Here is a 121,896-nt window from a genome sequence, read left to right as displayed (position 1 = left end):
AGATGAACACATCCACTGTCACCAATTTTATTCAACACAGTTTTGGAAGTCCTGGCTGCAGCAATCAGACAAGAGAAAGAAATAAAAGCCATCCAAAGATGAAGTACAACATTTACTATTTGCAGATGACATGATACTACATACAGAAAACACACACACACACACACACACACACACACACACAAACTATAAGAATAAATGAATTCAGTAAAACTGCAAAATACAAAACTAATACACAGAAATCTGTTGCATTTCTATAAATAATGAAATAGCAGAAAAAGAAATTAAGAAAACAATCCTATTTACAATTGTACCAAAAAGAATAGAGTATTTAGGAATAAATTTAACCAAGGAGGTGAAAGGCTTATACCTTGAAAACTATAAAACACTGGTAAAAGAAACTTAAGGTGATACAAATAAATGGAAAAATACACCATGTTCATAGACTGGGAGAACCACACATTGTTAAAACATCCATAAGAACCAAGGCAACGTACAGATGCAATGTAATCCCTATCAAAATACTGATAGCATTTTTCACAGAACAAGAACAAATAATCCTAAAATTTGTACAGAACCACAAGAGGCCTTAACTGGCCAAAGCAATCTTGAGCAAGAACAAAGTTCTTAGATTTCAAGATATACCACAAAGCTATGGTAATCAAAACAGTAAGGTACTGGCACAAAAATATAAACACATAGTTAAATGGAACAAGACAGGGAACTCAGAAACAAACCTTGTGTTGTATAGTCTATTAATCTATGACAAAGGAGGCAAGACTAAACAACAGGGAAAAGACGTCTTTTTAAAGTAAGTGGTATAGAGAAAAATGGACAGCTACCAGCAAAGGAATGAAACTGACCACTTTCTTACAGCATATACAAAAATAAACCAAAATGGATTAAAGGCCTAAATGTGAGACCTAAAACCATAAAACTCCTAAAAGAAAACATAGGCAGTAATCTCTTGAACGTTAACTTCAGCAGTATATTTATGTATACCTATCCTCAAGCAAGAGAAATAAAAGCAAAAATAAACTACTGGGAATACATCAAAATACAAAGCTTTAGCATGGTAAAGGAAACCATCAACAAAAAAGAAAAGCAAGCCACTGAATGGGAGAAGATATTTGCAAAAGATATATCTAATAAAGGGTTAGTATTCAAAATTAACCCCAAAAGGATTGATATCCGAAAGAACTTGTATGACTCAACACCAAAAAACCAAACACTCCAATTAAAAGATGGGCTGAGGACCTGAACATTTTTCTAAAAAGGATATACAGATGGCCAGCAGACACAAGAAAAGATGCTCAACATCACTAATCATCAGGAGAAATGCAAACCAAAACCACAATTAGATATCACCAATCAAAAGAGCTGGTATCAAAAAGATAAGAAATAAAAAATATTGGCAAGGATGTGGAGAATAGAGACCACTTGTGCACTGTTGATGGGAATGTAGATAGCTACTGTAGAAAACAGTGTGGAGGGGCACCTGGGTGGCTCAGTGTGTTAAGCCTCTGCCTTCAGTTCAGGTCATGCATGATCTCAGGGTCCTGGGATTGAGGCCTGCATCGGGCTTTCTGCTCAGCAGGATGCCTGCTTCCCCCTCTCTTTTTGCCTATTTGTGATCTCTCTCTCTGACAAATAAATAGAATCTGAAAGAAAAAAAAAAAAGAAAAAGAAAAGAAAATAGTGTGGAAGATCCTCAGTCAGAAGAGCATGAAACCCCTCTTCTTCCATATTTTTTTAAGAGCATTCAACTCTAAGGGCAGCTGGGTGGCTCAGTTGTTAAGCGTCTGCCTTTGGCTCAGGTCATGATCCCAGGGTTCTGGGATCGAGACCCATGCTGGGCTCTCTGCTTGGCGGGAAGCCTACTTCTTCCTCTCCCACTTCCCCTTGGTTGTGTCCCTCTCTCCCTGCCTCTTTCTCTGTCAAATAAATAAATAAAATCTTAAAAAACAAAAAAGAGAGAGAGAGCGCATGCAACTCTTGATCTCAGGGCTGTGAGTTCAAGCTCCACGATGGGTATAGAGATTACTTAAATAAATAAAACTAAAAAAAATAGAAATAGCATACAATCCAGGAATTCCATTGCTGGGTATTTACCCCAAAAGAATGAAACACTAATTTGAAAAGTTATATGCCATCCTGTTTTACTGCAGCATTACTTACAATAGTCAAAATATGGAAGCAACCCAATGTCCACTGATGAATGGATAAAGATGTATATAAACACACCATGAAATATTACTCAGCCACAAAAAAAAAATGAAATCTTGCCATTTCCTATAACATGGATAGACCTAGAGGGCATTATTCCAAGGGAAGTAAGTTAGATAGAAAAAGGCAGAAACCATATGATTTCACTTATATGTGGAATTTCAAAAACAAAACAAATGAACAAACAAAAAAACAGTCTCCTAAATACAGACAGTAAACTGGTGATTGCCAGAACAATGGTGGAGGGGTGGTAGACAAAGTCAGTGAAAGGGATTAAGAGGTACAAACTTCCAGTTATAAAATATACAAGTCATGGAGATGAAAAGTATAGCATAAGGAATATAGTCAATAATATTATAATAATGTTCATGGTGACCGATGATGACTTTGCTTATGCTCAACATCACTAATCAGCAGGGGAAATGCAAATCAAACCACAATTAAATATCCTCACACCAATCAAAAGGGATAGTATCAAAAAGACAAAAAATTAAAAAATGTTGGCACTGAGCACTAATGTATAAAATTGCTGAATCACTATGTTGAATACCTGAAACTAATATAACATTGTATGTCAACTCTATTCCAATTAAAAAAAAAAATAGGGGTGCCTGGGTGGCTCAGTTGGTTGGGTGTCTGACTTTAGCTCGGGTTGTGAACCCAAGGTCCTGGAATCAAGTCCCACATCAGGCTCCCTGCTCAGTGGGGAGTCTGCTTCTACCACTCCCTCTGCCTCTCCTCCCACTCATGTTCTCTCTCTCTCTCTCTCTCTCTCGAAGAAAAAAACTGGAAAACCGAAACTGGGGGAAAAAAGAATACACTTAAGAAATGTGAAAAATCCATGCGAAGAAAATTATGCAATCTTTAGAAAAACACAAAGGTATGCTTGAGCAAGTGGAAAGGTATCACTTGCTCTTGGTTCTTGAATAGGATGCTTCATCATCATAAAGATATCAAATCTCTCTATGTTAATTTATAAACTAATACAATACAATTAAAAAAAATAGCACCAGGATTTTTGTTCTGCAGTTTGAAAAGTTGAAACTGAAGTTTGATCTCAGGTCAGTTTGTCAAACTGATATAAAATTATGACTTAAAGAAGGAAGCTGTGGGGCGCCTGGATGACTCAGTCAGTTAAGCATCTGATTCTTGATTTCAGCTCACTCAGGTCATGATCTTAGGGTCCTGGATCCAGCCCTGCCTCAGGTTCCTTACTCAGTGGGGAGTGTTTAAGATTCTCTCCCTTGGCCTCTGCTGCTCCCCCTGCTTGTGTGTGCACATGCATGTGCTTTCTCTTTCTCTATTAAATAAAGAAGTCTTAATGAAAAAAGAAAAGCAAGCAAGCAAGCTATATGCTGGCATTCCTCCAAGAAAAGAACTCATTACCATTGAGTTAGTCCTACTACCTCTAGTTGATTTGCTGCCATGTGTAACAAGGATTTAAGATTACTAAATCATCCAGTTTCCAAAAGAAGCTCAAAAATCTCAATTTGCAAGTGACATTTTCCATGGGAATATGTTGGCAAGTAATCTAAGTTAAAAAATAAAATACAGGGGGTGCCTGGGTGGCTCAGTGGGTTAGGCCTCTGCCTTCGGCTCAGGTCATGATCCCGGGGTTCCGGGATCGGGCCCCGCATTGGGCTCTCTGCTCGGTGGGGAGCCTGCTTCCTCCCCTCTCTCTGCCTGCCTCTCTGCCTGATCTCTCTCCCTCTTCAAATAAATAAATAAAATCTTTAAATAAAATAAAATAAAATACAGGTTGGGCAAAATAAAACATACCTTGCAGGTCACATGCAGCCCACAGGCTGTCAGTTTTTGACATTTTGGATCAAAATTTTCTGTAAAGGGTCAGAGAATTAATAATTTTAGGCTTTGCAGGCCATAAACACCCTCTGTTGCATATTCCTGTCCATTTTTACATCATTAAAAATGTAAAAGGACATCCTTAGCTCAAGGACTGTAAAAATCAGGCCTTGGATTTGGCTCTAAGGGTTGTAAGTTGCCTATCTTGGTTAACAGAAATCATTGCCTTTGAGATTCAACAAATATTTCTAAAGGTAGCCATGTTATCTGACTTCCATCTCTCACAAATATATATATTTTTAATTAAGCTAAGTATATTTAAATTCAATGCCGTGGGACATTTCATAATGCAGTACATTTTTCTCTTGGTATATGGAAAATATTCAGAAAGCATATCCTGAAAATGAGTTTATGTGTGATTTTAAGATACAGTCCTACCATCTGTCACATTTTAACTGCTCTTACAAATGATGCCATATTGGCTGAAAATGTTTCCTATTTTATTCCAATCAGGTTCTCAAAAAAAGAAAAAAAAACCAACAGTTTTATCAGGTTTATAATTTAGACTTTTGTGTTCAAGAATTATAAGGGTGGTTTCTTGTTTCTTGGCTGGCCAGCTATATTCATTTCCTTTTTTAATCCCTTAAAAAGAAGCATGTTTGATAAAGTTGGATAATAGCATCTATTTCTGAGACAGGCCAAGAAATTTATAATCCCATTAGACTAATGATATGGCAAACATCAGAGGAAAAGTCATATCCAATTCATCCTTACAGATCATTTTAGTCCTGGACCAACCTCAGAAGGGACATCAGTGATACGATCTGGCCCTGAACAACTGTGAAACTTATTAGGAGACTATAAAATCTTTCTCCTAGTATTCTTTAAAAACAAGATAGTGAGATTTAAAAATAACTACATGTGAAGAAGACTATTTAGAGATGGATGTCAGCTCTCAAATACCTTTTAAACTTCACAATTCATTTGGAAAGATACTGGGAGTATCAGTTATAGTATTATTTACTAAACCAAATTTGATCATGGATCACTAGTAATTTGACTCTTGTTCTACCCCAGTTGTACTGTCTTCACATCAATAAAAAAACCAGCCTGGGATGAAGGATTTCCTAGAGATTGGCTGGACCAATGCCCTGTGCTTCTTTATCATTATCTCTATTTCCAGGGAAGAGCAAGCTTAAAAGCAGCTTTTTTTTTTCTTTAAAGATTTTATTTATTTATTTGACAGACAGAGATCACAAGTAGGCAGAGAGGCAGGCAGAGAGAGAGAAAGAGAGAGAGAGAGAGAGAAAGGAGGAAGCAGGTTCCCTGCTAAGCAGAAAGCCCAATGCAGGGCTCAATGCCAGGACCCTGGGATCATGACCTGAGCCAAAGGCAGAGGTTTTAACCTACTGAGCCACCCAGGCACCCCTTAAAAGCAGCTCTTAAAGATGAAGAACAATGATGTGCTAGGGTAGGCAAACCAAGTGTTAAGTAGCAGTGAACCACCTGTTAAACAGCCATCACTAAAGATTAAATTACATGAACTATAATGAACCCTTATATATTAAAAACAATAATATTGAAGGTAATAACTCATCACTCCCTAATTATTTTACATTTTATCCTTCTTTGTATTCTTGACATTATTTGCATCTATTATATCTGTATGGTAGAAATATTTATACCATGCAGATAGACAAATAATATAAATTAGGCCCCATCTTACCTCCTAGAGAGTTAAACATTTAAAACCAAATTACTGTATGTTGGCTAACTGACCATAATAAATAAATAAATAAATAAATAACCCAGACAGAAAGAATTAACCATATTCCTGGGGGGTGCCTAGGCGGCACAATTTGTTAAGCATCCACAGTTTTGGCTCAGGTTGTGATCTCATGGTCATGGGATCCAGACCTGCATCTTGCTTCACACTCAGCATGATATGCTTGAGACTCTCTCCCTTTACCCTGCTGTGCCCTTCCTACCCCCACTAGTGCTGTCTCTTTAAAAAAAAAAAAAAAAAATGAAATCTTAAGAAAAAAAAGCACATTACTGACTTGGGAGGGTAGCCTAGTTTCTGGTTGGCTCATATACAGACCCCATCTCAATCATTCTTGTTAGCCCTACAATATGGACTTAAAATTAAAAATTTCTCAAATGTCATAGAGCATTCTCCAGAATAGATATGCTGGCCACAAAACAAGTCTCAGTAAGTTTAAAAAGCTTGAAATCTCATCAATTTTTTTTTTAAAGATTTTATTTATTTATTGGAGAGAGAGAGAGCCAGAGAGAAAGCACAAGCAGGGGGAGCAGCAGAGGGAAAGAGAGAAGTAGGCTTCTCGCTGAGCAGGGAGCCCAATGTAGGGCTTGATCCCAGGACTCTGGGATCATGACCTAAGCCAAAGGCAGATGCTTAACTGACTAAGCGACCCAGGTGCCCCAGAAATTACATCAATTTGAACCATAATGGTTTAAATCTAGAAATCAATTATAAGAAGAAAACTGGAAAAACCACAAATATATGGAGATTAAACATGTTATTTAACAACCAAAGGACAACAAAGAAATCAAGAAATAAAAAAACACTTGGAGACAAATGAAAATGGAAATCAACATACTAAAATCTATGGGATGCAGCAAAAGCAGCTTTAACAGGGAAGTTTATAATCATACAGGGCTTACCTCCAGAAACAAGAATAATCGCAAATAAATATCTAACTTTGCCTAAAGGAACTAGAAAAAGACTAAAGGCCAAAGGGGCACCTGGGTGGCTCTGACGGCTAAGTGTCTGTCTTCAGTTTGGGTCATGATCTCAGTGTCCTGAGATCAAGCCTCACATTGGGCTCCTTGCTCAGTGGGAAGCCTGGTTTCCTCCTCTCTCTGCCTGCCTCTCTGCTTCTTGTGATCTCTGTCAAATAAATAAAAATAAATAAATAAATAAATAAATAACGAATAAAGGCCAAAGTTAGTAGAATGAAATAATATAGATCACAGCAAAAATAAATGAAATAGAGACTAGAAAATACAACAGAAAAGATCTGTGAAACTAAGAGCTGGTTCTTTGAAATGATGAAATTGATAAACCCTTAAGAGAGGGCTGGGGCATCTGGTTGGCTCATTTGCTAGAGCGTGTAACTCTTGATATTGAGGTTGTAAGTTTGAGCCTCAGAGTGAATGTAGAGATTACTTAAAAATAAAATCTTAAAAAAAAATAAGAGAGGGCTCAGAAAATCAGAAATGAAAGAGGAGAAATTACTATTGATGTGACCAAAATACAAAGAATCGTAAGAGACTATTATGAATAATTATATACCAAAAAACTGAACAACTTAGAAGACCTGGAAAAATTCCTAGAAATATACAATCTTCAAAGATGGAATCAGGAAGAAATAAAAAATCTGAATAGACTGATTACTAGTAAGAACAGAGAATCAGTAGTAAAAAAACTCCCAATGAACAAAAGCCCAGGACTAGACATCTTCACCAGTGAATTCTACCATTCAAAGAAGATTTGATACTTACCCTTTTCAAACTCTTCCTAAAAAACTGAAGAGAAGGAAATGTTTCTAAATTCATTTTATGAAGCCAGCATTACCCTGCTAACAAAACCAGAGAAGGACATCACACACGCACACACATTACAGACCAAATCAGTGTGATATGCTACATTAACAAAATAAATTTAGGATAAATTAAGGATAAAAATCATATGATCATTCCAACAGATATAAAAAAGGCATTTGACAAAATTCAACATCAATTTAGGATACGAACTCTTGACAAAGTGGATATAAACAGAACATAACGTATCATAATAAATGCCCTATGTGACAGGCCATAGATAACATCACACTCAACAGCAAAAAAGCAGAAAGGTTTTCCTTTAAGATCAAGAGCAAGACAAAATGCCTACTCACCACTTTTATTCAACACAGTACTGGAGTCCTAACAAGACCAATTAAGCAGGGAAAATAAATAAAAGGCACTTGAATTTAGAAAGGAAGAAGTAAAACTATCACTATTTGTGGACATGATTTTATATATAGAAAGTTCTAAACACTCCACAAAAAAACACTATAATAAACAAATTCAGTGAAGCTGGAGGGTACACAACTAATATACAAAAATCTTTTACATCTTTATAAACTAACTAACAGAAAAATCCCAAATAGGCAAAGTAATCCTGAGAAAGAACAAAATTGAAGGTATTACATTTCCTAATTTCAAACTATATCAAAACAGAATAGTAAATGACATAAAAACAGACACATAAGTCAATGGAACAGATAGAGAGCTCAGAAATAAACCCAAATATATATGGTCAATCAGTTTATGATGACAGAGACAAGAATATACAATGGGAGTAAGGGAGGCTTTTTAATAAACAGTGATGGGAAAACTGGACAACCACATGCAAAAGAATGAAACTGGACCACTATCATACCATATACAAAAATTAACTAAAAATGGACTAAAGACTTGAATGTAAGATCAGAAACCATAAAAATCCTACAAAAAAATACAGGCAGTGAGCCCTGTAACACTGCTCTTGGTGATATTTTTTTGGATTGGACTCCAAAGACAATGGCAACAAAACCAAAAATAAACAAATGGAACTACATCAAACTACAAACTTCTATACAGAAAAAAAAAAGTTAACAAAATTAAAAGACAATCTATTGAATGGGAGAAGATATTTGCAAATCACATATTTAATAAAGGTTAGTATCCAAAATATAAAGAACTCATATGGCTCAATAACAATATAAAAATAATCCAATTAGAAAATGGACAGAGAATCTGAATATACATTTTTCTGAAGAAGACATACAGATGGCCAACAGACACATGAACAGATGCTCAACATCACTACTCATAATGAGATATCACCTCACACCTGTCAGATTGGCTATTATCAAAAACAAAAAATAATAACTGTTGGTGAAAATGTGGAGAAAAATGAATCCTCATGTACTATTAATAGAAATGTAAATTTCTGCAGCCACCATGAAAACAGTATGGGGTTCTCTAAAAAAGGTAAAAATGAATGAAAATCCAGTAATTCCACTTCCGAATATTTATCCAAAGAAAATGAAAACACTAATTTGAAAAGATATGTGCAGTCCTATGGTCATTGTAGCATTATTTATAATAGTGAAGATATGGAAACAACCTAAGTATGCATCAACGGATGAATGGATAAAGATGTGGTACAAAATACTACTACTCAGCCATAAAAATGAATAAAATCTTGCCATTTGCAACAATATAGATGGACCTAGATGGTATTATGTTAAGTGAAATAAGTCTGACAGAAAGACAAATACATGGAATCTTGTATGTGGAGTCTAAAAAAATTAGCAAACAGAACAAAACCAAACTAAACTCATAGATACAGAGACCACACTGGTAGTTGCCAGAGGGGAGGCTGTGGAGTGTAGGCAAAATGTGCGATGAGGATCAAGGGGCACAAACTTCCAGTTATATAAATAATAAGTCATGGAGATGTAATGTATGTAATGCACAGCATGGTGACTATAGCCAATAACATCATTGCAAATTTAAAAGTTGCCAAGAGTAAATTTTAAAAGTTTTGATCATAAGAAAAAAATTTTTATATCCTTATATAGATTTTTATATCCTTATATAGATTTACTGTGGTGATCATTTTGCAAAGTATACAAACGTCCAGTTGTTACCTTGTATACCTGAAACTAATATAATAATATATGCTAATTATACTTCATGTTTTACAAAGATACCTAAAATCTTTTAAGGATCATTAGAAATGGCTTCCTTTTGGAACATACATACACTCTCTTTAAACAAAGAAGTATAATTTCTAATAAATAGCAAGCTGTATCTGAGAAATTTTAGAATTTCCACAATTGGTGTTTTTGGGAAAGGCTTATGACTAGTTATTTTTATTTTTTGTCCTTTTGTCTCTCACTTCAAATACTTTCTCCTGTGAAAAGAGCTGTTGCCCTAAGGCAACATAAAATAGCCTCGAGAACAAAGAACAAAGATGGACCAATTTGCTCCCCCCAGCCTCCAGGAAGTAATTAAGAAGGCCCAGAGCGACTCCATGCAATACAAAGGCCAGATTCACCAACAAATGGTTTGGATGGTGTTTGGTCATTTCAGACATATGGGGTATCTTTCTAAGTTACTTAAAAGAACCTCAAAATTAGTATGAGACAAAATTAAGGCATGTGAGTAAAGAGCATTACACACATTAGTTTTGTTTTTTTTTAAGTTTTTCTTAGAGTGCCTGCCCATACCCTGAATACCCAAGCTGAACTGGAAAAAAAGTTATACACACAAAACAAATTATTTTTAATTTGCTTTTTTAAAATGTAGTTGAAAAAAAGAAAATCCCTGAACTCCAGTAGGTGATGTGTGGCAGGCTAATGCCACTGAATCTTTAAAAAAGTGCATAAATTGGGACAAAGGGTCACATGCTTGTTCTTTAGAGTAAAAGGGCATCAAAAAGTCAAAAGAAGTTTTCATGACTGAGAAATTACTACCTAACTTTAAACTTGAGTACACCAACATTTTGTATTTTTTTCTATAGTAAATTCACAAACATGAGGCAGTATAATGAAAATCAACCACATACATTTCCCACTAAATAATGAAAAATAGTAGAGAACCCATTAAAGCTTTAAAGGTTTTTTCCAAGTATTTATGTGTGGGTATATGTCTGTAATAGGACCTTCAAAGGTACCCTTAGTTCTCAATGTTTAATATTTGAGTGAAACTAAAAAAATGTTATCATGTCATGATATCTGTGACCCCTAAAAAATTATTTGTAAAGTAGATGATTTTATTTGCATTATCCTACTTTGATGACCACCTGGGAATATGGTCATAATCCTGCTTTTGATAGATCAAAAAAAGAGAAAATCATGTCCACTTTGTACTTTATTTAAAATTAATTAAATGATAAACACAATTATAGGTAAATGGCAATTTGGTACATTTGAATAACATTTTAAAAATTACATATTCACAAGTACATAGATCCTTTACCAACATTGAACATTTTAGTCTATGTAGTCAAAGTCTTCTGGAATTCCAAAGTTTTTATCAATTTTATTTTCTTCGAAACCAAATTTTCTTTTGGCCCAAGATTTTATTGCAAATATATTATCTATAAAGAAAATTGAGAAATATTTTTAAGAATTAAAAACACAATCATAAAACATGTTAAATATAATATTCTTTTTTGTTACTTCTATTACCTTCAGAAGTGTCAACATATCAAATGTGCTTTATTTTCAAAAGTAAAGGCAATTCATTTCTGAAGAAGGAATATTCTTTAATTAAATTAATCTTCTTTAATAATTTTAATTCTTTAAAATTCTTTTAATTTTCAGCAATGAGATTGCATATTTAAAAATGCAGCAGATTAGCTGCCATTAAAGAATACTCAATTTAGGAATAATCCAAAAACAGGGAAAGGATAACAATGGTGTTTCTACCACCATTTCCACAGCAGAGGCTCAGGAATTAAATTGCTCCTGTTCCCAAAGGGTACACATTCTCTCTAGACTTTTTCCTCGCCCCACAGATAATGATGGTTCCCAGATAATCAGGTCAGTGTGAGGAGAAGGGGAGAGGAGAATAGAAGGTAGTTCTCCTATTTTAAGACTAAGATAGGAGCAGAGGTATCTTTTGTGTCCTCTGAGGGGAATTAAAAATGCATTTTGCCACAGAAGAGGTATTGTATCTACCTACAAGGATTTATCCCAAGGAAACAAAATAAATTGTGTACAAAGACTTACGGTTAAATCTTTATTCCAATGTAATAAAAGAAGAAGTAAAAAGAATATAACTATCTAATCTTATGTATTGTACTTCACTTTATTGTACTTCAAAGATAGTGCAGTTTTTACATATTGAAGGTTTGTGGCAACCATGTATAGAGAAAGTCTAATAGCACCATTTTTCTAATAGCATTTGCTCACTTCATATATTTATGCCACATTTTGGTAATTTTCACATACTTGAAACTCTTTCATTAATATTATTATATTTGTTCTGGTGATCTATGAGGATTGATCTTTGATATTACTATTGTAATTGTTTTGGGGCACCATAAACTGCACCTGTATAAGATAGCATACTTAATCCATCAATGTTTTGTGTGTTTGTCCCACCAACTGGCTGTTCTCTAATCTCTGTACCTCTCCTCGGGCCTCCCTATTTCCTGAGACACAACAATATTGAGATTAAGCTAATTAATAAACCCTACATTGGCCTCTAAGTATTCAAGGGATAGGAAGCATTGTATTTCCCTCACTTTAAATCAACAGCTAAAAATGATTAAGCTTGGTGAGGAAGGCATGTCAAAGGTCAAACAGACTGAAAACTAGGCCCCTAGTGCCAGGCAGTCCAGTTGTACATGCAAAGGAAGCGTTCAGGACAGAAACAACAAGTGCTACTCCAGTGAACACACAAATGATAAGAAAGTGAAACAGCCTCATTGCTGATATGGAGAAATTGGAGTAGTCTGGATAGAAGATCAAACCAGCCACAACATTCCCTTAAACCAAAGCCTAATCCAGAGGAAGGCCCTAAGTCTCCTCAGTACTCTGAAGGCTGAGAAGTGAGAGTTGGAGAGGTTGCAGAAGGAAGAGTTGGAAGCCAGCAGAGGATGGGTCATGAGGTTTAAGGAAAGATGCCATCTTCATAACATCAAGATGCAGGAAGAAGCAGCTTGTGCTGATGGAGAAGCTGCAGCAAGTTCTCCAGAAGATCTAGCTAAGATCATACACTGAACAACAGATTTTCAATATAGATGAAACAGCTTTCTACTGAAAGATGACACCATTTAGGACTTTCGTAGCTAAAGAGGAGAAGTCAGTGCTGGGCTTCAAAGCTTCAAAGAGCAGGCGGACTCTCTTGTTGGGGGCAAAAACAGTTGGTGACTTTTACTTGAAACCAATGCTCATTTACCATTCTGAAAATCCTAGAGCCCTGAAGGACTCTGTTCAAATTAAGACCTGAAGGATCGACTCTGCCTGTGCTCTCACACAACATCCATTCTGTGGCCCATGGATCAAAAAGTATTTTTGACTTTCAAATCTTCTTAAGAAATACGCTGCATAGAGCTATAGTTGCCATAGATAGTGAGTGATTCCTCTGATGAATGTGAGCAAAGTAAATTAAAAACTTTCTGGAAAGCATTCACCATTCTAGATGCTATTAGGAACATTCATGATTTATGAGAAGAGGTCTGAATATCAACATTAACAAGTGTGGTGGAAGTGGGTTCCAACTCTCAAGGATGACTTTGAGAAGTTCAAGGCTTCAGTGGAGGAAGTAACTGCAGATCTGGTGGGAACAACGAGAGAACTAAAATTCAAGGTGGAGCCTGAATGGGACTGAAATGCTGCAATACCAGGTTAAAAGTTGAAGGTATAGGAGGTGCTTCTCATGGATGAGCAAAGAAAGCGATTTCTTGAGATGAAATCTCCTCCTGGTGAAGATGCTGTGAAGACGGTTGAAATGACCAACAAAGAATTTACAGCATTACATAAACTTAGTTGTTAAAGCAGGGGCAGGGTTTGAGAGAATGGACTCCAATTTTGAAAGTTCTACTGTGGATAAAATGCTAACAAACAGCATCACACGCTACAGAGAAATTATTTGTGAATGGAAGAGTCAATCAATGTGGCAAACTTTTTTGTTGTCTTATTTTAAGAAATTGCTACAGCCATCGTGACCTTCAGCAGCCACCACCCTGGTCAGTCAGCAGCCATCAGCCTGGAAGCAAGACCCTCCACCAGCAAAAAGATTACAACTCACTGAAAGCTCAGATAGTTAATGCTTTCTGGCAATAAATTATTTTTAAAATAAGGTATATGCCTTACTTATTTAGACATAATGCTATTGTATACTTAATAGACTACAGTATAGTAAAAACATAACTTTTACCTGTACTGGGAAGCAAAAAATTGATTTGACTCACTTTATTGCAATATTCACTTTACTGCAGTGGTCTGGAACCAAACCTATAATATCTCTGAGCTATGTCTATTTTATTATGTTACCCTTAAAAAATTAAGGGTAATTTGTTACCTTTAACAGACTAAAGTTTGATCACCTTTAAATATATCATTTTGGGAAATTTAATTCCAAGTAACGAATAATAATTACATGTTTGGGATGAAGTTTGTTTCTCAAGTGACTACTACTCCATCAAATAGAATGTTAACAAAACATCCCCAGTTTTTAAAATTAAACTGTAATGGAATATCAGCAGATGTTAAAAAATGAATCTTTATGTAACAATTTAAAGCAAATCTTTAGTTTTCCTGGGGACCTATGAAAGACCACTACTAACATGAGGCACTCCAGAATGATTTGTTTCGTTTTCCTAGAGCCTACATAACCATACATTCTTGTCAGTCACAGTTAAAAACATGGGGCCCACTGCTGCGTGAGATGGGTATGAAGTTATTACAGGTACCTGTAAGGTAGACAGACTATACCTTCAAGCTGACACAAGAGTTGAGAGAGAAACATTAACTTATTACTAGATAATTCCAAAGGGTTATGTATGTTAAAAAGAGAAAGTATTATACGTATAGCTTCCAGAACAGGCTCCTTATGTGTATAGCTTCCAGAACAGGCTCCAAGAGCACAGAAAGACTGCCAGCAAATGAGAACAGATGCAACACTGTAGGAAGCATGAAGGAACAGACTTCAAACCTGGATTAGGAGCGAGAAAACTAAGGCAGCACAGTAAGGTTACAGGCTTAGCAGGAAGGAGTTGCTGGTTCACATGAATGCAAGGAACCATTTTATTATAAACATCCAAAGATTACACTTGATCTTTGCCAAAAGGCCGAGAAGCGATTAAATCTCCAAATATTAAAACGAACAGAAGACCAAACAAAAGCCTATCCAAAACAATGCTTCATGGACCAACTCAAAAAGACTGACTAAACCTGTCTCGGCCTGCTGGATGTCTGCCTTCAAGACAATATTACCTGCGATCTTGATGATTTATTCCCTGTCAAATAAAATTCTCCTATTATGTGGAAATTTTTATAAATGGATAAAAAATAGTTGTTGTTGTTGTTGTTTTTTCCTTTAAAGAAACATCCTTAAGAGTAGTAGGATTTCTGCTTATTTCCATGGTGGCATCCCCAGGATATACGCAGAAATAAAGATGGGCAAAATCATAAACGTGAATCTGTATTTAGGACCTCACAACACCTATCCCCCTCCTCACTCACGGAGATGCCTCTCACAGAAAGTCATAAAAACTCGACTATCTTAATTATTATGTCAGATTTTATATAAGTTGTTAAATCACACTTAAGGTGTATTTAAGGGGCGCCTGGGTGGCTCAGTGGGTTAAGGCCTCTGCCTTCGGTTCAGGTCATGATCCCAGGGTGCTGGATCTGGCATCTGGCTCCAGGCTAGGCAGGGAGCCTGCTTCTCTTCCCCTCTCTCTGCCTGCCTCTCTGCGTACCTCTTTGTCTGTCAGATGAATAAATAGAATCTTTAAAAAAAAAAAAAAAGGTGTATTTAATGCCATAAATCATTTAGATATGATATTTCCAATTATATTTATACCCTAAGATCATCTCTCATTTTGTAAAACTGACATAATGAATTACTGAACAGTAACTATCTTCCATTCTAAACATATTTTAAGAAACTTTTTAGATAAAAAGAAAGCAAAACTTTAACTAATAAGTAGATAAAATCTCTGGTTACAAGTATTACCAATGTTTTCTTTTTGTTTTGAAGACAGGTTGGTTTTCTGAGGTGTAATTTGTTTTTAAACTCCATGCTTTTCTTAACACTTTTAAATTGGAAGGATCAAGTTGTAACTTCAAATGGAAATATGGCTCCCAACAGCTGTTTCTGCTGTGCTAAAAACATCTTCCTTCCTATATGATTTTAACAGTTTCAGGTTCTTTCTCAACTAATAACATAAGGGGAAAAAGTTCAAATTATTCTTTTTTCCATAACTGGACATTTATGATCAAGTGGAAAACATGAAAGGATTTTTTAAGAGAAGAACGGGAAAGGGGAGTATTTGTTTATCTATGTATCTAAGATTGTGTGAAAGGGCTTACAAACTGTTTTATTTAATTCTCCCAAAATGTAAGGTAGATATAATCTACACGGAGGAAGCAGCTTCAGAGAAGTTCAGTAAGTGATACAGCAGCTAAATAAAGCACACAATCTGCATTCCTTTCAAAGTGAAGTTCTTCTCACCATATACAAAGGCTGCTTGTTCCTACTGCTTACTGAGCTGCTTTCCCGAGAGCTATTGCAGGATTTCACTTTGTCTTTTTTTTTTTTTGGTGATTCCTAGATTTTATTTAAAGATTATACAAAATATTCCAGACGCAGGACTTCTAATCCTTGTCCTCCTCCTCCTCCTCGTCCTGGTTGATCTGGAAGTAGCGCAGCTCGTAGCTCTCCTCGTAGCTCGTAGCCACCACGCACAGCCAGTCACAGAGGTTATTCTTCTTCAAGTATTTTTTGGTCAGATATTTCAAATACCTTTTGGAAAAAGGCACCTCGGAAGTTACAGTGATCTTGCTTTTGCTCCTTTCAATGGTTATGACCCCTCCACCGAGATTTCCAGTTTTTCCATTCACTTTGATTCTCTCCTGAAGAAACTGCGCAAAATTGGCCGCATCCATGATTCCATCTTCTATAGGGTGGGTGCAATCAAGGGTAAACTTCAGAACTTGCTTCTTTTTTTTTGGCCCCCTTCACCACGAGCTTTTTCATGGGTGCCATGGCGCCTGCCACTTTGTCTTATTTTTAACCTATGAGTCCACTTGTCTTCCTTGCTCAAAGTTTTGTATTTCTCAAATTTTCTATTGATATCATTGTATTTATTATTTAATTATAGTTATTGGACACACATCTCATTTTTCTCTTTTAGTCAATATTAGCTTACTGTTTTTACCCTCGTCTGTGCTCATCACTAAAACATTAGAATATTTATGAAATGTATTACTTTGTAATAAATAAGATTGCAAATTTATCAGAACAAAAAGACAATTACAATTATTTTATCAACCTACTTAATTCTAAAATAGACAAGGACACGTGATTCATGAATGTTGTGTGACATACAGAAGCCTCAACACAGAGTCAGGAAACCTGGCTCGAACCTTTGTACATCCAGTGACTAATCACCTTTGACTCAAGGCATCACTTAAAATTTTCTGCGTCTCTGTGTCAATACAGTTTTACCCATACTCTCCCAGATAAACAGAATGATGATGAGTGGTACATGTGACGGTATTACGGACTCTTACCAGATGGTAAAAGTTGAATTACCATTACTTTAGAACACTAGAAAAACGTCAGTGTAATTTGTAGACATGTTTTAACAATACTGATCATACCTGTATATATTTGATAACAATCCTTATTAATTATCTTCTACGCTTTAAGACACAGGGGAAAATACCTTATTAATTCTCATTTCTTAGAACATCTCTTGTGTAGACCAGAGTGTATATCCATTGGCAAATGGATTAACGAAATATTTATATGAAAGCAGGTATACAGAGAAGACAGTATCATGTAGTGGTAAGAGCTTGGACTCTGGGATCAGGAAAGCTGGATTCTAATTCCTGTTCATTGCCTAGCCCATGTGTCGCCATGGGCTCCCAATGGCCTCAGTTCCATTGCTAAAATTAGGGATGATAATCCTATTTAACTCACAAGATTGTTGCAGAGATAAAATGAGAATGCACCACAGGTACTCTTTGTGATGCCTGACTTATAGTCCAGCCCTCAACAAATGTTAGCTATTATTATTATGAACAAGAAGACAAATCTTTAGAATTCATGAAATTCCTGAAGTTTTATCTTATACTAAAATCATAAAGCTTAAGTAGTAGCCCAAGTGACTTATCTAGGAAAAATTACACAGAAGTTAAACTGTAAGCAGTCATTGGTTTTACAAAAATACATTGTATTTTACATACAAAATGACTCACAGTACGATTAAAAAAAAAATAAACTTAAGTAGGGGTGCCTGGGTGGCTCAGTGGGTTAAAGCCTCTGCCTTCGGCTCAGGTCATGATCTCAGGTCCTGCTATCCAGCCCCACATCAGGCTCTCTGCTCAGCAGGGAGCCTGCTTCCTCCCTTCTCTCTCTCTGTCTGCCTCTCTGCCTACTTGTGACCTGTCAAATAAATAAATAAAATCTTAAAAAAAAAAAACCAACAGACTTAAGTAACTAAAATGCTTTAATATAATGAGTTAATAAAAACTCAATACCGGGATTCCTGAATGGCTCACTCAATTAAATGTATAACTCAGTATTGGCTAAGGTCATGAACCCAGCATCATGGGATTGAACCCTATATCACTCTCAGTGCAGAGTCTGCTCGAGATTCTCTCTCTCTCCCTTTGTCCCTCCCCCTGCTCATACTTATGTGCACTCTTTCTCTAAAAATAAACAAAGTCTTTATTTTTTTTTTCCTAAAGATTTTATTTATTTGACAGAGAGAGAGAGAGAGAGAGAGCAAGAGAAGGAAAACAAGCAGGGAGAGTGGAAGAGAGAGAAGCAGGCTGAGCAGGACCCTGGGATCATGGCCTGAACCTAATGCAGATGTTTAACTGACTGAGCCATCTAGAAGCCCCAAAAAACAAAATCTTAAAAAAACAAAAAACAAAACTTAATACATACACTTCTAGAAAGGTCTTTTCTTGAACAAAACTAGGCACAATAGCTTCTATATTTCAGATATCACAGTAAGTGTGGAAAAAGCTTAACTATAGCTTATCAGTACCATTATAATACATACCAGTCCATCTGTTAGCAGCTTCTTTGGCTATTTTATTTGCTTGACCTGAAAAAAATTTTTTTATAAATAGTCATATTCATCTACTTATAGATTTTTTAAAACATGAATAAAATGTTATACAAATAACAGTTTATGTTAAAAGTTCAAATAATGCATATTGCATCCAACAATCCTGCTTAACTTCTCAGATTTTAGTTTCAATTGTATTAGTCATGAAGAGTCAATGTAAAGAATTTCCCTTAAATGTCCATTATTATTGTACTTGTTCCTCTTAAAGGTAAGTGTGAGATGTTTTTCTGAAATAATTATAACATCAAGAGGATAAAATAATTTAAATTTAATGATAAGATTTTTAGAGTGTATGTATTAGATTATAATGAATCTGACTTTAAAAAAATTTGTCTTGCTATTAAATTACCTATGTCTATGTCTCTCAAGTTAATCTACATAGCACCTTAACAGTGCCATGATCAAATGAGCACAAATACTACTTATTATGATGGCATTTATTTATTGAAAGATAATTTATATACTACATTATTCACCATATTAAAGTGGATAATCTGGTGGGTTTTAGAACAGGGTTGTAAAACCATTACCACTACCTAATTCCAAAACATTCTAATCACCCAAAAGAAAATCCCATACCCATGAGTATGGGATTTTTAAAAGCCCCTGGAGACCATTAATCTACTTCCCATCTCAACGAATTTCCCTTTTCTGGAGATTTCATATACATGAAACAATACAATATGTGACTAGCCTCTTTTACTTAGCATCATGTCGTAGCATGTATCAATACTTCAATCCTTTTTATTATCAAATAATATTTCATTGCATGGATATACCATATTTTGTTTATTCATCAGGTGATGGACATTTGGGTTGTTTATTGCTAATATGAATAATTTAATAATTTTTATGTGAACATGTTTTCAATTCTCTTGAATTGGATATATATATATATTTAGGAGTGGAATTGCTGGCTCAAATTGTAACTCTACTATAACATTTTGGGGGAATAAATTGTCTTCCAAAGTGGATATATCATTTTAACAATACCACCAGCAAACTAAGAGTTCTGATTTCACCACATCCTCACCAACAATTATTTTCCATTATTTTTATTATAGCCATCCTATGCATTGTGAAATAGTTTCTCATTTTGGTTTTTATTTGCATTTCCCTAGTAACTAATGATGCTGAGCATCTTTTCCTATACTTACTGACCATTTGTATATTTTCTTTGGAAAAATTAATAATTTGCCAATATTTAAATTGGGTTTTTAAATATTATTCAGCTGTAATTTTTAAAAATATACACATTTTGGATATTGGACACTTGTCAGGTACAGGATTTGTACATATTTTCTCCTATTCTGTGGGTTTTCTTTTCACTTTCTTGGTAAGGTAACTTGATACACAAAAGTTAATAGTGATGAAGTCAAATTGATCTGTTTTTTCCTTCGGTTGTTTGAGCTTTTGGTGTCCTAACCAAGAAACTGCTGCCTCATCCAAAGATACAGAGATTCATCTTAACAATATTGTCTTTTAACAATTATTTTAGTTTTTCTATAAATGCAGAATGTCTTTTTAATTAATTAATTAGTTAATTTTTTTGAGAGAGAGAGAGCACATGAAAAGGGAGAGGTCAGAGTGAGAAGAGGGCTCTCTGTGGAGCAGGGAGCCTGATGTGGGACTCGATCCAGGGATTCCAGGATCATGACCTGAGCCGAAGGCAGTTGCTTAACCAATTGAGCCATGGAGGCACCCCACAGAAGGTCTTTCTGTTTATATGTCTTTAGTTTCATTCAGTGTTTTATGGTTTTCCATGTAAGTTTTGCACTTCCTTGACTAATTTTTTTGTTCATCTGTAAATACATTTTTTCTTAATTTCATTTTCAGATTGGTCATTGTTAATCTATAAGATACATGTGATATTTATATATTGATTTTTATATGCTTCAACCTGCTGACCTCACTTACTAGTCAACATGGATGACTTTTAGTTCTCTTTTTTGCCTAATTGCCCTGGCTTGAACTTGTAGTACAATGTTGAATAGAAATGTTAGGGAGGCCAGACTTGAGGAAAGCATATAGCCTTTTACCATTCAAAATGATATCAGCTTTAGATTTATTAGAGATGCCCTTTTAAAAATTGAAGAAGTTTGGGGCATCTGGGTGGCTCAGTGGGTTAAGCCTCTGTCTTGGGCTCAGGTCATGATCTCAGGGTCTTGGGACTGAGCCCCACATCAGGGCTTCTGCTCAGCGGGGAGCCTGCTTCCCTCTTTCTCTCTGCCTGCCTCTCTGTCTACTTGTGATCTCTCTCTCTATCTCTGTCAAATAAATAAATAAATAAATCTCAAAAAATAAAAAAAAAAAAAATAAAAAAAGGAAACTCACTTTGAAAAAAAAATTGAGGAAATTCACTTCTTTTCCTAGTTTGTTGAATGTTTGTATCATGAAAGGGCGTTGGATTTTTTCAAATACTTTTCCTTTGTCTAATGAGAAAATCATGTTGTTAGTGTCACAAATTACTTTTTATATATTGTGTGTCCAACAAAATAGCTTATTATTATTTTATGCAGCTGTATTTTAAATCAAATAGGAGAATGCTAAGGAGACAAAAACAAAAATACATATATATTGTCTTTTATATTTACCTATGAAGCTGACTTTACCAGTATGCTTTATTTTTTTGTGTCAGTATCTAGTGTCCTTTTACTTCAATGAAAAAGACTCCCATATTTTTTTAGGGCAGGTCTGCTAGTGACAAACTCTCCCAGTTGTTGTTTACCTGGGACTATCTTACTTTGTCCTTCTTTTTTGAAGAAAAATATGTCGGGATATAGAAATCTTGGTAGACAGTTATTCTACCCCTCCTCACTTTGAATATGTCATCTCAATGACTTTGGCCTCTATGGCTTCAAATAAGAAACAACTTGTTAATATGATTCAAAATTCCTTCTGTATGATGAGTCACCTCCTTGCTGCTTTCTAGAGTCTCTGTTTAACTTTTGACAAGTTGATTATAAGAAGCTTATCTGTGGATCTTTTAAGATTGTTCTAAATTAGAGTTTTTTAAGTTTTTTTGATGTATAGATTGTTTTTCATCAAATTTGAGAAGGGTTCAGCTCTTATTTATTTATTGTTTAAAAACTATTCTTTCAGTCCCATTCTTTCCCCTCTCCTTCTGGGACTTCCTTTATGTATATGTTGGTACTCTTGATGGTGTGCCACAGGTCTTTTGAGACTCTGTCAATATTTCTTCATTTTTTTTTTCTGTTCCTCAGATTGAATTATCTCTATTGAACTATCTCCAAATTACTAATTCTTTCCTTTGCCTGCTTAAATTAGCTGTTAATCCTGAGTGAAATTTTCATTTCAGTTATTATGGTTTTCAACTCCAGCATTTCATCTGATTTCTTTTTTACTTCTGTATCTTTGCTGATTACCTGGTGAGTTTTCATTTTCAGACTTTCCTTCAGTTCTTCAGACATGTTTTTCTTTAGCTCTTGTAACATTTAAAATAGCTGACTGAAATTCTCGGTCTAGCAAGTCCAACATCATGCATTGTGCATGAACCATGCTTTCTTTGTACATCTCGCAAATTTTTGTTGAAAGTTGGACATTTTAAATAATATAATGTGGCAACTCTGGAAATCAGATACTTCCCTCTCCCCTTCCCAGGGTTGTTGTTTTTGGTACTTGTTATTCTTGTTTGTTCAGTGATTTCTCTGAACTAATTCTGAAAAGTCTGTATTCTTTGTTATGTATGGACACTAAAGTCTCTAATTTGCTTACCAAGCAGCTAATAATTGAATAGAGGTTTCCTTAAACACCTGAACTAAAACTTGAATTGTTCGCTGAGAGGCTTTGTATGTGTGTTGGGGCAGGATTCAACACTCAGCTAGGCAATTCACAACTCTGCCTTGGTCTTTGCTTCTTGTATGCAGAGTACTACAGTCTGCTAGAGGTGGGAGTTTAGGAACTTCCCAGGACTTTCCTGAGAAGGTGCACAGCCCTATGGATGCATCTGGCTTTCTATATTTCCAAAAATATGTTGCTTTTCAAGGCACATATGAACATCTCTTCCAGCCTCTCCTTTTAAGCTCTTTGATTAGTCTACTGTTTGGCTTAACTGTTAAGCCAGCTAAAATAGCTGTGAAATTAAAACTCTTGCCTGTAATTGTTAGACTAATGCTCCCCAAAAAGAGGCTGTTAGCACTGGTCATACTACAAGCCAGATCAAATAAGGACAATCCTTCCTATTGGTGGCTTTCAGAAAACCACCGAAGATGTCAAATAGTAACAGTTTGGGGGAAATGAGGGTCTTAACTCCAGTTCCATTTTACTCCCTCTGGTACCAGGAATGCATGGCTGTTATTTTTTAAGGTTAGTGCTGAGCTAGAGAGTAGGGGATGACAATAGGAAAAGTTAAAACACCATAAGGCTTATTATTCTTGCTGAGATATAGCCATTTTTTCTTGGATAGGCAAATCATTGGTGAATTTCTAGACTTCTGGCAAAGTTGCAACATTTTTTGCCAGCTTTCATGGAAGGAAAATTTTCAGAGGTCCTTACATCATTTTCACTGTCATCCTGGCATTTTTAAGAAAGTTTCTAAGTACTTCTAAGATTTACTTGCAAGTATTTTTATAGGATTCAATTCTTACCACAACTTATTTTGACCTTAAATAATGGTTAAAGTAGTTAAAATTAAATTTCATTTTTTATATATTATTGCTTGACTACTCATTTCTTAGATATTTGCAACCAATCTTGCTAAAACTTATTTAATATAGATATCAATAAGTCAACTTGTCTGATGAAATATAAATGTTTCCTGCAAGAGTTAGTGAGAAATAAGTAAAAGATTATACATAGCTATGTCTACGTGAATATAAATGTTATAGCTCTTCTCCACAGAAAAACTGTTTCAAAATAAATCATGATAGATTTAGAGATTAGCCTGATTATTGTGACATGGGTGCTATAACCACACTATTAAGAAACAAATCTTATTAAAATAATTTGTGAAACTCATAATCCTTTAATCCACTGTAATCTGTTCTGCAAGAACATGACAACCAAAATCCTATGAAACCCTTCATTATCAAAAAGCATGTTTTAAAAACAATAATCTCTTTGGGAAAAGGAAATAATCTCATTTGGGGGAATAGGGTTAAAATCTAAAAAAATTCTCTAGCTTTAGTAATAAGGAGATTGTTGCCATTTACTACTTAAATGTTTAAATTTCTTGAATCTGTGGGTTTATAGTTTATATCAAATTTGAAAAAATAATAGTCTTTATTTCTTCTGATAGTTATTTCTTCAGATATTTTTCAGGCAGGAATGCACGCACACACATACACACTCCCAAGATACACACACACACATACACCCTCCCCACCCCCACCATACACTCCTTTTGGGACTTTGATTACAAATATATTTGAAGTTGTCCTACATGTCATGGAAGTTGTCCTACATGTCACTTGAAGTTGTCCTACATGTCATGGAAGTTGTCCTACATGTCACTTGAAGTTGTCCTACATGTCATGGATGCTATTTTTCATTTCAGACATTGTAGTGTTCAACTCCAGAAGTTTAACATGGATCTTTTTTATATTTTCCATGTTTCTACTTAACTTTTTGAACATATACATTTTTTTTTTTTCAAAGACTTAGTCATCTATTTTAGAGACAGGGGAAGAATGTAAGCAGGGAGAAGGGGAAAGGGCAGAGGGAGAGACTCCCCAAGGAAAATACCCACTGAGCACAGAGCCCTGATGAAGGGCTCCATCTCATAACTCATGAGATCACAATCTGAGCCAAAATCAAGGATCAGGCGCCCAACTGACTGGGTCACCCAGGTGTCCCTGTATGATACATTTATTATAGCTTTTAATGTTGTTGTCTTCTAATTCTACTATCTGTGTCAGTTCTGGGTCAGTTTTGATTGAAGAATTATTCTTTTCATTAAGGAACATATTTTCTTACCTCTTTGCATGCCTGGTAATCTTTCATTATATGCTAGACATTATGAATTTTATTTTGTTGGGTGCTGGGTATGTTTGTATTCGTATAAATATTCCTTAGTTTTATTCTGGGGTGCATTTAAGTTACTTTGCAATAGTTGGATGTTTTCAAGACTTGGCTGTTATGGTCTATGAGCTGAATGGAGAACAAAGCTCAATCTATGGGTAATTAATGCTTGCTAACGGAGGCAAGATGTTCTGGAGTGCTCCATCTAAAGCCTTGTGAACTGTAAATTTTTCCAATTTGCCTGGTGAGAATAGGCATTATTCTTGGTCCCATGTGAGTGTCAAGCACTTGTTCCCTCTAATTCTCTGAAATTGTTCTTTCCCCAGCTTTGTGTAGTTATTTCACTAGCATTCACCACATAATTGAGGGGAACCCTCTGTGGATACCCAGGGATCTCTTTCTTTGAAACTTCTCTTTAGTATGCTGTCCTGTGAACTCTAGCCACACTGGTCTCCCTGATTCTTAGTACCCTTTGCAGGGCTCTGCCTAGGTTCTCCTTTCTTGTGCTACAGCCTAGAAATGCGATAAAATAAGCTGACACAATTTTAAGACTTACTTTGTCTGCTTCCCTTTCTCTAAGAATCACTGTCTTTTATTGTCTGATATCACATATCTTAAAAACCCATTTCATATATTTTATGTGTTGTTTTTCAGGTGGGCAAATAAATCTCATCGATTACTACCCTATTTTGTCTGGAAGTAGAAGTGTCACATTTGAATAAAATTTTATTTGTTAGCTGTTCTGAATTTTAAAACAGAGGAAATGGACATTTCCCTCTAAAAGTATGAATGGAAGTTAGTCTAAAGTTAGGTATACAGGTTTTGATAAGATTTTTTTTTTTAAACATTTTATTTATTTATTTATTTGACAGACAGAGATCACAAGTAGGCAGAGAGGCAGGCAGAGAGAGAAGAGGAAGCAGACTCCCTACAGAGCAGGGAGCCCGACATGGGACTCGATCCCAGGACGCTGGGATCATGACCCGAGCCGAAGACAGAGGCTTTTAACCACTGAGCCACCCAGGCGCCCTTTGATAAGATTTTTTTTCCCCTCTGATTATAGTTTAGTAGCTTTCCACAGGAAAAAATATCCTACCTTCACATCTAAAATATACTTAGGGAATAAGAAAATTATCTTACATAACTTCCATCTACTAAATAAGTTGAAATTCTCCAAAATTAATGTGTTTTATTAAAATAGATAAATTTTTACAAGGAAAAGTTCGGAAGGAACTCAAACACCTGGAAGCTAAAGACCACCTTGCTTAAGAATGCTTGATTCAACCAGGAGATCAAAGAAGAACTGAAACAATTCATAAAAACCAATGAGAATGAAGACACTTCGGTCCAAAACCTATGGGATACAGCAAAGGCAGTCGTAAGGGGGAAATACATAGCCATCCAAGCCTCCCTCAAAAAAACTGAAAAATCCAGAATACACTAGCTGTCTCTACATCTTAAAAAACTGGAAAATCAACAACAAATCAAACCAACTCCACACATAAGAAGGGAAATAATCAAGATTAGAGCAGAGATCAATGAGGTAAAAACCAGAGATACAGTAGAACGTATCAATGAAACTAGAAGCTGGTTTTTTGAAAGAATCAATAAGATCAATATACCATTGGCCACACTAATCCAAAAGAAAAGAGAGAAAGCCCAAATTCATAAAATTATGAATGAAAACAGAGAGATCACCAAGGAAGTAGAAACAATCATCAGAAGTTATTATCAACAGTTATATGCCAATAAGCTAAGCAACCTAGATGAAATGGAGGCATTCCTGAAAAACTATAAACTCCCAAAGTTGAACCAGGAAGAAACTGACAACCTGAATAGACCAATATCTAGTAACGAGATTGAAGCAGTGATCAAAAACCTCCAAAAATAACAAGAGCTCAGGACCTGACGGATTCCCTGGGGAATTCTACCACGCTTTCAAAGAAGAAATAACACCTATTCTCCTGAAGTTGTTTAAAAAAATTGAAGCAGAAGGAAAACTTCCAGACTCTTTCTATGAAGCCAGCATTACCCTGATCCCCAAACCAGGCAAAGACCCTACCGAAAAGGAGAATTTCAGACCAATATCACTTATGAATATGGATGCTAATATTCTCAGCAAGATCCTAGCCAACAGGATCCAACAGCACATTAAAAAGATTATCCACCATGACCAGGTGGGATTCATCCCTCGGTTACAAGGATGGTTCAACATTCGCAAATCAACCAATGTGATAGAACAAATCATTAAGAGAAGAGAGAAGAACCACATGGTCCTCTCAATTGATGCAGAAAAAGCATTTGACAAAATCCAGCATCCGTTCCTGATTAAAACGCTTCAAAACATAGGGATAGAGGGAACATTCCTGAACTTCATCAAATCTATCTATGAAAGACCCACAGGAAATATCATCCTCAATGGGAAAAAGCTCGCAGCCTTCCCTTTGAGATCAGGACACGACAAGGATGCCCACTCTCACCACTCCTGTTCAACATAGTATTAGAAGTCTTAGCAACAGCAATCAGACAACAAAGAGAAATAAAAGGTATCCAAATTGGCAATGAAGAAGTCAAACTCTCTCTCTTTGCAGATAACATGATTCTTTATATGAAAACCCAAAGTCTCCACCCCCAAACTACTAGAACTCATACAGCAATTCAGCAATGTGGCAGGATACAGAAATCAATGGCTTTCTTATACACTAACAATGAAAATACAGAAAGGGAAATTAGAGAATCGATTCCATTTACTATAGGACCAAGAACCATAAGATACCTGGGAATAAACCTAACCAAAGAGGTAAAGGAACTGTACTCGAGGAACTACAGAACACTCATGAAAGAAATTGAAGAAGACACAAAAAGATGGAAGACCATTCCATGCTCTTGGATCGGAAGAATAAACATTGTTAAAATGTCTATACTGCCCAGAGCAATCTATACTTTTAATGCCATTCTGATCAAAATTCCACTGGTATTTTTCAAAGAGCTGGAGCAAATAATCCTAGAATTTGCATGGAATCAGAAGAGACCCTGAATCGCTAAGGAAATGTTGAAAAACAAAAATAAAACTGGGGACATCACGTTACCTGATTTCAAGCTTTACTACAAAGCTGTGATCACCAAGACAGCATGGTACTGGCATAAAAATAGACACATAGGCCAGTGGAACAGAGTAGAGAGGCCAGATATAGACCCTCTACTCTATGGTCAAATAATCTTCGACAAAACAGGAAAAAATATACAGTGGAAAAATGACAGTCTCTTCAATAAATGGTGCTGGGAAAACTGGACAGCTATATGTAGAAGAATGAAACTCGACCATTCTCTTACACCTTACACAAAGATAAACTCAAAATGGTTAAAAGACCTCAACATGAGGCAGGAACCCATCAGAATCCTAGAGGAGAACATAGGCAGTAACCTCTTTGATATCAGCCACAGCAACTTCTTTCAAGATATGTCTCCAAAGGCAAAGGAAACAAAAGCGAAGATGAACTTTTGGGACTTCATCAAGCTCAAAAGCTTCTGCACAGCAAAGGAAACAGTCAACAAAACAAAGAGGCAACCCACAGAATGGGAGAAGATATTTGCAAATGACAGTACAGACAAAAGGTTGATATCCAGGATCAACTCCTCAAACACAACACACACAAAACAGACAACATATTAAAAAATGGGCAGAAGATATGAACAGACACTTCTCCAATGAAGACATACGAATGGCTATCAGACACATGAAAAAATGGTCATCATCACTAGCCATCAGGGAGATTCAAATTAAAACCACATTGAGATACCACCTTACACCAGTTAGAATGGCCACAATTAGCAAGAAAGGAAACAACATGTGTTGGAGAGGATCTGGAGAAACGGGAACACTCTTACACTGTTGGTGGGAATACAAGTTGGTGCAGCCACTTTGGAGAACAGTGTGGAGATTCCTCAAGAAATTAAAAATAGAGCTTCCATATGACCCTGCAATTGCACTACTGGGTATTTACCCCAAAGATACAGATGTCGTGAAAAGAAGGGCCATCTGTACCCCAATGTTTATAGCAGCAATGGCCATGGTCACCAAACTGTGGAAAGAACCAAGATGCCCTTCAATGGACGAATGGATAAGGAAGATGTGGTCCATATACACTATGGAGTATTATTCCTCCATCAGAAAGGATGAATACCCAACTTTTGTAGCAACATGGACGGGACTGGAAGAGATTATGCCGAGTGAAATAAGTCAAGCAGAGAGAGTCAATTATCATATGGTTTCACTTATTTGTGGAGCATAACAAATAGTATGGAGGACAAAGGGAGATAGAGAGAAGGGAGTTGAGGGAAATTGGAAGGGGAGGTCAACCATGAGAGACTATGGACTCTGAAAAACAATCTGAGGGTTTTGAAGGGGTGGGGGGTGGGAGGTTGAGGGAACCAGGTGGTGGGTATTAGAGAAGGCACGGACTGCATGGAGCACTGGGTTTGGTGCAAAAACAAAGAATACTTTTACGCTGAAAAGAAATTAAAAAAAAAATTTAAAAAAAAGATAAATTTTTAATGGAGTGAAACAAAAATAATACAAAGCCAGGAAGTTAGTATCTCACTCCCCTATAAAGATCAGACATGCACAATGTAAAAATGTCAAAAATTAATACACATGAATTCATCATTACAAAATTCTACAGGATCCAAATACAGACCCATCTTATATGACTACATAATCAAATAGAAAAAGATAACCTAGGTCTGATGTTGATGAAAACTGATAAAGTTTCTTAACTCACTGTTATCTAGAAAACATTTTCTTCTCACTGACTTAGACCTCATAGCCTACTTAATACTCATACACACTGACATGTTTTCCTTAGGTTGAGAAATAAATTACCAACCACAAGGGTTAAGATGGAGAATAGAGGTCAAGTTGAGGAACTTCCTCCTCAACTATGCTATGCTACTCTCCACAAAATTCATCATCCTTTATATCACCTGAAACTTCTTCCATCAAATTTCATCAGCTCTCTAAGAGGTGAGGCGAATGCCAAAATTGCTGCTTGATTCAGAGATACAAGGAATGGCAACATCTGAAATCACATGCCTGAAATAAATTACTTCCCTCTCAATGAATCAGTTTGGCACAGTTCTTTGCCCTTGTGGATTTCCTGCAACTCAAGATGATCCACTGGCTGAGGATCATCACCAGGGCAGGTCAGAGGAGTTTTGTAAGACTAAGTAAGTTTTAGCGATTCCTCAGGGATCAGAAGTAACCAAAAGGACTGTAAAAATAGGAGGTCATTAGGAGAGGTGATGTCAGTCATGGTCATATGCCCAGGGAAAGAGCAATGGCAATATAATGGGGGCCACAAAGTAGAAGAGCAGAGCCTTGACTGGGTATGGCTGTGAGTTTTAAGTCCTTGAAAGAAAAGAGAATGAAACGGGGTAAGAAAAGAATTGGAATCATCAAGGAAAAAGTCCCTAACTACACAACACTGAAATCACAAAGGAAGGCAGAACCAAGTTAGAGTAATATACATAGGATCAGATTTGATAACTGTGAAAACAGAATTTTCATGATGAACTGCTAGAGGGCACAGACATGCTGATCCTAAAACTAAATTACCTGAAGGCATTTGATCTGGGAAAGAAAACTGTTCTCAAAGTTTTCTTTCATGACACAGTTGATGTCCTCTTTAACAAGCAGTATGCACTTCCTTTTAAAGATGATTCATGAGCAGGCCTAGCTTTCTCATAGTAAACTCCTAATTGCCTCTTGCTGCTTTGAAGTACTTGTGTTTGCGGAAGGTCATTTGATATTAATTAAAACTTCAAGACTGATTAAACTGGTTAATTTTGTAGCAGATTTGGTTAGCACCTTTTTCTGAAGGATGCTGATAAATGATAAATGAATTAATCTATGGGCAGCATGAAAGAGCTAACATGTCTCTCTAAAATGTAAATACTTGATTTACAGAAAATGATTGGCTCAGGGGTGGAGAGGTTGTTCTGACTCCACCTCTCAGTCATCCTGGCTGAACCAGGGCCAATACATGCCACATCTAGACTGGGGACTACATGTATGGGATTAATGCTTCATGGAGATGTGCAAACCAGTGACCTGTCTCTGAGTTTAACTTCACATTACAGGAACTAAACTGCTTAAATATTTTTTAATTGCAAAGACAACCATCAGGAACAACGTAATTGTAATCCAATTATTCTCAAGCTAATTTTAAGGTACCAAATATTTTAGATTTCTCTTAAAGCTTTCAATCAATTACAAACATTTCACTAGGTAGAGTTCCCTAAATGAAAAGACAGGCTAAGACAGAAAAATGTGATGAAAGTTATACATATTTTCCTAAGCAATTAGATGAAGTATCCTTATAATGTACTCTTTTACTTTCTTAAATGTTCAAATTCATATCTTTACATAAATATATTAAAATCATTCAAAATAAAGCTTTTTTATAAAACCAATAAAGATTGGTTTTAAAGTAGAGGAAAACATCACTGGTATGTTCAAAAGACAAGTCAATGCACAGACTGATTTTCTGTACTTGCAACATCATATTTTTGGTATTATCTTGCCTAGAAAATAATGGTGGGTTTTGTTCTCAAGTCAATATACTTGGGGGCAACTTAACTGCTCTGACTTCTCAGTTTCCTAAACTTAATTTTTGTCTTTATCCTCCTACCCTATCTACTATTCTTCTTCTTAAAATAATTTCAGAGTTATCACTATTCAATGCCTTAAGACTCTTTGATGGAAACACTAATGCAATATTAAAACTGTTCATGGCTTGATTTTCTCATATACATGGAGAATGGTTACTAACTAGAAGTACAAAGTCTCATTGACAAAGTCAAAAACTTTCAAGGTGTGAGTCTGCTTGAGATTTTCTTTGCTTTTCCACTCAGGTGTGCCCTATCAAAAAATAAATAAATGAATAATATAAAATTAAATTAAAAAAAAAAAAAAAAGGAAGTGCCTAGGTAGTTTAGTCAGTTTGGCATTCGACTCTTGGTTTTGGCTTAGGTAGTGATCTCAGGGTTATGAGATCAAGCCCTCTGCCTGGCTCCACACTGGGCATGGAGCCTGCTTGGGATTCTCCCTCTGCTCCTCCCCTCACTCTAAAACTTAAAAAAATTTTTTTAAAAACCTTCTAGGTGTGATAAAAACTTACGTATTTCTTCCACAACTTGTGGGTCACATTCCTTGTATTCTTCTACTTCTGCCTTTAGCTGTTCCCTTTGGTCTCGAAGTGAAGAAAGCTCTTTTGCTAGCATGGTTCGCTCTTCCTGCATTCAACATAGTTTTATGTAAATTAAGACAAACAAAATGCCATTGTAAGGTTATACATTTTATAAACATTTCATTTTATTTCTCATAACTAATGTGCACGAGGCTTTTGGACAGTATTATACAGACACATACCTATATTCACAATATAAGAACAAACTCAACTGACATTTTTCTCTGATATCTCAAGCATCTTTCATATATTTTGACTGGATGAATGGGAATTAATATGTAGAATCGACCAGTCATAAATAGACGATTATCATACCACTGATTATCAAATGTTTGGAAAAGATACTGCCTCTTGGGTAGGTTCATAAGATTGTGTCAATATAAGTAATTTTTTTTTTTTTTAAATTTATTTGTCAGAGAGAGCGAGTGAGAGCGAGCACAGGCAGACAGAGTGGAAGGCAGAGTCAGATGGAGAAGCAGGCTCCCTGTGGAGCAAGGAGCCCGATATGGGACTCGATCCCAGGACGCTGGGATCATGACCTGAGCCGAAGGCAGCTGCTTAACCAACTGAGCCACCCAGGCGTCCCAATATAAGTAATATTTTATGGCAACATCATCATTATGCAATTTTCCTTAAAAGTGTGACAGACAATTTTTCGACCTTTAAGGATGATTAGCCTTTAAAAATATTTAAAGATATCAGAAATAAGAAATTATTGCCTCCTATCATTTTCCTTTAAAGGTAAACCACAATAAAGCTTTTAAAACAACAGGATCCAATAAACACATTTGAAATTTCTAGCCATAGTTCTCACTAACAGGTGGACGTCACCGTGCCACAGTTTTCAATTCATATGTGTGAACGGTTATGACACAAACTTATAGGATAAGCCTGAAGCAAAGCCAAGCAGAGTTCAAGCTGCCTTGATGGAACTTATTTAAGGTTCCTTGCTAGCTTATATTTGGTACTTGTATTTTTTGCCTTTTGCCTTTAACTGTTCTCTTTTGTTCCAAAGTGAAGAAAGGCTCCTTTGCTAGCGTTTGTACAAGGGAATGCAGAGCATTGTACGGAGCAGCATGGGCTGAAGCAGCAGAGTCCAACAGAACTCTACAATGATAAAAATGTTCTAGATCTGTGTTCTCTAATGCAGGAAACATTAGCCACATGGACCTTCTGAGTATATGATATATGGCTATTCTTACTGAAAAACTGAATTTAAGGCATTTATTTCTAATTCAAATGTAAATAGCCACATATGATTACAGTGTATATTGTATTAACATAACTCAGAAGAGATTTAAAAGTAATTACAATATAAGATGGCTATTTGCCATCCACACCCAAAATTATACATGCTCCACTATGAAAATTGAGCAAAATGGTGAAGAATCTGTGTGAAGGCAATAACTCTCTAGACACCCTTAACTAGGAACACCTCAGACTGTTACTAGCACTGAGATCTGTGCCACATTACTTTAATTTTTTGTGCCTTTAGTTTCTTGAATTAAAAATGGAGATAGTAATAGTGGGTACCTCCTTGCACTATTGGCAGGATTCAATGAATATAAAACGCACTGGGATATACTTGCTTGGCTCACAGTAAGCAGATTATGTATGTTAGCTATTTCTCCTTCATTGACAGCAGCATCATCATGACCATGAATAATGCCTAGTAAATGGGGGCTAGATGTTTCTGAAAGATCCTGATTGGTGTGCTCAGGATGAACACGAGAGTTCATCTTTCTCAGGAGCCTTTCTAAACTGTTGTACTCCTCCAAGCCCTGCAACATCCATAAGGATTTTTTCCCAGGTGCAATGGAGCTAGGGGACTGGGTAACACTCAACAGACAACTTTTGGGCATGGATATTAGTTGAAGGTGCATCTATAATTTATGGCCAACGTTAAGGAAGAAAAAAAGAATCAAATAAAGAAAGAGTATTTGCTACGGTCCGTTAAAGATAACAGCTTCAGGTTATGCCCAGAACTTACCTTTCCTTAAAAATTCTTCAAAAATTACCACTCTCTAATTCTTATCTGTGACTGCTGATTATTCACATAAAATAAGTTATGTGAAATTATTTTGAAAAGCCACGATAAGCCTATGGTGTATTCTTTTCTACATTGTGACTGTTTTTGAGTCTTTCACAATTAAGTGGTACAAATAGAGGCCTAGATGGAATGTTTAGTGGTGCATTTAGATCTTCAACATTTTTTTAGGTCATAAATCCATACTGGAGATTAATGAGGAAATTAGAATGTAAAGTGATTTTTAAAAACCCCTAACATAACACTTCAGAGAACATTATACTTTGTGAAATAAAATAATGTCAATATTCACTTAAATAATTTAGAAATGTTACAAAGCCCCAAAGATAATAAATTGATAGTTTTCAATTTGTTCTATGCCAAAGACTTAAAAAGCATGACTCTTAAAATTTTACATAAACATTTATAAAGGGCTTACTTTGTGCCAGGTACTCTTCTGAGTGCTTTGCAAATATTTGCTAGTTTAATCCACACAGTAACCTAATGAGGTAGATTTTATCCCCTATTTTACAGCTGGGATAATTAAGAACAGAGAATTTAGGAGACTTTCAAACCCAGGCTGTCTAGCTCCAGGGTTTATGCTTCTATGCTATGCTGCCATATACAATATAGTACAATAATAAAAAATAAACTTAGATTACAATTAGTGAATCCTACCAGGTCCAATGTTCATGTCCTTTGCTGTACTCCTCTCTCTTCTGGTAGGAATGGTACATTCCTCACAGGAAGCTCTAAATTCTTACTCTTCTATTTTTTTTTTTTTAAGATTTTATTTATTTACTATTTTTTTTTTAAGATTTTATTTATTTATTTGACAGAGAGAAAAAGATCACAAGTAGGCAGAGAGGCAGGCAGAGGGGGGTGGGGGAAGCAGGCTCCCCACTGAGCAGAGAGCCCGATGTGGGACTTGATCCCAGGACCCTGAGATCATGACCTGAGCCGAAGGCAGAGGCTTAACCCACTGAGCCACCCAGGTGCCAGTTATTCTTCTATTTAGAATTGACACTATTAAAGACTCTAAAGACAAACTTACTGTTTCATGTCGGCCAATTTTAGCTTTCTCAATGCTTTTCTGTAGATTTGTGTGCTTCTGGTTTCCCTCAGATACCTGGAGAATTAAAATAAAATGGCTTTCTAAGATAAACTTGCTTAACATGAAGTTTATGAGTCAAGAAGTCAAAATGAGATTTTGACTTTTTAGCCCAAGGCAGTGCAACAAACAAGTGAACACTACAATGGGAACTAACTTGACTTGTAACAAACAAGTCAAGACTACAATGGAAACTAACTTCCCTAATTTGAAGAAAACCAAGTACCATGAATCATTAGGGCAGAATGGAAAAAAAAAGTTCAAAAACGTTTCCTCTCATCCCATCAGATTTATCTGCTGCAATCTTTATTTATTTACCTGCAATCTTTATCAAGTCCCCTAATTCCATGCCAAGTAACTTGAGATATATTATGTAGTTAGAAATTGAATTTGAAAACTAAAAAAAAATGTTTTATATGAATTCTTTCTTCAAATTTCATTTCAGTTCTGCCTAAGTCTTTTGAGAACATCTTAGACTGTTTCTTATAGGCTTGTAGTATTATGGCCTGTTTCACTAACATAGAGTTGAAAATAAGACATCACTTATTATTCTTAAATCAGGTACATTATGAGGAATTACATACATGATATACTAAATTCTTAAAGAAGAAAAAAATATATGAGCCTGTTGCTGATTTTAGGCATGTTTTACATACTTTAAAAGTGATCAGTTCAAGTACTGTACTAAGCCTAGAAAACAGTAAATTTTATGTAGAAATGGATCAAATAAAACCAGCATAAAGAGACCATAAATACAGGATATTCATTAGCATGTGGCTGAGCCCACACCAAATAGGACTGGTTAATTTCAGAACATCAGTCCCCATGCTTCTCAATTTTATTAATCTCACCTGGGCCCATGACTAGATAAATAACCACAGGATTTTCCCAGTATTAAATTCTCCACCACATCTTTTGCTAGTTGGAAATTTCAGACTCATATGATTGGGTAAGAACCTCCTTAGAACATAATTTACTTCTTACTCACTCTTGAGTTACAAACATTTGGAAAATAATAATTGGATGAACGATTTCTCTAAGTTGATTATAAGAAGCTGACCTTTTATAATATGACCTAGTTATGTGTATAGGGTAAATAATACTATGTGTCATCGATTAAAAAATCACAAACAATATCTTCAAAAAGTTAGCTTTACCCTGGCTTTAGGAAATCTTCCATTACTCAATTTGTATAAAGGAAATGCTGTCAACTTTCCTTTAATTGTTCTCTAGTCACTGATTCTAATCCATACCATGAATAAGATCCATCTGTGATGCCAAGAAGACACCACCACCAAACCAGTTATACCTCTTCTGAGGGTAACTACCTCCCTAATAATTAAAAAAAAAAATCTGCTATACATTTAGGAGTCAAAATAAAGCTTTAAAGTCCTAAATTTAACAAGGAGATCTGGTTTTTTAAAACAACAGTTCTCATTTATAAAATAACACCATGTTTAAAACGTTAATAATCTGTCCTGCAGGACTCACCTGAAATAATTAATAAATTCATGTGATTTTTTTTTAAGATTTTGTTTATTTATTTGACAGAGATCACAAATAGGCAGAGAGGCAGGCAGAGAGAGAGGGGAGCAAGCAGGTTCCCTGCTGAGCAGAGAGCCCATGTGGGGCTCGATCCCAGGACCCTGAGATCATGACCTGAGCCGAAAGCAAAGGCTTAACCCACTGAGCTACCCAGGCGCCCCTTCATGTGACATTTAAATTCAGGAATAGAGAATCATACAGTGAAAAAAATACATTAACCTATTAGCATAACATATTTCCATTAAAAGTGTTCTTAAAATATTCTAGATGTTATCCAGGTAGTTAATAATTACAAAAATAAGCCAATAATTAATGGATATATATCTTAGTTATATTAATGAAGTGTCTTCCAGGTACTGTATGTCTGCTTATAATTATTTATAACTCAAAAACATTTGAAAGAGAGCTAATTCAGTAATTCCTTAACTCTGAAAATATTATCTGCTTTAAATGTGATCTCACGGTTTGTCATTTTAAGTATGTCAGTAATGGAGGAGAGACCAACTTAGATGATGTTATCAAATGAGAAGCTTCTGCTAACCCTCCTAAGTACTGAAGCAACTTGGTTCAGCTCCATAGTGAAGGATTCTTGGTGCTCTGTTCTTAAAATCTCAGCTACCAGAAACAGTGAAACCAACTCTTGCAAGGTAGCCCTGGCTAACAGCTTTTCATCTACACATCTCTTAGAAGCAATACCACTAGAGTTTGGTTTTTTTTTTTTTTTAATATTTTATTTATTTATTTGAGAGGTAGAGAGCGACAATGAAAGAGAGAGAGCATGAGAGGAGAGGTCAGCGGGAGAGGCAGACTTCCTGCTGAGCAGGGAGCCCGATGTGGGACTCAAATCCAGGACTCCAGGATCATGACCTGAGCTGAAGGCAGTCGCTTAACCAACTGAGCCACCCAGGTGCCCCACCACTAGAGTTCTTAACAGGTACCTGGAATTCAACCAAACCCAGGCTTTCAAGGGATAAACACTGAAATTTGTAGCCACTGTGCAGATATTATCTAAACCAGTCTCAAACTTTAGCATATATCAGAATCACCTGAAGGGCTTGTTAAAACACAGGTTCCTGGGCTACACCTCCCAGTTTCTGAACAGTATTCTGGAGTAGAACCTAGTAATCCGTATTCTAATGTGCTCACAGGTGATGGGTGATGCCGATGCTTTGCATTCTTGGGCACCATGATTTTGAGAACTACTGACCTTAACAAAAACCTGTTTTGTTACAATAACGAACCCAACTACAAATACACAAGATATTAGTATATGGGAGAATATTTTCTAGTTCAGCAAAAATGAATTACTGCTAAGTACTGTAGCCTGAACTAGAAACAAACAAAATATTTTAGTAATTCTCCCACTAAAAGAAATATAAAAGTTTGCATTTACAAATAGAGAAAAACAAGTGATGTTTGGTTTGTCCAGAACGTTATTTACCATAAAATTCCTTTGAAGAACTTTCTATATACATTTTCATTAATAAAAAAAGAGCCAACTATATGCTATACCAAACCCATTTCCAACCCTCACTAAATAATTTGGTAAAACCCAGTGATTCAGAACAACAATAGCAACAAAAAAATGTCATGATTAGCAAGAAGAGGATTTCATCTTTAGATTTGAGGATCTGATACAATGCCTCTCTTTAATGCTTTCCAGACCACCTATACAGACACTCAGGGTTAAGAAACATAATGCCAATGTTTTCTAAAGGGCTAATTCACTGCCTGGAGGAACTGCCTGTTCATAAGAACAGAAAGACTGATTCAAGCTTCTCTGCACTGGAATTCTCATTTGCTCCTTTTAATAAATAAAAAAATTTCAAAGCACTGCAGAGGAATATAGAAGTTCTCATAGGTGGGAAAGAATGTCAGGCAACAGGGAATGTGGAAAAGAGGTAACAGCAAGAGAAACCAGATGAGTCTACTGCTTTATCAAAATTCACATACAGTTATATAGGGAAAAATAAGTTATATGTCTTGTTCCTCCTTAAAAAAAAAAGGCAGTATCGTTTATTTTGGTATTTTATATATTTAAAAAATCTTGTTAGAGTATCTACAACTTTAAAATTCACTTTTTAAGGTGATATTTCATTTAGGCATCAATCATAAGGAAACTATGGATAGTAAAGACATTTATATATAACGAAAATTGCCTTATAAATTGCCTTTATAAATAAAAAAATATAGCCTTTATATATATAAAAATTGCCTCTCTATATATGTAAGTTCCCTTTATATATATAAAGATGAAATTGCCACAATAGAGAAATCTTAAATCAATATTTCATGGTATGTATGTGTCACGATTATGTAGCTAAAGGAAATGTTATGGAAGAATTTTTAATGACACTCTGAAAATAGAATAGAGTTTTTAAAAAGGTGGAAACAAAACCATCAATACATTTCAGAGTCTATGACAAAAAAAACTGCAATAAAATGCACAAAATTTTAAAAATGATTACCTCTGTATCGTGGAACATAATTTCAAAATTTCTATATAATAAGCAAACATCATTATTATTTAAAAATTTTTCCCATTATAAGCAATATTTGAATATTCTCAAGAAATGAGTAATTTTTATTTTAAAAGACTCAAACAGTGCAGAAGAATTTAAAAGTGTCTTTTTACTCCCACTTTTGCACCATCCCCAGAATCCCCTCTTTACAGGGGCATCCTGTAAAGTCTAAAGGGCATCCTTCTTTTCCCATTCCTCTGCTTTATTTTCAGATATAGGTCAATATAAAGAATATCTCAAACACATACAGGTTTATCTTTCGTTATGTTCTGTAACTTGTTATTTTTATCGAAACTTCCGTGTCAACATACATACATAGGTCTACTTAATTTTTTAAAAATCTTATTTATTTATTTATTTATTTGAGAGAGAGTGAGGGCATGCACAAGCAGGGGGTAGAGGGTGGGTGGGGCAGAGGGACAAGCAGAACACCCGCTGAACACAGAGCCCAATGAGGGGTTCCATCCCAGGACCCCAAGATCATGACCCCTTCCAAAGTCAGACGCTTAACCAACTGAGCTGCCCAGGCACCCTAGTTTTTTTTTTTTTTTTTTTTTTTTAAGATTTATTTTAGAGACAGCTTGTGCACACAAGTGGCGGGGGTGGAGGGGCAGCAGAGGGAGAAAGAGAGACTCTCAAACCAAGTACCCACTGAATGCAGATCCTGACTCAGGGCCCAATTCTTCCACCCTAAGATCATGACCTGAGCTGAAATCCAGAGGCAAATGCTTAACTGACTGCGCCACCCTAGTGTTCCTAATTTTTTTTTTTTTTTAATAGATTTTATCAGAGTACTTCTAGGTGCTGGATGGAAGGCACAGAGAGTTTTCCAAGTAACCCCTGCCCCCACAGACACAAGTACCAGATTCATTTTCATTTTCAAATGAAACCCCCCTTTTCAACCCCCGTCCCCAAAGTGATCCACTGAACCTACATTGACACATTATTATCACCCAAAGTCCATGTACATTAAGGTTCACTTTTTGTGTTGTACATGCTATGGTTGTGACAGATGCATAATGGTATGTATTCATCGGTATGGTACATACAGAGTATTTTGCCCTTAACATCTTCTGTGCTCTGCCTATTTATCCCTGACTCCTGCCAAGCTCTGGCAACCAATGATCCTTTTCACGTCTATATAGTTTTGTCTTTCCAGAATGCCATATAGTTGGATTCACACATTATGTAATCTTTTTAGACAGGCTTCTTTCATTCAGTATGAATTTAATTTAGTATGAATGCATAAATATGCACTTATGCTCCTCCATGTCTCTTCATGTCTTGATACCTCATTTCTTTAAATCACTGAATAACAGTCCATTGTCCGAATGTACCATAGCTTATTTATGCATTTACCTACTGAATGACACCGTGGTCACTTTTGAATTTAGGCAATTATGAATAAAGCTACTATAAAATTGACATGCACATGAGTTTTCCACTCATTTGGGTTAATCTCAAAGAGTGCAACTGTTGGATCATAAGTCTGTTCAGTTTTATAATCAGCTGCCAAATTCTCCTTCAAAGTGGCTGTACCACTTTGCATTCCTAAGAGCCGTGAATGAGAATTCCTATTGTCCCACATCCTCACTAGTAGTTGGTGGTAGGTTCTTTCTTTCTCTAGTGTCTACATACTATTACTTTATTATTCTCTTGTCAATAGCTATTTTATTAATGTCTCATTTTCCATTATGGCAAGGCTCCAACACTCCCACCATTTGACATAAACCTCTGTGCACATGTGCAAGTCTTTCTCTGAGGTATAGTATAAGCAAAATTGCTGGCTCAAGACACAAACATGTAACTTTCTGTTAGCACTTTTTATTGTGGAAAATTCACATTCAACTTAAACATCTTAACCATTTTAAGTGTATAATTCAGCAGTAGAAGTACATTCACAATGTTGAGCAATCATCACCATTACCCACGTTCAGAATTTTTCATCACCCCAAACAGAAACTTTATACCCATTAAAGAATAACTCTCCATTCTCTTTTCCATGCAGCCTTTTGTGATCTCACTTTACCTTCTGTCTCTGTGAATTTGCCCATTCTAAGTACATCATTTAAGTGGATCATGTAATTTTTGTCCTTTTGTGTCTGACTTACTTCACTTAGCAAAATGTATTCAAGTTTCATCCATGCTGAAACACATGTCAGAATTCCATTCCTTTTTAAGGCTGAATAATATTTCATTTTATGTATGTATCACATTTTGTTTATCCATTCATCTGTTGATGGACTTTTGGATTATTTCCACCTTTTGGCTATTGAGAATAATGCTGCTATGGACACTGGCATACAAGTATCTGAGTCCCTTCCTTGCTTTCAGTTCTTTTGGGCATGTGCTTCAGAGCGGTATTGCTGGATTATATGGTTAACTCCAAGCTTTAATTTTTGAGAAAATATTAGACTGTTTTCCGCAATAGCTTCACCATTTTACATTCCCACCAGCAGTGTACAAGGTTTCAGTTTCTTCAACATTTGTTATCTATAATTTTTTCTTACATAACATATGTGAAGTAAGTATTTAACTTTGAATTTAGTCATTTTGTCCTTCACTGGTAGTATATAACAAGCTTACTCCCTGCAGTTTTCCCCAAAGTGGTTACTGGTAGTTTAAAAGATTGATAATCTGATGCCTGAAAATGATATTCCATTATTGTTTTAATTGCATGTCTTTGATTATCAAGATTTAGCATCTTTTCATCTATCTACTGATCATATGTATTTTTTCAATGACTTAATACCCTTTGACCATTATTTTATTGCATTGTTTACCCTTTTTTGGGGGAAAAGATTTTATTTATTTATTTGATAGAGGGTGAGAGAGAGCATAAGCAAGGGGAGTGAGAGAGGGAGAAGCAGACTCCCTGCTGGGCAGGGAGACAGATACGGGGCTCAAACCCAGCACCCCGGGATCATGACCTGAGCCAAAGGCAGATGCTTAACTGATTGAGCCACCCAGGCACCCCAGTTTATCCTTTGCTTAAATATTTTTAGAAACTGTGATAGATGGTAATCACTTGGTTATATATGTTTGACTTTTAATGTCTTTCAATGTACAAGTTTTAATTTTTTTGGGCAAATCATCTATCTTTTGGCTTTCAGATACAGTGTCTTGCACAGAAAAGCCTCTCAATCTAATACTGCACAAATAGTTTCCTTCTATTATTTGTATTCTTTTGATCTTTCACTTTGTAAAAGGCTTCTGGTTTATTTTGGAAATGATGTGAGCCAGGGTTCTAAATTCAATTCATTTTGATAGATATCCAATTATCCCTATAACTCATTTACTAGTCTGTCCTTTCTCTACTGAATCGATAAAGATGTATAGAATCTTTGTCATAAACTAAACAAGCATGCATAACCCTGTTTACAGTTTCTCTTCACTGCTCTACTTATGTTTGTCTATTCCTACACAAGTAGCAAGTTTTAATTACTATGGCAATATATATATTTTTTAAAGATTATTTATTTATTTACTTGTCAGAGAAAGAGAGAGAGAGAGCACAAGCAGAGGGATGGGCAGAGGTAGAGGGAGAAGCAGACTTCCTGCAAAGCCAAGAGCCTGACGGGCTCTATCCCAGGACCATAGGATCATGACCTGAGCCGAAGGCAGACACTTAACTGACTGAGCCATCCAGGCATCCGTCACCTCACTGTTCTTTAATACTTACTTGTTTCTTCCTACAATTTCTCTACCACATGAACTTGAGTATCATCCATAATAATCTAATAAGATTTTGATTACCACATTAGCTATATAGACATAAATAGACATTTTTGCAGTTTTCTCATTTGTGAATTTATTGCTCCATTTTTTAAAGACCCTTTCACATCCTTCAGTAGAGTTTTGTAGTTTTCTTCATGTATGTCTTGACCATTACTTTTTAGATTTTAATATTGTTTTGGGTGCTACTGAGGGAAGCCAATGACCTCTTGCCTAAGTCTATCACTGTATGGAATGTTCTTTGTAACAGTAGTTGATCTCAAGTGTTACTGAATCTGAATAAAGTCAGTCTTTTTTTAATGGTTATGGGAAAAAACTCTCTCCTGCCATCTGGATTGTAAACTCCAAGGCTACAAGGAAGCAAACAGCCCAGATCACTATTGGCAGCCATTTCACAATAGTCTAGAAAGCCAACTTTAGGACGTATCACACAAAAGGCAAAGCTAATATAAATGCAAAGAAACAGAGTCACAATCTTGATTAAACAATGCCTAAAGTATGTTCTACTTTTGAAAAAAATTAATTTAAATGCGTCACTAAGTCAATTCTACCTTTATCATTCATGCCAAGTAAATTTAAGTGTTCTGCCATTACCATGGTAAACATCTTAACTATTACAACAGATAAAGCTTTAATAATAGTCTATTTCATTTACTACTGGCTAGCAATGAATGCTGTGAATTATTTTTGAAGATAACAGATTTAAAACATTCTTATTCCTCTATATTGGGTTATAGAACTAAGTCTCAAAGAATAAGAGTGGGTGGAATAAAGTAACATATGCCAGGAAGGTTCTTCATTCAATAAGCTTTTATAAAGTGCCCACTATATACAGTTTTAATAATATGAGCTTGAATCTTTTCACTAAATTGATATAGTAACGAATAACTCAAGGCATGTAGTGAGCACTGACTGTTGAGTATTTTTGAATTTTTTCCTTATGCAATAAGATAGTTGCTCATTTAAAAAAAAACAACAACAACACTCTGTGAAGCTAGCAAATCAGTTTTCCACTTAAAAGGGAGATCACATTTCCAGCAATCCAAACTGTGCAGCACACTAAATAACCTGGAAATGAGAAAAGTATACCAGAAATCTTAAATAATGGACTTAGGAACTAACAATGAGGATCCCATTAAGAAAGCAACACAGGGGCGCCTGGGTGGTTCAGTGGGTTAAAGCCTCTGCCTTTGGCTCAGGTCATGATCCCAGGGTCCTGGGATCAAGCCCCGCATCAGACTCTCTGCTCAGCGGGGAGCCTGCTTCCTCCTCTCTCTCTGCCTGCCTCTCTGCCTACTTGTGATCTCTGTGTCAAATAAATAAATAAAAAAAATCTTAAAAAAAAATTAAATAAAAGAAAGCAACATAAAGGGAAAATGAAGCCACTTGATAAGCGCATACTTGAGAACCCAAGGAACTCAAACTCACACACAATATACCTGCTGAAGATGAGATCACGACAATCAAAATTACAATGTGAGGAAATGAACTATGAGTCAGAGGAGTGCACAACAAACAGGAAATAAGCATTATTTCAATTAGGAGTATTAGGAGTATGTATGTTCAATAAGACTAAGTAATAAGAGGAGAATTGAAAACTAAAGAAATTACAAGAAGGAAAAAGCAAGAAGATTCGGAAATGAACTACTTGAAGCTGAACTATCTGAAAATGAACTATTTTTGATTTCTAGGAAGTGATAAAAAATTAAAAAGTAGTTAAAAGATGTGGAAGATAAAAACAAGTCCAACAGAAGCCTTATATAGTGTAGTGAAAACAGACTTAGAAGTTGTAACTACAGTCAGAATCCAATTAAAAGTCCTTCAGATATTTTGAAAGCCAAAAACATGAAAAATCCAACTGACGAAGTGAAGCACGTTAGATACAAAATTACAGAGAATTAGACTCTTCAGACATGAGAACTGGGTTCTAATATGATAAACTCAGAGATAAGTGGTATGCAGCAGAGGTTACTGTCTACCAACATCCTCTCTTCCTTGTAAGAGGACCCCAGTGAATAGTGAAAATAAATGCAAATTAGTATGTCTGTCAGTGGGGTGAGCAAGAATATCTCCTAGATAGGAAACCTCTATTAAGAAACTCATCTGTTTGAGAAGGAAACCCAAAATCCACTTGGAAGGGCAAGCCTAAAATTATTTGGAATAGACATACTTGTTTCTTCAATAGATGAGTTTTTTTTTTTTTTTTTTTTTAATCAAGGAGAGACTTAGAATTAGGTATAGAGATTTGGGGGTGCCTGGGTGGCTCTGTCATTAAGTGTCCGCCTTCAGCTTGGGTCATGATCCCAGGGTCCTGTGTTCGAGCCCCACATCAGGCTCTCTGCTTAGTGGGAATCCTGTTTCTTCCTCTCCCACTCCCCCTGCTTGTGTTCCCTTTCTCTCTTTCTCTCTCTCTGTCAAATGAATAAATCTTTAAAAAAAAAAAAAGATGAGACTTGTATTAATATTTTTATATTAAAAAAACCTCTATGCATATTTTGCACTGTACTCATGGGGTAAAGTCATAAAAGCAACTTAATTCTGCCCCCAAATGCCATTTTAAAAACAGCTCAATGTGGGAAGTACTTCTCTGCCACTGGATGAGGAGGTAGGAGTCCATGACTTCCCTGATGACTCTTACTATCTACAGTGATTTTAAGTTGTGAAGCAAAGCCTTGAATCTGAAATTACACTAACAAAATAATACTTTCAATCTTGATTTAAAGGTAAGATTTCCCTTTTCAGCCACAGCTGGCTGCCAGTGGGTCTTTTGCTAGAAGAAGGACAATGTCCTCCTCTCTTTCCTAGACTAGAGTTTCTGTTCTCCCTCCAGTCCACTGCCTGGAGAAGGGGAAAGAAAAAAGGTAAAGGTATAGAAAATAGCACAGACTAAGATGTCTCAGTGCTCTCTGGGCTTGACAGATGTTTAAGCTAAACTCTTGCAAAGCTACACTCCTGGGTTCTTTGTAAGCTTCCCATTTGCGTCCTCCTAATCATAATCCCCACAATGCAGAAGGTACATTCCTCTGAGGGCTACACAACAGTCCACTGGCTCACCGTCTCCCTTCTCTAGCTTGCCCCTCATTCCCTGCCAGTCTGATTTTTCAGAAGTTCGTTCCACACAGACTTTATGCTAGGTTCTATAGTGCTCTGTGGGTGGAATTGAATGTAGCTCCAGTGCCTCTTGCTCTCTCACTTTTGACTATGGCTCACATGTTGCCCATGGAGACACTTATACCCAACACACTCCAGGATTGCTGGCCAATTCCTTACTTTCATGTAATAATTGACAGAATCAAACAATACATAGATGGTAAAATCAGCAAAATTATTTTTACATAAGGAATTGGCTATTTTCGTACAGTCTTTCAAGAGCACTGGGAAATAATATGCCCAAATTTTACTCTCACCATTTCTGAATACTTACAAGAATTAAGATTGTCCACTATTAAAATTGTTAATAAAAATATTGCTGAAATGTTATTTAGAATGTTTTTGATCCAATAACTTACTCAGTTTCTTTAAGTGATTTAGTTTCATTAGAAGCTACCAATCTAAAATACAACAAATTACTTGCTAAGAAGCATCAGTTAAAGAGTTTAAGCTCAAAGTACTATTTAATTTAAATACAGACTTTAAATGTAAAACTTCAAATTTCTATTTAAGTCATGTTAAAGATTTACTTTAAAAAAAAAAAAGATTTTATTTATTTATTTGACAGAGAGAGAGACAGTGAGAGAGGGAACACAAGCAGAGGGAGTGGGAGAGGGAGAAGCAGGATTCCTACCAAGCAGAGAGCCTGATGTGGGGCTTATCCCAGGACCCCGGGATCATAACCTGACCTGAAGGCAGATGCTTAACAGACTGAGCCACCCAGGCGCCCCAGTCATGTTATAATAAACTCCACATTAAATTTACAAAGCCAAAGAACAAGTCACAAAGAGACAACAGTGTTGAGAAAGTGATTAGAGGACCTGCTCATAAAAGGCTTTCATCTTTTCAAGAAAATAAAGTCCATTCTTCTTTTTCTACTTCTGCCTCTTATGGTAGAAAAGTTTCACAAGAACTTGGATTTCAAGGGATTAAAAAGGTAACCTAATAGTTTCTCTTCCATAGCCAAAATAGCTTTAGCAGAATAAAGGGAACCCAACACATTCAGATGGTGAACTAAAGAGTCAAGAATAGTCAACCAAACTAAGATTTACAGCAAGTTTAAGTGTTAGAAATTATTGAAAGGTGAGATAGATGTAAGTTTTAAAAATATAATAATTAGGGGTGCCTGGGTAGCTCAGTTGGTTAAGTGTTGAATTCTTGGTTTCAGCTGAGATTATGATCTCAGGGTCCTTGGATCAAGTCCCATGTCAGGTTATGTGCTCAGTGTGGAGTCTGCTTGAGATTCTCTCCCACTGACCACCTCCATCCCCTGCTTTTGCACTCGCTCACTCTCTTTCTAATAAATAAATAAAATCTTAAAAAAAAAAAAGGTAATAATTAACAAAATTTAAAATTGAGGTTGTTTTGCATCTAATCTAAACCAACACTTACAGCCCTATATTTGAATCTGATGAAATACAGTCCTGGAAGTTTGAACCACACCTTTGGTCAAGTAAGAAACATACTTAAACAAAAAACACCTAACTAACAGGGCTATTCTGGTGAAACTTCTAAATAGATAAAGCAGCCACAGACATTATAAATATTGAAACATTAAAATGTATAAAATATTGATGTTTTTATGGGTAAAGCAAGTCAAACTAATTGAAATTTTAGGGCTATCCCAAGAAATTAATACATATATATTCTTCTATCTTGACACTGCCACCACCTGGTGGCATGATATCAAAATTGTAGGCTGAGTTTTTTTGTGGAGTCAATCTCTTCCAGGTTGGCTGATTTGGGGAGAAGATAGTTATGAATGAAGAATGGAGGTCACAAACCTATAACTCACATGAAGCACAGAAGAGTACAGAGAACTCTATAGCTCTAGAGTCAGGCTTTTCAAACATCCAGCATCTAGCTCCAATAACAAAGGAAAATAATTCCTGAAGAAAAGTTTAAAAAGCCTAGTCCAAAGCTACCTACTACTAAAGAAAATATAAATATAAAAGAGAAATCATGAGTCTTATCAAAAATCTCTGAATTCGGAGGAAAAAGTCATGCAAGTTTGACAGCTGTAATATAACCCATTGTAATTATTAGGTTCTTTACCAACAAAAATAACTTAGTTTATATACTCCATCCACTCTGAATTTTTTAGTCACTCAAACTCATCAAACATATATTTATTCTTGATTATCTGAGACAAGGAGAATACGAACATTCAATGTAAAAGACATGACTTCTAAGTGCATATAGATATAATTTTGTAGACCCTGTTAGTTGCCTCTTTTTTTTAAAAAAAGATTTTATTTATTTATTTGATGTAGAGACAGTGAGAGAGGGAACACAAGCTGCGGGAGTGTGAGAGGGACAAGCAGGCTTCCCTTTTAGCAGGGAGCCCAATGTGGGACTGGAACCCCGGACCCTGAGATCATGACCTGAGCCAAAGGCAGATGCTTAACTAACTGAGCCGCCCAGGTGCCCCTGTTAGTTGCTTCTCTACAGCCCTTTTCTGTAAACAGAACTCCAGCTTTGTTCAGATTGGGGTACTAGTATGCTCAGAGAGAAATGCGTCCCCTCCCAGTCCCTGAGGATGAATTATGATGGCTTACCCTTCCAACATGAGCATGTGACTCAAAGCTGACCAAGGAACATAAAGAAAAGCCTAGTTGGGAAAGGGGGCATTCTGGGATTTTTTTCCTGGAAAAAAAAAAAGAGATGTACAAGAAGCAAATCCATCTTTCTTTCAGCTTTGAACCCTGTTACAGAAGACATATTAGCTGCAGTAGCTACCTGCATTCAAAAAGGGAAAGCCAAAAAATGGCAGAGCAGCTAGTGATCAATCTGCAGTTAGAGTAACCAATTCTGACAGCCCATCTCCAAACTTCTTATATAAGAACCCATACTATTTAACCCAATTTGGATCTACTTTCCTGTTATTTGTGGCTGAAAATATCTTGATTCATGTTTATAAAAAAACCCATAATGTTGGGCAGCATTTCCCAATGGAACATTAATCCCTCGTGACAATGGGTCAGTTAAGGGGTGCCTGAGTGGCTCAGTCAGTTAAGCATGACTTTGGCTCATATCATGGTCTGAGGGTCCTGGAACTGAGCCCCATGGCAGGCTCCATGCTTTGTGGGGAGTTGGCTTGTCCCTCTTCCTTGGCCTCTCTGATGCTCATGCTCTCTCTCTCAAATAACTAAATAATCTTAAAAAACAAAAATGGGTCAAGTAAGATTCACAATGCATATGCCATCATATTATAGGATCTGAGAGCTCAAATAAACTAGTGTATCTTTATTATAAATCCAGGATCCTCCAATACTTTTCGTTATAGAACTTTCCTTTTAACTAACACCTATTATACATCCATTCCACAGAATTACTTTGGGTAATGATGAGCTAGTGTCCCGCAAATCATAACTCAGGTAAAGTGGTAAAAGAAAGTATGGTAAAAAGAAAGTGTGGAGTTTAAAATTCATGCTTAATCATACATATACATGATATTTCTGAGGCTAAATCTTCCCCATGATAAATTACTATAATCATGATTACGTAGTGGAAATCATCTTTACTGCTATATGTTGTAGACTGAAAGACAAAGAAAACCTTTAGGCCAAGAAGGAAGGCTCCTAGACCAAGAACACAGTATTAGGGACTGAAACTGAACAGAGCTGTATTGATTTACGCTTTCATTCAACATTTATTATATCTCTTCCTGTCTCAATAATTGCATTAAATGCTAGGGAGAAAGCATGTTTAAGATATCTCTGCCCTCAAAGAACGTCTGCTGTGGAAATAAGGCACATAAAGATTTCACTCTATAAAAGGAATATATATAAGATGGTCAAAGCACAAATAAGTTCTAAACTATTGAGGAGGAGGGGATAATACTCAGAAAAGATTCTTAAGGTGGGTCCTAATGGATATATGTCTCTGGTTGCTGTGCAGGTCGGAGTCTGTTAGTTGCACTAGTAAAAAAAGCCAGCCAGGCACAGCATGTAAAAACACAAAGATATAAAATGAGTAGCACTTAGGAAGCTATAAACAATTCAGTATAACTGGTCTGTAGGGCTAGCAAAGGGGTAACAGCAGGCTATTAGGCTGGCTAGTGGCGGGAACTAGATTACAGAAAGCCTTAAGCCAGTCTGAGGAATCTGGACTTTATTATTCAAGAGTGAGAAAAATCTAAAGGACATTAAAGATAACAACTATAGCAGATAGGAGAAAGTGAAGATTGGAGACAGAGAGACTGGTGAAGAAAATAATTCCAAAATTTGAGGCCAGAGATAATGAAAATCTAAGCCCAAACAGTGGCGATGGGGCTGGAGACAAAGAGAGACATTTGAGAGATACCACTGTAGAATCAACTGAGGTTTTAGCATGAGCTGGATAACTACCAAGTTTGGGTATCTAAGAGGACAGGGTCTAGGAGATACAAAATCAAGTTTGGGTAATGAACTGAGCTGTAAACGTATGACTGCGATTTGCCTGTCAGTCATTCAAGGAGAGAGGTCTAGTCAGTAGCTGAACACACAAGTGTGGAGCTCAAAGCAGAGGTATAGGCAGGAGATAAAAACTGGGAAAGAAGAGGTATGCGGGTGGCAATGGAAGTCACAGGAGTAGACAAGATTTCCCAAGAATGCTCAAAGCACGAAGGGAGAGGGACTGAGGAGAGAATGCTGTGGGCCAGCCTAGGGATCCCTAGTTTGTCAAGGAAGTTGCTTGAATTTGAGTTATTTTTCCCTATTTCAAAAATCTTCACAGAAAACCTGTATCCTAAGACAGAAGCCACCTAGGCTAAAGTCCCATGAATGGTAGTCTTAAATGATAGTTCTTCAAAAATGAGACTCGGGTAAAAAGAATATACAAACTCTTCCTTACAATTAGGGAGACTGAAATAATATTTTAAAGCTTAGATTTATATCAGCTAAATACGTTAGCACTAATTATTTCACATCAATTTTGTAGAGCTCTTACTGGTGTCACTTAGATCTCTGGTTGAAAAAATGAAAAAAAAAAAAAAAGGAATAGGAATGAAATAATAGTCATGAATCTAAAATAGGGCCTTGATAATAATTTGTAAAACACCAGACTAAGATTATTACAGGAATGAAAATAGGGCAAATACAAGAAACACTAAACTAACTAAAGGTAACTGACAACAATTGGTAATGGATTACATAAAAGGTAAATAGAACCAAAATTAATCTTCCAATGTGAAGGCACCAGAATTATGGAAGTGACAGATGCCAGGATGATCTCCATTTTCTTTTCTTTTCTTTTTTTTTTTTTTAAGATTTTATTTATTAATTTGACAGAGAGAAATCACAAGTAGACAGAGAGGCAGCCAGAGAGAGAGAGAGAGAGAGGGATGCAGGCTCCCTGCTGAGCAGAGAGCCCGATGCGGGACTCAATCCCAGGACCCTGAGATCATGACCCGAGCTGAAGGCAGCGGCTTAACCCACTGAGCCACTTAGGCACCCCTGATCTCCATTTTCTATATTCTTAGACATGCTCAGTTAAAAATTGAAGTCTGTAAAGAATTTGAAGTTTCTTTTAGAGCTACAGATTTTACTCAGATATTGGTTATACAGATTAAAACTGTAGTCTAAGGGAATAAGTGTGGAGGAGAAAACATTCTTTAGACTCAATCTTGAAGGACATGAGAGAGAAGAGAAAAAAACATCAATAAATGATAATAGAGTAGTACTCCCCGCTTATCTGCAGGGGATACAGACCCCTAGTGGACGCCTGAAACTTCAGGTGATACTGAGCCCTGCATATACTGTTTTTCCCTATACATAGATACCTGTGATAAAGCTTAATTAATACATTAGGCACAAGAAGAGATTAACAACAACAGCAACAATAAAACAATTACAATATGTTATAATAAAAGTTACGTGAATGTGATCACTACCCCTCTCAAAATGTCTTATGGCACCAAGACTCACTCTTCTTTTTGTGATGAAGTGAGATGAGAAAACGTCTGAGTGATGAGATAATGTGATGTGAAGGACACAGACACCGTGACTTGGCGTTAGGCTGCTGTGGGCCCCGTGACCACATGTCAGAAAGAGGTTCCTCAGTTTCCGGATACCACGGAGAGCAAAACTGCTGACAAGGCGGGGACCACCATGGAATGGCCAGAGAACTTTTAATTATCAAGAGTAAGGAGCTCTACAAGGCAGCCAACCTTGTCAGAACTAGTAGAAGGAAGAAATTATGAGGAGAGAGCAAACCAGCAGAAAGGCACTGAAAGCATTAAGTATTGGCACCAGAAGCAGTGAAATCCAGGAGAAAAAACTGAGGCAGTAGTATAATGAATTAAGAGTTTGCTCCCTCTCTGCTACTATGGAATAGTACCTGATCATTTCTCTTTGGCTGAACATGTTAACATGCAATTCATTTATGGTCTAGTTTCCTTCTGAATCAAAATATGAATTTGCAAGGACATGGTTAGCATGGTGTTACAGGACCGAGCAAGAGCACCAACACTTTTTGAAGGACTGAATGGCTCCCCACTTCTTATGGTAACGGCTTTCCAATTGGGTGGATGGCTTTCCACTGTCTGGCCATTGTCCCCCTTTAACTCCCTAAGGTCCTATCAGTCCATTTCAGTCATTCTACTCTAGTCACACTGGCCTCTTTCATGTTTTGTAAATTTAATGTGTTCATAAGGCCTTTGCACCTGCTGTTTTCGTTGTCTAGATAGGTCTCTCTCTCTGGATATTCCTCCCCAAGATATCATAGGTTAACTCCCTCTCCTTCCAACTTTGCTTTCTCAGTAAGGTCTACTCTGACCACTTGATTTTTAAATCTGCACCCTTCCCCCCAACTCCAGCACTACTCTTTTTTTTTTCATATACTCATCACCTATTCATATAATACACAGTCTGCATGTAATTATGGTAACTATGTTTATTGTTTGATATCTGTCTCCCTCTACTAGAAAATGAGCTCCACAAAGGCAGGGATCTTTATCTGTTTTACTCACCAACACATGTCCTAAGAGCCCAAAATAGTGCCTGGCGCAGAGCTGAAGCTCAATAAATACTTCTTAGATGAATGAACAAATGAATCATGGGGAGAGACAGAAAGTGAGTCTTCTGGAAGGTGTGGTGAAGCTTTTTCAGCACTGTCTTTGAGGATATATCATATCCAGATATTGAAAAAATTCAGCCCAGGAAGAGAAAGCTGGTAAGGAGGAAGCCAACAGAAAGCATACAGACTCACCATAGCTATGCTTGAGCACAGACGGCCTTGGTGAAGAAAGAAGGGATGTGATACATGAACAATAAACGAACATCTCCACGTGTGAAAGTTGGGGAAGTAAGACCTGATGCTCTCAATCTTCTCCATCAAGTAGAATGCAATTATCAAAGCTCCTGAAAGGGGCACCTGCGTGACTCAGTTAGTTAAGCAACTGCTTTTGGCTCAGGTCATGATCCTGGAGTCCCAGGATTAAGTCCAACATCAGGCCCCCAGCTACGTGGAGAATCTGCTTCTCCCTCTGATCCTCTCCCATCTAATGCTCTCTCATTTCCTCTCTTTCAATTAAATAAATAAAATCTTAAAACAAAACAAAACAAACTCCTGAAAGACTGAATTTTACTTAAGAACTACAAATATTAAGGAGCTTTGTAATTTAGCTTACTAAAGAGGAGAAATAGTTGCCAACTATTTACCTTGTTGATATAATGTGACCTTAAAGAAACCAGATTCCACAAAAATCAAAGTCCCTTCTTACCTGAAAGAAATACTAAAGGTGATAAATCAAGAATGGAATTATTATGGGTACCTGGGTGGCTCAGTGAGTTAAAGCCTCTGCCTTGGGCTCAGGTCATGATCCCAGGATCCTGGGATCGAGCCCCGCATCGGGCTTTCTGCTCAGCAGGGAGCCTGCTTCTCCATCTCATTCTGCCTGCCTCTCTGCCTGCTTATGATCTCTGTCAAATAAATAAATAAAATCTTAAAAAAAAAGAATGGAATTATTACAATTTCTCTAGCTAGACTTTATTCCTTATTGAACATCTTATGAACAGAAAATGATTAATACAATAAAGACAGAACTTCCACTGAGAAAAACCAGCTTGATTTTGATATATTACTTCTCAGGATTTTACTTCCTAAAAGAAGTCCATTTTGAAACATTAGTTAGGCATAATTATTGATGCTTATAAGCCATTATGCCATTAAGTGACGATTTTCTGGCTTACTACAGGAAAAACAATGGCATTACTCTTCTTTCCTCACTAACAAAGGAGTAGAAGACTTTACGAGAGAGATAACTATAAATTTTACTGATAGAAAGCTGCACTGAATTCTACAAAACTAACATTTTAACAAACTGAACATAAGTTGATAATACTAACACAGCAAGTAATGTCATTCCAAGCAACTTTTATTTATTACTTTCTTTTGTCATTTTCTTTTTTCTTTCTTCATGTTGTAAAAATAATGACAAGAGCAACAAATTACAAATACAATGAGCCATATAATCTCCCTGTGCTTTCTGCTATTAGAAGAGTCAACTAAACTGTTACACTAGGTATCAATGAGGGCCTCTAGCAAGCCAGTTCCTGTAAGGGACATAGTACACACACGATCTCATTGGAGATTTTAATATTGCCATTTTACGGATTAAGAAATGGAAATCCAGAGAGAGTAGGTAGTAAATGGCAATATTGCTAGCTGAACTGAGGTCACCTAGATATCAAAATCTACGCTTTCCAAAGAGAATCCTGTCCCTGTGGGTATCATATGTTAAATCTGTCAACATTTTAAATACTAATAAACAATGTCCAGAACAGGGGTACCTGAGTACTCGGTTGAGCGTCTGACTTTGGCTTGGGTCATCCCAGGGTCCTGGGATCAAGCCCCGCATCTGGCTCCCGGCTCTGCAGGGAGACCACTTCTCGCTCTCCTCTACTGTTCTCCCTACTTGTGTTCTCTTTCTCTCTCAGTGAAATTAAAAAAAAAAAATCTTAAAAAAACAAAAAAACAAAACAATGTCCAGAACAATTTCAAATGAGGTATCTTCAAAAACAAACTATATTTTGAGCTATATAGCATATACTTAGCTAAGATTAATCTTTTGAAATAACATATTAAAATAAAATGGTATCTTTGGTCAAGAAGAACCTTTCAGGGGCGCCTGGGTGGCTCAGCTGGTTAAGTGTCTGGCTTCGGCTCTGGTCGTGATCCCAGGGTCCTGGGATCCAGTCCCTGATCAGCTAGGGGACTGCTAGGAGACTGCTTCTTCCTCTCCCTCTGCCTCTGCCCCTCCCCTGCTGTGGCTTTCTCTCTCTCACACTCTCAAATAAGTAAATAAAACTTAAAAAAAAAAAAAAAAAAAGAGAACCACTTTTCAATGCAGCTGAAATCAAAATTATTCAATAAGTAAGACCCTCTAGCATTTAAAAAAGTAGAAAAACCTTGGGCAGACAATATTTGTAGTAGTATAAACATACACCAATGAAAATGTATTTGTACAGCAAAACTAGCAAAAAAAAATTATACAAGAAAATGGTCAAGTATTACCATATTTCAAGGAAGAATGAAAACACAAATATTATTTGTTAATTATAACAGTTTAGCCCAGCATCACTAGTGCACCACAAGGGGGGAAAAATCAAAGATAAAGCAGAGTGTTTTCTGTATAACTCAGGTATTCATAGAGAATGGACTACATTATCAGTAAACACTTTATTATCTGATCAATTATGCTACAGTTATAGAACTTTATACTCCCATAAAATAACTGGCCTGAGGCCAACCCTTTTGGCTCACTGACTCATCTAATCTACCTCCAACCTCCTTCCTCCCGTACCCAGTTCCATTCCCAGTTTCCTCCAGAGCTAGAAGTGGCAGTGTGACAATACTTCGACCTATAAAAATTAAGTAAAAGCCTATTAGAGAGCTTTTGGAAAAGCTCTCATTTTCCTGCCCAGAGAGACAGCCATTCCAGCAAGTTCCCTTTCCCCTCTTCCATACCATTCTTCAGATATGACAAAAGGAACTGTGGCAGCCATGTCATGGTCATGATGGAAAGGCCAAGGGGATCACAAAGATGCCGACTCTGATAACAGTGTGTCACTGATCAAGAGTAAGACACACCTACCTCTGGACTGTATGTGAAAAAAATAAACTTCCATTTCAGCCACCATTAGTCAGATACTCAATTACTTGCAGACAAAAGTAATCTTTATCAAACCTCCTAGAAAACTTTAAAGCTAATAAGAATGGAGTTTAGAAGCTGATCAGTTGTATGATATGTTCCTTTATTTGTTCAAATTGTTAAATGCCTACTTTCTATCAGGCTTCATGTTAGGTTTGGGGGAGAGAAGGTGAAGATAAAAAAGTCTCTTAGTTTGAGCCACAACCTTAATATGAGAAAGAGAGGTGTAAATATGACAAGTGTGATAAATGCTCTAATAGAGCATGAATAGACTTCAATAATAGCAAAGGGGAACCATGAGATTTTTTATCTTTTTGTTTTTGCAGAATTCAAAATCTAGATGTAAATCAGAAAACTCTAAGACCAACCAGGACCAGTCCTACTCTTTCGTCCCAAATGATCAACGAAAAGTGGGAAAGGAAGAAGAAAACCCAGAGAGCAAGTGAAAGTTAGACAGACACTGGTGAGGATTTCTGATAACCCTGACCTATCTACAGCTGTTGTCCACACTATTAGGGCACAGGAGGTGCAAAGCAGCACTCTGGCATGTGTCTTCAGGAGCACAGTGGGCCTCAAACTGCTTCATCTTATTTTTACAGACCCAGAGTGGTCAGGGAGACCTCGCTGGGAGATAGGGTGCCCATGCCCATGGAAGAGAAAGAGTGCACTAACTCGAGTAGGAGATGCAGCAGCAAGGCAGAGAACTAAGAAGAAACATTGGTATTTCAGGTGATGCCAGCCTGGGTAAATGCTAAGGACCAGACACTTCTTCCAAAACCGTTCCTATGTAAGCCAGAATACATATGTTCACCCCAAAGAGAAAGTGGGCTGCTGGGGAGGAAGAATCCAAACTGGCTGAATTTACCTCAGTTTATTGAGAAATCCTTCAGGTGACTTCGTTTTTTACTACCAGGTGGAATAGGCTCAAATTTGAACTTAGGTTTAATTCTTGCCCATGTGAGTTTATAAGTTGAGCATTTATATTGGCTATGTAAGTATCCTGTATGTATTTTTACCCAAAACCCTTATCACTGTCATCATTTATGCTACCTGAACCTTTCAGAGAATATAGAGAGACAGTATGTGTTCTCCATCCACATACACAGACAAGCAACAAAAGGGAAATCCACTTTTAGGTTAAAAATGCTGTTTTTTAAAAATCTGAGTTTTGTAGACTCAAAGTGTACACTACTCATGACTATGGATTCTACTCCTAAACTTCTCCCCAGCCTATTTTCCTCCACCCTAAAGCCAGTGTCTTATTTCAGGACTTCATCGTCTCTTAGCTGAACAATTTTACAGTGGACATTCCAACTTACCCTCTGTTCTGCCAACAGAAGCATTTTTCTAAAATAAGGCTCTGAGGGGCACCTGGGTGGCTCAGCTGGGTTAAGTGGCTGCCTTCGGTGCAGGTCATGATCTCAGGGTCCTGGGATCCTGCCCAGAGTTAGAGTTGGAGTTGGAGTCAGGGCTCCCCACTCAGCAGGGCTGTGCTTGTCCCTCTCCCTCGACCCTTCCCCTCAGCTCATGCTCTAAGAAATAAATAAAACAATTAAAATAAAATAAGGCTCTGATTATCTCACGTCTCTACTCAAAATCCTTCAACTGAGAAAGAGTCCTTTATTATCTGCCTACCAGCTATATAGTTCATTCATCCCTTACACAAAATGGAGCAGTACAGAACAACACCTCATACATGAGGTGCCTGACTAGCTCAGTCACTAGAGCATGTGACTTTTAACCTCAGTGTTTTAAGTTCAAGCCCATGTTGGGTGTAGAGATGACTTAAAAAAACAATCTTAAAAAAAAAAAATAAAGATTCTATCACACATTTTCTAGTTCTATACATACTGGGTCTTTGCATAAAATAATGAAAGCTAAAGCTTTACTATGTATTGGGGCACCTGGCTGGCTGAGTCTGTACAGCACATGACTCTTGATCTCAGGTGGTGAGTTCAAGCCTGACATTGGGCATAGAGTTTTACATTAAAAACAAAACAAAACAAAACACATTTCTATGTATTAGTCATTGCTGTAAGCAGCTATATATAACACATTTGATTGTCACAACTACCCTGTGAAGTAGGAAACATTAGGAACATTTTACATATGAGAAAAAAGAGGCAAAAGAGATCCTTAGTAAATGGAAGAAGTTGGATTGGAATCTAAGGAATCTTGGTCTGGAGTCTACTCTCTTAGGCCACTGCCTTAACATACTGGTCTCTGTTACCCACTATGCCCTTCACCCTCAAGACCCTTATGAGCTCCTGTAATTCTTTTCAGAACCAACTTAAATGTCTCCTTCCTTAATTGCAAAGGCTATCCTCAGCAGAATTAACCTTCACCTCCTTTTGTACTACATCTTCTTCAGTATAACACATATCACACCACCGTGCAATGATTTGTGGACATGTGCCTCCTCACTAGACTGTGAGGTTCTGGGGACAGGAACTACCTAATTTATCATTATGTCCTTCTCATCAGTTTCGATGCCTGCCGCAGCATCTTTAAATTACTATAAGATAATCTATTAGGGTCTTCCAAATCAACACACTGTGTCTGAAATCCAGCTTAGCGTGGATTTCGAAATGTAATGCTTAACTTTCATAAAATGTTTATTATTTGCCTTACCAAGTACAGAACATGAGACACAAATTTGAATATTTTTATATTGCCCAAAGAACTTAGCACACTGCGCTGCATAATTGATGGCTTATTTGGCACCTTAGAAAATGTTAAAGAGAAACATAAATTATAACCATGAGGCTTTTAGACTGTCTTTAATAATGATTAATGCATACAACCTAAAGGCAAGGATGAAAAAAAAACGTGTTTCTTGATTTAATTTTCGGATCTACTGTGAGAATGTCCATTCTCAAGAGATGAATACATTCCTGTACATAATCGCTAGCAGAAAAAAAAAGCAGAACAGAATGATGAAAAAGAAAGCCAGAAAACAAGAAAGAAAGAAAGAAATGAAAGAAGGAAATTTAGAGTTCCTCCACTCTCTCTCTAATCTGGAAGTAATTAATAAGAAACTCAAAGGAAGCTAAACTTTCACTTTGGCAATATGCTAAATAAACTAATCCTTCACGCGCAACCTTGAATTTAGAATCTGATTCACTGCCACACTAAGTGAGTACTTTCTATCCTATATAAATCCCAACATCTCTTGCAGCACTTTTAATCACAACTCTATTATACTTTTCACTCTTAATTTCACTCTTTCATGGGCATATATCTTATCTTTAGCACAGGTTACAAGTTCTTATAAAGCATGAATGTTGACTTCTACTTCTACAAGCTACCTCCAGTATTTGATAAAATGTTTTGCATGTGGTAGACCCTCAAATATTTGTTCTGACTGAATAAACTTACAGTGTATACCCTTAGGTATAGGAGAATATAAAATATAGCTGAATCTTTGGCTACCACATACTGAGCACCATATCACTTAATCTATGTCACAACCCTTTCAAATATAATCTTTATTTTACAACTGGGAAAGTGAGGCTTTAAAAAGTCTAAGAAATTTTCTGGAGGATCCTACAACTAGTAAGAAGTGAGGTTGTGATTTCAATCTATGTCTTACTTTGAACTACTTCTCTTTCCATTAAGCCACATTGCTTCTTTAAAATAAGTGATCTTCAGAACCATGGTTGAGGGGCACTGTCTGATATTGACATGCCATCTCAAATTTTAGTGAAAGAATAAAGTGGGTTTAGGTGAGTGAAAAGGCATTAAGTTTTGTTTGTTTTTTAAATAACTATTTATAGCAAATGTCAAGGGTTATCAACCTTTTACAAATGATTTATCAAAATCATGTTTTTCATTTACTTCTGGAGTGCTTAGAACAGAAGGTATAGGACTACTGCCTAGGTGTTCTCTTCTGACTTGACCTGATTTCTGAGCATGTGTGTGAGATTAATCTTTGACCTCCAGCTTGTAAATGGGGGAGTGGAGAGAGAGGTGTATCACAAATACATCTGATGCCAACTCTCAGACCTGTAGGGAGAGGAGTATGTTAATAGTAACTAATCAGAACATCCTATTCCTCAAACATTCAGAGCAAACAGTGATAAAAAGTTCACTTTTTAAAAACAGATTCACTGAACTAGAGATTCTAACTAGACCTCTTCCTTACTTCTACTAAGGTTTGCCAAGCTCCTCCCCTTTTAAGTAGATATCATGCAAAATCCAGAGGCAAAGAAATAAAAAATGTACATTAAGCCTTTTTCCCCCTGAAAGATAAAGAGCTTCTCTGGCTTAAGAAATCAACCAAGAAATATTTAATCAGCACCTGTTATACCCAATTTCGGGCATAAATAATTACCTGGAAGAAGGTAATGAATTAATTACCTACTAATAAAGAAATAATTACCTGGAAGAAGAATGAAAAGAACAAAAGACTGGTAGAAAAAAGTTCAGAGGACAATTATCTTATAAAGGATTTGCATCCGGAATATATAAAGAATTGTCTATACTCAAGAATAAAAACAAACCAAGTTTTAGGGCGCCTGGGTGGCTCAGAGGGTTAAGCCGCTGCCTTCGGCTCAGGTCATGATCTCGGGGTCCTGGGATCGAGTCCTGCGTCGGGCTCTCTGCTCGGCGGGGAGCCTGCTTCCTCCTCTCTCTCTCTCTGCCTGCCTCTCTGCCTACCTGTGATCTCTCTCTGTCAAATAAATAAATAAAATCTTAAAAAAAAAAAAAAAACCAAGTTTTAAAAAAGACCAAAAAAAGGGGCGCCTAGGTGATTCAGTGGGTTAAGCTGCTGCCTTTGGCTCAGCTTCAGATCCTGGGATCTTCATTTTCAGATCCTGGGATCGAGTCCCACATTGGGCTCTCTGCTCGGGGGGGGGCCTGCTTCCCTTCCTTTCTCTCTGCCTGCCTCTCTGCCTACTTGTGATCTCTCTCTGTCAAATAAATAAATAAAATCTTAAAAAAAAAAAAAAAGACCAAAAAAAGGGACACCTGGGTGGCTCAGTTGGGTAAGCATTTGACCCTTGGTTTTGGCTCAGGTCATGATCTCAAGGTTGTGAGACTGAGCCCTGCATTGGGCTCCACGCTCAGTGTGGAGCCTGCTTAAGGTTCTCCCTCTTCCTCAAACCTCCACCCCCAACTCACACATGTGCTCTATCTAAAAATAAAAAAAAGAAAAAGAAAAAAGAAAAAAAAATTTAAAAATAAGAGATCTGTATCAACACTTCATCAAAAGAAGACATATGGATGACAAATAAAGACATGCAAAGATGCTCAACATTATTAGTTTTGGGGGGAATGAAAAAAAGACATAATGAGATATCACTATGTACTTATTAGAATGGGTTTCATACCAAGTATTGACAAGGATGTGGGAGGACTGGAAGTCTCATACATTACTGGTGGGAATGTAAAATGACATAGAATTTTAGAAAACAGTTAAATATACACCGACCATATGATCCAGCCATTTCACTCCCAGGTATTAATCCAACATAAATAAAAATATATGTCCCTACAAAGACTTGTACATAAATATATATAGCAGCATTACTTCTTCTTCTTTTTTTTTTCAGCATTACTTCTAATAGCTCAAAACTAAAACAAAAAACCTAAACATCTATCAAAAGGTAAACAGACTGTCATATCTCCATACAATGGCATATCACTAAGCAATAAAAATGAATGAATAATACAGCAACATGGATACATCAAGATAATTATGCTGAGTAAAAGAAGCCAGGAAAAAAGAGTATATACAGTATAATTCTATTTATATAAAATTCTAAGACATATAAATCAATGTATAGTGACAGAAAGCAAATCAGTACTCGCTTGGGGATAGGGGCAGAGAAAGCAGGGAAGGGAAGGGAAGAGAGAAAGATTAAAAAAGAGAATGAAGAAATCTTTAAGGATGAAGGATATGCTCATTATCTTAACTGTGGTAATGGTTTCATGGATGTATACATATGCCAAAACCTACCAATTTATAATCTTTAAATGTGAGCAGTTTTTGTATGTCGATTATTCCTCAATAAAGCTGTTAAAAACTAATCAAGAAGGTAAGACTTATACATGTGAAAGGTTAAACAAAATTTAAAATCTGTGGTCTGTATCCTCTAAATGGCCCCAATGTTTCCTGCTCCTTGGTATTTATGCCCATCTGCAATCTCTGCTTATGTGTGGGCTGTGTTTAATGACTATTTCATTAAAATAGAATGTAGTAGATGTAAAGAGATATCATTTCCAAGATTAAATTGTTAACAAATCCAGTAACTTCTGTCTTGGATGCCCCTGTTTGCTCTGTGGGAAGGCAACTGCCATACTGTGAGCTGCCCTATGAAGAAGCCTTTCATATAAGGAATGAGGGAGGTCTCAGTCTAAACTCAGTCCAACAGCATTCAGGGGACTAAATCCAATAACCATCTGATTGAGTTTGGAAGCAAATCCTTTCCCAGATGAGCCTTCTGATGAGAATGCAGCCCTGCCCAACTGTTTGACTACAACCTGATGTGAGACTCTGAACCAGAGGTACCTAACTAAGCCATGCCTGGATCCACAGAAACTGTGAAATATCGATATTTGTTTAAGCCCCAAAGGTTTGGAGTACACAGTTTGTTACAAACTAATAAACAACTAATAAAAAATCTAAGTTACCTTTATGGAAAAGAAGTCTTCAAAGCAATTGTATCCATTTAGAATACTTTCTGATAAAATAACAGAATATTTGACTAAAACTGGATTAAGCAAAGGTTAATCAGTCCAAGGCTAGTGCATATCTCAAAATGCCACCAGAAACCCAAGTCCTTTTTATTCAGGCTCTAACATTCTTAAGGAACAGGTCTTCCTCCTAATGTCTGTAATTGTAGGGTTACAATATAATCTCATGTCCCCATCATGAAAAGGGGAAAAGATTTTGCCTTTATGAGGAAAGTAAACACTTTCCTACAAACCTCAAAGCTAGTCTTCCAGTTACATCTCACTCATGAGAACTGTTTTCCATTGTCATTCTTAGTTGATTTAATTTATTTATTTGACAGAGAGAGATTACAAGTAGGTAGAGAGGCAGGCAGAGAGAGAGAGGGAAGCAGGCTCCCTGCTGAGCAGAGAGCCCGATATGGGACTCGATCCCAGGACCCTGAGATCATGACCTGAGCTGAAGGCAGCGGCTTAACCCACTGAGCCACCCAGGCACCCCATTGTCACTCTTAGTTGAAAGGGAGTGTGGGAAGATGAGCATTTTTTCCACAAGACACACTGCTGCCTCAACAAAGTGTTTTGTTAGCAAAGAAGAAAGGGGCAATGTTTATTACATAGGAAACCAGCAGTATGTGCTAAAGCAATACATTATCTTATGGTAAAACCAAAAAATATTATAGATTAAGAGAAGGCCCAAAACACTGTAAGCTATGGGAGCTTGAGATGGTTTCTGAGAAGAGAGATGGTTAGAAATTGGCTGGGTAGAAAAGAAAGGCAAGGGAATTCTCTAAGAGGATAAAAGAGCAAAAACCATGAAGGCAGGAAAATGCAATAAGGCCTAAAAGTAAATTACTCTGTATAAAGCATTTGATATTATAACTAACTTAAAAAAAAAAAAGCTGCTCAGTGATGAATATGCATGTTGTTTCCTAGCAGAGAAAACAAATGCATCATCATGTTTAAAAGATTTAAAAAAAGGGCAAAAGGATCTGAATAGACACTTCTCCAAGGAAGATCGCAAATGGCCAGTAAACACATGAAAAGCTGCACAACATCATTATTCACCAGGGAAATGGAAAGCAAAACCATAACGAGATGCTACTTCACAACCAGTAGGATGGCTCGAGTCAAAAAAGTCAGGTAATGATAAGTTTCAGTGAGGATGTGGTGAAACTGGAAGCTTTACACACTGCTGGTAAGAATGTAAAATGGTACAGCCAAATTAGAAAGAAGTCTGGAAGTTCTTTAAACAATTAATCATGTTATCAAATGACCCAGCAATTCCCAATAGAAATGAAAACATATGTCCACATAAAAACTTGTGCGTGAGGTTTATAGCAGCATTGCATATAAGAGTCAAAAGGTAGAAACAACACAAGTGGCCATCGAGTGATGAATGGATAAATAAAATGTGGTATATTCATACAATGGAATACTATTTGGCCATAAAAAGGAATGACGTACTGATGCATATTACAACATGGACAAACCTTGAGCACACTACACTAAATGAAATAAGCCAGTCATGAAAGATACACATTATGTGATTCCATTCATTTGCAATGTCCAGAACAAGCAAAATTTACAAGACCCAGAAAGTAGCTTACTGGGGGGCACCTGGATGGCTCAGTCAGTTGAGTGTCTGGCTCTTGATTTTGACTCAGGTCATGATTCCAGGGCCCTGAGACTGAGCCTCAAGTCAGGCTCGCCACTCAGCATCGAGGCTGCTTGATAGTCTCCCCTTCCTCCTCTGCCCCTCCCCCTGCTCACATGTGCTCTAAAATTAATAAAATCTTAAAAAAAAAAGAAAAAGGAAAGAAAGAAGTAGCTTACTAGTTGCCTACAGCTAAGGAGGGATAGGTGGACTGTTACCACCTTGCTCTAAACTACTATTACTTCACAACTGGTTTATTCCAATAACTTAATCTACTGGTTTCCCTTACTTCCATTCGTTGTCCACTAATGGATTCCAAGTACCTAGAATAGTACCTGGTGCACAGAAGAGAGAAGGTATTCAGTAATTTTGTTGTTGTTATTCTGAGTCTAAGTCCTGTGCTTTTTTCCAGTGTTTTCCCTTGATTTATTTTCAAATATCTATCCTGGTAGAAGAGAGAGTGCTACTCAGCATACAAAACCCCTTCCTATTTCCAGGAAATGCTGGGGCCAACAAGAGGGAGCTAACGCCCATCACAGAACTAGAAACACCAATTATTTATTTTCCCAGCTCCCCTGACAACTAGAGTGTGGGCCTGTAACCCAGTTGGCCAATCATTCATACTTCCCAAAACTGTGACTGATAGCTAGGCCAGAAGTTTCTTTTTTTTTTTTTTTTTTAAATTTTTGAGGTTTTTTGGGGGGGGCGGCAGCAGCAACATCTGCTTCTTTAGCTAGGGTCAGGAGCACCAGTGGAATCATCTGAGGGCAGCAATGTCAATAGAGCTAGGTGCAGGGGCCATGGCATGGTTCTGGGGCAGCAGAATCCTCACCACACAGGATTCATGGTGTAACTCTGGCTGTGGCCTGGCTGTGCACCTTCCCTCAGTTCCTGCCTACTTCTAGAACTAGGTTTCTAGCCTTCCCAGTGATTCTGTAAGTCCTTCTTGTATCTTCCAATAAATTCCTTTTCTGCTAAACGCAGCCAGACTTAGTTTGTGTTGCTTATGATTAAAAGCACAGACTGACCAAGGCCTGCCTATAAACTTTGACCTTAAACCCAGGAGCAAGACTGTAAAAAAGTGGTGTTTCAGAATTTTCCTGTGAAGAAATGTAATCCCATATTCTTTCCAGACAGAAAAAAATTCATCTCCTTTACTCTTCTTGATTAACTTTTCCTATTCCTGTTATCTTCTAGAGAATCAGAATTCTTCCTATCTCATCCCAAAACAAGTCCAAAGCCCATTTCCCAAAGTTCCAGTTTTTGCATACACTGTAAAAGCCACATGATAATTCACCCCTTCAGTTGCATAAAAGAATAAAAAAATAAAATTCAAATGTAGAGGAATCTCATAATGCAGACAGAATACATGTTCTTGGAAGCAACCAAGAATACAAAATACATGTTGCTTGGAAGCAACAAAATAAGTTTTGTTTATTCATAAACAAACTGCAGCACATCTATGCAATGGAATATTGTTCGGCAATAAAAAGAAATGAGCTACCAAGCCACCAAAAGACATGGAGGAAACTTAAAAGTATATTACTAAGTGAAAGAAGCCAATCTGAAAAGGCTACCAACTGCATGATTCCAACAATAGGACATTCCAGAAAAGGCAAAACTACAGAATAGTAAAAAATGCCAGTGGTTGCTAGGGATTAGGGGAGAGGGAAGGATGGATGAATACTGGAGCACAGGAGATTTTTAGGGCAGTGAAACTACTCTGTTTGATCTGTAAGTGCGGATACATGACATTTATGCATTTGTCAAAATTCATATAACATACAGAATGTGAATACTAATGTAAACTATCATAAATAAAGTATGATACTTTATTTAATGACAAGGACCAGTGTTGGTTCATCAACTGTAACAAATGTACCACACTAAATGCAAAATGTAAATCACTTTTCAAAAGTTCATGTTATGCCATTTTACTTTTATGAAAGACCTATATTCGTAGCTATTTTGCTAATTCAGAGAAATCTGAAGAGTATTTTTGCTTTTACAGAAAAAAGATAAAAGCAAAAATAATGTCTCAGTGTTCATTTTGTAGCAAACCAGTATAGAGGTAGCAAGTACTCAGATCACTGAGCGTAGCCCCACCAAGTTCCTTTCCTGGGAATGATACTTAGCATTTCAGTGTCATCCTCCACAGCTTTGAGATGTGTCTATGAGCATCTGAGCTTTATCTTGATTTATTTTATGCCTCTGTTAGCAAGATGGTTTCTTACAGGTATCACAAAAACCTAAGAGAGTCTACTTTTGGGGTCATGGACACTCAAATTTTTTCCATATAGATTAATGGTAATTGCTTTATCTCTATGCCATTTTAACTTACAAAAGGTTTCATAGGAATGCTCCATGTTTGGTTAGTGGAGAACTAAACAGTTGACCACGGAACAATACAGAGGTGAGGAGTGACCCTCGTGAAGTCAAAAATCCACATATAACTTTTGACTCCCCCCAAACTTAACTACTAATAGCCCACTGTAGGCCAGAAGCCCTACCAATAATATAAATAGTTGTTTAACACATATTTTGTATGCTATGTATATTATATGCTGTATTCTTACAATAAAGGAAGCTAGGAAAAAGAAAATGTTAAGACAATCATATGAAAGAAGATAGATTTACAATATTACATGTATCAAAAAAAATCCATGTGGAAGTGGACTCATACAGTTCAAGCCCATGTTGTTAAAGAATCAACTGTATTTGGGAACTCTCTGTAGCTTCCCATCCAATTTGTAACCCTAATAGAAACTAAAATAGTATAAAATAATATCATGGCATATGGAAGAATGAAAGTTAAAACATTCTAAGCAGCCTGTACTGTTTAAGAGAAAGAGATCTTGATTATTCTTAGATTTGGACTCAAACAGGAGTTAGAGAGGAGAAGGGAGTTGGGGGAAATTGGAAGGGGAGGTGAACCATGAGAGACTATGGACTCTGAAAAAGGGGTTTGAAGTGGTGGGGGGGTGGGAGATTGGGGTACCAGGTGGTGGGTATTATAAAGGGCACGGATTGCATGGAGCACTGCGTGTGGTGAAAAAATAATGAATACTGTTATGCTGAAAATAAATTAAAAAATAAATTTAAAAAAATGCATGTTAAAAATTTAATGGAAACCACTAAATGAAAAGAAGATAATGAAACAAAATCTTTTTCTAAAAAGCAGATCTGTAATTTTTAACTGTGGTGGCTTACCTGAGATTCCAGAACCTCCAACTTGCGTTTTCTCACATGAAGAGCTTTACTTGGAAAAGCCCAGTAATAATTAGACGTTCCAATCCTCTCACAGTCGACCATACCATCATCAACCAAACTTTGAAGGACTTCTTTCACTGACATAGCAGCTAAAAGAGTTCATTTTTAAAGATGCTATATTGACACATCATAAATATAATTAAAAGCTAAAACTGAAGATAACACTTGCAACAAATATTACAGATCAAGGATTAATAAATTAATAAGGAGCTCTTAAAAATAACAACAAAAAAGGCAAAACACATCAACAGAAAAACAAGTGTATCAGTGGACATCTACAAAATATGCAGTCAATAAACAAAAATATTCAACTCTATTAATAATTGAAGAAATGCAAAGTAAAGCAGTGAGATATGATTTCTTGACTATTAAATTAATATATCTAAAAAATATAGTAAAACATTCAGGGTAATGGGTACTCTCAATATGGGAAGAAAATCTGGCAATATGTATCTAAAACCGTAGATATATGCATACCTTTTATTTAGAAATTCCACTGTTAAAAATTCAGCCAAAGAAAATAATGATGGACATGCAGAGAGATGCTTGTCAAAGCACTGTTTTCCACAGAAAAAAATCCGGAAGCCAGTCCAATAACTGGACTTTTCAAAGTATTTTATTGTGACAGGATACTATACGTAATAATTAAATTTATGTTACAAAGTATTTAATGGCATGGATACATATATATATATATATATATGCATTAAAATGTACTTTGTAGAATTATAAAAAAATATAAAATTAAAAAACACCAGGCATTAATTAGACGGTGGTTATCTTTAAACTGTGGGTAAGAGACAGTTTTTATTTCCTTTTTTTGGGGTTCATTTTTCTTAATTTTTTCCAAAAATGAACATGTATTGCCTTTTTTTGCTAAAAAAAAAAACTAAAAAAGAAAAAAAAAACAAACTTATGAACTGAATGTTATAGGTAGGAGTAAGATAAAAAAATCAGAAAGAGGGGCACCTGGTGGCTCAGTTATTAAGCATCTGTCTTCAGCTCAGGTCATGATCCCAGGGTCCTGGGATCGAGCCTTGCATCAGGCTCTCTGCTCAGTGGGAAGCCTGCTTCTTTCTCTCCCACTCCCCCTGCTTGTGTTCCCCCTCTCACTGTCTCTCTCTCTCTCTGCCAAATAAATAAATAACATCTTTTAAAAAATCAGAAAGCTTTTAAAAATAACATAAAAATGTGAAGTCATTTCATAAATGTTTGAAATTCACAAACTATTCTTACTTTCTTTTTTTTTTTCTATTCTTACTTTGTATTAAGTAAAACTGTACCAAGAAATTGTTCATATTTTATTATTTTATTTATTTGTCAGAGAGAAGAGAGAGAGCACAAGCAGGGGGAGCAGCAGGCAGAGGGAGCAGCGGGCAGAAGGAAAGCACGCTCCCCACTAAGCAAGGAGTCTGATGTGGGACTCGATCCCAGGACCCCAGCATCATGACCTGAGTCGAAGGTAGACGCTTAACTAACTGAGCTACCCAGGTGTCCCAAAATTATCCATATTTTAATGTCTGCTTCAATTTTTCCTACAGCAAATCCCCAAATATAATAAAATCTATCAGAAAACTTAAGATCTAATAAATTAAAAAAAAATCGATACCAAGTGTGCAAACCATCCAACCTCACTTGCAAAGAAGTACAAAGTGAAATGAAATATCAAGAATTCTAAAAATGACAATGAGGTATCACCTCACACCAGTCAAAATGGCTAAAATCAACAAGTCAGGAAATGACAGATGCTGGCAAGGATGCGGAGAAAGGGAAACCCTCCTACACTGTTGGTGGGAATGCAAGCTGGTGCAACCACTCTGGAAAACAGCATGGAGGCTCCTCAAAATGTTGAAAATAGAACTGCCCTATGACCTAGCAATTGCACTACTGGGTATTTACCCTAAAGATACAAACATAGTGATCCAAAGGGGCATGTGCACCTGAATGTTTATAGCAGCAATGTCTACAATAGCCAAACTATGGAAAGAACCTAGATGTCCATCAAGAGATGAATGGATCAAGAAGATGTGGTATATATACACAATGGAATACTATGCAGCCATCAAAAGAAATGAAATCTTGCCATTTGCGACAATGTGGATGGAACTAGAGCGTATCATGCTTAGCGAAATCAGTCAACTGGAGAAAGTCAACTATCATATGATCTCCCTGATATGAGGAAGTGGTGATGCAACATGGGGGCTTAAGGGGGTAGGAGAAGAATAAATGAAACAAGATGGGATTGGGAGGAAGACAAACCATAAGTGACTCTTAATCTCACAAAACAAACTGAGGGTTGCTGGGGGGAGGGGGGTGGGAGAGGAGGGTGGGGCTATGGACATTGGGGAGGGTATGTACTTCGGTGAGTGCTGTGAAGTGTGTAAACCTGGTGATTCACAGACCTGTACCCCTGGGGATAAAAATATATTATATGTTTATAAAAAATTAAGAAAAAAAGAATTCTAAAAATGAAAACACAGTTCTGAGAAATGAACGTCAATATAATTTGGTATAACCTTCCCTAAAGGCACTTTGAGAGTATGTATTAAATGCCTAAAACTACACAAGGCCCGCCTTTCTTTCTTCCTTTCTTTTTTTTTCCCAAGTGTGAGACGTGAACTCATGACCCTGAGATCAAGACCTGAGCTGGGATCCCGAGTCAGATGCTTAATGACTGAGCCACCCAGGTGACCCAAGTCTCTATTTTCTATTCTATTTCTAGGAACACTTCCTAATGAAGTAATAGGAGATGTGGAAAAAAATTTAGGGGTGAGGAGGGAAAGGGATGAATAGATGGAGCAAAGAGGGTTTTTAGGGCAGTGAAAATAATCGCATGATACCATAATGATTGAGCTGTGTCATTAAACACTTATCCAGAACCACAGAATGTATGACAGCAAAAGTGAATTCCAATGTAAACCATAGACTTTGGGTGATTATAATGTGTCAACTGCAGTGTAACACTGATGAGTGATGCTGACAACAGGAGAAGCTATGCATGTGAGGAGGGGGAGCAGGAAGCATATGGGACCTCTCTATACCTCCCTCTCAATTTTGCTGTGAACCTAAAACTGCTCTTTAAGAAAAAAAATTATAGATAGCATGTTACACATTAATTTTAGCAGCAAAATTTGGGAACCATCTAGGTGTTCAATAACAGTAATAGGCTAAACAAATTATGGTACAGTAGGTGGTCACAGAATGAAATATTAGAGATGCAGATGCTGTAAATCTTTTTTAAAAAAGCAAATGACATATGGAAATGTAGATGATATAATGTTAAGTGAAAAAATACATGAACACAAAGCTGTATTTGCAGCATGATTCTCTCTGGGAAAAAGACAGATAAATACATACACAGACAGAGAGAATCTAAGAATAAGAAATCAAAATACACCAAAATGTTAATAGAGGTGATCCCAGAAAAGAGGGCTTATGACAAATTTTACTTTGATTATATACTTTATAATTTTCAAATTTGTTCAAATAAACATGTATAGTTTATACAAGGAAAACAAGGTTTAAAAAATAAATATATCATATATAGTGGGGTTAACAGTGACTCTTCAAAAGATAACTCCCAAAACCTATGAATGTGACCTTGACTTGGAGCAAGGGTACAATTAAGGATCATAGGATGAAATCATCCTAGATTTAGGGTAGGTCCCAAATCCAATGACATATGTCCTTATAAGAGACAGAAAGGGAGAAAATAAAGGGGGAAGTTTATGTGAAAACAGAGGCAGAGATTAGAATGATGTGTCTATTATGCAAAGCACTACTGATAGCCACCAGAAGCTAGGAGAAAAGCATGAAATAGATTCTCCTTCAGAATCTCCAGAAGGAACCAATTCTACCAACACCTTGATTTTAGACTTCTGGCCTCCAGAATTATGAGAGAATAATTCTACTGTGTTAAGCCACCAAGTTGGAATAATTTGTTAAACACCAACAAAAAACTAATACACCATGTAAAAATATGAAGTCACATTTAAGAAATACCAGAACATACACGAATAGTTTTTTACTTCTTTTGAAGTAAATTCTGCATATAAATAAATGTGTGCATTTGTGTATGCATGTGTGTGTGCATGTGTGTATGCATAAGTATGCATGCATACTCCATTTAAATTTTTCTAAAGCAGACACTTCATACATGAGAATCATGGCAATGGCCCAAGGACATCATGGAAGTGTTTTTGCAGTCTTCATCCCTAGAAATTTATGTTTTCATAAAGGAAAGACCATTGCAGAAGAGATGACCAATATTTCCCCAAATGTCTCAGCATGTCTTTGATACTCACTAATGCCTTTCTCTTTGGGAGCAATCTTCTCCATGTCTTTTAATTGAAATACATCTTTCTGTTTAAAAAAGTTAAAAAAGAGATGAAAAACATGTATTTATCTTCTACCATATATTTATATTTACCATCATATATTAATAAAACATTGTACTATAAAAGCTATGTCTGGTAATCTACAGTGTAACAGAAATCAAGCATTTTAGGGTTAGAAGAAACTGCAATTATCCTGTTTGATAGCTCCAACAGAACTTAAAGGGACAGATTTTGCAAGAACATACAATTCTTTAAAGCAGAATGTTAAGAACATCTTCCTAATGAAATATAAAAATTACTTTATAATGAATTCTTTAACATGAGATAATCACCTTCTCTGACACTTTAAGACACAGTGATTTGCTTAGCATATATCATATGCCACAGACCTAACAGTTCTAAATAAAAACAAAACAGACAACTGTCAAGATGTTTCCATTTAAGGTTTCATGGAAGAGCTATGCCTAAACAACAGGGAAATTATACAATTCATGTGTGCCTATCAATGATTCACCTATACAGGTGGCACGTGCACCACATGCAAAGCAAAATATTATGGGAAGAGAAGTGTCTGGGTGGCTCAGTGGCCTCAGGTCATGATCCCAGGGTCCTGGGATGGAGCCCCACATTGGGCTGTTTGCTCAGCGGGACGCATGCATCACACTCTATCTGCCTGCTGCTTTTCCTGCTTTTTATGTGCTATCTCTGTCAAATAAATAAACAAAATCTTAAAAAAAAATTATAGGAAGATAAACACATAGACTATTTAATCTTACTTGTAGTTGGAAAAAATCTATGTAGAACACACCTTTATTCTTTTTTTTTTTTTTTTTAAGATTTTATTTATTTGTCAGAGAGAGAGAGAGTACCCACAAACAGGCAGAGTAGCACTCTTCCTATAGGGAGAAGTAGACTCCCCTCTGAACAGGGAACCCAATACAGGGCTAGAGCCCAGGACTCCAGGATCATGACCTGAGCTGAAGGCAGATACTTAGGTGAACAAGCCACCCAGGCATCCCCAACACTCCTTTATTCTTGTACTAAGCCTTGATTGAAGTGGTGAAAAGTGCTTAAATAACAAAAGTGAAATATTTGAAAAGACTCAAGCATTCAGTAATTATAACAGAATTATTGTGATTGCTTTAAATGGAAATGTAGGATCTATTTCTTTTAAAATAAACTTGAAAAGGTAACTTCAATAGGATAGAAAATAGACTTCATAAAAATTTAAAGTTCCACTCATGCAAGGGCATGTTAAGAAACTGAGGACAAATACTGACCAGAAGGCAATATTCATGAAACATACCTGACAAAAGACAGGTACCCAGCATGTATAAGGAATTCTTTTAAAGTGTATTCCCTCTCCTCCCCCTCAAAAATGAACATACCAATGAATAAAGGAGAGGACAGATGAATATATATGTGGTAAAGTCAGCAGAGTAAAATGTTAATGGTAAAATCTAGGTGTTGGGCATCCAGGAATTAACTATCAAATTCTTTTGTCTTTCATAATAAAATATGGGAAGAAGTAACTTCATCTCACTACACTTAAGATTTAGTAAACTAAGAGAAACATTGTCATTGCTCTTACAGTGTGAAAACAATTTTTGCACATCTATAAATAAACCATTTAAAGAAAATACTTCAGGATCTCAGAAAACATGCAATAAATTACTACCTTCTGGCCTCTAATGCATTTTTAAAAATCAATCAAATCTATCTGCAAACATTTAGATTTCCTGAAAAAAGAACATGAACTCACTGAGATCTCCGCCTATATGTGGTCCTCAAGGAAGAGCTCTGAACATACTGGCTGCCCCTGTGGGGTTACCATGTAAATAAGTGGGCTTACAGAGTACTAACCTCAGAACTAAACTGTGGTCCCTTAAGTGAACAGAGAAAATGGTCTTAAGGAAATATTAGTTCTCCACAGTATTAAACAGAGGTAATAAAGGAGAGATGAACAGAAAGGGCTCTAGCTCTTTAATATATATATGTGTGTGTGTGTGTGTGTGTGTTTGTGTGTGTGTATTCACACATACATACATACACATTTTTATAAAACTTATATATGTAAATAAATAAAAGCATGTGTAAGATACCATGGAAGGCACATAGTTTTAGAGCTAGATAATGTTTAATTAAGTACTTACGACCTGGACATTGTGATGATTTACATGGGTTATCTTATTTAACCCTCACACCAAAACTGTGAGCTGGGTACAATTATTACCATCCTCTTTAATAAACAAGGAAGCTGAGACATAGGTCAAGTTCTTGGTTAAACTCACAAAGCTATTCAGTACAATAGATTTCAGGTGCAAGTGCTTTCTCATTTAGTTATATTGTTCTCATGCCATTCTTCAGTTTTTCTATTACATTAGCAACTTCAAACACAAACACACACACACACACGAATGAATATACAAGAATAAATGAACTGAAACCAGTATCAATTTTTAGCTTTACATAAAAACTCAGTGACTACTGAACTTCTGGAAGCTGTTAATACTAATCAGTATCATGTTATTAATTGATATCAGGGTTGAAAACTTTCAATCTGAAACAGCCAATTTTGATACTTGAGAAAATTAACAACATCATAAAGGACAAAATCATTCCCCCCACCACTCTTCCCAGCTTTCCACTGCCTAACAAGAATTAAGTCTACTCTTCTTGCTGAGATCATAGGAAAAATATTCAGACTCAATAGAATAGTCATAATCATCACATGTAAACTTCATCAATTTATCTTTCTAATCATTATTCTTTTTTTTAAAGATTCCATTTATTTATTTTAGAGAGAGAATGTGTGTGAGCAGGGGGAGGGGCAAAGGGAGAGGGAGAGGCTCTAAAGCAGACTTGGAACTGAGTGCAGAGCAATGGTGGGCTTGATCTCATGACCCTGAGATCATGATCTGGGCTGAAATCAAGAGTCAGAGACATATAACTGATTGAGCCACCAGGCACCTCTTAATTAATCATTTAATCAATAATTAATAATTAAAATAATTAAACAATCAATTTATTTAATTAATAATCATCATTATTAATATGATACTCTGTTCTGAATTGCCAATGACTTTTGGTAAGTCATTCCAGGCAGTTAACATTAGTAAGATTACACTTAAAGGGTGATTTTTAAAACAAAACTCCCCAGAATGTTTTGCTTGTTCTACTGATAATCTGCATTATCAAAATGAAAATGTCAAGTAATATCACTAATTATCTTATTAATTTCATATTCTACTTTGCCATTTTCCCCAACATCTTTACACCTGTATATAATGAAAGCAGCCATAGGTTGGGGCCAGACTAGACTTTGAAGTTATAGTCAAGTATTACACTAAGACACAGGAAGTTGAAGTTAGTGTTTTTTGTAAGCCAAAGATTTAGACTTGAACCTGTTAGAAAGAAAAAAAAAAAAAAAGGCAACATAAAGCAACATGGTAAAGAAAACAGCCTCTAGAGCCAGGTGCCTGGGTTTGAATCCTGACTTTGTGACTTAGGACCTAAAACTTCAAACCTATTTCCTCTTAGTGGCAGGCACAAATATCTGGAATAAATTAAAAGAGCCTATGCACCATGATATATATATATATTACACTACAGACAGATTTATCAAGGTAAAGAGGCAGCATTTAGCACTGCCTCTAAAAATCAGATGGTCGTCCCGGGATTTGAATCCTAGTACTAACGTTTTAATTTTTGAGATCCCATGCACTTGGGTGTGTCTCAGAGGTCCTCATCTGTAGAATGAGGATCATAGAGTTAAGAAAGAAGGAATCAGATAACATACACCAAGTGGTCAGAACAATGACTGGCATCTAGGAAGCAATCAGTAGATGTCAACTAATATCATTTCCAGGCAGAAAGGGGACACAATCAAATATACGCTTCAGAAAGATCATTCTGGACAGAAGGGAACATTGGGGTAGGGTTCTTCCTTCCTCCACAGCTTCAGAGAAACAAAAAATGTTTGCAGAATTTTATCCATTCCACAGGAAACTGATCAGCATTGATATTTAATGAAAAAGGTACAGTTTAACACTGATATACACTTAAGGAGAAAATTACATAAAATACTAAAAATCTTATAGAAAACAACTCACCGTCTCAAAAAATATTTCCATCATGCGGGCTCTCTTCTCCTCTGCACTTAGTCCTTTTTTCTTCGACTAAAGCACAAAAGTAAAAAAGTAAACACTGCATTTAAAAAAAAAAAAGACTGCATTTTAAAACAACTTGGTTTGCAATGTTATGGTCTTGTCTGCCAATGGGTTTGATAACTCTAAAGACTCATTATAACTACTACATGCCAAGACTTGTGATTAGTGCTGCCTGTGTAAGAAGAACTGTGGTTGAAATAGAGCCTGGGGGGTGCCTGGGTGGCTCCGTGGGTTAAAGCCTCTTCCTTTGGCTCAGGACATGATCCCAGGGTCCTGGGATGGAGCTCCACATTAGGCTCTCTGCCCGGAAGGGAGCCTCCTTCCTCCTCTCTCTCTGCCTGCCTCTCTGCCTATTTGTGATCTCTTTCTGTCAAATAAATAAATAAAATCTTAAAAAAAAAAAAAAAAGAAATAGAGCATGGGTGGCTTAGTTGTTAAGCATCTGTCTTTGGTTGGGGTTGTGATCCCAGAGTCCTGGGATCAAGCCCTGTATCGGGCTTCCTGCTTGGCGGGGAGCCTGCTTCTTCCTCTTTCACTGTGTCTCTCTCTGTCAAGTAAATAAATAAAATCTTTAAACAAACAAACAAACAAAAAGAACTGTGGTTAAGGTACAGTCTGGCAGTTTACAGAAACTCAGTATTTATCAAATGATCCAATGATATGTCACTATATTAACCTTCAAAAAAGACTTACAACCTCACGGAGAAAAAAGACATAACTAATAAATGATGGAAAGATCATTGCACAAATTGCTACAAGGACAGAATGAATTCTACCCTGGGGAAGGCTGAAGGCTCTCTAGAAAGGCTGGAGATGAAAAGGATTTTGGCAAGTTGAGAAATGGCGAGAAGGTGTCCTGGGCAGACCACACACATAGGCACGATGTTATGGAAGTTCGTGGAATGTTCCAGAAAGACAAGAACTCAGGGATGACTGCTGTGTGGTGCCTAGAGAAGGAGTGGTAGGGAAGGGGAAAAAAGTTGTCTGGGGCCAGATCATGGGATGCTGACTGTCCGGCCCAAGGGAATGTATGTTATTCTAGATGGTGAGAAGCTATTGAGCAACCTCAAAAGCAGGAGAGTGACAAGATTACAGCTATATTTTAGTAAGATGACATTTTAGTAGCATTGTGGAGTGTAGGATGGAGAATGGAAAAACCTATCCAAGTAGAAAATGGAAGCCTACTGCAGTTTACTATTATTCTATATCTACAGTTTAGCCAAGTTAAAATTAAGATAGTTAACACATAACTAAAATCCGTTGATAATGAATTTTACTATATATTGTATTCAGGATATATACACAAAGGTGAAATACAATTTTTTTTTTAAAAAGCCAAATTCTGGGGCACCTGGGTGGCTCAGTGGGTTAAAGCCTTTGGCTTCGGCTCAGGACATGATCCCAGGGTCCTGGGATCCCCACATCAGGCTCTCTGCTCAGCAGGGAGCTTGCTTCGCGCTCCCCTCATCTCTGCCTGCCTCTCTGCCTACTTGTAATCTCTGTCTGTCAAGTAAATAAATAAAACCTTAAAAAAAATAAAAGCCAAATTCTCTCAAGGTGAAGATTCACAGAAAATAACAAAAGAGAGAAATCTCATCTCTAATGGAGAATTCCACACTAATGTTTAAGTGACCTGCATCTTTCTCAAAAATCACAGAAGATTAGGAGGCAACATAAACTGTTTAGTAAGAACTTAGAAACACTTTACACCACCTAATAAAGCAGACATAAAAAACAAAGACTGAGCCTGTCCAACCAAATACTCCATCAGAAAATGAGAAGCCTAAGATAGATGGGGAAAGGGATTTGAAGTTGCCATTCTGAATACATACCAGGGTACATGAGTCTTTATTGTACTTATACAACCTACAAAACCCCTAACTCATTTTTTTTTAAAGATTTTATTTACTTTACAGACAGAGATCACAAGTAGGCAGAGAGGCAGGCAGAGAGAAAGAGAGGAAGGGAAGCAGGCTCCCTGCGGAGCGGAAATCCCGATTTGTGGCTCGATCCCAGCACCCTGGGATCATGATCTGAGCCAAAGGCAGAGGCTCTAACCCACTGAGCTACCCAGGTACCTCCACTAATTCATTTTCACAGCAATAAAATTATCTGGCATTCCTTGATGAGTTGTATGGGTAAAAGAAAAAAAAAAAAAACCCTCCAATGTTCTCTACTGATCCCCCACATCTCCTCACACCTTTTCTTTAATCTCTTCTGCCTTTACAGTTTCAACTAACATTTAGGCTGAATCCTCAAATCTTTACATCAGTCTCTGAAGTATGCTCCTGAACTTCAATCTCAAGTGTCTACCTGCCCGCTGGACAGACTTCAAACTCTGAAGGTTTAAACTGAACTCTTCTTCTCCTATATCTACTCCCCAATCCTGCTGTTCTAGATCCTGAACTCAGTTAGATATCACCTTGTTAGCCAAGCCAGAGGCCTGGCGTTCATCCCAGGTTTCTTCATCCCTCTTACTCCATATTAGACCAGTCACCAAGTTCTGCCAAGGTTAGTGGTGAAATATTTCTCAAATCCACCCTGTCTGCTCCATCCCTACAACTCTGACCTCAGTTCAGGCCTTTATTACAGGTTCTGCCTCCAGCAACATACTGGTAGGTAAGCCCTCTGGCACACTTTGTCTCACCCTCTAAGTTCAAATTCCACCCTGCCAAGAACCAAATCTAACCAAGCCTCTCCCTTGCTTAAAAGCCTTCAGTGGCTCCGAACCATCTGGAAGTAGCCAATCACTCTGCAGTGATACACGAGGCCCTTTCCCACCGACCCCAATCTACCCAATACCACTCTCCACCTCGTATTTTACCATAACATGGAGAGTTAAGCAACTTGAGCTGTAATACAAAAACTAGACAGTCCCTGACTTGCCATCATCTGACTTTTTCAACTTTGTGATGGTGTGAAAGCGACACACATTCAGTAGAAACCATACTTCGAATTTTGAATTTGAACCTTTTTCCTGGCTAGCAATAGGTGATACGGTACTATCATGATGCTGGGCAGCCATAGGACCATAATGTAAACAATCCATACACTTACAGCCATTCCATACCCACACAACCATTCTGCTTTTCAGTATAGTTTTCAACAAGTCACATGAGATATTCAATACTTTATTATAAAACAGGCTTTGTCTTAGATGTTTTTGCCCAGATATAGGTTAATGTCTAAGTGTTCTGAGCATGGTTAAGGCAGGCTATGATGTTCCATACATTAGGTGTATTAAATGCATTTTTTATTTAATGATATTTTTTACTTACAATGGGTTTATCACCATGTAATTCCATTGCAGGCTGAGGAAGATCTGTACTTTTTTTTTTTTAAAGACTTTATGTATTTACTTGCCAGAGAGAGAGAGACCACAAGCAGAGGGAATGGCAGGCAGAGGAAGAAGCAGGTCCTCACTGAGCAAGGAGACCGATGTGGGGCTCAATCCCAGGACCCTAGGATCATGATCTGAGCCAAAGGCAGAAGCTTAACCGACTGAGCCACCCAGGCGTCCCGATGAAGATCTGTACTTATAATTCTCTACACCCAGCATGCTCTTTCCCAACTTTGTGTTTTAAAGAAACTGTTCTGGGGCACTTGGGTGGCTCAGTGAGTTAAAGCCTCTGCCTTCGTCTCATGTCATGATCCCAAGGTCCTGGGATAAAGTCTCACATCAGGTTCTCTGCTCAGGAGGGAGCCTGCTTCTTCCTTTCTCTCTCTGCCTGCCTCTCTGCCTACTTGTGATCTCTATCTGTCAAATAAATAAATAAAATCTTTAAAAAAAGAGAGAGAGAAAACTGTTCTAAAACACTCGTTCCTTTTGCCTATTTAAAATTCCAAAAAGTCTCCCAAGGCTTAGTTCAACTATTCTGTAAAAGAGCTTCCGTGAGCTCATAGGACAGTCTGAGTGTCATTCCATGTGTTCCCAGAACACACCTTCATCAAATCAATTGGTATACTTCTCTTTCTCAACCGACTCAGCCGACTGTAAATTTCTTCAGAACACATACTACCCATGCTTTCCTAGAGCTTAGTGCTAGATTAGAGCAGACACAAAGGCCAGCCCTTGACTTCAAAGCCATGTATCTAAAGCCCCAACCATAAAGTTTGAGACTGTTCAATCTCCCAAATCCCATAACACCCACTGCACTCACATAAATACAATACAGGGTAAATTAATAACAAAAAATTCTGTGATAACTACTTGGTGCCTTTCTTGGAGAGATAAATCCCAGAAATCCCAAGTAAGCAATCTCTAAAAAATCATATAGACCTATTCACTAAATCAAGAGTCAAGAGCCAGCATTCAATCCTGCTTTAATTAGTACCCCTTCGCACTGGCCTCAGCAGTATCAGAATAACCAAGCATGAAATTCACACTCAGTTAAGAAGGCTCTTTTGGCTCATTTCTCTAGTCTAGTGAGTTTCAAACTGCCATTAGAATCATCTCAGGAGATTTAAAAAAGTACTGATGCCAAGGCACATGCTATATGAATTGAAAGAGAATCTCTGAGACCAGGCCTGGGCCTGCAATTTTTTAAGAGCCTCTCCAGGTACTTTACCTGGCGCTGGGACTGAGAATACTGCTCTTCTCACCCCAGAATCTAGAGGCAAGTCAGGGTGAGGATCCCTTTAGGGCTTTAGTCTGTGGCTGCATCAGTGGAAGACAGATCCAAAGCTTCAGGAAAAGCTGCAGATATTTTGGTATTGTTAAACTGCTCCCCGAGAGACTCACAGACTCCACAAGAATCTGCCACCAAGACACAGACTATGAGACAGTGTAGAGTCCCGGAAGCAAACAGTTTGGCAAAAGCTCTTATCACTCAGTTCAGTAGCTACAATAGTTACTCAAGAAATATGGATGAGCTGTAACATTCATTTACATTGTTTTCAGGCTAATTTGTTAGTGTCTTTCATGACTGGAAATAGTTTTTATAATTAACCACAGTAGGACAGCATCATGGCCAGAATTAAAATAACTCATGTAAAAAGGATGCCATGCTAATTCATATTTAGAAATCAACAGGGGCTCATTTAATACTTAATATTAAAGAAAATGTGCTGACAACGTAAGTTAGAGATGTTTTCAAATTAGTAAGTCAGGGGACTCAAGAACTGACCTGAGGACAACAAATCTTTGGGCTGACCAACATGCAGCTATCTCCACCTTTCAGAAGACCTACATTAGTACCTGTTTTCACTAATCAAAAGAAATTGTAAGAGTATTTTCACTGGTATGAAAAAAGGCAAAAAGCAAAAATAGGAAAATAGTGTTGAGCGTTTGTTTTGCGAAGGGCCCACCATGTTCCTTCCCTGGGAACTACATTCAGCACCTCAAGCATAAGCCACCACAGCTTTGAACTCTGTCGGTGAGAATCTGGGCTGTATCTCAATTTATTTTGTGCCCCTGTTAGTAAGTTCTGTCCTAAGGTATCCCAAAAGCCTGAGAGGAAATAAAAAATAATTTTTTTAAGCCTAAGAAGTTATTCTTTGGGGTCTAGAAATGCTCAAAAATTTTTTCCATATAAATTAATAATTGCTTCCTCACCTCATGCCATTTCAGATTATGAAAGGCTTCATAGGAATGCTAGTTTCAAAGAGTGGGGGAAACCTGTATTTTTTTTTAAAGATATTATTTATTTATTTGACAGAGATCATAAGCAGGCAGAGAGGCAGGCAGAGAGAGAGGAGGAAGCAGGCCCCCTGCGGAGCAAAGAGCCCGATGTGGGGCTTGATCCCAGGACCCCAGAATCATGACCTGAGCCAAAGGCAGAAGCTTTAATCCACTGAGTCACCCAGTTGCCCTGGAAACCTGTATTTTAAACCACTTAAAAAACCATACATTTAAGAAACCTCCAATTAGGAGTTACAGAATTCCTCAAATCAGCCCCATTTCCCAATTACAATAAAATTTAGAGAAATTAAAATAGAAAATATCTGTTGCCCTCAAAACTGAGAGAGTACATTGCATTTCTCCGATTCCAAAAATATGCCTGGATTTATAATAACTGTTTATTCACGAAGCCTAACCAAATCAAAACAAACAGCTATTAACTCACAATTAGGAAAGAGAACAAAGGTTTGTCTTGTCTCTGATCAAGGTAACACTAAACTTACTTCTTCAGCATACATAAAAAATAGGATGTATCTCAAAATTTTATTCTAATTTATTTCATGTTTCTTCATTATCAGAGGTAATCATCTGAAAATAGTTAACAGCATATTACCATTTAGTATTAGAAGGTGATTCAAATGTAAAGGTAGATTAGATAAAAGGGTAAAGTTAATGCATTTGTGCTGCATAGTTCTGTCGGTTGTATTAGTAACTATGAGAAACATGCAATCACACAGCACTGGCAACAGATTTAACTGTGGTCCTGTAGTTTCTGAGACCACTTTATGCCCAGGTGGCTGCGTTGTTAGTTTAACCACAAAGAAGTCGTTATCAGTTGTAATTGCATCTGGGCAAGTATCTTCAAATAAATACCGTACAACCTAGATCGTGCCCAGCAAAAAAAACGACCACTTAACTAAATTAAGATATTAAAATCTTAGATCCATTTAATTAGATGTTGATTCTCTGCCAACAGAAGTAGAAAAAAAAATGACACCAAACTCAAGGTTTATGAAAATGATTTGATGAGGTGTAAGGCATTAAATTCACCAAGATAAAAGGTCTATCTGGAATCTTACCAGGACTTAACCTATCATGGTATGCAAGGAAGGCGAATTCAGTGCTTCTCTAATAAAGGGGCCAAACAACTAGCAATCCGAAGCACAAAAGGGCATCGGCCCCTGAACTTTAGGGAAAAAGCAGCGATCTTCAAAGAAATCTTACTGGCATAAAAGACTCGCTAGGTTACTGCTGAAATCGTGAGCCATTCAGAAACGTGCTCTAAAAACTACAATACAGGGCAACCCTCACTGGTCAAAACACAAAAGCCATTAAGATCCAAGGCTTCGGTCCGTCCCGCTCACACCCTTCCCGGTTCTTCCTAGGAGGCTGCAGCTTGGGCGGCCAAACCCCGGGAGCCCGAGGCTCGGGTTCTGAAGCGACTCGTGCTCTGACTGGTCGCTAAGTTTGCGAGGCACACCGGGGCACGTTCGCGAACGCCTCTCGGGTGTGCTCGGAGGGCAGCACCGGGGGTAGGGGCGGAGAGGCCCAGGGGTCGCGGGCCCCGAGCCCCAGCTATGTCGGCCCGGCGGCCCCAACAGAGGAGCCAAGGCCGCCGAGGCCCCAAGCTGCGTAGGGGCCTCGCGGCCCGGAGACTGGGGAGGCGCGGCACCCGGGAGCGCGGCCTCAGCTCTTACCATGGCTCGGGCGGCGGGTCTTCCGGTGGCCGGGCCGGAGCGGGAGGCGAGGGGCGGGGCGGGCCCAGGCGGGTTTGATTTTGGCGCGGACGGCGCAGCGGGGCGGAGCCGCTACAAGGACGAGGTGGGAGGGAAGTAGGAGGGAAGCTGACTGCCGACCCGCGGCCCGGGGGACCTCTGGTGGCGGTTCCGAGAGGCCGGCCGGAGAGGGGCGGACTGGGGGCTCGGCGCGACTGGTCCCCGCGCTGTTCCCACCTCTTCTCCCTGTGTAGAACGTGCGTGACTCCTTTTCTCTCTCTGAGAAAGTCTTTGAGCCGACACTTCAGTGCGTGTTTTCTTCGCGCTGCAGAAACCGGCCCAAGTTTGCTTTAAAAAAGGGGTGTGTGTGTGGTGGTGGGGGGGAGAGGTGGTTTGGGGTTCCTGGGCGGCTCAGTCGGTGAAGCGGCTGCCTTCAGCTCAGGTCATGATCCCAGGGTCCTGGAATCGAGCCCCGAGCCCCGCACGGGGCTTCCTGCTCAGCGGGAAGCCTGTTTCTCCCTCTCCCTCTGGCTGCTCTGCCTACTTCTCTCTCTGTCAAATAAATAAATAAAATCTTTAAAAAAAAAAAATCCCTTTGTATATTTGGCTTGTTTATGTATAGTCTGTTGTTTTTTAAATAACCAAGAGAATGAATTTGAAATGAAAGCTGTGGGAAACTCGCTCCTTCATGACCTGAGGATAGATGGGGATTGGGTCTAAAGCTGGCGCCCCTTCGCCTAAAGTCGCTACAAAATGAACTCAGACTTGTCAATTGTTTTGAAAATTATTTTATGTTATTGGGGACCATTTAAAAATATTCTAACTTTACTGAAAGCATAAAGAGTGGCATCTAAAGTGGGAATTTGTATCTCCTATTGCTTCTTTAAGAAAAGGAAGCGAAGAAGGGATATATTGATTGCATAGAGTTCCATTACTTTAGTTTGTTATAGATTGCATTACAGTACTATATGACCGACGGTACATCAGGTAATTTTAAATAGTAAATGGGTAGCCATTTAGTACATGTTTTACTATGTACTAGAAAAAACACAAGCAACACATTATACTCTAGATTTCTCACACATTCCTCCAGATATGGATGAAACACGCCTGTCTGAAAAAATGAAAGTGATATTTAAGAAAAATATTAACTGCCTAGTGGTATCTAGATTTGACAAAAATCATAAGGGCGACGTTTGTGGGAAGGCTTGTCTTGGTTCTGAGACTGCCATACCTGTTCCTCCATCAGACGTGGTCCTTCTTCACTTGGCTTACTCTTAGACCGCTTTAGACGTAACCTTCAGGAATCTTTCTGTTTCCCCACTCCCACGGCACAGCAGATAGGGTCCCTTCTGTGGTACGCTACAGTACTCTGCAGTTTTATCCTAGCACACCACATTCATTTTAGAACTGTTTTTGGAGTACCAAACCTCAGAATGACTCCATCGAGGAAATGCACCCTGAACTAAAGAACCTTCTCTTAGTTCTTCCTTGAAATTCTGGAAAGTGCATCCTTGAGAGGAAACTTGTTAGGAAGCAGGAAAAGAAGGTAAAGCCATTTAAAAAGAGACAGGAAAATCTGTAAAGTAGGGAAACCGGTAGGAAAATGAAAAAACCAAGAGAGGAGAAACTTCAACAAGAAATAGTCAACATGATCACCTTTTTCAGTCACATGGCATGCCCTGAGTTAGAAATGGCAATGCAATTGTGTCATTTGCACAGAGCAGCCGTCCCAACAGAAACCATACCCAAACTGGTTCCTGGAGGATGAAAAGATGTCAGATGGTTTGTGGCCCTCCAAAGGACTATAGTACCTAAACAGATACATGACATATTTCTGTTATTCAAATTTTATAGAGTAGGGGTGGGAGGGATTAGAAAAAAATGTCTCCTGAGAGGGATGACAATGGAAAAAATGTTGAGAAACACTGGTATAGAATAAGTATATAATTTATCATCCAAACTGGACGAAAGGGACTGTATTTATCATTATGTGAGGAAACAAACATAAATCAGTATTGTCCCCATCAATCATGTGATAACTTGGAACTTCCATAGTGCTATATTAATAACACCTAATGCTTCTTACCTTAATTTGCTCTGTATCAGAGTTACGGATGCTCTTTTAATCTTTCCATCTGGGAGAACAGGCAGAGTAGGTAACTTCCTTTTCTTTGTAATCCTGTCTCATCTCTCATTTCTGGTCTCTGTTCTTCCATAGACAACTTATGCTCTCTTGCCCTCTTTCAGCAAGCCTTGGCTCATCAGTGGTCCACTTCCAACACCCCTCCTCTGTGTTCCTCTGGAGTGAGTTCTTAGCTACCCACTTCCTTAGCTCTACCCAGCGACTCCTGCCACCCTCCACTGCTGGCAGGGTACCTGAGTGCAAGCCCAGAAGGGTCTGAGTTGAGTCTGAGTGGGGCCCTAGGTGCCCATGAGGGTCTCTACTTACCTAGCAAGTATCCCTATGTCCAAGACTGTGTGACATTTGATAGCAAATGAAAACCATCACCGTAGGTCAAGAGGCCACAGGAAAAAGGGAAAAGCCTTGTAACATTCTTTTTGAAGAAAGGCTTCTGTTTTTCCACTTTGCACCAGTCCCCACAAATTGTTACGTATCCAACTATATATATATATATATATATATATATATATATATATATATATTCATTTAAGTCTCACCCCAGTAGAATAAAGCTCCATAAGAACAGGGAGTTTTTAGTTCGCTACTGTTCCCCAGTGGTTAACTAGACTCTATAAATATTTGCCAGTGAATACATCTAAAAGCAGCTTCTGGTATTATAATTGCCTGGCCTGGTTCACTAACCAAATTGTAAGCTCTTAGAGGTTATAGGATTTGGTTCATCCTTATATCCTTACACCTACCCTAAAGCCTGGTGTATAGCAAGTGCTTAGACCTTTGTTCAGTGACAAAAGCAATGATAACAAAAGACATTAGGGCTGGGTAGAGGATAGAATGTCATCTGCCCTTCCTGCCTCTTCACTTAAGCAATAGTAAACCACAACTGTAATTGAACTTGTCTGCTCTGGAAAAGGGTGCATCTGGCTTTACGTGAAGTGAGTCCTCAAAGGACAATTAGAAATATGCTTATATGTGGGGCAACTGGCCTATATTAAGAATGCCATATCTTTGCTTCTGGAAACTTCCAAAGAGCCCACGATGGCAATGGTCCCTGCTTGATTAAACAAAACAAAACAAAAACAAAAACAAAAAAGAAATAGAAGAATAGAAGCAGGATTCAAAAATACTAATATTCACAGTTACCAGTTGGTAGCGTCCCATCTGGCTTATTTCTCATTTCTGTTTTAGCTCTCCTTCCAAGACTGATTGAGGGTCCTCTTCTAGACTTATAACCTATTATAGATTTTTTTAATCCTCAAAAAAAAAAAAAAAATAAAACCAAGAAATTTTTAGTGTCCCTCCATTGTTTTCAGAAAGGACAGTCAAAAGATAAATTTTAATATTCATTCCATCACAGCAAAATATAAATCACAGACTTAATGAAAAATCAAAAAGCCTATAAATACACCAGGAAAAAAAAAGCTGTATACATAAATGCAAGGCTATGACTTGTTTACACAATGAAGAAGGACAAAAGTCCTTTATAGAACAAAAGACCAAATACCAAATCCATACACCATTCAAGATTGAGAGCTTGTCTATCCTCAAGTCTCATAGGGAACTTACTGGTATGCGCCTAAGGGGCATTAAAATGACAAATTTGACATTATAAATGGAGACCAATTTAAATTTTATTTGACTTAAGAAAGACAGAAATTAATCTCTTTGAAAAGCTAGGATGTAGTGATAACCCATGATTTGTACAGCCAGCATCACGTTCTTTTACAACAGAACCTCCAGAGGACTGTCCAACATATTCTTTAGATGCTGTGAATACTGTTGGAAATGCTTGGCCATCAGCTTGATGTTTATTATAATGGATTTTAATTAAGCTCTGGACCCTAAAGATTGCAGTTACAGTGTGGTCCCTTTCTAGTTCTCACGTGCACTTATTCTCATGAGCTTTTCCCCTATCGATTTGGGCAGAAAGCTAAAGAGAACTGGTTGACAACCCCGGCGAACTCGCTTCCGGCAGCAGAGGCCACACATGTAACTACTGTTTCTAGGGGCCAACGTTTCATTAAAATTTATTAGAACAAGAAAAGCGTGCAGTGCATGCGTGCTTTCTGCCCAATTCGATTTGGGCAGAAAAGTTGTAAGAATTTGCCTGCATTCTGCAGAAATTCAGAACACGTGGCATTTACAGAGTGCTCCCACGTGGCTCCTGCCGCGACTGCGCTGGACCGCCACGGTGGGGCTCAGGCGGCTCCCCTGAAGGCCTGCGCCTATGGAAGTGAGTTCACTAGGGGTTTCCAGCCAATTCTCACGAGCTTTCCGCCCAAATCCATATCGATTTGGAATATCTGTATCAGAAATTCAGTATCAGCGGAAACCTGGTGAGAACTGGTCGGCATGCTGCAGCAATTCTGACCATGGGAGCATGTGCCCAGCGTTTGGAGCGTATTCTCACGAGGTTCCGGCGTGACTGGGCGGGACCACCGTCCGGGGAAGGCGGCGTCCGTGGGGGCCCTCGCTACCAGAAGCGAGTTCGCTGGGTGTTTCTGACCAATTCTCAGGAGCTTTCTAATCAAATTGATACGGGCAGAAAGCTCGTCAGAATTGGCTGGCATTCTGTGGGGACTTGGGCCTGGCAGGCGGTGTGGGGGGCGCGTATGGAGCACTTTGTCCTGAGGTTCTTGTTGCAATGCCTTCGACCACAGTCTAGCCCCAGGCAGCTCCCCTGAGGGCCCCCGCCATGGGAAGCGAGTTTGCCAGTGGCTTCCTGCCAATTCTCCAGAGCATTCTGCCCAAATCGATATCGATTTCAATTTGGGCAGAATGCTCGGGGCGGGAAACGTCCCACAAACTCTCTTCAAACAGCGGGTGACCCCTTGGCAATCACGCGGGTTCACCGGTAATCCCGCGAAGTCTCCTCTGGAACCTCGCGAGAACTCGTTTCTGACGTCGAATGCGGGCAGGCGGAATGGCGGAAAAATGCAGGCCAAATTTCATGAATCTTTTATCCAAATTGCTATCAATTTGGGTAAAAAACTTGTGAGAAATTCCTGGAAACCTTTGGCAAACTGTCCTCCGATGGCGGAGGGCCTCAAGGGAATCGCACAGCTAGGCACCTAATCCCGTGAGGTCTCGGCTGCACCCTCGAGAGAAGTCGTTCCAAATACCCAACGCTCCTGACCCAAATCACCAGATAATGTGGGTCGGTATTGATTTCGGTAGAAAGGTCGTGAGAATTGGCCAGAAACCTCTGGTAAACTCGCTTCCAATGGCGGGGGCCCCTCAGAGCTATCACGCAGGCTTGGCCCAAGAGGTCTTGGCCAGAACCTCCTGAGAACTCATTCCCAACACTAAGCAAGCACGCAGTTCAAATCGGACAATGCGGGCCATTTCTCACGAGCTTTCTACCCAAATTGGTATCGATTTAGGTGGGAAGCTCGTGAGAATTGACCGGAAGCCTCAGGCGGACTCTTCGGAAAGTGGGGCTCCTTAGGGGAATGGCGCAGACTTGGCCCATAATCCCGCGAGGTCTCAGCCAATTCTCCAGAACTCATTCCAAACACTGAGTGGGCCGTCCAAATCACCGAACAACGCGGGCCAATGTTCACGGGCTTTCTAGCCAAATCAATATCAGTTTGGTTAGGAAGCTTGTGAGAATTGGCCAGAAACTTCCTGTGAACTCTTCCCAAGGTAGGAGCCCTCTCACTGCCTCCAGTGGCCATATTCAGCACAGGCATGCCATTCATTGTCTCGCACTGCAGATCTTCACTGCTTCTAGTGGCGTTAATGAGCACTGCAAAACCGTCTGTCATGCCTTGCATTACAGCTGAACACTGCCTCCAATGGTAGAAAACTGTACTGCCACTCCTTGCAGCTCACCAGTGGCTCCAGTGGCGAGGTACTTCACCGTCACTCCTTCCAGTGGCAACTCAACACTGCCTCCGATGGGAACAAGCTACACAGGCATGCCATCCATGTTCTCGCACTGCATCTCAACACTTTCTCTCCTGGCTGTCAGAAGCGCTACAAATCCTTCTGGCATCCCTCACACTGCAGCTGACCACTGCCTCCAGGGGCGGGAACCGACATTTCCATTTTTTCCAGGGTCTCACAGTGTGGCTCACCACTGCCTCCAGTGCCTGCAAACTGCACTGGCATGTCTTTCAGCAGCTCTCCCAATGCAGCTCAGCACTGCCTTCAATGACATAATTCTGCACTGCCATGCCATCAAGCAGCTCTAATAATTCACCTTTCCACCACTGGAGGCAGTGATGAGCTCCAGTGCCACAGATGCTGAAAGATGGGGCAGTTCAGCTTGCTACCAAGGGAGCCAGGGCTGAACTGCAGTGGGTGAGACACTGGAATATGTACCACTGGCACTTCCGAACAATGGATGCAGTGGAGAGATACAGTGTAAGGCGTGGGAAGGAAACGCAGTGCGGATTTACGCCACTGGTGGCAGTGCTGAGTTGCAGTCTGAGTGATGGTGGAAGACATGCCAGTGTGGCTTGAGACCAGTGGAGGATGTTGCAAGCTGCACTGCAGGACGCTGGAAGGTCTGACAGTGCAGGTTGTTGTTACTGGAGGGAGTGGTGAGCTACAGATAGTCACTGGAAGGCATGGCAATGCTGCTTGCCACCACTGGAGGCAGTGGCGAGCTGCAGTGCAAAAGATGGTCAAAGATGATTCCGTACAGCCTGTTCACACTGAGGGCAGTGGTGAGGTGCTGGGTGAGAGACCCTGAGAGGTAATGCGCTGGAGCTTGTTTCTCTAGGAGGCAGTGGTGAGCTTTGTATCCTGTTTCTCCAAGTTCAGGAGTGAGCTAGAGCCATCTACCAACTCAGCATCGTGCCCCATGTCCCTGAGTTTGGTGGTAATGAGTTGTCACGATGGGGTAGGAGGGGCCTCCAGATGAGGGTCTGGAGCCTGGAGGAAACCAGTCCTGACTCATGTTGCATTTGGAACAGATGAGTTGAGTGTGTTTTTGGGAGAGTAGCTTCACTACTCCCCCCCCCCCCCCCAAAAAAAAAGGATAATGGCATTGGTCAACTTTAGAATGAAACTAATTACTACTTAAGAAACAAGCATGTGTCTCCCCTTCTCAAGGAACTGGAGCAGGTGTTCAAGCCTTAGGTCAGAGGTACATTCTTATCCCCACCTGACAACACTTCTCCACTCTGGCTTCTTGAGACCCAAAGTTTTTTTTTTTTTTTTTAAAGATTTTTATTTATTTATTTATTTGACAGAAATCACAAGTACATTGAGAGGCAGGCAGAGAGAGAGAGAGAAGGAAGCAGGCTCCCTGCTGAGCAGAGAGCCCGATGCGGGACTCGATCCCAGGACCCTGAGATCATGACCTGAGCCGAAGGCAGCGGCTTAACCCACTGAGCCACCCAGGCGCCCCGAGACCCAAAGTTTTAAACATCAGCGTCTGAGTCGGTCATGCAGCTTGTCACAGGACATCAACATTCAGAGAAAGCAGCAGGTACATTGGATGCAATGTCATATCCATGTCAAGATGGGAGGTAAAACTTCTCTTTCACCCCAAACCTCCTGGGATTTTCTCTTGTCTCTAGTGGAGCCACAAAGTCAAACTGAAGTAGCTGTCAGCAATCTAGAGTGGGTGCAAGAGTTCCTGATTTTCCCTGCAGAGAGAACTTTACAGGGGATCCCATTTTATCTGCTCATTTCTGGTTTATGAAGGTATGTGGAACATCTCTTTCCTAGGAAATCACTTTGATTGGAAAGGGAAGATGAGATTGACTATTGTGTATTTTTAACATAGAATGTGTTCCTTCATCTAACAGTGTTTATTCTATTGGGCATAGGTTGTGATGGAGTGGCCAGCATCTAGAGTTAGGTGGCTTTTTGAGGTCAGATAGAGACTTGGATGATGTCTTATCATTTGTCAAAGGTGAAGTTTCCTAACTGATTAGTCTTTTCATCCAAAGAGTTACAATGATACCAGAGACAAAAGTCAAAATGATTCCAGGGAGTCTTTGAAGATTTAAAAGTGAAGCTTGACTTTCTAGTTTCACTAAATGGATCATCTAGATAGTTGGATATGCCATATTTTCTCTGTAGTTTCATTGGTGGTGAAGTCAGAAGGAGATAGAGGCATGCTGGTGGCTTCAACGGGCTTGGCATCAGGAACCCTGGGTGAATTTCTGGAACTACTTGCCTGATGCTGGTGAATCAGGTTATCCCCCAGGCTTTCCATTTCCTCCTTAGGAAATTGCTGGCAGGTAATGTTCTGCTTAATGCAGAACCCTCCTGCACTGTTGGTGGGCATGCAGGCTGCTACAACCACTCTGGAACAGAGTATCGTGGTTCCTCCAAAAGCTAAGAATTGAACAACCCTAGGATCCAGCAATTGCACTCTTAGGTATTTACCCAAAGGACACAAAAATGCACATTCAGGGGGGTCCAAGCACCGTGATGTTTATAGCAGCATTATCAACCATATCAAAACTATGAAGGAAGCCCTAGCATCTGTTCACTGATGAGTGGAGGAAGAAGATATGGGAGATAGATATACAATGGAGTAGGACCCAGCTTCACAAAGAATGAATTCTTACCATCTGCAAGGATGCAGATGCATCCAGAGTGGATTAAGTTAAACAAATTCTGTAAGGAAAGACAAATACCCACTGACTTTGCTACTCTGGCATTTCAGAAAGAATATGGATGAATATAGTGGCGGGGGGAGAAAGATAGGCAAGTAAGAAAACAGACACAACCTCAGAGCACAAACGAGGGTTGCTAGCAGGCAGGTGTGTTGGGGGTAGGGTTGAATGGGTGCTGGCTATTAGGGAGGGCACTTGTGATGAGCTCTCGCTATTCTATACAGGTGAGGAATCATGAAATCCTACCCCTGAAGCAAAGAAATTAACACTGCATGGAAACTAACTGGAATTTGTCAATGAAGAAAAGAAAAAGATATTCTGCTTCAAGAAGAGTGAGGCAAAAATAGAGTGATTTTTCACTCTCCTATTATGTAGATGATAGTTTTCAAACACAGTGATGTAGGATACACTAGTGTCTTACTGCATAAGGAGTCCTCGGAAAGCTGCAACGAAAGATTCAGCTCTCAGAGCATGTTCATGTTCCATTGATATGTTACTTTCAGTTTGCCCAGGCAGAAAGTTAAATGGAGAGAAATATGACAGAAGAGGAATAGAGGTGTTAACCATTTAGGAGGTAGCCTTCTCCCTTTCTCATGAAAGACTTGGGTCAGGGTAATTTGGAAGAAGTGGGGGGAGGATCTTGGAGCTTTGCAGCAGATAGGGGAGTTCCAAGTCTGGGTAAAGCTGATGGGTTCTGGAGAAGAGTGGAATGCATTCCCCAGGAATGAGTGAGCAGGGCTGGCTCCGGGGTGGCTGTGTGTCTTCTGTGTGACAGTTGTGACAGGTCAGGGCTGTAAGCATATTCCTGGCTGAGGACAGGTAAAGCACAGGTGGGGAGTTGCAGAGCACCTTCTTCTGTGCCACCAGCCTCAGCCAACACACATGACCTCATCGTCTCTCCCTGTCACTCCAATTCAGACTTGTCCATGATGTTGGTTTGTGCTTCATTCTTCGTGTGTGGGTGAAGTTTCAAAAGTTAGATGGTGGAAATGACAGGTCATCAGAACATCTGTTCCTCTTTTATTTCCTGCTTTTCTTCCAGTCACTGAAGTGGATCAGACCTGCTAGTGGAAGGGGCATCTGTGTGTTTCTTTTTCCTGTTTTTTTTTTTTTTTAAGATTTTATTTATTTGTCAGAGACAGAGGGAGAGAGAGTGAGCGAGCACAGGCAGACAGAGAGGCAGGCAGAGGCAGAGGGAGAAGCAGGCTCTCTGCCGAGCAAGGAGCCTGATGTGGGACTCGATCCCAGGACCCTGGGATCATGACCTGAGCCGAAGGCAGCTGCTTAACCAACTGAGCCACGCAGGCGTCCCTCTTTTTCCTGTTTTAATTAAACAAAGGGAAAACAGCTTTCTGAAATAGTCAAAGAATCCTTTGTGGGGGTTCATATTTTTCTCTTCCGTGAACCACTTTCTGATATTCAAAATTATTATTTTTTTAATTTATTATTTTTTTAAAAATTTATTTGACATACAGAGAGAGAGGAAGGGAAGCAGACTCCCTGAGCAGAGAGCCCGACGCGGGGCTCAATCCCAGGACCCTGGGACCATGACCTGAGCCGAAAGCAGAGGCTTTAACACACTAAGCCACCCAGGTGCCCCTTCAAAATTATTTTTAAAGGGCACCTGGGTGACTGTGTTTTCAGCATCTGCCTTTGGCTCAGGTCTTGATCCCAGGGTCTGGGATTGAGCCACGCATTGGGCTCCCTGCTTGGCGGGAAGCCAGGTTTTCCCTCTCCCATTCCCACTCCCCCTGCTTGTGCTCCCTCTCCTGCTGTCAAACAAATAAATAAAAACTTTTTTAAAAAGGATTTTTTTTTTTTTTTTTAAAGCACAGCCTCAGAGCTGTAACATGGTGCAGTGCCCTTTGTGAGGGGGAGAAATGAAGGAGGAGTGTACATTGTTTAGGAGCCTGGGGAGTGGCTCATTTTGTTCCCAATGGAACACAAACCCCTGTTAGCCTTCCTTGGCAGTGGGGTGGGGAATGATTGCTGCTCACCTGGTGGCCCATCCTGGGCTCTGAAACCTGACCTGGTAAAACACTTACAACTGGGAAATTTATGAAGAAAACAGAATGAACCCTGGAGGGTGCTTGTATTCTTTGCACTCAGACAACTCCATGGAGCAAAGGAGCTCTTCACCTATGAGGTGTGTCAGGGTCCCGAAAGCTGTGGGCTTTGCTTCATGGGAGGAGGTTTTGTCTTCATCCTTATCCAAACCAGAGCCATGTCACCTCGTTATGGAGATCCAGACCTTTATGTGACCATGCCATTATTATTCTTGTTATTTTAAGAAAGCAATGTAGACATTCACTTTGGGATACCAATATCAAAAGGAAAAATATAAGGTCCAATATATATATGAGGACTGAGCTTGTGGTATCTCTCATTAGTATGGGTAATGTCGGGCTGCCCATATGAGAAAGAACAAGGAACTCTATTTAAATAGAAGTGTGCTGTGCACATGTAGTGTTTTATTCTGTCTTTTCCCTTACTTTTCTGAAGGAAAAATAGAGTGGTGACTGGAGATTGGCTTCTTATTTTAAAGAATGAGAAACAAGAAATTTAAAAGAGCAGTGTTCATGCTGATGTGGTGCTCCATGCTCAGGGAGTGAGGGTTTGAAGCTTGGACTTGGGAGTGTTGGTGTTCAGGTAGGATGTTGTCTGAGTTTCCTGCACAGAGTCACTTGGCTGCTCTGCCTAAATAGACCCATTCCTGACTTTTGAAGGGCAGGTGGCTCCAAGGTGGCTTAAAACCCTAGGACACTGGAGGAATGATTCGGAAGGGACACCTGGGTGGGCCAGTTTAGACAAACCCAGAGAATTCCAGAGCTAATGATGAACATGTTTCTGAGACTGGAGTTTGCTTCTCTGTGAGTAGCTTTGAGCTGGGGTGGAAAGCAGTCTCTGGATCTTAGGATTCACTGTGTCATCAGGTGTGAGCCTGGCAGGGTAGTCAGATCAGATAGCTGGGAGACTGTGAGGCAATGGCAGTGGGCCATCACTCTTGATGCACAGGTCAGCTTGCTCAGGGGACAGGGCTCTGCTCCCTGGCCAACTCTTCTGCTGTCCCTGTGATACAAAACTTGCTTCTTGTTGTATTCTCAAACCTGCCTCTCAGCAGAGGGCTTGGTGGGAAGCAGCCCAACAGGCAGCATTATGGATTCTTGCTTAGTGTGTCCCTTGCTTCTTCAGATGAGGCACCACAGGCGTCCTCTGCCTGGTGTTTTTGAATTCAGTCAGGAGAAGCAATTCTTCCAGAGCCACACCCCTGAGAAATCCTCCACTTTCCTGTGTTGTGTGGAAGAGGACACTTTTCACTTGGAATTGAAATCTCAGCTGCTGCCATTAGGTTCCAAGACCACATGGCACAGCAGTCTCCTTGAAGCTCTAGTTCCACATGGGGCCTGCAGTGTGAGACTGAGGCCGAACCTGGGAGTCCTGCTGCTGCTGCTGCTGCTGCTGCAGGTTCCTTCCTGAAATATCACAGCAAAGTCTGGTTTGTGATGACATCCCAGGAAAGAGGGACAGGTGCATCATTCTGGCCCACCCCAGGAGGATGCCAGATGCCTATCCCAGGTGGCTGGTGCAGGGAGGAGAAATGTCTGTTTCCCAGGCATCCCTTCCTTGGTCAGAGGGAGATTTGGACCCTGGGATGATTCTCTGCTCAGCTTTCTCAGATGAGCACATCAGGCAAAGGTAGGAAGTGCGTGTGCTCACCTGGAATTGAGGAAGGTGTTTTCAGGTTTCATGTGCAAGTGGTTTCCTCTTATGACTCATTTCCCTGATGGTCTTCAGGGTTCTGTGGGTGGACCCATTGTCCCGGGCATCATGGTTGTGGAAGAGCTCTGATCACATTTTCCCTCAGGGCTCTGGTCTGGGAAATCAGAGGGAGTTCGTGGTTAAACCACCCAAGTAAGCCTCCACTTCTCCCTTGCTGAAATAGATTGGTGACTGTGATAATTGCTCTGGAGATAGAAAGCATGAGATAGGGCTGTGGTGCTGATGGGGAAGTGGCAGTTGTACTTGTTATTCATGAAGGGTCCAGGTGGGACTTTACTAGGAAGGTGAAGCTTAAGTTAGCTTTGAAAGAATGTGAGTGATGTCACATCAAGAACCTTCTAAATGGAAGGGAAATCATATGCAAAGGTCCTGGGCAGAAGCATACCAGATATATCCAGGAGCAGCAGGAAGGCCCTCTGGCCACAGTAGACAGTTTAGGACATGACCTCAGGGAGGTGACAGTAGGGTTACAGAGAGCCATTGCAGGGCTGTGACCCCATGGGACCCTGTTTCACTGGGCTATCCTGGCTACAGTGTTAAGAACAGATGCCAAAGTGTTGAGGATGGCCAAGAGAGGACAATGATGAAGACTTTCCAGGAACTTGGGCAAGAGATGGTCTCCAGTGTGACCAGACAGGTGGCCTTGGAAGGAGGGGTGAGTCCTATTCTGGGTACCTGTCAAAGATGGAACTCACAGGATTTGCCAATGGGTTAGATATTGGGAATGGGAGAAAGGAGGAATTGAGGTAACCCCCAGCTTCTGTGGGTTGTCCCCAGTGAGGCAAAGGAGGAGGTTTTCGGGGGTAGACGGTGTTTCATGTTCTACCTGCTGACGAAGTTGCCTTTCACAGTGGACATGCTGATGTTTGTGTCTGGGAGAATTTTGAACTTCTGCCCCCTCAGCAACTTTCAAGTACAAGTCTTCACACTTTTCTCAAAGTTCATGGTAAGACACTTGGCTTTTTGAAATGATGTATGTTATTACCCAGCTCTAGTAGCAGGAAGAAACCTGAAGAGGATTTCCCTCTTATGAAAAAGTCAAAAAGTGGGCATCACATTCACCATCTGTTTTGTGGGGAATCACTACAGAGGTGGTGTGTACCCAACCAGCTCCTTCATGGGCATTGGTCTCCTCATCTAGCCACCAGCACTTTGAATTTTGTCTATGAGCATCTGCTGTGCTTTATCTCCATTTATTTTGGGTATCCGTTAGGATGTTGTGTCCTGAGGCCTAAGAAGAGCCAAGGAGAAGGAACTTTTCATGTCTGAGCATGTTCACTCATTTTTCTGTAGAAATGAATGGTCATTCCCTTTTCAGTGTACACCATTTCTGCTGTGCAAGGTTTCCTAGGACACTGTACATTCAAGTAGCAAGGAAGTCTGTACCCCATCCTGCAGGGTTGGCTTTTATATCTATGCTGCACAGAACATTCCATGACTTGCAGATTTTATTACTCAAACATGGTACCTTGGATCACCTTCACCCCTTTCCCCCCTTCTCTGAATCTGGCAACCACCAATCTGTTGTCAGTATATGTGCATTCAGTACTTTTTGGATTTCATGTTGAATGTCCATGAGACCCTCTGGTGTTTGTCTTTCTGTGTCTGAGTGACTGATCATAATGCTCTCAAGGTCAATGTTTCCATGTCTGGTTATTATAAATAATGCTGCAGTGAACATGAGAGTGCATCTCTCTTTTGGAGGGCGTGTTTTAGTGTTCTCCAAAGAAATACTCAGTAGAGCAATTACTGGGTCATGTGGTAGTTGTGTTTGTTTTTTCCCCAGAACCTCTGCAGCATCTGTCACAGTGGCCACACCAATTTCCATTCCCACCAACAGTGCACAGGGTCCCTTTGTGTACACACCCTTGACCACACCTGGTATCTGTCTCTGGTATGATTGCCATTCCCTCAGTTGTGAGGTGATAGCTGATTGCGCTTCTGACTTATGTTTTCCTGATGACAATTAATGATGTTGAACAACTTTTTCTGTGTCTGGTGCCCACCTGTATGCCATCTTTGGAAAGTATCTATTCACATAGTCTCCCCAGTTTTTATTCAGTTTTGGTTTGGATTTGAAGGAGTGTTTTGTGTATTTTGGATATTAGCCTCTTATCACACATAGGATGTGCAGATATATTTTCTCATTGGGGAGGTTGCCTTTTAGGGTTTGATGGTTTCTTTGTCATGGAGAAATTTCAGTTTGATGTCCTTCCACTTGTTTATTTTTGTTTTTGTTGCCTTTGCTTTTTGTGTCTGATGTAAAAGACGCTTTCCCAAAACCAATATTGAGAAACTTACTACCTGTGTTTTCTTCTTGGAGGTTTATGGATTTAATTCTTATGTTCAAGTCATTCATCCATTCATAATTTGTATGTATGGTGTAAGAAAGTCACATTCTTCTGCATTTAGTGTCCAGTTTCTCCAGTACCATTCACAGAAGAGACAGTCTTTTCCCCATTGTATATTTTCTGTTGCTGTCATAAGTTAAGACCATACATGTGTGTGGGTTAGTTTCTGAGTTTCTTTCTTTCTCCTTTCCTTCCTTCCTTCCTTCCTTCCTTCCTTCCTTCCTTCCTTCCTTCCTTCCTTCCTTCCTTCCTTCCGGTCTTACCATTTATTTGTTGGGAAAATATTTTTCCTGTCAGTCATATGCATTGTGGACTTCATTGGCAACATCTTCATACTCTTTGTTAGGAATTAAGTCTGAAAACTGTGTTTTTGTAAATGAGTACCAGGATCTATAGCTTTCAACATGTTGAATATTTGGGCAAAACTACTTAAGTAGTATTATATTCTTTCATCAGATACCAGATTGTGTCTGATTGACTTCTTTTGTGATGTTCTCAGTTGTGATGATGGATATCTATATTCTTTTTCTGTGGTAAGTTTATTAAACTGCATTTAATTTTTCCCAAAAGTGTGGATTCTAAATCATCCTTATTTTATAATATATATGTATATAAAATAGCTGATTTTAAAATCGCATTTATTGGGGCACCTGGGTGGCTCAGTGGGTTAAAGCCTCTGCCTTTGGCTCAGGTCATGATCCCAGTGTCCTGGGATTGAGCCCCATATTGGGCTCTCTGCTCAGCGGGGAGCCTGCTTCCTCGTATCTCTCTGCCTGCCTCTCTGCTGACTTGTGCTCTCTGTCTGTCAAATAAATAAATAAAATCTTTTTTAAAAAATGCATTTATTGGAAGCAAACGTTGGTACAGGACATAAGTATTATTAATTCCCATTCAGAGTTAATAATCCTATAAGAGCTAAGTTTAAACATACCTTTAATATAAGAATGAATAATCTTTGCCAAAAATAGTATGATTATCAGTTTTTGAGCTTCCTGTTGTGTTCCATTGACCTGAGTGTCTGTTTTTTTGCCAGTACCATACTGTTTTGATGACAACAGCTTTGTCATCAGCTTGAAATCGGAGTGTGGTTACTCTAGGTCGCTTAGTTGCTTGTTTGCTTGCTTGCTTGCTCTTTTTTTCTTTCTTCTTTCTTATCAATGAGATTATTCATTTTTACTTAGTTTACATTTGTATTCTAAATGTTTTTCTTTCACTTCTTTTTATTATGATCATATAATGTGTTATTTGTTTCAGGGGTACAGATTTGAGATCCTTCTGTTTTACACAGCACACAGTGGTCACAACAGCACATATCCTCCCCATGCCTATCACCCAGCCACCCCATTCCCTCACCTTCCTCTCCTTTAGAAACCCCCAGTTTGTGGGGTGCCTGGGTGGCTCAGTGGGTTGGGCATCTGCCTTCAGCTCAGGTCATGATCTCAGGTTCCTGGGATTGAGCCCTGCATCGGGCTCTCTGCTCAGCAGGGAGCCTGCTTTCCCCACTCTCTCTGCCTGCCTCTCTGCCTACTTGTGATCTCTCTGTCAAATAAATAAGTAAAATTTTTGAAACCCTCAATGTGTTTCTTGAGATTGTCTCTTTTGCTTTGATTCCCTCTCTGGTTTTGTCCTCCTTCCCCCCCTCCCCTTTTTTTTTTTAAGATTTTATTTATTTACTTGACAGACAGAGACCCCAAGTAGGCAGAGAGGCAGGCAGAGAGAGACAGAGAGAGGAGGAAGCAGGCTTCCCTGCAGAGCAGAGAGCCTGATGCGGGGCTCGATCCCAGGACCCTGGGATCATGACCTGAGCCGAAGGCAGAGGCTTTAACCCACTGAGCCACCCAGGCACCCCGTCCTCCGTCCTCCCCCCCCCCTTCTCCTATAATCCTCTGTCTTGTTTCTTAAATTCCACATATCAGTGAGATCATATGATAATTGTCCTTCTCTGATTGACTTATTTCATTTAGCATAATACTCTCTAGTTCTATCCATGTCATTGCAAATGGCAAGATTTTATTTTTTGCTGGTTGCATAATATTCAATGGCGGATATATCCATATTTATCCTTGCAGCTGTCGATGGATGTCTGTTCGCTGCATACTATGGCTCTTGTGGGCATTGCTGCTATAGACATTGGGGTACAGGTGCCCCATCAGATCACTACATTTGTATCTTTGGGGTAAAAACCCAGAAGTGCAATTGTAGGGTTGTAGCATAGCTCTATTTTCAACTTCTTGAGCAAACATCACACTGTTTTCCAGGGTGGCTTCACCAGCTTGCATTCCTACCAACAGTATAAAAGTATTCCCCTTTCTCCACATCCTCATGAACAACTGCTGTTTCTGACAACATTCATTTTAGCCATTTTGACTGGTGTGAGGTGGTATCTCATTATGGATTTGATTTGTATTTTCCTAATGTCAAGGGATGTTGAGCAGTTTTTATGTGTCTGTTGTCCATTTGGATGTCTTATTGGAGAAATGTCTGTTCATGTCTTTGGCCTATTTCTTGATTGGATTATTTTATCCTGCAGGTGTTGAATTTGGTAAGTTCTTTCTAGATTTTGGATACTAGCCTTTATCTGATATGTCATTTGAGAGTATCTTCTCTCGTTCTGTTTGTTGTCTTTTGATTTTGCTGACTCTTTCCTTTGCTGTGTAAAAGTTTGCTATCTTGATGAAATCCCTACAGTTCATTTTTGCTTTTGTTTCCCTCGCCTTTGGGGACATATCTAGCAAAAAGTTGCTGTGGCTAATGTCAAAGAGGTTGCTGCCTCTGTTCTCCTCAAGGATTTGGATGAATTCCTGTCTCACATTGAGGTCTTTCATCCATTTGGAGTCTATTTTTTTGTATATGGTATAAGGCTATGGTCCAGTTTCATTATTCTGCATATGGTTGTCCCATGTTCCCAGCACCATTTGTTGAAGAGAGCCCCTCCCCACCTGCCACTGGGTATTCTTTCCTGCCTTGAGGAAGATTAATTGACCCTAGAGTTGAGTGTCCATTTCTGTTCCATTGATTTATGGGTCTGCTTTTGTACCAGTGCTGTACTGTTTTTTTTTTAAAGATTTTTTTTATTTATTTGACAGAAATCACAAGTAGGCAGAGAGGCAGAGAGAGAAGCAGGCTCCCCACTGAGCTGAGAGCCCGAGGCGGGGCTCCATCCCAGGACCCTGAGATCATAACCTGAGCTGAAGGCAGAGGCTTAACCCACTGAGCCACTCAGGTGCCCCATCAGTGCTGTACTGTCTTGATGATCACAGCTTTGAAATAGAGCTTGAAGTCTGCAATTGCGTTGCCACTAGCTTTGGTTTTCTTTTTCAGCATCCCTTTGGCTATTCGGTGTCTTTTCTACTTGCATACAAATTTGGGGATTATTTATCCCAGTTCTGTGAAAAATGTGGATGGTATTTTGATAGGGTACGCATTGAATATGTGGATTGCTCTGGGCAGCATAGACATTTTCACAATATTTGTTCTTCCAATCCATGATCATGGAATGTTTTTCCATTTCTTTTTGTCTTCCTCCTTTTCTTTCATGACTATGGTATGGGTTTCTGAGTACAGATCCTTTGCCTCTTTGGTTAGGTGGATTCCTAAGTATCCTATGGTTTTGGGTACAATTATACAAATATACATTAAGAGATCCTTAATCTCTCTTTCAGTTCTAGCAATTTTAAGGTGGAGAATTTTGGGTTTTCCACAGAAATTACCCTATTGCATGCAAAGGTTCAGAGTTTGGCTTTTTCTTTACTGATTTGGAAGCCTTTTATTTCTTTTTGTTGTCTGATGGCTGAGGCTAGAAATTCTGTATTTTGTTGAACAGTAGTGATGAGAATGGGCATCCCTGTCATGTTTTTGACCTGAAGGGAAAAGCTCTCAGTTTTTCCCCATTGGGAATTATATTTTCTGTGGTTTTCCCATAAGTGGCCTTCATGATGTTGAGGTATGTACCCTCTATCCCTCCGCGGTGAAAAGTTTTGATCAAGAAGAGATGCATTTATTTGTCAAATGCTTTTTCTGCATCTATTGAGAGGATCCTATGGTTGTTGTTCTTTCTTCCATTAATATAGTGGATTCCATTGATTGATTTGCAGCTGTCAAACCACCCTTGCAGCACAGGAATAAATTTGATTTGGTCATGGTAAATCATCCTTTTAATGGGCTGTTGGATCCTATTGGCTAGTATGTTGGTGAGAATTCTTGCATCCATATTCATCAGGGACAGTGGTCCATAATTCTCCTTTTGGGGTCTTTGGTTTGGGGATCAAGGTAATGCTGGCCTTATCAAAAGGGTTTGGAAGTTTTCCTTCCAGTTCCATTTTTTTTGAAAAGTTTCAGAAGAAGAGGTATTAAAGCTCCTTTAAATGTTTGGTGGGATTCCCCTGGGAAGCCATCTGGCCCTGGTGTCTTGTTTCCTGGGGGATTTTTGATGACTGGTTCAATTTTGTTGCTGATTATGAGTCTCTTCAGGTTTCCTTTTCTTCTCAGTTCAGTTTTGGTCATTTCTATGTTTCTGGGAATGCATCCATTTTTTCAAGACTGTCTGATTTGTTGACATAGAGTTGCCATCCTATGTTCTTATAATTGTATTTCTTTGGTGTTGGCTGTGATCACTCCTTCTTGTTTCATGATTTTATTGATTTGGGTTCTTTCTGTTTCCTTTTTGAGAAGTCTGGCCAGGGGTGTATCAATCTTATTAATTCTTTCAAAGAAGAAGCTCCTGGTTTGTTGATTTGTTCTACTATTCTTTTGGTTTCTACTTCATTAGTTTCTCCTCTAATCTTTATTATTTCTTTTCTTTTTCTACTTTCTCCAACTCCTTTAGGTGTAGGGTTAGGTTGTGCATTTGAGATATTTCTTGGTTCTTGAGAAAGGCTTGTAGTGCTGTATACTTCCCTCTTAGGACTGCCTTTACTGCATCCCAAAGATATTGAATGACTGTGTTTTCATTCTCCTATCTTTCCATGAATTTTTAAAATTCATTTTAAATTGACTGGTTGACCCATACATTCTTTAGTAGGATGCTCTCTAGCCTCCATGTATTTGGGTTTCTTTCCACCTTTCCTATTGTGACCGAGTTTCATTTTCAAAGCATCGTGGTCTGAAAATATGCAGGGAATGATCCCAATCTTTTGGGATGAGAATGAACATGGTGGTCTCCCTATCTCTGGCCTGGAGCTGAGAGCTCAGAGCCCCATTCCTCAGTGTTCTCTCACAGAAAAGTGGTCAGTCCTTTATGTCTCCCTGGTCTCTGTCTACACTCCATGCTCACCAGACCTGTGACCAAGCATTTCTGTCTCTGACACAAAATTCAGTTTGGAATCTCCAAACACATCAGACTCCTGCAGCATGCTCAGGCACCACTCCTCCTGGGAGAGGAAGGGGGCTCTCCCCAGTTGTTTGGCTTCTTGGGCCCCTTCTCAAAGAGCAGTGGCCAGACTGTGCTGTGAATCACAGTTTATGGCAACCTCCAGCTTAGAGTCCACTCCTGGGATTACTCTTTGCATCCGGCTTCCCTGCTCCAATACCTGGGAGCTTTGCTGCTCTCAAGTGCCCTTGGTCTTCTTGGGACCCCAAGGATCCCAAGACCACACTGTCCCATTGAGGGTTCCAGTCGCCAGAGCAACATCCCTCACCAGAGCAGACTTCTAAAATTTCCAGTGTTGTGCTCTGCTGCCCCTAACACATGGCAGTAGCTGGCTGACAGAGGCTCCCTTCCCCCAGGGTTTATCTTCCCACCTATCAGCTTAGACTCACTTTTTTGTACCTCCTACCTTGTGGAAAGTGGTTACTTTTCTGTTTCTAGAGTTGCAGTTACTCTTTTCTTGGATCTCTGGTTGAGTTTACAGGTGTTCAGAATGGTGTGATAGCTCTCTAGCTAAGTTCTTTGTGCCAGATGAAATAAAGGTGTCATACTCCTCTGCCATCTTGGACTCTCTCTCTCTTCTTCTTTCTCCAGATTGCCTTGGGTATGGTGGATATGTTAACATTATTAAGTCTTCTAGTTAATGAGAATGACATATGCTTCCATTTATTTGAGTCATCTTCCAAATCTTTAGCCCATAACATTCACCCACCAACATGCACATATTTTTCCTTCCTTTTCCACCATGTGTTCAGTATAGCAGATCTTTCTCATTCTTGGTTACTTTTATTCCTAGTTTTATTTTTTTCTTGATGCAATTGTCAATGGCATTTATTTCTTTTCTCTTTGTGAAAGTTTGTCATCAGTATATAGAAATATAGAAATACAAGTTGGGACACTTGGGTGGCTCTGTCAGTTAAGTGTCTGCCTTCAGGTCAGGTCTTGATACTGGGGTTCTGGGAATGAGTCCAGCATTGGGCTCTCTGCTCAGCAGAGAGTCTGATTTTCTCTGACTCTCTGCTGCTTCTTCTGCTTGTACTCTGTCTCTCTCTATCTCTGTCTCTCTCGGTGTGAAATAAATACATTCTTAAAAAAAAAGAAATGTGACATGTCTCCATATATTGACTTTGTATCCTGCAGCTTTACTGAATTTGTTTATCCTAATGTATTCAAATTTATTTGTTAATAAGAAAATTTTTTTTTTGTGGACTCTTTAGGGATTTCTATATATCGTATCATGTTATCTGCAAATGGTGACCATTTTCTTTTCCTATTTAGATTTTATATCTCTTTGTTTGTTTGTTTAAATAGTTCAGCTAGGGCTTTTGATATGATAATCAATGAAACTGGAAAAAGTGGGCATCTCTATCTTGTTCTTGCTGGTAGTGGGAAAGTTTTCAGCATTTCCCTCTCAAGTATAATGTCAATTGTGGGATTTTCATACAGGGTCTTTGTTTGGTTGAGGTATGTTCCATCAATACCCAGATGGTTTAGAGTCTTTACCATAAATGCATATTGAATCTTGTCAAGTGTTCTTTCTGCATTTATTGTAAGAATCCTAGGATTTTTATCTTTTGTTTTGTTTAAGGTAATGTTTGCTATTGGTGGATGTGCAGATGCGGAATCATCCTTGCATTCCTGGAATAAATCCCACTGGATCATGTTGTGTGATTCCCCAGATGTATTGTTGAATTAATGTTGCCAATAATTTGTTGAGGATTTTTGCATCTCTGCTCATGAGGGATATTGGCCTTTCCTTTTCTTGTAGCATCATTGTCTTGTTTTGGTAGAAGGCTAATGCTGCCTTCATAAAATAAGTTTGAATGTATGCCCTTCTCTCCTTTTTAAAAATCAGTTTGGGAAGGATTGGTATTAATTCTTCTATTGTCTGGTTAAACTCCTCAGTGAAACTATCTGGGCTTGGACATTTGTTTCTTGGGAGGATTTGACTATCGAATCAATCCTTTTCCTAGTGATCAGTCTGATCAGATTTATTTTCCCTTCACACTTCATTCTAGATTGTTTTTAGGAACTTATCCATTTCTTCTAGTCTGTCCAAGGTGTTGGCCTCTACTTGCTCATAGTATTCTTTAACAATATTTTGTATTTTTTGATATTTATTGTAATATCTCACTTTTCTTTCTTTCTTTCTTTTTTTAGCGTAACAGTATTCATTGTTTTTGCACCACACCCAGTGGCTTTTTTTTTTTTAAGTTTTTCACATTTATAATTTAAGTTCAGTTAGCCAAAGTATAGTTTTTGAGGTAATGGTCAATGATTCATTAGTGGCATATAACACCCAGGGTTCTTCACCACATGTCCCCTCCTTAATACTCATCACCCAACTACTCTGCCCCCAACCTACCTCTCCTCTTTGACAAAGTACAGCATCCTTTCCTGATCAAAACTCTTCAAGGTGTAGGGATAGAGGGTACATACCTCAATATCATCAAAGCCATCTACGAAAAACCCACAGTGAATATCATTCTCAATAGAGAAAAGCTGAGAGCTTTTCTGCTAAGGTCAGGAACATGGCAGGGATGTCCATATCACCATTGCTATTCAACATAGTACTAGAAGTCTTAGCCTCAGCAATCAGACAACAAAAAGAAATTAAAAGCATCCAAATTGTCAAAGAAGAGGTCAAACTATCACTCTTTGCAGATGATATGATAATTTATGTGGAAAACCCAAAAGACTCCACTCCAAATCTGCTAAAACTTGTACAGGAATTCAGTAAAGTGTCAGGATATAAAATCAGTGCATTTCTATACAGAAACTTCTATATAGAAATCAGTTGCATTTCTATACACCAACAACAAGACAGAAGAAAGAAAAATTAAGGAGTCAATCCCATTTATAATTGCTCCCCAAACAGTAAGATACCTAGGAATAAACCTAACCAAATAGAGAAATAATCTGTACTTAGAATACTATAATGTACTCATGAAAGAAATTGAGGGGGACACAAAGAAATGGAAAAAAGTTCCATGCTCTTGGATTGGAAGAACAAATATTGTGAAGATGTCTATGCTACCTAAAGCAATCTATGCATTTAATGCAATTCCTATTAAAATACCATCAATTTTTTCCCCCAAAGAAATGGAACAACTGTCAGTTGTCTTTTGGTTTTGTTGATTGTTTCCTTTGCTGTGCAAAAGTTTTGATCTTGAGGAAGTCCCTAAAATTTATACGGAACCAGAAAAGATCTCAAATAGCCAGAGGGCTGTTGAAAAAGAAAGCCAAAGTTGGTGGCATCACAATTCCAGACTTCAAGCTCTATTACAAAGCTGTCATCATCAAGACAATATGGTACTGGCAGAGAAACAGACACATAGGTCAATGGAACAGAATAGAGAGCCCAGATATAGACCCTCAACTCTATGGTCAACTAATTTTTGACAAAGCAGGAAAAAATATCCAGTGGAAAAAAGACAGTTTCTTCAACAAATGGTGTTGGGAAAATTGGACAGCCACATGCAGAAAAATGAAACTGTACCATTTCCTTACACCACACACAAAAATAGACTCAAAATGGAAGAAGGACCTCAATGTGAGAAAGGAATCCATCAAAATCCTTGAGTAGAACACAGGCAGCAACCTCTTTGACCTCAGCAACTGACAGAATGGGAGGAGATATTTGCAAACAACATATCAGATAGAGGGCTAGTATCCAAAATCTATAAAGAACTTATCAAACTCAACACCCAAAGAACAAATGATCCAGTCAAGAAATGGGCAGAGGACATGAACAGATGTTTCTGCAAAGAAGACATCCAGATGGCCAACAGACACATGAAAAAGTGCTCCATATAACTCAGCATCAGGAAAATACAAATCAAAACCACAATGAGATACCACCTCACACCAGTCAAAATGGCTAAAATTAACAAGTCAGAAAATGATGGATGCTGGTGAGGATGCAGAGAAAGGGGAACCCTCCTACACTGTTGGTGGGAATGCAAGCTGGTGCAGCCACTAGAAAAAAGCATGGAGGTTCCTCAAAAAGTTGAAAATAGAGCTACCCTACAACTCAGGAATTGCACTACTGGCTATTTATCCTAAAGATACAAATGTAGTGATCCGAAGGGGCACGTGTACCTGAATGTTTATAGCAGCAATGTCCACAATAGCCAAGCCATGGAAAGAACCTAGATGTCCACCAACAGATGAATGGATAAAGAAGAGGTGGGATATATATATAATGGAATACTATGCAGCCATCAAAAGAAATGAAATCTTGCCATTTGCAATGATATGGATGGAATTTGAGGGTATTATGCTGAGCGAAATAAGTCGATCAGAGAAAGACAATTATCATGTAATCTTCCTGATATGAGGAATTTGAGAGGCAAAGTGAGGGGTTTGGGGGGTAAGGAAGGCAAAAATGAAATAAGATGGGATTGGAAGGGAGACAAATCATAAGAGACTCTTAATCTCATGAAACAAACTGAGAGCTGCCAGGGGGAGAGGGGTAGGGAGAGGGTGGCAGAGTTATGGATATTGGGGAAGGTATGTATTATATTGAGTGCTGTGAAGTGTGTAAGCCTGATGATTCACAGACCTGTACCTCTGGGGCTAATAATACATTATATGTTAATAAAAATTAAAAAAAAAACAAATGAGAGATAATAAAAATGGAAAAAAATTTTAAAAAATAATGAAAAATTGAATTGCTCTGTGACTCTTCTCCCAGATGAATTCACTGGGTCTGTCTTTCTGGTGTTGGCTAAAAGCATCTTCTCAGTGGACTTCCTTAATAGGCCTCTCTAAATAGAATGACTCTCTTAGCCCTTAGCCTACATTCATTCCGTCCTATCACTGATCCATTGATTATAACCCACACTCTTTGCAAGCTCCCAGGTGGGAGTAGAGCTATACATTTGCATGAAGTAGATAATCCATAAATATTTATTAATCCAACAAGTATGGCTTTCTTTTTAATAAAAAATATCCATCTTTTATCAGTGAATTTTTTCCATATCAGAATATATTTGGAGAAAGTTATTGCTCCATAAATATATCTGTCTCAAGGCTGTGACTTTATTATATCCTGTGTCATGTTTCCCTGAGTTAGCTGGAGTAATCATGACCCATGTATGAACCTCAGCTTCAAACTTTAGGCGTTAGTTCTGTGAAGCTGCTGGGGGCATTTGGGTGTTTTGCCCTGCTGGACACCACCATGTCATCTGGGGCCAGACGTGATGTGAGCACCCCCTCTTTCCCTAGCTCTTTCCATCTCCCTCTACCCTCTGTCAGCATGTGGGTTTCCCACCAGCCATATGTTTGCAGACAAACTCTGAGATGGCCTATGGCTTGGATCTCCATTGACAACATGGAGTCTCATTATAACCAGTGTCAGAGCTTTCTATGACTCTGACATGACCTTTGTTCCAAGAATATGCCCCATGAAGAATCCCATGAGTGTCTGGGAGTCCAGGAAAGATTAAATGGGTGATTGCGGCTCTAGCTAAAGCCACTCTGGGGATCATGCTGTAGACCATCACACATCTCAGTCTGGCTCTTTTGCTGATTTCCAATATGACCTAGGAGAGTCACTTCCTCGGAGCTTGAGGTTCATCATTTCTAAAATGAGAAAATGTTTTTAGATTAATTGATTCATTCAAGACTATAGAATGAACTAGGAAGTTCTGGGCAGTCTCCAAGATGGATTCTATCTCAGGAGTTCTGACTTCCATTGTCCCCACTCCTATTGGGTTCCCCCACTGGACACAATAGCTGTTCCATGGAAGTTCCCCAGGGCAACACTGGAGTAGCAAGTTTCTTCAGGGTGTGCACTCATGTCATCTGATGTGGTTGAGGGACCATGAGCGATTCTGAACCGAAACCAAGGTTTTGGATGTGCTGTCTTACTTGCACAAAAATAGCAGTGCCTGGATCAGGCCTTCACTGAAACAGCTTAACTGGCTTAGTGAGGACCTTGCCCAGGACACTAGCCCCATGATGACACTGTGAGGGCACTGAGAGTCCACAGTTAAGTCATGCAATGCAACAGGTGATTCTACATCAGGGTAGATGTTGCAAGGTATAGTTTCACAGCATACATGACAAAAAAAATTTAAATGACAGAATAGTTAGTAGTTAAACGTATTCTGTACTATGGCAATGATGAGAAAAGTGAACAGTGGGGTCAGGAAGGGGAATAGGAGTTCTAAGAAGCAGGCTGGAATCGTCAGGGGGTAGGGGGTTTTTCATGGGGGAAGGGACCAGGAGGCTTGTCACGGGTTACAACAGTGCAGCATCAAGGTGTGCTCTCTGCCTAACCCATGACCCCCAGGGGCACTGGGGACATTCTAGCTCCAGACTGAAATTGGCCTGAGCCAAGTGTTCATGGTATGTCTTTGTTCCTGGGTGTGGCTCTTTCTCTGCTTCTGGAGGCTATTGATTCTCCTTTGTTTTCCTATGAGCTGCACTACTTTGTGTAGATTCAGTGCTGCTAGTTGACATAAATTCTTCCTGAAAAGACGTGAAATAGAATTCATCCTTGTTTCCTAAATAGACCTGAATAGATTCGATAGTAATAGCCTTTTGGCCTTCATCTGCTAGCCAACTCCAAGATTTTAGAAAACATCTTCTATTCTTAACAGGCTGAAATAAGTAGTTTGGTTTAAAAAAAATAATCAAAGTCACACTTTTCATAATCTATACAATAATCTGTAAACATTGAACAAGATTTGACAGGATGAAGGAGGATTTGGCTTTGCAGGGCGGTTTGGGGCAATGTTTACTCACTGTTGCCCCCGTGTGGCCACTCTCCAGATAGCACGTTGCTGAATGTGTTCTGATTTACCAGATTCAAGGGAGAATAAGACAGAAGAAGGTTGGTCCCTGAATTCTTTAGCTCCTAAAAACCATGCTCTAATTTATGAGCAATATTCTAAATCGAGTATATCTTAACTAAGAGATTAGGGTTAGGGTCAGGGTCAAGTTACATACATTAACTATGGACAGATTATGTACATCAATCTTAACTGCTTAAGGTGTTTTTAAAAAATAAAATGGGAGAGGATGTAGTCACCAAGGCACTGAGGACATTACTTGTACCAGGAAATAGGTAACTAGACATAATTATTGTTTCATCTTAGCTGAGGACCAGGAGCTGGTCCTACAGGTACTTGGCAGGTAGCATTTACGGCCACCTGGCTATCTCCTCCTGACACCCACACCTATCTCAGCACATCCTCTGCTCTGCTCAAGGGCAGCAAACGGACAGACCAGGTGCAGGTATGACTCCATCCTGTTAGGCATGACTTACTTCCAGCAGGTAGAGAAGTGTGCCTGCTCACATGTGTATTATGTATTCTTTTGGTTCCTTGCTCTCTGCCTCCTCTTTCTGTCACTGTGGTCCTGAACCTTGGGTTTGCAGATTTCTGTTGACATTTTGAGGTGTAGATCTGTGTTGCCTTTGTTCCCTGTCCTTGGGTCAGAGATAAAGGTGGGAAACAGCAAAAAGAAATATCAAGTGTGCTAAGGTGTCCCCAGCACCTTAGGCTTGAAAGAAATGGCAAACTACGTACTTTGTGTTCTACACACTCAGCTTTAGGGACTCACAAATGCATGTGAAATGAAATTGTACTGAAAGAAATTTCATTAGTGAACTTTCGCTTTGCAGAAGACAGTTTAGGGACACCGTCTCTCACCTGCCCTGTCATTTCCAGTCTGGCCAATGTCCAGTCACACTGACATGTGTAGCCACACAAGGGCACAACTGTAACATCCTCCTGGAGCACTTCTGGTTCCCTTTCTCCCTGGTCTGGCCAATCCTGCACACCCCATCTTTCTGAGCATCCCTTCTAGTGGCATAATTATGATCACCCTCCTGGAACATTCCCAGTCTCCCTACCCCCAGGTCTGGCCAAACCTGCACACCCCCCGTCCTCCTGTAACAAGTGGCACTTGTCACACAAGGCTGTCATTTGTTGTCTCTCTGTCTGTATTTTCTTCTTGGAGTAGATCTCTTTCACAGATGCCTGGCTGGATGACAGGTGGATGAATGGTTATGGGATCTTATGTCCTGGAACAGCAGGTGTCCTTCAAAATCCTGATGGGCAGGGGGATTCTCTGTTCCTCTGTGTGCCCCCAGCACACAGAGGAACATAGTGGAACATAGTGTCTAGGACACTATGTCCTAGACTTTGTCCTCCCAGATAAAGTTTATTCTATGAAGGTGGATTCCTTCTGAGACCATTATGGAAACACATTTCATGGCTGTTTCTGTGGGACAGAAAACATACTACTGTGTTGTGTTCTACTTGCACACTGTGGCTAACAAAGAGAAAACACACGCTCACACTCACAAGTTCACACTTACACCTCCATTTCTGAGCATTACTACCATGTAAACTAAACTGAATTCCCATTAGGCCGCAGGCATGTAGACGTGCCATTCAAGGCACAAATAGAGGAGGATGGATATGGAGTTCAGGCTAAAAGGATGGAAGTCCTCACCTCTGTGAGTGAAATCAGATTTTACCCAGAAAGTGTACATTCTACTCAAAGAAGTGACATGATCCTAGGATCTTTGAGACCATGGATCGGCACAGACTTTTCTGTAAAGCCTTCTGTAAAGATTTTCTGTTAGGTATTGCAGTCCATGTGGTGTCTCTGACAATGACTCCACTCTTCCATTGTGGCTTGAAAGTGGCCACAGACCGTCCATAACTAAAATTCCAGCCACACTTGATTGACAGAACACAGGGGGAGGTCCCATTTGGTCCATGGGTGGTAGTTTCCTGCATCCCAGATCTGCAACGTGATGGATGATGGGGGAGAGGACTCTTCTTTTCCAAAGGTAGAGTGGGAGTACACTTTTCCAGTGGCAGATTGGGAGTACACTGGGATCTATCCTGCCTGACCCTGGCCCCACCACTTGAAAGGAAAAAAAGATGATGGTGAGATTGGCCAATAATTAAGGCCTCAGGAATTCTCCCATCTCTCTCTGGAGGCCTCGATCTTCCCACAAAATGTTTGTCTGTGGTTGAATTCCATGTAAGTATTGTTTGGCTGAGTATGTCCTCATTGCCTGGTGGGTATATTTTGCAGGTCATATATCACACAGACGGTCATCTTCTTCAGGCCAAGACCATGAGCACATTTAGGGTTCTCCTGAGTTAGTGGAGGATCTAGCATATGCTTCATTGGCTTCATCTAGCAGGACCTTCATAATGAGTCTGACAGCCCTCAGCAATGTTATAGAGAACCTGGCTTCCTGGGCCCTCTGTGGCACTGGCATGGGCCTGGCTTAGGCCACTTCAGCAGTTGTAATGGAAAAACCCCTGGCCTGGGAGGTCCACCCCATGCTTGGCTCTGCAGGCTGAGACCCGAGGTTCCTCCCACCTCATTGGCTTGAACCAGGTCACATGGCCAAGGATGAACCAATCCCTGGAGCCAGGGAGTGGCACTGTGGAATTTATTAGGACCTCTGTTGTAATGACTTTTCTAATGGCTGTGGTGGCAAGCTCTTCTGCGATGCATCTATTAGTAAAACAAATATTAATTTCTGATGTAAGTGGATCTAAGGTGCGGGCTTAGCACCTGGCACCTCAGTACTACTATTCTATTCTGAAGAGAAAATGGCTGAGAATGAGCAAAGTGGATGGAAACTGGTCTGGAGTGCACAAGGGAAGGGTGTGTGTGTGTGTGTAGGGGGTTGGAGAAAATAGCTCTGGCCAAGGTGAATCTCCAACTTATCTAGGTTCAAGAAGGTGAAGGGAATCCATGGCATTTCACTGTCCATCATTTTGCAGATGAAGAATATGCCTTTTGCATGGAGTATGGCAAGACTTTTTCCAAGTATTCTCTAGTTGGTATAGAAGTCAGGGAGAGCAGCACCCTCCACCTGCTAGGATAGGTGTGAGAGGCTGGGTGCTCTCATGAAGGTGTCTGGCTTTCATAGGGCTCACTGTAAGCCTGCACACAGAGCTGATGAGGACAGTTCACAGTTTTGTTCTGAGGATGGAGTATTCGAAGAATGCAGTGCCCCGTGTAATCCTGGGAAGGGGACAGATCTGGAGTCCACTGTAGTTACTTCGTGGGAGTGGTGGTGATCTGCAGCATCCGTTTCATGAGATGTCTGTCCTTTATTGAGTTCTGGGTGTGGTTTCTGTGACTTTGTCCTAATGGCTGGGATTTCCAAGGAGTGGGATTTTTTTGACTTCGCTATGAATTGGTTTACCGGGAGTGGGCAAGTCCTGTTCTGCTGCTGAGAAGTGTGTCTCTAATGGTTAGAGTGTATATTATAAGTCTAGAGATTAATGGTGAGGTGGTTACAGTGGTCAGCAGGCTATTATTATTGATGATTTTTATGGGTGAATTCCATAGGATGAGAGTTAGATCTTATGGTTAGGGATCCTCATTAAGTGCCCATCAAGTATGCTTTTTCTGAGTTTCATATTTGATATCTTTTTTATTGCTGCTAATAGTCCTCCTTGTACTTAGTATTCCAATGAGCAGTGCATTACAACATTGCCTCCATTTTACCTGTGTAGATGAGGATTTGAGAAAAGAAAATGTCAGTGATTCCACAAATTATCCACTGGAACAGCCAAATAATAAAATTTTATTTTTGACACAAAGTAGGAAGTATCCTGCTGTGATTCTCAGTTTAAGTCAGGGGAGGGGGCCCTCTTTCAGTACTGCTAATGAGTGCCATAGACCTTCCTAGAGAACATTATCAGATTCTATTGGAACTTGGTCTTTGTTATTGTGGAAAAATCAGGAGTAGACCAATATTTGTCTCCTGTTTTATTTTCCATGAACAGTTCCACAATATTTGGATTCACACCTCTACCACTGTGAAGTCATCCCAACTTTGGCAGCAACTTGCCCTTCTCTGCCAAGAGTATGTTTAAGCCAGGACAAAAATGAATTCTGGGTGATTGGGGAGACCCTAGGATCAGAATGCTGTCAGTAGGGAGTTACCGAGATCTTAAATTCTAAACCAGCTCCTGACACCTTGATGAAATATATTTCAGATTTAGAAAGTTCAGATAGAAATTTTTTTGTCCATAATGACAGCTGAAGAAAATGTGTCATCCCTAAACCTAACCTTAAACCCTAACTTTAACACTGAAAACCTAACCTGACCTTAAAGCCCAAACAGGAACCCTGAATCCCAAACCTGAATTTGAACCTGAAGCCTAGACTCTGAACCTGAGCCCTGGATCCAAGCCCTAAACCATGAACCCAAACCCTAAACCATAACTCTGAGCCACGAACCCTGAACCCAAATCCCAGCATGAACCCAAACCCCAAATTTGACCTTGAACTTTAATCCCAAAGCCCTGAGTCTTAAATCCTAAATCATAAACCTAAAGTCCTGAACTCTAATCATTCCCCTGCCCCTCACTCTAAATCCTCACCCTGACCCTAAACCCAAAGCCTGATCTAGAACTCTGATTGAAATCTGAACCTGAACCCAAATTCAAACACTTCACCACACTTTGTTCATGCATTCACCACTGATGGATATTTGCAGTTTCTACCTTTTGATTTTTATGAACATTGTTTGGGTTGGGGACTAGGGTTAGGTTCTTGGAATGGGGTCAGGGTCAGTCTTGAGGCCAAGTTGAGGTCAGAGTGTGGGTCTGTGTCAGAGCCATGGTCATGTTCGGTGCCACTGTTTGGATCAGGGACTGTTGTCATTCCATATTGTTTCCAATTCATTGTTCCTTAGCTATTTTTGGAGAAGTTGGGGGATATTGGGCTCCGTGCAGCTTGAATTTCCAGAATGAAATGGCTTCAGCTGAACCCCTGGAGGGAGCAGGTGCTTCCACTGAAGGGTAAGCTCCCCTAGTCCTGCACTGCCTCCACCACCTACAGAGGGTGCAGGGCCCCAGCCCCTGCCCTGAGCCTGGCCTATGCAGCTGCAGCTGGGACAGGAGCCTGGCCTCCTCAGGACCCACTGTGGAGACTTCTGGAGGATGTGGGACCACACCCACGCTGATAGGACAAACTGGGGAGGATGTGGGTCCACATCCACATTGACAGGACCCACTGTGGAGGATGTGGGGCTGCGTCCACAATGACAGCAGTTCAGCCTCCTCAGGATAGGCCACTGGAGGAGAAGCCACCTGAGCAGAGACTAGCGAGGGTGTGTGTGGTCTCAGGACCCCATGGAGGAAGGGCATGCTCTGTAGACACTGGGACTTCCGTAGTTTTGTGTGTGGTGACATGGCCTCCCGTGGTGCTGTGCGTGGGGCTGGGGGTCTCCCCTTTCTGGGCTCGGAGGTGTGCCCTGGGTCCCTTAGCTGTGTTTGTGAGCACATGGATTTGGTTCCTGGGGCTCCTCAGACAGTCTGCAGTCAGGGAGCTGCTGCCCACCTAGGTTCTTGTGCTCCTCAACCCCCAGGGCCGCAGGGTACTTCCTGTGTCCACACACACTTCAGGGTTGGTCCAAAGTCTGCAAGTTTGGGAGCAACAGCGCAGCTTTGGGGACAGTAAGTATTTTCCCAGTGTCAGTTCTTCCCTGAGAACAGTGTCTTCACAGACATCACGGGTGTCTCCCTCCATGTCTGTCATCAGTGTCTCACAGCTGTCAGAAGACAGGTCTGTCACCTCCTTTGTTCAGGGGACTCTTAGGTATCTCATTCTTTTGGATGCAGTAGTAAATGAGATTATTCTCCATAGTCTCTTTCTGATGGCTCCTTCAGAACATGTAGAAATGCAATTAATTTGTGTACATTGATTTTGTTCCTTGCAAGTTTCTTGAATTTATTAGTTCTGTTCACCCTAAACTCAAGCTCCCAGGTATTTGGCCAGCAAAATGGGTTTATTTGGGCGTAGCAGAGAATGGCAATCTGGGATGAGCAAGCTCTGGTCAAATCACAGGCAAGTGTAAGAAACAAAGGAGAGGAACATTATTTCATGGAGAAGGAGGAAGAAGTTGAGAGGGTTACTTGGAGGGAAAGCCCACTGGAGAAAGGCAGGGGTTCAGGGTGATGGAGGATTCTCACCGGCTGAGCTGTGGGGATGGTGGATTTCTTGTATCTGTACCCTCCAGCATCCCTTGTAGGGCCTGGAATGGGTGAGTCTTTCCTGTGGGGGATTGTAATGTGGGGTCTGTAATGGGCACTGAGAGGCAGGCACCCCTTCAGCCTCCCCTTCTGGCATCCCCAGTGCACTTTACTGAGGCTTCCCTTCATGCTTTTTCACAGTTCTACTCAGGTTGTGGTGGAGTGTTGTGGGGAATTGGAATTCCAAATCCCATTGCTTCTACTGCACCCAAGACACAGGAGCGCCCGATTTAATCCTCCCATGAGTCTTTTGCTAACGTGTGGCTTCCTCCAAGGGTGAGTGGCCTTTCCATGGTGGGTGAACTGGATCTGGGAGGGCTTGGCCTCCATCCTGAAGTCTGATGTCCTCTCTGCTTTTGTGATGTGGTGCTAACATGGATGTTTGGAAGAGTCATTTCCTCTGCAATGATTTCAAATCTGTAGTAACTTGTCACAGGAGCACAAATACACTTTATCTCCACACTTAGACTCCCCAGGTGTCATTTCTTTACCACATTTGCCACTTCACAAGGGCTACTTTGGTGCATTTTATACCAAACAGGGACACTGTCCTGTGGAACCACCACATAACTTCAAGTGAGGAAATCATGATGGTTTCCATATTTGAACCCAGACCACAGGTCCATTTCAGCTGACACCACCTGCCCAATGGTCTGAAATGTCTTATCCATTGGAATCCAGTTTTCTTCTTCTGGAACTTCTTCCAGGACTTTCCCTTATTTGGGTAAACTTGATGGACTTAAGGAGCACAGATGGCTCCAATCTGAGTGGTATTTCTATATGGCTTATGTCACTGGGGCTGTTTTCATTGTCCCTCCATGTTGTGACATGCATCAGTCCTTCATTCACTTTTCACAGTGACTAAACATAAGAACATTGACCCTTTAAAACATTTCAGGTACACAATTCTCTGACCTTAGCTGAGTTCCCATGGTTGTACATCATTCTCCAGAATTTTCTCATTCTCCCTGAGGGAGCCTGAATTCATGAAACCCCAACTCCCCATTGTCTTTCCCCCTCTGCCCCCTGCAGCCACATTTAGCTTTGTGTCCCAGACACCCCATCCAAGTGGAATCATACAGTATCTGTCCTTCCGTGACTGGCTGATTTCCCTGAGCATAATGACTTCCAGGTTCAACCCGTGTTGTAGCCTATATCAGAACTCCCTTTGTTTTTAAGGCTGAATCATATTCCATAGTGTATAAACCACATTTTGTTTATCCATTCATCTGTTGGTGGACACTTGTAGCTTCCACCTTTTGGCTGTTGTGAGAAATGCTGCTCTGAATATGGGTACTTCTACTCTCAGTTTTTGGGGGCATATAGGCTGCAATGGAATTCTGTGTTTAATATTTTAAGGGACCACCATATTTTTTCCACACAAATGAACCATTTTATTTCATTGCTTCAAAGGGCAGAACAAGATAGCCATTTATGGATCTACCTCATTTTGTTTATCTTTTCCCCATGGATGGACATTTGCATAGTTTCTGGTTTTTGCCTATCATGAACACTACTGCTATGAATATTTCTGTACGTTTTTATTTGTTTGTTTGTTTGAACCAGTGTTTTTAATTTGGGGGGTATATATCTAGGACTACAGTTGTTGAACTATATGGTAATTCTCTGATCTATTTGAGTAAATGCCATACTATTTTTTATGCAGACTGCACCATTTTTTATAAGCAAGGTTTAAGGGTTTCAGTTTCTCAGCATTCTTTTGTTATTTTTAGTTTTCTTGGTCAGTGATTCTACTTGTGTAAAAGGACAGGTAATTGGTTTAAATCTTCATTTCCATAAAGACTAATGAATAGATGTTAAACATTAGTTCATTAGTTTAACTAATGTTTAACATCTATTCATGTGCTATTCACCATTTGTATGATTTCTCTGGAGAATGGTCTATCCAAGTTCTTCGTTCATTTTAAAGATGGGGATGTCTTTTTGATGATTTGTAGAAGCTCTTTACATATTCTGAGCAACAGACTCTTATTAGAAAGATAATGTACAAATATTTCCTTCCATTCTGGGGGCTGTCTTTTTACTTTCTGGATAGTATCTTCTTTTTTAAAAATTAATTACTTTATTTTTTAATAAACATATAACATATTTTTATCCCCAGGGGTATGGGTCTGTGAATCGCCAGGTTTACACATCATAGCACTCATTGTAGCACATACCCTCCCCAATGTCCATATCCCCACCACCCTCTTCTGTCCCTCCTCCCCCCAGCAGCCCTCAGTCTGTTTTTTGAGATTGAGTCTTTTATGGTTTGTCTCCCTCCCAATCCCATCTTCTTTAATTTTTTTCTTTTCCTACCCCCCAACTCCCCAACACTGCATGTCCACTTCCTCATATCAGGGAGATCATATGATAGTTGTCTTTCTCCGAGTGACTTATTTTGCTAAGCATAATACCCTCTAGTTCCATGTCATTGCAAATGGCAAGATTTCATTTCTTTTGATGGCTGCATAGTATTCCATTGTGTATATAGACCACATCTTCTTTTGGATAGTATCTTCTGATGTACACATATTTTTACTTTTTTTTTTTTACATTTCTTTTTTAAGAGTGAGAGAGAGTGTGCAAGTGGACAAGGGCAGAGGGAGGAGGAAAGAGAATCTTAAGCAGGCCCCATACTCAGTGTGGAGCCTGGCATGGGGCTCAATCTCATGACCCTGAATATGGGTACTTCTACTCTCAGTTCTTGGGGGCATATAGGCTGCAGTGGAATTCTGTGTTTAATATTTTAAACACATGATCTTTTAAACACTGAGATCATGAATGATCCAAGATTAAGAGTCAAATGGTAAACCAACTGAGCCACCCAGGCATCTGGGACAGATTTTTAATTTTGAGGATATTATTTTATCAATTTTTTTCTTTCCCTTCTTATGCTTTGGTGTCAGATCTAAAAGCATTGCTAAATCCAAGGTTATGAAGATTTATCTCTATTTGTTTCTTCTAGAGTTTATAATTTCACCTCTTACATTTAAGCCTTTAGCTTATTTTGAGTTAAGGTTTATATGTGGTGTAAGGTAAGGGTCCAGTTCCATTCCTCTGTACATGGATAGCTGACTGTCTAGCACCCTTTGTTGAAAAGACCATTCTGTCCCCGCCAGTGTAATGTTGTGTACCCTTGTCAAAATTCAGTGGACCATAGATGAAGGGGTTTATTTCTGAGCTCTCAGTTAAATTCCACTGATCTGTATGCATTCTTTTTTTTTTTTTTGCATTCTTTACTTTTTAAATTATTTGTTTATTTTAAATTTCTTTTCAGTGTTACAGAATTTATTGTTTATGCACCACACCTAGTGCTCCATGCAATATGTGCACTCCACCATACCCACCACCAGGCTCACCCAACCTCCCACCCCCATCACCTCCAAAACCCTCTGTTATTTCCTCAGAATCCACAGTCTCTCATGGCTTGTCTCCCCCACCGATTTGCCCCAACTCCCTTCTCCTCTCCATCTCCCCATGTCCTCCGTGTTATTCCTTATGCTCCACAAATAAGCGAAACCATATGATAAATGACTCTTGTGCTTGACTTATTTCACTCACCCTAATCTCCTTCAGTCCTGTCCATGTTGATACAAAATTTGGGTATTCATCCTTTCTGATGGAGGCTTAATATCCCATTGTATATATGGACAACATCTTCTTTGTCCATTCATCCATTGAAGGGCATCTTGGTTCTTTCCACAGTTTGGCAACCGTGGCCATTGCTGTATGAACACTGGGGGTACAGATGGCCTTTCTTTTCACTACATCTGTATCTTTGGGGTTAATACCCAGTAGTGCAATTGCAGGGTCATAGGGTAGCTCTATTTTTAATTTCTTTTTTTTCCTATTTTTAATTTCTTAAGGAATCTCCACACTCACTGTTTTCCAAAGTGGCTGCACCAACTCCCATTCCCACCAACAGTGTAACAAGGTTCCCCTTTCTCCACATCCTCTCCAATACTTGTTGTTTACGGTCTTGTTAATTTTGGCCATTCTAACTGGTGTAAGGTGGCATCTCAATGTGGTTTTGATTTGAATCTCCCTGATGGCTAGTGATGATGAATATTTTTCATGTCTCTGTTAGCCATTTGTATGTCTTTGGAGAAGTGTCTGTTCATGTCTTCCACCCATTTTTTTGACATGATTATCTGTTTTGTATGTGTTGAGTTTGAGAAGTTCTTTATAGATATTGGATATCAGCTCTTTGTCTGTATTGTCATTTGTGAATATCTTCTCCCATTCTGTGTGATGACTCTTTGTTTTGTTGACTGTTTCTTTTGCTGTGCAGAAGATTTTTATGTTGATGAAGTCCCAAAAGTTCATTTTCACTTTTGTTTCCTTTGCCTTTGGAGACATATCTTGAAAAAAGTTGCTATTGCGGATGTCAAACAGGTTACTGCCTATGTTCTCCTCTAGGTTTCTGATGGATTCCTGCCTCACGTTGAGGTCTTTTATCCATTTCATGTTTATCTTTGTGTATGGTGTAAGAGAATGGTCGAGTTTAATTCTTCTACACATAGCTGTCCAATTTCCCCAGCACCATTTGTTGAAGAGACTGTCTTTTTTCCCACTGTATATTTTTTCCTGCTTTGTTGAAAATTAGTTGACCGTAAAGTTACATACTTCTAAAATTTTTTTCTTTTATTTATTTAAAAATTCTTTTTGTAAATTTAAATTCAATTAATTAACATATAATGTATTATTTGTTTCAGGGTATATGCATGCATCCCTTTATGACAGTATCACAATGTTTTATTTACTGTTGCTTTGTATTAAGATTTGAACTTTGGAAGTGTGACCTCTCACCTTTGATTTTCTTTTTCAAAATGTTTTGGCTAT

At 39.0% G+C, this 121,896-nt stretch overlaps 1 protein-coding gene and 1 pseudogene across 5 annotated transcripts; both read right to left on the bottom strand.

The window, feature by feature from the left end:
- Nucleotides 1-10,938: 10,938 nt before the first annotated feature.
- Nucleotides 10,939-83,956, bottom strand: MND1 (meiotic nuclear divisions 1). 4 transcript variants are annotated; one of them, XM_082726739.1, is made up of 9 exons: nucleotides 83,780-83,869; nucleotides 76,406-76,471; nucleotides 72,261-72,318; nucleotides 67,897-68,045; nucleotides 35,214-35,288; nucleotides 32,065-32,179; nucleotides 21,242-21,339; nucleotides 18,839-18,883; nucleotides 10,939-11,185 (listed from the first exon to the last, which is right to left on the bottom strand). In XM_082726739.1, the coding sequence occupies exons 1-8, from the start codon at nucleotides 83,780-83,782 to the stop codon at nucleotides 18,866-18,868; spliced, it is 582 nt and encodes a 193-aa protein (XP_082582865.1). In that variant the 5' UTR covers nucleotides 83,783-83,869; the 3' UTR covers nucleotides 10,939-11,185; nucleotides 18,839-18,865. The 4 variants fall into 4 exon arrangements, with proteins under 4 accessions (XP_082582865.1, XP_082582864.1, XP_082582866.1 ...); XM_082726738.1 differs by lacking the exon at nucleotides 21,242-21,339 and having other exon boundaries at nucleotides 83,780-83,956; XM_082726741.1 differs by lacking the exons at nucleotides 10,939-11,185; nucleotides 21,242-21,339 and adding an exon at nucleotides 18,165-18,213.
- Nucleotides 16,345-16,824, bottom strand: LOC309862636 (large ribosomal subunit protein eL22 pseudogene; annotated as a pseudogene). The gene has a single exon. The product of its transcript is annotated as a large ribosomal subunit protein eL22 pseudogene (transcript).
- Nucleotides 83,957-121,896: the final 37,940 nt, after the last annotated feature.

This window comes from Mustela nivalis (genome assembly GCF_964662115.1).
Source record: "Mustela nivalis genome assembly, chromosome: 4".
NCBI classification, from domain to species: domain Eukaryota; kingdom Metazoa; phylum Chordata; class Mammalia; order Carnivora; family Mustelidae; genus Mustela; species Mustela nivalis.
The sequence above is the reverse complement of the archived record's forward strand: the minus strand, read 5'-3'. Positions and strand labels throughout refer to the sequence as shown.

Coding starts and splice junctions, on each gene's coding strand:
- MND1 (XM_082726738.1), bottom strand. Junction 35,289..67,896: donor TGGAGGTTCTGGAATCTCAG/GTAAGCCACCAC, acceptor TTAATTCTCCAG/GTATCTGAGGGAAACCAGAA. Junction 11,186..18,838: donor AGCTGCTAACAGATGGACTG/GTATGTATTATA, acceptor TTTTCTTTATAG/ATAATATATTTGCAATAAAA.